Raw genomic sequence first — 144179 nt, 5'->3', positions numbered from 1 at the left:
CTTCGCTCGGACTGTGCTCATTTCAGTATTGCAATGCAAAATTCGACTAATATTCGACTAGTAAATTTGTTTCAGAACGGATTTGTGGTTGGTTATCAAAGACGTTACATGATCCGTCCGTATTATACTAAGACCTAAGTTGTATCGCCACTTATTTATATTAAGCTAGTGGCAAGGCTTCGACAGCGCCGGTTAAGTATTTTGGGTGGCTTATATCAGCGTGGCCTTGAAGACAACTAACATGATAACAAAATTATCACACAAATAATTTTTGGGTAGCATTGAATAAATGAAATAGGCTGCCTAATATCTACCCACTCACCGTCTACAATCTAAAAATACGACTAAAGGATTGGCTTATAAATACACCTTACGCAGTATTTGAGATCTCACATTTCATTCATTCATTCACTCACTCACTCAATTGCACCCATACTCACGCGTGGTAAAACAGCAAAACTTACAAACTTTTACGTTTGTAATATTAGTAGGATAGATCTAATTAAAAATTTGAATCTGCTATGTATAATCACAGCTTGTATATTGCACTTGATTGTGCCTTGTGTACAAAGAGAATCCGCATGTCACGCCGTCAGGTGCGCCCAACAGATTCATGCGATAGCCCCAGCTCATTGTCTGCCATGTAAGTGCATAATTGACAGGGTAAAGCCGGCTGAACTCAGGGGATTTTCGTCTATTTTATTACTATATAGGTGCATTGTGAATAATTTTCTTTTGGGGATGATTTAAGACTGTACTTGACGTATACTTGCATTTATTTCCTTATGAATTCTTTTAGATTTCAGAATTAGTTTCTTATATTCATTGTTTTAATTAGTTATAATTGTCCGTTATTTACTGTATTTATATATGTAAAGGTAAAGGTAAACTTATGTATAAAATAGAGAATGCTTTTCAAAACTCTTTGGTGAAATCTTTCCTACCTACTTAGATACTAGATTAAGAATGTATTAAAGAATTAATACGTTGTTTTGTTTATTTATATATAGGTACATAGATATTATATAAACATAAATAATATTACCTAATAAGTTAATAAATTAAGTTTTAATTAAATTTAAAAATTAAATTAATTTCTTCGAAATTTACAACTTAATTACTCAGACGAAACATATATTATATAATTAAATTATATTGTGCGCACTAAGACGGCAAATTACAACTTAGCCACATCAAAACGAAAGATAGAAAAAAAAGAAGATAATGAAGATGTTCTATTTATATTTATCCCATAGTTATATAATTATATTAAAATATAAATATATATATATATATATATATATATATATATATATATATATATTTAAATGTAGTAAGTCATAAAACAACATGTATGTTTAAAATATACAAGAATATGTCTCAATAAATTTAACACCCATCAATTATATTAATGCATACAAATCTAAAACTACCAAGAAACAAAATTAAACAAAGACAAATATAAAAAAAAACAAATCTAAAGAGAAACTCACCTCATAAAGAGCGTGACACAAAAAAAAAGTCAAAGTTTAATTTTCTTCTGTACAAACATTACCTGTCCACATCGTATCCCTTTAACTTTTGTACTAACTGACGTGAGACTGATCTTCATTTAGCTTTTCGTGATTCATATGCACTTTTTGTTTTTTCCGAGATCCAGTATCAGTTATTTTGTTTAGTTACTTTTTAATAACTATATGTCATATGTATTTTTGCACTTTTTGCCACTTTTTATACATTTTTTTTTCTTCACTCACGGTGGTTGCCTGGAAGAGATCGCTCGAAAGCGATAAGGCCGCCAGTTAATCTCCATTTCATTTAACTGTGATCAATTTTTATATTGTAATGTAACGAAGTGTTAATAAATAAATAAATATTTTATACAAATAAACAAGGTCAATCAAGCCACGCAAACTTAAAAATACGACACAATAATTAAGCACCTATTTTAAAAGAACCAAATGAGTTGTTAATCTCTTTTAACATCTAACAACTTTTTTATACCAACGACTTGAATGATTTGTGACGAACAATCAAATAAATCAAGATAAAGCAGCTTAAACACAGTTATAAAGGCGCCAGTCGGCAGAAATAAGACATTACCATAAGGGTTCCCGAGGGCCATTGAAAATATTATGATGATCTTGACCTAAGTCTTATGGGCTCACGTTACGGAATGACAGTTGATTTATGAATGAAAATGTTTTATCGAGAGATTTGAACGACGTTACCGCTTGTAAATGAGTTTTTCAAGATTATTATTATAGTTTATCGGTTATCATTCATTTAAAATAATAGTAGCAATAAAAGCTTAATCTGTAACGTGATACCGCCTATCGACTCTCTCAGTGTCAGAGTGCTCAAAAGTGCGTTGCCGGCCTTTTAAGAATTGGTACGCCCTTCTTGAAGGGCCCTAAACCAATTTTTTTAATAATTAAATATAAGAAAACAGTCATAGAATAAAAAATCTAAATAAATCTAAAATATTTATGTCAGAGCAATGGCGCTGGTTGTCACTGTCATTATATGAGACAGAGCTCATAAATTAACAACATCAAACTCAAATTTATTGAAGACCGTGTTTTATTCGATTCCGTAACATTAATAGATCTACAAATTATCGACTTTTTGACAGTCTATAGTAATAGTAATTACATTATTATTAAGAGTAATTCATTATGTCAACTATCAATTTCTTTATGTAATAGAGCTCGTAAATCGACAACTTTAAAGTCTAGTTAACTTATAACCATTTGTTTATGTCATTTAATCGATTCGTCAATATTGCTAGATCTTCAAAAGAACGACTATTTGATAGTCTATAATAACAGTAATTACATATTGATTATTATTAAGAGTAATTATGTCAAAACATTAGCGTCACTGTCGACTGCACATTATCTTTATGTCACAGAGCTAAAAAATTAACAACACCCAAGTCAAATAGCTCGATAATGTTACCTGTAAATGATTAAATTTTTCAATATTACTAGATCTACAAATTAATTCAACGGTCGATAATAATAATGACTCCATAGTTAGTCACTATTGTTATATTGGCCTTTTATGATAACCTAAAACCTTTAAACTTAAGTTTTCTTTGACACTCGTTCCTAAAAATATAAATCTTAAACACGATTCATCGGCCACTTATAGCAAGAAGTGTGTGTTTTTGCTCAACGAGTTAAAAAGTATTACTTCTAAATATAAAATTCACTACACGTCATACAAAAGTTTACGAGATATTTACGGATATTATCATAAACTGATGCACTCAGCAAGGTGTTAGGAGCCGTTTTAAACTAGCCCTAAAGCTCCTCAAGCAAAAAGGCTACAGAGTTTAAAAACAGGAAGCCAACAGTTCAGAGAAGTTAAGTGGAAAGTTAGTCTCGCTCTTATTTTTATTTATGAACAGTTTGGCCGAGTACTGATGTAAGAAATGTACTCGTTAGCGCTTACTTGTAGCTAAAAACTATTTACACGTAATATATTAAAGTAATGTCTTTTATTAACATGACTTTTACACATTTAATAAAACCGTGACCACGCACGCTGAACGCGAAATGTCAAATAAATTTAATATTATGTTTAAATAATTATAAGTTTACAATAATACATAACTTCAATCCGTTAAAAAAGTGTTTTCTTGACATTAAAGTAATTTATTTTATATTCATAGAGAGTTAGAATTCTTAAAGGGCTGGCTACGCACTTTCGAGCTCTCTGGCATTGAGTGTATGTATGAGCGGCGGTATTTTTTTTATAGAACAGGGGGCAACCGGGCAGGAGGCTCAACAAAAAATATTTCAAATTCATCGAAATCTAATGTTAGGGATTCTGCCGCCCATAGACATTCACATTGCTTCTGGCAATTAGTTCGGAAATACTGCCCATTGCTCCACAACTGACAGTTTCTTAAGCCAGTTTTTGCCGCACCAATATGTGGAACCAGCTGCCAACTGAAGTACTTCAGAACCGATTCGACTTAGGGTCCTTCAAGAAAGGCGTACCTATTTTGAAAACGCCGGCAACGAACTTGCGAGCCTTATGGCAATGTGCGTGCCCATGGGCGGCGGTATCACTTAACATGTGAGCCTCCTGTTACGTTACATATAAAATTGTAATTGAGTTACATTTAAAAAAATCTTTAAAGAATTATTTAACAGTAAAACAACAAAATCTAACTTCTGAATACCAGTTTATAATTTGAGTTAAATTTGTTCAATTAACGATTTTATAACCAGAAGTTTTTCAATGGTCATTGAAAGTGTGAACACGTTTGCTACGTAAGGGTCGATAATGGGCGCCCATAAAGAAGCTGATCGGGTGCCGATAGATTCCGCAAGTTACCAACTTTGAACCACACATTAGTTGGGTTTCTGTTGGGGCCAACGGCTGCCCCTAATGTTTGTAACCGCCACAAACTTACTTAAAACTTCGTGATTCACATGTCGAAAAACTGTATTGAACTTAATTTATATATTTATGCAACCACAGTGGCAAATATAGTGTTTTATGTGGTTTGCCAAAACATCTATATTCTAAGTGTTAAATAAATAATAGATTTAGTCCGCTGTTAAACTTCAAAAAACAGTTAACATGATACATATACACATAATACAAATATTTATATATGATAATATATTATATATATTTATATGAAGTTAATTTAATAAAATATTGTTATTTATTCCTTCTAAGAACTTTGGGAAAAAAAGGAATTTATTATTGTAATATGTATTAATCATTGTGGTTTAATTACGAACCACAAATTACGTCTTATATATTATATAAAATATTTCCTTATTGAAACATAAACAGGATGTACAAGATATTGATAATATGTAATTAAAACGCATGCAAATTCAATTGAAATAAATATCATCGATTTACGTTCATGACTTTATAATATTAAACGTTCTTCACACGGAGTAAACCTTGTGAAATAATACTCAACTAAAGCGATATTATTTAAGTAAAAAACAAAGCAGGTTGAAAATAATATAGTGCTTGTAACCATGGTTACGATTTTTGTTCATGCATAATGATAGCTATAACAATATTTAGTCCACTTTTTGTAACGCACACACACATGGTGCCTTCTACTCGATTTTGTTCATGTGTTTTATAAAAGAGGCTTTGGTTCAGAGTGAACATAGGTGTTAATTAAATTTCCCCTAACAACCCGTTTATCTTATATTTCGCGCTTCTGCGCGGTAATGTTGGATCTATTAAGTTTAACAGGGATCCAAATTTTGTATATATGTATCGTGATGTAAGTATTTTATATATTTAGGAGTCCATCGCGGACAAACATCGTGATAGCAGAAATATATATTACTCAGAGAGCAGTGTTGGCCTAGTAGCTTGAGCGTGCGACACTCATCCCTGAGGTCGTAGGTTCGATCCCTCGGTGAGCACCAATACTTTCGGTCTATGTGTGTATTCGCTCGAACGAAATTAAACAAAATTCGTAAAAACATTTCAGATAATATAAATCTTGCATTTGGTCCAAATGTGAGCATTTACTTACTTACCATAATACAAATCTTTCAAAAGATTACTTTCAATAAAATAAATTTACTTTCACAACTTGAAACATAAATTTATAACGCCACTAACATTTTATTTTGTTACAATGCTTTGATTCCCCGAACATATTAGCATAGAATTTGAATAGAACAAACAAAGGGATTGCTCAAGACAGTGCTTTCGTAGGCAATTTTAAATTCAGCGTATCGTAAAAATCCAGGCTCTAGAATACTATCAGAGTATTATCTTTACGGATTCGAAACGTATGGGATTCGAGTTTAACATAATGTTTTTTTCATTCAACATAGGGGATAATATAGAACTGAAATATATAACTGTGTTAAGTGTATTGAGTGAACATATTGTCACAGTTAAACTGAACTACTTAAGACAGTCATACAATACAGTTAATATGCCATAATGAGATATTGATCATGTGTTAATAATATAACGAAACTTAATCAAACAACTGTTAGAGCTGTGTCGAGTTGGGTAGCCAAAACTTATACATTTGCAAGAGTTATATAACACAACATTAGTTAAGTTTTATATGTGTCGCAGTAAAGTAGTTAAAAAGAGAGTTAATTGAATATCTAGACAGTAATAAAGAGAGTTAATTGTATATCTAGACAGTTAATTAAAGATCGATATTCAATCAAGTGGTTAAAGTTCCGTCAGGCAAGTGACTGAACGTAACGTTTAACGAGTTTCCTAAACGTTACTAGGAAACTAACCTAACCAAACCATTTACAATAAAACTAAACACGGAATTTCCAAGTTCTTCGCGATCACATTTTTTTAGATTTGGCGGATATAAATGTGATTTAATTACTATTTATAGCATTAAACATGTACACATAAGAGATGGCTTGTAATAAAATCGTGAGGTTGAGTTATAATTTAAAAAAGTTTTATAAATTATATTATTACTTTTATAAATTAAAAAAAAACTTTGGTATGTGCTTCTGTTGGAGTGAATAGAGGAAAAGGGATTTATGAACAGACATAATTGATGGAAAAAGAGAGTGAGACTGGCGAAAAGGATAAGAAATAATATGCAGAATTATAACAATGACCTGTGTGTAAACAAAAATTAGTTTATTTCATTTCGACATAAGAAAGGGCCTTAAAGGCCTTAGAATACATAAAAAAATAAAATGAAAGACGTTTATTTTGGAACATAAGATCATCAAGGTATCACTTATTCCACGTCATTAAATTTGAACCTGTAGGCATCCCTACGCATCGGCAAATAAGACATTATATTAGTATTATACATGTTCTAATTAAAATATTCATATCGGAATCCCAGTGAGTAATCCCTTAAAAGGGGATGCAAGGAGCGATTCGTCGAGTGCATTTCGCAAAGCCAGAACGATTGTCGGATTTATCAATACATAGGGAGATTCTATTTCGATTTTACCTATATTTGTACTTTGAGTATTTGCTATTAGTGTATTTGAACATTCTCTATTAGTTTGAAAAATATTTAAATGATATTGTACTTTACTTTGATGAATTAGTATCAAAACCAAACAAGACTGATACGGGTTCTAGTATTCCTTATCGCCTTGACGTCCGTCATTCCACAACAGCGTTTTTTGCTTGTTTAAAATTAGTGACGTAATATTTTTTTGTATTTTTAAGCATTAAGTTTTATAGGTTTATACATTTTTACGACATGCTTACGACATTTTCAGTTCCTTGGCAAAAGATTAAATATTTTGACCGCATACTAGTTAAGTCATAGTTCCCAGTCATAGTTTTTAAACGTCTCAAAAATCTCTTCGTAATTACTTTTGCAATAAAGTTGGTAATTGAGAGATAGAAGTCACGTTCATTCGGTGAAGGCATAAAGCTTCCTAATGTCGACTCAACTGTCCAACTCCAACCATTTGGCGTGTAAACTTTCAAACACCTACGATTTATAAAATACCTTTGAGAATCCGGATTTATTTTAATATATGAAAGAATTTAATGCATGTATTTATTTATTTATTTAAATCTACAACATCATACATATTACGAAATCTACTGATAATTTTATAAAATCTTCTATGTAATATGTACGACAATATATGTAAACATAAGTTTTGCTAAAAATAGGAATTAAAAAAAATACAATTAAAAACATAAACAAGATAAGAATATTACACAATAAAATAAAATAAAATTACCAAGAATGTTGGTACTTAAAGTAGAGAAAAAAATCATCAGCAAAACAGCGAATTAGGTTTGAGAAAGGCACCCACCCAACAATGCTTTGTATATCAATACAATTGAGCAGTGTTGGCCTAGTGGCTTCAGTGTGCGACTCTCATACCTGAGGTGGCAGGTTCGATCCCCAGCTGTGCACCAATGGACTTTCCATGTGCTCATTTAACATTTGCTCGAACGGTGAAGGAAAACATCTTGAGGAAACCGACTTGTCTTAGACCCAAAAAGTCGACGATGTATGTCAGGCACTGTAGACTGATCAGCTACATGCCTATTAGATTTAAAAATGATCATAAAACAGATTCAGAAATCTGAGGCCAAGACCTAAAAGAGGTTGTAGCGCCTCTGATTTATTTATTATATCAATATAATAAATAAATCAGAGAAATAATACATTTAAATATACCCGTGATTTTTTTTAATATCCTGGATTTATATATAGCATTAAAAATTCACAATCTAACCATGAATATATTTTTATTTTTCGGAACTATTTATTCTAGAGAGACTTTTGAAGCTTACGTGGTGTATTACATATTTAATTATGTAAAATTAACAATAAATCTAATCAACTAAGGGTTTAAGTTCGGTCGATCGATATATATAGTATATACAGTTCTTCTTCTAATAGGGTCTAATAGGAGCTATATGATTGTTCGAAATGTATTATTAACATTATTTGAAATTAGAATTTTTCGTGTCTTGTTAAGAGTTTCCCAGGATTATTTTCTTAAAAGGAATATATGAGTCATATCATTTATGTTTCTTTTAAATACATTATTTTTAAGTAGTAAACCTAAGGCACAAAAAAGGTTGGGAATCACTAATCTAGTTTCGTACCCCCAACTCCTACGAAACGTCTCGACCGATTCTTATTTTTTTTTTCGGTCGGTTACTATCTCTCTTTCGAAACTAAGGGGTTTCCACCCCAATTTTTTTTTTGACAATTTCTTTGTTGTTTTTATTTTGTGACATTAAGGGTTGTATGTATTTAACTAATATATAAGCTATGATTCAGCATAGTTAAATACATACAACCCTTAATTTTCGTCTACCCTCTACGATCAACCCCTATTTTTTATTTGTTAGTTAACTTATAACTTGAACTCTGAGGATAAGCCTCAGAGTGATATCTAAAGAAAAACCTCAAAATTTTTCATACCGGAAAAACCAAATAGTCTCTGGGGAAGCATTGCAAAATGTTTCATGTTATATATTATGTATACACTAAAAAGGTAGGCATTAAGGAGATACGAAGATTACTTAAGTGATTATAATGTTCAGTAACCTAAACATACATATTCCTAAAAGGCCGCCAACGCATTTGCGCGCATTCTGGCAATTTGTGTTTCCATGGGCGGAGTATCACTTAACATCAGATGACTCTCCTGTTACATAAAAAAATCTAAACTAGAATCATCAAAATTTTATTTATAATTTCATAACTTAACATTTATAAATTTCACATCTACTTTATATATCCACTAAATAAATAACGTTTTAATTACTCTAAAACCGCGCAGAAATGCTCTTTCCTAAACGCGACATTTCAATGTAATCTGTGCATTAGGTACAGTAATTAACACTTCACATTTTATAATCTGTGTCATATTTAAGTAAGTCTACGTTGCCCTGTTAATGGAGTTAGCAATTTACATAAACACATTTGCTCAGATTTTGACACCCTGACATCTCAAATCTGACATTAATAGCTTGTGTAACTAACACGGATGGGAATTTAGATTTCAGTAACTTTGATTAAAAATATTATGGTAGAACTATAATATTCTCAAAATATCAATATTATTTTTCAATGGTAACGATATTATTGTATCTAGCCGCCGCCACAGATAAGTACTCTTCTTATAGTGCCATCTCCTTGCGAAGGTTGGTGATCATAATGGTCTCCTTCTACCTGACTTGAAGGAACTCGTATTATTTGGAGCTCATCAAATGTAACTCCAAAAATATAGTTTTTATAATTAATAAAAAATAAATAAAGCAGTGGCGCCTTTTACCTTTTTAGGTCTGGTGCTCAGATTTCTGTATCATGATCATCATATGGCAAAAAGCATGTAGCTTATTAGATTAGTGTCTTTGGCCCGGTTCCTCACGATGATTTCCGTCATCGTTCGAACAAAATATAAATGCGCATATAGAAAGTATTTTCGAAAAGAATCGACATCAGGGAAGAGAGTCGCACGCTGTAGCCACTACGGCGACACTGTTCCTATAATTTATTTATTTATTTAGTAATCCTGCAGCTAACATAAATTATATATACAAACAAATACACTGAAAATATAGCCAAAGATGGAATACATGATATATTTTACTATTAAAAGATTTAGAAAAGGGAACTAACAAACAGAAAGTATTTAATTCATTTAACTAATTGTGATTTAATTTATTTAACTAAGCCTAAATTGGTTGTGTTATGTGATGGTGTTAATGTGTGGGTATAGACGTGATGGTGTGTATGTGGGTGTGCTCATGATGTAGGTGATTTTGCGCTGTAGATATTCTTAATACACTTTTTAACCACATTCCGCGATAACCTAAACAAGTCAAGGTCTAAATAGTGGTCATTGTATGTCCGGGCAGTGCGATTAATTAATTAATTACCATAGACCATAGAAAACGCACGTCTTTCAATAATAAAAACTTTTTGGTGACTTCGTGAAGATATTTTATAATCTGTATTATGAAATGTTTGATTTGAGTTATTTGTATGTATTTATTTTGTTACTATAATATTTATCATTTAAAAAGTATCATAAAATAAATGTAGACGATACTAATAAGATAAGAAAAGAAAGAGCTTAACTTCGGACTGACATTAACTCGCTTTAAATAAACAAATTAAACTCCATAGCTATTCCAAGATGGTTTCATTAGAAAAGTTTGTTGGTCAAAGCCTAAGCCGGGGCGGTATTAATAAAGTTTTGTTAGTCGCCGGTAAAGAAACGTGTTAATTACGTTGGCCCCATGACTCACGAAATCAAACTTAATAGGGTTTATAGAGCTGCCGAAGGATGCCAGTTGATAAAGGTAACATGTTTTCTCAAGTGGATTGGGTAAATAAATAATAATAAATATTTTATTTAAAACAACAGTGGAATACAAGATGGATGATTTATACAACGGTTCCTGTATAAATTATCCATCTTGTATTCCACTCAATCAGCATGCTAATTTCAAAATATTTTTTTTATGGGAAATGTACAGAGACGGTAAACAGAAAAATCGAAACTTCTCAAAGAGGACTAGAACGCATGTAGCAAAACTCTCTGACGACCGATGGACTATATGGGTGACCCGGTGGGGTGGCCCTATTGGGGAACTAAACAGAGATGGGCGGACCATTGCAAAATCGCCTGGCTCGAGCTGGATGCAACTCGACCAAAACTGAGATACTTGAAGTTCTTGAAGGAGGCCTTCACCTGTGGAAGGGTTCTTGAAAAAATAATTGGGACATAAAAATAGGCGATAAAATTAGCATAATTTACTTTTTTTTAAATCACATATGTAATAAATAGTATTAAGTTTACATTGTTTTTGGAGAGAAATAAATGGGTTTTTTTATTTATTTCATTAACTGTTTATTTACGTCAGTATGCTAAAACTTATACAAAGAATATTTTGATCGATGCCTCCATAGATAAGTGTAAGCTTGTAAGCGTAGTTGTTTTAGAGACTCTCCCGAAGGTCCTAGGTTCGAACCGTTAGTTGAATATGTTTGTCAAGCCTAATTTTCTATTCATAAAATTAGAACGATACCTTAATCTGATAAATGTTATGAGTTTTAGCGCTTCGTATCAACTGATCACGACTAATAAAATAAAAATCAATAATCCTTTTATTTCTTGCATCATTTTAAGAGCAAATAAATTTCACAAACTTTCTCAAGTTCTAATTTTTCTTTTTACCTTTCACGCATACGACATGTGAAGAACTTGCCATGACATGATCACGACAGCCAGAAAAAATTTGGAAAAAAATTCAAACATGTTATACATAAATTTAATTTGTCCACCCTAAAATTGAACAATAAACACATAAAGACTTAGTGATAAATTTCGAAGTTAATGCGTTCACGCTAAAAATGAAGCAATTTGTTACGTCGAGAAGAGGAGATGAAAAACATTATTTCGCGCGACGCGTTTATTAAGTTGCGTATTTATCAAGCGACCTGCTGAAATTTTAATCCGAATGTCCTTACCTATAGAACAAGGAGGTGCTGACATTCTGCTGGAAGTCAACCCTGAATTGAGTTCCTTTTCAACGTAGGCTTGGGTCGTGAATTGTTAGTCCTAGAATAACGAATAGATAACACGTTGGTGGTACGAAACTAGACTAGTGATTTCCAACCTTTGGTGTGCAAACCTTAGGTTTACTAACCCCCCCCCCCTTCAACATTAATAACTTTTAATGAAAAAAAAATATCTTTAAATTAAAGAAACATAAATGATATCTATCATGTATTCCTTTTAAGAAGAAATTCCTGGGAAACTTTTAAGAAAACACGAAAAATTTTAATTTCAAATAATTTTATTACAATTTTGAACAATGAAATAGCACCTGTAGAGCGTGGGCTTCACATTGGAAAACACTGCAGTAGACCCTATGAGAAGGCGAACCACCAGAAGTTCTCTCTATGCCTGTGTCGTATCTTGTCTTATCTATATATCGATCGATCGATATCTAGATCTTGCCAGCCAGTTCTTCTTACCCGCTCTACGCCCTTGACTTGCGAACTAGTAGTAAATGTAAATTTACAATTAATTTAATTTGTTTTTCTTGACGTTCATAAGTGTACATGTTTACCTATATGAATAAAGATATTTTGATTTGATTTGATTTGTACCCAAAAATCGCCTCTGACAGAGCACCTTTCAGTCTTTGTCAATCTTCGAATAAATCCAGGAGAGTTATGAGGAAGGAAGGTTACTCTTTGATGTAAAGGGAGGATGGATCAGTTGAAGCATCTAGTCTGAAGGCCTCAGTCTGTCAGGGTCTAAAATCTGAGCTTACAAATCTGCTCGGAACCTGCAGCCTTCAGGTGGTTTACTGGTAGAAGATCCTCTCTTAAGGTTAGAGGAGTTTATTACCCTTCAGAACATATTAAAATAAAAAGCTTAGTAAGAACCTTATTCAAGTTAACACACATCTAACAAGGTCTTTTCAATTAAAGATCAATTTACCGGACGTGTTGATACAACCTTACACGATTAAGTTTATCGCTTTTTTTATTGGAGCAAGACGTAATTTAGTTATAAGGTCGAGTCACCTGAGCCGAGACGCAGTTCCGAGCACCCGGTGCACTGATGACTGTAATCAAAGAAAACACGCTAATTAACTTCGTGCCCTGGAGTTTTGGATGTATGAAGAATTGATATGCCAAAATATTGTTTTGCTTTAGTTTCATCAAATCTGATTTTGTTTTACTAAATATGCTCGTTACCTGTTCTTAGCGAGTGTTGTCGGAACCATCGGGTTTTTTTTATACATAAAAAATATGTTTAATAACCATGAAAAAGGTTCTATTGGTGTGATATTGCCATATTTTTGTGGTCACAATAATAAAATGCCTTAATCTTAAATCTAAACCTAAATTTGTAAACAACAAAAAAAATATTTCTTAGAATGTTCGGTACGTTTCATGTTAAAATTCAAATTTATTACGATCGACAATCACTAATCTAATAGAAATGTAGGTGATCATTTTGTTATTATTCTATATAAAACTAAAATTAATAAATATAATCAAACGCTGACAGTGATACTATTTTTATTCCGACGGTAACCGAACTTACACATTATATAAGCCATAGGCATATCTGTATAAAAAACAAAAATAGCTAATACACAAAAATATGTACACTGTATAAAACACAAAAATGTTTAATTCGATTAAAATATAAATTTGAATAAATATTTTAAATTTACCGCATTCATCGTTTTGTTACTCGTCAATTCTCCCTTGCTAAAATATTTCTTCCGCAATCTCACACATTTTATGACAAATTTGCTTAACGACATCAGTTTAAATTTTACGAAATAGCATTGTTTCCAACCTGGTCCCACTGTTTCATACTTATTTTATAATTTTGTTTTGTCGACATTTATAAGACCTTTTTTTATTGAGGGGAATGCATTTCCACACAGAGTGTGGGACTCGCTCTTAAAAAACCCACTAAACCTCTCCCACACGTCACTGTTGTGGTAACTTGGGGTCGCGTTAGCATTCTACCAAGAGACCCCATGTCTGGCTGCTGCAGCAACCATCTTCCATTACATTGACATCGCCTTAGAAGTCTTTACAGTAGGGTATCGACATTTGTAATACCTGGGATTAGGATGTATAAATAAGAGATCAGAACTTAATTTTTTACTTAGTTATTTGTGGACAGAGAAATAAATTATATTGAGTGATCTCTTTATCTTTTATAGACCATTAAAAGGCCGGCAACGCACTCAGAGCCCTCTGTTTCCCCTCATTAAGTGTGTAACTCAAATAAAAATAAGCTCCTATAATTATAAATTATATTTTTTTAATTATTTGGCTTACGGACGTCAGAAAACAAATGAACACGAAATAGAGAAATCTGAGGCCTCGACCTCAAAGGTACATTATTAAATATTTTGATACTAACTGCCCGTCTTGGCTTCGCTTGGGTGGATTTTTTTTTAAATTTGTGTAGATGTGTTTTTAATTTTTTTTACTTTGATATTGTCCACCATTTCTTTGTTCTATCATCAATATATAATATACATTTTTCTACATCTCTAGTATCATCATTGGTCGTTTTAGTAGGTATCCTTATTCTTGCAATTAAAATAGCCTATATAAATCAGTGCTAATGTAGCATTTAAATGGTGAAAGAATTTTTTAAATCGGTCCAGTACTTTTTGAGCCAATTTGTTACAAACATACAATTTCCTCTTCATACATTAGATGTATTTGACTTTTTCTCTTTCTATTTCAGTGATCCCTATAAAATCGAGCTACAAACTTGAACGGGTGAACTCACAACAGCTAGTAATAACATTGTTCTATTGCAAAATGTATGAGACTGAAAAGCTTTACCAACCAACCATTTTCTTTTACGAAATCTTTTATATTGTGTGAAACGTGGTCTCTGGAAAATGAAGACTAGTGCTAAGGGCATCTTTACAACTCGCTGGGGAGTACAGTAACCGTGAATTATGACGGCATTCTCTCCCTTATGAGGAAAAACGACACTTGCAGAGGTCGGTTTAGCCAATTTCTGAACTTATAAAGTGCATTTTGTAATGACGCATTGTGGGCGAATCGAAAAAGGTTGAATTTCGATGAATAAAATCGTTAATTTGTGTTCTTTATAACTTAAGTACTTGTTACTTGTGACTCCTTTTAATAATATATTTTAATTATTACATCTTAAGGTTAGTTATTAGGTACATTATATTTTTTAATTTTTGTATGTCATATATTATTATAAAGAAATTAGTACTTGTTTATTTGGATATATGTATATTACAAAGGGCGTTTTGTAAGGACATATTGGACAGGTTTTGCGTCGTCATTAATACGACTTGTCATACTGATGGGCGTAATTCAAGGCATGAGACGGGCGGTAGAATGAAGTCACTGTTGTAGAACATTCGAGAGTGGAGCGGCATTACATCCGCCAAAGAGCTTTTGAGACTAGTGCAAGATACCGGACAATTTAAGTCTTTCACAGCCAGCCTTATGTAGTTAAGTGGGACCTGAAGAAGGAGAATTTTGTATGAATTTTAATTTCTTGGTACTGCAGAATCTTATCCAGATCCTTGCTCTGTAGTCTGTAACTTCTATACAAACTTGGGTGTAATTGTCAATAACACCCAATTCACGAATCTCCTGAACCTTCTTCAATGGCGCGTCATCAACACAATAACAAGTGGTTTTTTTAATGCTTTACCAAAAAAAATCTGGAAATTTTATTGTGAGCTTATTTTCTCTAATATGTGTATTTTTAATTTCTATTTTTTGTAACACTTTTGTTTACCTTAATTGTCATACATTTTAGATGGAAGATTTTTTAAAGTAATCCGTAGATTTAGTACTATGTATGATGTTAAATAAAACATATTATATTGAGAGAACTACCTCGAACTTGGGTACTTGGGTAGAAATTTGGATGCTGCTGTCATTATTGGATGTTACATATTAAGGACAGATCGTAACACCAAGGCCATGGTCTAAAATGCAAACATTTATCACATAAGCACCACGGTAGTTCACTATGTCCGGCACCGACTGCAGAAGAATTGCTCCAATGTCAGGTACATAAGCACACATATTTTCCTACTGATTGAGAAATCTGAAGCCAATACTAAGGGATCTATCGCCACTGATTTCTTGCGTCTCAAAAGGCCACAGAGACCAAACTTTTAAAATATTTTTAATTATTTTTATTATTTCTATGTAGCTTCAGAAAATTATTAATACTGTTTATTTGATTGTTATGATAAACCCTAGATAGCTATATGAATAAAATTCAGTATAACAACTAAGCGCGAACAATTTGTTCTATGAGAAATGTAAACGTGTTCGGAGCGAGAATTCAGAGGAAAAAAATGAAACACAGCTTTATTTAAACGACTGATTTCAGCGCAAACACCTGCCAAGTGAAGAGGCCCGCATTTCAAAGTAGGTATTTGTGAAGTGGAAAGGAAATCGCTCTAATCCAAACTATAACGTGTTTTATCAGCTTTAGCATCATATAGCGTTTTTTACTAAAACTAAATATATTTTTGATTAATAAATAAAATAATCGAAATCTTCATAATTCTCGCTTCATCTCTTTTTCATGTATTATATACGTATAAACATTTTTATTCTGTGGTTTAAACCACATATTTTGCGTCTATTTCATTGATTCTTTAGGCAAGATAGTGAATAGAGGATATATATTCTCGACAAATATATCTAAGCTATACGACGTACGAATCAAAAACAAAATGGAAACTGAACGCAGATTTCCTGTTATCTGCATCTAGTATATGCGTTACTGGAAACAACCAAAATGCAAACATTTTGTACCACCTACTGGAAAGAGATGTATAGAACGACAAGTGGAACGATGGACATGGACAGATGACGTAAGAGAACTAGCGGGGAAAAATGGTTGATGCTCAAGAAAAAGAGAAATAGAAAAATATGGAATTGCGCCTAAAAGGGTCCATATAAATACAAGAACATTAATAACATTAACTATAATTTGTAAAACTTACACAGCTTATACATGTACATCTATTTTTTACAACTTTATTACAAACATTGATGAAAATAATGATGTATTTACAACAGTCTATCAATCGACTGTATCTTTGTTTTGCAGACTCTTAAATCTTAATGTAGTTTAAGTTTTAATTTTGTTTGTTATTTTACTGTTATTTTTATCATTTAATTTTATTTATTATTAATATTTTATCGCTATATATCGCTTAAGTTCTAATATAATTGATGTGTATCTTATAAGTGTGTTAAATTTCTGATGTCATATTTTCTTGTATTTTCAGGCATACACATTGTTTTAGAATGTAAAAAAAGATAAATAAACAAATGAAAACTAAATAAAAGTATGCATTATTTAATAAAAATAATAATAACACTTATATATAAAGCCAATAAAATAACAGAATCCATAGATGTCGCCAAAACATCCATAACTAACAAGAAACAGCTCAGAATAATAATAAAATTAAGATGGAACGTTAACAAATTATCCGTAGTTCCTATAATTTTGTCAGCTACCGAAACAATCTCAAAACAGTTCTTCTAATCCATCTAATGTTTAGTCTTCCGAAATCCATTAATGTAATCTTTTGGCAGTAGTAGTTTTATTATTATACTGCCTTCTACTTCTATCCCATAAAACTGTGTTCACTTAGGTATGGCCCGTGTGTACGAACTACTGATTCATTTAATCCTGAGCCAAGATAAACCGGTAATAAGCAAAATATTAGAAAACTTTTAGTACAAACAGTTCATAGTTCAAATACATTCCTAGCACTTGATATGAAATAACATTCCAAACTAATAAAGAAAAATGAAGATTGATTCGTTTTATTGTCACATTATGCGGCCATTCATATATCATACTGAGTTGCTACATTTGTTCTTTGGCAATAAAAGTGATGGCAACATGTTCGGGACTTTACTTAAATATCTACTATAAAACTATATTTAAGTGTCGTTCTAGCGACGTGGCTAGCAAAAAATTAGGATATGTTATTTAGATTCGTCACCTTTAAGCCCAGAGGCCGTTCAAGTATTACGTAAGCACTATAAGGGGGGGGGGGGGGAGAGATTTTCTTATCTACACTAATATTATAAAGAGGAAAACTTTGTTTGTTTGATTGTAATGAATAGGCTCATAAACTACTGGACGGATTTTAAAAATTCTTTCACCATTCGAAAGCTACATTATCCACGAGTGATATAAGCTATATTTAATTTTGACGTCAACACTAATTATTGATTTTTTACACATATTACCCATTGTCTATGCTTGAAAACTAAATGCATTTCGAGGATTCCTAAAAATTACTGTTATTTTTTGAGAGCTTAGCTGCTGATAATAAGAGGGGGGGATAAGTAGATAAAAAAGAAAATAATATTTTCTTTATTGACGAAAATTTATTGTTTGGCCGTCAATCAATCAAAAATCATGTATTCATGTTGGTAACACAATATACACTTATGAACGTCAAAAAAGAAATGTCCTACTATTTTTACATCTGCCAGTTCTCAAATCAATGGCGTAGAACTGAAGAAAAGAACTGGCAATAAACCGTGTACATCGGTTTCACTTCATATGTATTTATTTAAACGATAAGTATATAGACAACGTCAGACGATTAAAGTTTCATTTTATTATCGGCATTTAACGTAAATTTCCTTAGGTGCCCATTTTTTGGAAAAGAGTTTATATGTCCGATGCAGATACTCAACAACATATAAAACAAAGTTTTCGGCCGCATCTGTCTAGTCGCGATAAATTCAAAAACTCCTGCCTGGTTTTATGTTTTAACCAATAGAGTGATTCATGAGAAAGGTTTGTGCTAGCTTTTTTTAAACACAAACATTTTTATATGATTTATTTGTTTCGACTATTTACATTTATAAATCAGTGACACACGCCGACGTTTTGAGTCTAAGGCAAGCCGGTTTCCTCACGATGTTTTCCTTCATCGTGCAGCCTGGGATCGAACCTACGACCGAATGAGAGTCGCACGCTGAAGCAACTACTGCTCTTATCTTAATATGTATATATAAATCTCCTGACACGATGTTTGTCGATGGACTCCTAAACTACTTAACCGATTTTAAATTAAATTGGCACACCGTGAGCAGTCTGTTCCAACTTAAGAGATATGATAGCTTAGTTCTCAACTCCAACAGATGGCGCTGTGTTAAAAGTACCCACGTTTCAATAAGCTATCTACCATAAGTTCTACTACCGGTTCCCTTGAATAGTATAATAATTTAACAAAAACCTTAGCCAGAACAACGCTTGGCCGAGTCTGCTAGTATCATTATATAAAACTAACAAGATAAAAGAATGCAAATAAAAATTATAAACAGAAATTCAGTAATTTAGTTAATAACAAACAAATCTGTATTTTATTGCAGACTTAAAGACCGCTAACTGTGCCAACTATGTTAAAAGAATTATAGTATTTAGTAGCAGTTATAATAAATATTATTGTTATTGTTGGTTAAAATATACAGGAAGTGTTAGAAAAAGCCAAGCCTTGGAGATGCAATACGCTCCCTCTTTGAAATATAAGAAATCAATACAAATTATAAAACACCCTCAGTTGCAGTGCTTTATATTGTTTTATCTTCCAGCATGATAAAATATACTTATTAATTTACTGCATAAGGCAAAATTAATCTATCTACTAATCTTAAAATAAGTTTATAATCTCTGTGAGATATAAGAAATAAATACGAATTATAAAATGTATTTACGCGTGTAGTGTTTCATTTTGTTTTATGTTCTAGCATAATAAAATCTACTTATTAATTAACTGCATAAAGCAAAAATAAGTTTGAGGGTAGAGAAAAAGAAGAGAAAAAACGACATACACGAGGTGATTGCCGTGTTTTAGACGCTTTTGAGTTTTTATTATTATATGTACCTTTCTATTTTATGCTCACATATGTGAACGAAGTACTCAAAAAGCTAACACACGAAGAACACCCAAGAAACTCCAATAAAACCTAATTTTGAAACTCTTAAAGCGGTACCCCAAGGCAATATTGGTACCTAAATTATCCCCTTTCTCCATTTCCAACTTACCAGGTGCGTCTTTCCCACGTCCACCCACTGAAGGCTCACGCTTTTTATTGCCTAAACGTAGTTTGAACTCAATTATTTTTATGGTCTAGCAAATTGCTATTTTGTTGCTATATCATGATTATTAAGACAAAATTAGTTCACTATACCATTTATTTTCTTATTTATTTTTACTACGGCGAATGTTTTGGTAAAATGTTATTACATATGGTCGTACATTGGTTTTGATTAATCTTTGTTTAGTTTTGGTTAGTATGATATTTTATTTGTTATCTTTTTAGTTTTTATTAATAATTTTAAGTTATTAATATTATTTTTATGTTATGTTCTAAACCTTGCTTATGTTCTAATGAAATTGTTGTGTATGTGGTTAATTTGTGACATCATACTTTTTTATTACTCAAGATGTCATATGGAACATGGTGTAATGGTTGCAGCTCCTTACAAACGTTGTGTAAAAGAAAGAAATAAACTTGGCAATTAAAAAGAGTGGCGGAGAGTTTATTGCCAGTTCTCCTCTTCCGTTCTACGCTCTTGATTTGAGAACTGGCAATAAATATAAATTTACAATTAATTTAATTTTTTTGACGTTCATAAGTGTACTTGTTTACCTATATGAATAAAGATATTTTGATTTTTATTTACTACCTGCTCATTGTTTAAGAACTGTTAAAAATAGTTTCTATAAATTGCAAAAAATATTACTCATATGCTTAGTCAAGTCATCAAGTAGGCATTGTCAAGATTAATAAGGTATTTATTTAATTTATTAATACTTCGTTACATTACAATATAAAAATTGAACATAGTTAAATGAAAAGGAGAGCAACTGGCGGCCTTATCGCTTTCGAGCGATCTCTTGCAACCACTTTATATTATACATTATATATTAGACATATATATTCCCAGTGTCGCAGCTAAACCTACATAGTTTGATTAAGTTTCTTGTTTAAATGTTAACAAAGACGGCCGCGATTCTCAACAGACTAAACGCAAAACTCAGACACAGTTATGTAATAAATGTAGTTATGCTCCCTTAGAACTTGATAATACGGCGAAAACATCGCGAGGAAGCATGTACTCAATATAGGTCGACGTGTGCTAGAAACACTTCACCTACTTGTCAACAAATAAAAATTATCGAATATAACATGAATTACAGGAATTTATGTAACTCAATTCAGATTATCATAATCCGCTGTAGCTATTTCAAAATGGCAGGTACTTCGCTCTTTGACATGAGACTCAAAGGTTGGTTTTAAAACTCTTTGTACGCTTTTACAATCATGTACACGCTCTAAAAAGTCAGAGTTAATTGTGTACTTGGCATTGTTTGTGTTAATTTAGATACACTAAGTAAAATAAAGTTATATTATATACTATAAGTTGCGATCTTTGCTTATGATTTAAATAAATTTATGTTTTCTAAGTAATAAATAAATAAATCGGTGCCGCTACAACCTTTTTAGGTCTTGGCCTCAGATATCTCTATCAGTTTCATGATCAATGTTTTTCTTCTGTTGTTGTTTCATGAGCAAGTGATCAGCCTCTTGTGACTGACACACGTCGAATTTTTGGATCAGAAACAGAGGTCCCTATTTTCTTCTTGGCAAAATGTAATGGAATCGTTTATTTACTAAGATAGTTGTACAATTAGATGGATTCATTATAAATATCTGCACAATCAGCCATATATAAATAGGCATGCAAATGTCATATTCATTTCTATATTTTAATAGTAATACAAATATTAACATAATATCATAATAATAGGTAAGTTATGTTATTTAGAATTGATGCCAAATTTATGATCTAAGTACTCGCCCACACTATTGAAGTACCTTGCCTTTAATCACCCTTGAAAAAATTACACGTCAGTGATCTATAACTTCTAGGTTAAAACAGTTTCATAGCCATGGTGTAACAATGTTCTGCATACATCATGGTGCAGCATGCAATTAGTAATGTCATCATTCTTCAAACAGACATTATTAAAATACTTAATGTACCTCACCTTTGTAATTTCAATGCCTAGGTCGCTCGCAAATAGTTTAATTCGAAGCACAATGACAGAGTTTTTCAACTTTCTAGAATGTTTTACAGAACTGCTTAATAGAAAATACCTTTGACCAGTTTAATTTATTTATAATTTTTAACCCCACGTTTCAGGATAATACGAAACGATTCGCTTAAAAGAATAGCTAGATTTCAAAATCTAAACGATGCCCACTTTTAATTCCTGACTTTATATTAAAGTTTACAAATGATATGTGTAATAACAATACTTACACATTATTATTAGGCACACGATACACTCAGTCAAGGTTAGCTATTTTTTTCGTGTCTTGCCCCCTCTTCCTTCATTTCAAAAACCTAAAAGTTTTCATTCCGAAAAACCGAGCAGTCTGAGGTAGGAAAATGTTCCATGTTCGTATGTACTAAAAAGGTAGGCTGGCATTAAGAAGAAACGACGTTCGCGGGGGCAGTTTCTTAAAATCTTACATATTGTTAATTTAACTCTTTGTAAGTCAAGTAGCGTTATCCAAGTGGTTTAAGCTTGCTTGCTCAACTCTGAGGGCATGTTAAGTTTAGTTGTAATGGATGCGTGGATAGCACTTGTACGGAGAAGTTAAACATCTTGAGGAATCTGGCATGTCTTAGACCCAAAAGGTGACATCTTCTGTTTAGAAATTCTATCTGAACATGAAATATTAAGTGACTTTCTGCTAATTATACTTTAACTGTTTTTTAACCTTAAACATAACTATTTATTTTTATTTTATTTTATTTATTTATTCCACTACATTTTTCTATCTTAACAGTTACTACTAATTCGATAAAATTCCAAAATTATTCCTACACCAATTATCCTACATAAAAACATTAAAGAAATAAACTTATATTCCTAAATCTTATAACTAACAATATAGTTCTATGCCTCTATTTAATTACAATAATTTTTTACATAGAACAGGGGGCAAACGGGCAGAAGGCTCATCTGATGTTAAGTGATACCGCATGGACACTGTCGATGCCAGATGGCTCGCGAGTGCGTTGTCGGCCTTTTAAGAATTGTTACGCTCTTTTTTTGAAGGGCGCTAAGTCGAATTAGTTCGGAAATACTTCAGTGGGTATCTGGTTCCACAAAGTGGTGGTGTGCGGCAAAAACTGCTTTGAAAAACGCGCAGTTGTGGAACGGTGGACGTCGAGGTGATACGGGTGGAATTTCGTATTCTGCTTCGAAGTCCGATGATGACACTCAGCTGCAGGTATTAATCCGAAAAACTCCTCTGAACAGTCTCCATGGTAAATATTTTCTCTGTTTTGTTTCTATACAAAACTTTTTGTAAATTACGTATTCCTTAGTACGGTAGCGCAGTTGTTGCAAGTTTCTCCAAAAATGTAATCTTTCAAATCAATGTTAACAGATTATATAGCTTTAACGTATCAATACATGGATGATCGAATATTCATAATCAGTAGACAGCATGTCTGGTAAAGCATAACTCGTAATTAGATGGCAAATGTTCCCAAGGCCCGCTTACGGACCGCATGCATTATGCACGAATCGAAATTGAATGTGCAGTTAGTTGCGTGGATTAATCCTCTCTGTGCATCAAGTATTCATTGTTTCTAGTACAAGAGAGTAGGTAACCAAATGAACATTTTGACTATATTTCATTGAAAACTTGGTGATAAGAGGGGATGTTCTTGCCATCGAAGCTACCTAACTGCTAGTGAAGAAGAATCTAGTTTTTTTACCAATATGATTACATACATTTTGATTTATCTTAATCCAATAAAATATAATAATACAAAAAAATAATATTTTTTAATAATTAAAAATTTAAGGTTAGTTATTAGATATATTTTTAGTTTGTAATTGTATATTAAAGGGCGTATTAATGAACAAGTTAACGCAAGCAACCGTTAACTAGTTATTATAATACAAAATACCGCGGAACTTCGCACTTCCAAATTTTATTTAAAGAAGAGAGCGCACATGGGCGTACCTAATGCAAACATCGCAATTATGACCAGAAGGCTAGTGATAGAATCTTCTTTTTAAGAAGCTACTTCATAAGTGTTTATAGGTGTACATTTTGTTACCTACATGAATAAATGTTTTTTTTTACTAAATATTTATTTCTCTCTTTAGTCGCCAGCTCATGTCTGAGCGTCGTGGTCAGCAACGAAGCATCTAGAGCGGACTATCTGCTTCCACCGGTTTCTGTCCAGCGCTTCTCTTATAACACTGTATTGCTTTGAAGACGATGAGTCTTGTACTTGATCAGTCCATCTGGTTTGTGAACGGCCACGTGATCTCTTGCCTTCTGTGTTACCAACCACGATCAGTTTATCCAAGTTCTCAATCAATATTTATAAAGTATTTATTATTTCGAATCGAAATTACATTATTACTAGTAAATTATCACCGCCGCAAATCGACACCGCTGGAGGCGAACGCCGTGTCAGCCTTATAAGACACACGGATAAAATATATGCTTTGATAAAATTTAAAATACTATTAATTTCGTTTTCGGTCATAAAATAAAGTCATCACTTTTACGCAGATTGCGAGAAAGTCTCCTTAGTACAATAGATGACTGTTATCAGTCGGGCTCTGTTTTTTATTTCATTATTAATTTATTTTTACATGTTGTTAATTGATACTAAAATTGGTCTTCATTGCAATAACTAAAATGGATCTGTGTTATGTAATTGGAAAAATAATTATAATAAATCTAAATTATCATTAAATTGTCATGCATCTTTTGATTATATTTAATCACATTGATCGAGTGAGATCGTAAATTTATTTATTTATTCACACTTCGTTGCAAAGAAACACAAATGACACAATACATAAAAATATACAGGATGCAACGGGTGGCCTTATCGCTAACAAGTGATCTCTTCCAGGCAACTTGATGAATCTTCCGGATTCGCGTATTTCATTAAAGCCTCCATGAGGGCCTTAAAAAAATCCGAGGCACTGCAACCGTTTTCAGGTTTGTTTTTTTTACTTTTCTATGTTTAATTTGTCGATCTTACAGGCGTGTGGGCAGGGTGATCAGCCTCCATCATGCCTGACACACGCCGTCGACTTTTTGGGTTTAATATACAGAAAAACCTTGGATGTACAGCTGGGGATCGAACCTACGACCTCAGGGATGAGAGTCGCACGCTGAAGCCACTAGGCCAACACTGCCTCTTCACAAAATTAAAACTGTTTAATATTTAATATATTTTTTTATACAGAACAGGGGGCAGACGGGCCGAAGGTTCACCCGACGTTAAGTAACGCCGCTCATGGACACTCGCAATGCAGGAAGGTGCGTTGCCGGCCTTTTAAGAATTGGTGTGCTCTTTTCTTGAAAGACCCTGAGTCGAATTGATTCGGAAATTATTCTTTATTAAAAATATTCTTCAGTAACAACGCTATATTGTTCATTTATATCGTTAGCAAAATTGCTTTATAAGGAGAACGGCGAGAGTCAATAACATGCAAATATCCCTTATGTTAGTCTAAGCACTTTTAAAGCAACTTCTTGACGAAGGAAATTTGAGCTTTGACAACGTTTAAAATGAAATTTCCTATATGCTTCGAGTATTTAAATTATTCCAATATTACCGTTTGCTTTGGATGTAACAAACTAAAGCAGAAGTATGAACTAGTCGGAACTAATACTGATTGAAAATCATATTTTTGTTGTGTTTAACTTTAACATCTGGTGCCACTTGAATGGCCGGGTTCCTTCGCAGCGATGCCGGCAACTCAAGATCATTTATTTCAACAAGCCCTATTACTTTTCAAAATTACAAGTTATATTTAAAAATAATGCCTCCAGTTTCCTCTTCTAAGATTTATTATGGAGACTGGCCAAGAAACTATACTTACTGTTTTAAAATAGTTTTTACAATATTTTGTATACATTGATTTGATTATTATATGTATTTATTGTAACCAAAACATTAAAAAATCCATACCCGTACTTTCCGCAACCAGGACTGCTTCCTTTTACCAGACCGTCTCCGGCCTTGATGTATTAATGATGCCGCAAGTCTTTTTACAGCTCAAATACACATTTAAAAATAAGTAGTTTATCAATATTATGTGTTTACTACTTCTTGTAGACCTAAAAAGGTGGTTGTATGACACCATTGATTTATTCATTTCATACCTGTCTTTTATCAATATTTGTAAATATGTGAGGAACATGTATACTAATACAATAATAGACCTGTATAGTAATTGTATGCTGGGAGTACATTGTCTTCACATATAATTATTTAATTAAAATATACAAATATTGTAAAATTCTTTTTTAAATAGTTATTTTATTTAACGTTCAAAAGTGCAATTTTACGTGGTCTAATTGGAATAAATGATTTGATATTTATTCTTAATAAATATAATTCTCTGTCTCGCGAACAAGCGTGTCATTTTTCTCGAGGGAATGAGAATTGAGAATAATGGTAGAAAAGTAGGGCTTAACTGATAGAATGGACGACGTGGATTATTGCGCATCCACGCTGGGGATTACACCTCGGGCTACATTTAAGTGTGAGTTATGATCGCCTTGCTCAATCTCGTCTATGAGAAAATAGTATTTCTGCGACGCTCTTCGACTAGTAATGGTGATATGAATTTAAAAATATTCGATAGATGTTATCGGTGAATTTACTGTATGATTATGTTGATTGGAAATAGTTCGAATCTGCGGCGACTATTTCTGACTATAACTATTTAGTTTTTATAATGTAATTATTATTATAATTATTTTACAATCGTCAATCTCACCTAGTAAAAAGCTGTTTCAACATAAAAGAAAGAAACATTTTCAACTTTATTATAATAAAATAAATTCTAGTGTTGTTAATGACCTGGAACCGGCTCAGCTATTTCTGAAACAAGTCTGAGGGTATTTCAAGATAGGATCCTAAAAAGCCGGCTACGCACTAGCGAGCCTTCTGTGTGTTAGTATCACTTACCATCAGATGAGCCTACCCCCCATTTGACCTCTGTTCCATAAAAAAACGTTTCGTCTTTCGACAGTTTCGACTTCAACTCAAAATATAGCGTTAATTAATAAATTAACGGGTAGAGAAATGTCAACGCACTAGACAATACATATTAATTCTAAATTTAAAAGTCCATAAATACTTTTTCTAAACACTGGCCGATAAAAAACAAAACAAAAAACTACAGATTACAACTAAAATATGACATTTGATTTCCCCTGCACCTCGTTAGTAGAGTTTAATGCGCCGCCCGTAGCGTTGCTCATTTTATTATGCTAACGGGCTGTTGTAATATTTCGTGTAGCGACACCGGTGCATGGTGACATGCTGCATATTAAAACAAAGGCGACACGTTGATATATGTCAAATTGTTTTGATGCACTTTTAATTGTTAAAATATTCATGCAATTATTGTATGAGCAGTGTTGGCCTAGTGGCTTCAGCGTGCGATTCTCATACCTGGTCGTAGGTTCGATCCCAGGCTATGCACCAATGGACTTTCTTTCTATGTGCGCATTTAACATTAGATCGAACTGTGAAGGAAAACATAGTGAGGAAACCGACATTTCTTAGACCCACAAAGTCGACGACGTGTGTCAGGCACTGGAGGCTGAACACCTACTCGCCTATTATCTGAAACCTTCGACCGAGTCTCTATTAGTCTATCGGACGAATGTATTTTCCGAAAGCCTTAAATAATGACAAAACAGGAAACAAAAAACCATAAATAAGTAATAAATCCTTTATTTGAAAGTGGTACTTTTAGGACGATCAATTATAAATACCGCATAATCAGCCATATTATAAAAATAGCCAAATGTCATATTAAACTTTATCTTTTCAAAGATTTGTATGTATGTATAGCTGTAAAGAGCTGGCTCAAAAAGTACAAAAAAGATTTTAATTTTTTTTTTTTATTTCACCATTGGTACATTATCACTGATTAATATAGCCTTATATTTTGAATGTTAGAAAAAAATTAAGGATCTTTACTAAAAATAAAATGAGTACGACATTATTTTTAAAATTGGCCTTAAAAGATGCGCTGCGAAAACTATTTATGATAGAACAAAATTTCCATAAACATATCAATCTACAAAAATTAAAAAAAAAACATTCGTGCGATGTCAAACTTTATCTAAAATAATAAAATAAACTAAAACAAATCTCATGGTTAATAATTATAATGCCATACAAAGAATAAGTATAATACCACTTTAAAAGTGTTAAAATAAAAACTATGGATTTTTATACGGTATATACGAATATATTTCAACAATAATAGACGAAAATACAAGCAGACTGCAAGCTTGAATGAAATAAGAAACCAAATTTACATAAAAAAAACAGTAGAAAATATGATTTTCACCCTAAACGAGCGATCGTTGATAGAATCGTCAATAGGGATTGAGAAAAAACAATTCGAAGGGATCACGATGCAACATTTGAAAAACAATATCTTCGATGTCTCAGTCTATCGCCCCGGAGTCAATCGAGGGCTTTGCAAAAGTCTCACGTAATATGTAAATCGTTTAGGTCGCGTTGTGTCCCGACTGTCAAAAGAAACGTCAGATACATCTTGAAACAATTTTGACAATGTACTAAAACGATCCAACGAAATGAAGTTTTTGTTTTTCTCAAGAATAATGAAAGTTACATAAAACTATTAACAATAGACTATTAACCAGTTTAGGTACATAATAATATTAAAAATTTAATCATTGGTCATCGTATACAAATTACAACATAAATTACCTAGATATATTTTATGTGACTAAAAAATTATTTAAAAGCTCAAAGGTATCTTTTACTAATATTGGCTTTGTTTGTTCCTTTATATTAAATATATTTAATATTATAATCTATCAATCAATCAATGTTAGTACTTATACTTAAGAATTTAGTTTAAATTTGTGCTTTGTAAAACTGTGCTTTATCTTTATGTTTGAACGTGTGTTCCGATTTGGCTTGTGTTTATAATATTATTATTTGAATATTGTTTAATGAGAAGCTGTAGGAATACTATAATAAAATAAATTAATAAATAAAACTTTATAAACATTTATGTGTGGCAATTTTATTTATTTATTAACACTTCGTTGCATTACATAAAAGAAAAAAAATATTAAACATAATTTAATGAAAAACAATTGGCGGTTGTGTATTATTTAACATACATGAAATCGTTTATTAAATCTATTAGATAATCCATGTTCCTTAATCATAATACGTATAGAAGTTAGACACAAAATCGGGATTTTTATTCACACTATTTAACTTCAATGCAACATTGAATGTATACTGCCAGTGTGAAAGACATCATACAAATAAATCTCCTAACATAGCCCCAGATGTGTTCTGTCGGGCGTTTCATGGGGCAATGCTATTCATATAGTGCTCCAATTTTCATCTATAGATTAGCTAGAATTCTGCAGTTACACCTGTGATAATTCAGTCCTCACTTTCCTTGATAAAAAGTTTTTTTTTTATATAGAAAACATTTTTTACCGGATTGAAGCTATGTATTATCTCATCATCTTTTATTATATGGGTCAATCAACTTTTATTTGTCCTGTAAGTACTATGTTTTGTCCCTGACCAATAATCGCAGTTCTAAAGAAAATTAAGTGGTTTTTTGGCATATGTCGCATTTATCTTATTATTAAGCAAACATAAACATATTAAACTCATATTATGAGTAATTTTTTTTAAATAAATCACTATTAAACTGGAATTTTAATGGTTGTCCAGGTGACAAAATATCTGGATGTAGCGTTTTTTATTTGTCCCCCAGTAGCTATTTACAATGAAACATTACTTTATACAAAAAAATATTATATGGCAATTAATTACGCTTGTACATAATTATTCATTACAATGTTCACTAAGATGCTAGCATATAGACTTTTGTTTGTTTCATAATTTTACCGAATTTTTTGCATGTTCGTTTTGGTCCCTATTATATTTTATTATTCCGACTTCCACCGGACAACGGTAAAAAAGTTCCGAAACCGAAACATAAATGGAGTGATCAGTGCCTTGACAATAAGTCAGTCGATTTGGTGACAACACTCATCCAACCGCCATTTTGATTTCATCATTGCCGCGGTGTCAGTCGGTCGCGCGCGTTTTGAAAAAGTGCGTGGCTTTTTTGTGTGTCTACCGGACAACCGGCACAAAAACATCAGTATTTGATATATCATAGTAAATAAAAGTGAAATATATTCATTTTATTTATTTATTATCAGAAAGCGCAAAGACTGATAAATGTCACTCGGACAACCAGTCACTTGGACAACTAAATTTTGGTTTGGTTTACGAAATTTTGGTTGCCCATAGGACAATTAATTATTGAATCAGCATAGAGTAATACTTTTCCTTTCAATAATTAGTCCTACTACTAGCAGTAGGCCTCTGACATGATTGTGTAACGACTGCCATTTAATTAATTATAGAAACCGGTCACAGCAACCGGGACCAACCGCTTAACATGGCCTCCGAAGCACGGAACCATCTTTGTGATGAAGAATCAGGTGGTTTAGCTTGCTATGTCCTAACCAAACTGGGCACAATCTTGTGAATGAAAGTGATAAATTGGCAAATATTAACTTTACGTGTTCTTTTCCCGAGAATCGAACCAGGGAACTCCGGACCCTAAGACGAACGCTCAAATCACTACACCACGGAGGCAGTTAGCTTACTTACTTAACACACTTTTTGCTATATCTAATAGTTCTATATTATTTTTAATTCTAAATTATTTTTGTTATTATTTTTAGATAATGGGTTTGACGGAAAAATGTGGATTTCGGAGTCAAATTTACTATTTTATTTAAATAAATCGTTCTGCTCTATGTGAATTCTTAAAATATAAATAATTATCTAAAGAAAAAATGTTAAAATATAAAAAAAATTCAAATAAAATTAAAAAAATAAAATTTATCATTGATGTACACTTAAAAGTTGATTGACCCATATATCATCTTGTTTATACTTATGTTTATTTATTAGTAATGTGTTATATTTAATTTTTTTTATTGTACTCTACCCTCTGTTGGTATTTCTTTTTCTTTGTTCCACATTGGGGTTGCCTGGAAGAAATCGCTTGAACACCTTGTGTCTTCAGTCACCGTTATCACTATCCCACCGTTATCACGCTGTACCGTACACGCGAAACGTCGGAAAAATTTAAAATCATGTTAAACAATTGAATGTATAATAATACATACCTTCAATCCGGTTAAAAGTGTTTTCTTTAAATGTTTAAGCTATGTTAATAAAAGCCTATTAACATTTTTTTATTTACATAGCAGCATACTCTTTTAAGAATAAAATATAATAAATCAGTGGCACTCCAACCTTTTGTCTGAGCTTCTACTATCTATTTCATGATAATTTGTCAATCTTTTAGGCAGCGTCATATGCCTGACACACGCATTCGACTTATTGGTTCCCTAGACGTCACATTTGCCTTCACCATTCGGGCGAAAGTTGAAGAAATACGCACTTAAAAATTCTTTTGGTGTACAGACGGAGATCGAGTAGTTAGATAGATAGAGAGTCAAAAGCTGAAGCAACCAGGCCACTGTTCAAAATATATAAAAATGTGTTCCGTGAAATTCATTTCGACAAGACGTCGTTAAACACACGTTGTATTCAATTATTTCACCTTTGATATTAACATCATAACATTTTGGGCGCTTTGACATAATTGATAGTAATTACTGCGTTCAATATGCCTTTGTAGATACATTACAAATTTCAATGTAGGTATATTTACGTAAATTTCTGATCAAAAGTTTAATGTTTAGTTTTTAAACTAAACTCCGATTAAAAACTAAAATGGAGTCTGCAGGGAACGTGGGAATTGGATCCACAGCTAATAGAGACGAGACTGGCGAGGATGAGAGGGTTTTGTTTGGCAGCTGTAAAGATGCCGTGGAGAAGGATACCTGCGCGAACTCGAATAACTATGGGTCATGCTCCATTGGAGTAAGTAAATTCTTACCCCCACAATGATGGCTTTTTACTTTGGCGAACTAGCGAACTGTAAACTCTCGGTGGTTGTATTTCTTGATACGACTTCCAATTGTTTAAAAAAAGAGCATACTCCTCCCTCAAAGGCCGGCAACGAAGAACTGGCAAGAAACTTTCCGCCACTCTTTTCAATCGCCAAGTTTTTAATACAAATTGTTTGAACTGAAGCAAATTAATCCCAAGGATTAGGACCATTTAAGTATTCGTCAAATTATAAAAAGCTTTATTGATTAATTTACTTTCAACGATGGCTTTGAATTTATTTAGTGATAATGTTCTAATTAAGCTTGGGAGTTTGTTCTTAAAACGAATACAATTTCCATATAATGAGTAGTTTATCTTCTGGAGCCTGGTTGGTCGTACACTTAAATTAGTTCTATTTCGCGTATTATACTGGTGAAAGTCACCATTTGTTTTAAAATCGTTTTGTACATACAACAAGACTTCAAGAATATATTGACCAGATAATGTCATAATATTTAATTACTTTAACTTATTCTGTACCGACTCCCTCGGAGTCACAACAAATATCCCAATCAGCCCGCTTCTGCAGCACCCCACAGTAAAATACGTCATAGGCAGCGCAAAAGCGTTGCCGGCTTTATGATTATGATTATTACATGGTCTACCAATAATCATTTTTACTTATATATAGAACAGGCAAACGGGCAGGCACAAGGGCAGACTCACCTAATGTTAAGAGATGCCGGAAGATTCGCGAGTGCGTTGCCGGCTTTGAGCGGCTTAATAAAGCTTATTCTTTGAATATAAGAATAAGCTTTGATAAGTTCGTATTCCAAATAGTACAATAGTCTATTGTCCCTTGCATATTTGATTTAAAAGCTAAGACTTGATTTAATTAACAAGAATTCCAAACAATTCACAAGTGAACAATATCTTGTGAAAACTGTAAGAGCGACTTTGTTAAATTCAGTTCAAACTAAACTCAATTCAAATTGGCCAAGAAAAAGTACCAAAGCTAAAGCGTATTACGAAGCTCTCGAATGCATTTTGAGTACTTTTGCTTAAAACTTGTAAATATTAAGCGAAAACTCTAGCCAATTAAGCAACGGCCCTATTCGGAGTTTGGAGAGACTTGTTTGTTCCGCGAATGGAACAGCCTTCTGATTAAATGGGGAAATTTCTCGTATGAGATATCTAGAGTTAAATTTATGGTATATAGATTAATAGTCTTATTTAGCAGATGATATATTTATTTACACTTCGTTACCTTAAACTGTCTCCATAGTGATGGACACACAAACTGGAGACAGTTAAATATATAATCGTTAAGTACATAAGTTATTAGGTAACGGGCGGCCTTATCGCAAACAAGTGATTGATTCCAGTTAAGGCTAGTATGGAACTATAAAAAAGAAACAGCTACATAGTACAATAAGTGCAACATTAAATAAATATTTTATAAATAAGTACATAAAATAACTAAAATAAAGTTGAATCTAAAATAATAATAATATAAACTCAAGAGTAATAGATAAAAATATGATATCTGATATGTAGTTAATAAGTCACAAATTAATATATTTTATTAAATTATGTGCTACAACAAGCAGTGTTACAAAAACGAAATAATAATAAGCTTTTTTTGTCTAATACATTACTGAAAATTACTTGTTAATTCCTATACATAATGTGATATTCAAAAACATATAGCAGTGTGGGTTTGGTAGCTTCAGCAATCTCTCATCCTGTCGAGGTCCGAGGCCGTAGGTTCAAACCCCAGCTGTGCACCAATGGACTTTCTATATGCGCATTTAAGACTCGCTTGAATAGTTTAGGAAAAACCACTTGAGGAAACCGACCCGCCTTAGGACCCAATGTCCACCATGTGTCTGTGACTGACAGGCTGATCACTTGCCAATTAACAAATAATCATTACACATACAGGAATACATGTAGCGCCATTGTTTTTTTTCAATATACATATTACGTAAATACATCATGCACAAATCATAAATTAAGCCTCAGACTCTATTTGTGTTGCACACGTCAGAGATATGTGCAAGAAATTCCGTTTTCCATATTCGTGTCATCGCATAGAAACAAAATGTGTTTACCCGGCTCTGAACGCCCGATCTTAGGTTTACGTCACACGCTTCGGCTAATACTGCCCCATCACTACTACGCAATACAACAATTTGTCAAATAAAGTTGAATTCAGGACGACGCATCAAATGAACGTGACCATCGATAACACTCCATAACACGGCTGTATACAATAGCAGGATATAAAGTTAGGTTGCGGCTATGTACCCGTGTCACGACTAACACAAATAGCTCAATTAACCAGCACCGCTGTACCGGGAACATCGCCGACAACAAATGGATGACTCCGCTATGTGCATGTTGTATCGCATTTCTCTACGCTTCTGTTTTGTTTATGAGCTACATATTAATAGTGCTTTCAGTGCATTCAGACGTAATGGACAAAGAGAATTTATTCACGAGAAAAATATTTCAAACTTAGAACATTAAGCTTGTACGATTTTGTTTTTTATAGTGTGTTTTATTTTGGGATTCGTTGACATGTGTACGCTTATTAAATTTGCTTCAGTCATAAAGGAAAATAAGGATATCGTGAGGAAACAAAATTTATTTATTTATTACAAAAATACACACATTATCTTTACAGCGATACGCCATTATGCCAATACGATAATGTGGAGAAACATTCAATATAATATAATAATGTACATAAAAATTAGACACATAATATACACAATATCGCTACTGTGAATTCACTCTGCAAACATACAAATATGTCGTTAGTATCGGAGGCAGCATTTAGTAGGCGCAACGTCCTGGATAACTAGGATCTGTGCAACAGACTGGTTCTTGCCTTTGGTATCGCAAATAACCTAGGCCTTCGCCGTCGCACATATCCCGTAGGTACTAAGAAGCCCAGTTCCTGGAGTACACTCGGGATACACACTATCCCCCTCAAGACTTTCAGTACGTAGCAGGCTAACTGGAAGTCCCATGGCATGTCTTAATCTTTATCAAACTCGAGTGCGTTCGTGGGAGGAGTACTGCAGTCTATTTGGGCCGGTGCTGCTAAATGTCATCTGGGTGTCTTGTCATTGTGGGGCCGGTTATGCGAATCATAGACGACAATTCAATAGTTGAATTTCAACTATTAAGTTTTGATCATCGTCGTTCAGTTGCCTGCCCTCCGTCTTCTATAAATTGCACTCATTGTTGAATCTCAACTATTAAGTTTTGACCATCGCCTTTACTATGTACAAATGGATACTTATTTTTGCTATTGTTTATGTAACTTACATGCCATATGCCAGGCTGTTCAGTGAATATAAACTATCCACTCAAACGCATTAAAAAAATATTCAAATTGGTCCAGCCATTTAATAGGAGTGGAGTGACATACACACGTACATTAGAATTACAAACAATAGATAAGGCAACGATATCCTTGTCTTTAACTTAAAGAATATTTAACGCATAAACCAAAGAAACTGGATATAGTCTTGGATTATCTTCAGCAATTTATTGAGGTAGACAATAATTTCTGCTTACCCAGTGAGGAGTAAATTCTGAGTGAAAAAGTAAAATTTGTTTCGTTGCTTCCCGTACGGCTCCCCCTGGCGCAACATAATTCGAGGGCTTAACAAACAGCCGGGCTAACGTGTGAGCTTCCAGAGAACATCATCAGGTTTCTGTATTATATGGAATTTTTATACTTTGTTTTTGGCATATCAACATAAGCCAATTTACGAGTATTACGCAAATTAAATTTTAAATTCGAATTTCAAAAATTGTACAAAAATACAGTGTTCGTTTTGGTAGCTCACAATTGTGTTACTTAAAATAATACAATATTTAAAATGAAATTCCATTAGTGCATAGCAGTTGGGGTTGTGTATAGCGTGTTAGTATACTAATACTGCTCACCTGATGTTAAGTGATATCCCCGCCCATGAACATTCTCAATGCTAGAAGGCTCGCGAGAGAAAAGAAATGTCCTGTTGGTGGATTACGATAATTTCAAGCAAAATATTAGCTGTTCACATTTCACTTAAATATTGACCCACTGCTGAAACGGCACACGTTGTTAATAGCCAATATTAATTCTTACGCTTACGTAGTAGTAATTTTATAATAATAATAATTTATAGAAAGAATATGGTACAAAAATGTGTAAGGTGGTACAATCGTTAGTTACTCATATTCTGCCACACAATCGCGCAAATTTGTCCCTAAAGGAAATTTATATTATAGATTATTAGTCATATAAATTGATAAATTCTTATATTGTTTGTATCGTACTATCATATCATACATTATTAAATTTACATCAACTACAGTGTCACGCAAATAATCAGTATTTAATAATACATTTATTCTAAAAGTAATACACCAAGTCGATTTTTTAAAGACTCTAAATTCAAATTCATAATTATTTATTCGTGTAGGTAACATAATGTACACTTATAAACGTCAAAAAACAAATATACATTAAATGCTTCTAATTTTAGATTTACTGCCAGTTCTCAAATCAAGGTCGTAAAACGGAAGAGAAGAACTGGGAAAAACTCTCCGCCACTCTTTTTAATCGCCTTCGTCTAGTCGGAAGAAGTTTTATATATAAGTTAATAGGTGAAAGAAATATTACATTATAGTTATAAGATGTTTTATAAATAATAATTATCGTGGCCCAATAGCTATATTTAGTTGTCTAGTGCAGTTTGATAATACATACACTACATATATTTTGCACTCCGGGTACATCCTCAAACACACATTGTATTTTATTAAGTTATGAATGTATATTAAAAATAATTACAGCAGATTAATATAGAATTCTTATTAAATCTTGGACGAAGATGTTGCAGTTATATACTGCCTGAAACTTGTTAATTTAGTCCAAACTTCGATAGTTTTCCGCCTGATTTCGGATTGTTGCAAATTTAACGTGGAGTCAAAGCGAGCTGCCTCGATCGCAAAGGCACTAAATTAGATACCAGTTAGAAACTGTTCACTGACTGAGAACTATTTACTAATAAAAGTATTATTTGGAGTTGCAAAATATACTCTACGTTTTGTTGCCAATTCAATTCTCGCCCGCATAAATTAAAGGCATCCTGTACTTATAAAGAATATTTATGATACAACTAAACAAGGTCACCTGACATGGGGCGGTTCTTGGCTTTTATCTGACGAAGTGGCATAGCATTCTCCCACTGCAGTTCTACGGGAGCCAATACAGCCGAAGATGGAGGGGACTCTAGGAACGTAAAAAGACCACAAATGCCTTTGGCTGGCGACATCAGAAATCCTAAGAAATAGCAAATTGAATAGAAGAGGCATTTACCCAAACATTTTTTTATAGAACAGGGGGCAAACGATCCGAAGGATCACCTGACACTTTCCATGCAAGAGAAAGAATTGGTACGCCCTTCTCTTGAAGGACCTGAAGTCAAATAGGTTCAGGAATACTTATGTGGGCAGCTGGTTTCACATAGCGGTGGTACGCGGAAATATTTCAGAATTTAGTTTATTTAGTTTTTTTATTTAATTTAGATTTCTCTAATTTAACTTTATGTAACCAATTCCTGAAAAGTTGCACATAGTAAATCCTTTTTCCTAAAAATAAGATCAGAAAAGTTTCCTTTTTTACGTGTGCACTACGTGTATAATTAGTAGCTACACGCACAATTTTTTTTATTAGTATTATGACGCACTTCGTTTAAGACATAAACTAAAGTTGTCACACAAAAGTCTCCATTCACTTCGTGAGTTTTCAGTGCTTTACAGAAATCGTGGTCATATCGTGGTAAATATCGAAGGAGGATATTCGACCTCCTTACCTATGTTACTTATGTAACTACTTACTTATGTTTTTAAATTTGTAAGGGGTCCAATATGTTGAGTCCTATGTCCAAATAGTATCCATAAACAATTTGGTCCAGTCTGTGCATATTTTCAGATTCTGCATAAATCAATCCTAATCGGTATATATTTATACACTAGATTCCCTAGATTATCTCAATCCATTCTTGTACATCAATTATAATAATGATATTTAAAATGAATTATTTACAATAATTTTATATTTATAATATATATATTTCTTGTGTGCGTGTGTATGTGACTGAACTCCTCCTAAACGACTGGACCGATTTAGACGAAATTTTTTGTGTGTGTTCAAGGGGATCTGGGAATGGTTTAGATTCACAATTTTGTCCGCTGGACAATGTTTTTTTAATTAATTTTCAATTTATTAGTTGCTGTTGATTTTGGAATGTTTTACATTGGATCCGACAGACGCCGCTACCATCGCAGTGTCAAATTTTAAATAATATTCGAATGTTAATTTTAGTCTGTCCCGAAATTTAAAAAAAGTTTTGTTATCATTGTGTTATATCGTGTGTGACCATGTGCTGGATCGTTAGATATTGTCATAACATTTGAATAACAATTTTCATCAAAATGGCTTATTAAAAATTGAAATTTTGAAATTAAAGACGTGTAGACAGGACAACGTCTGTCGGATCCGCTAGTTTATTATATATATTTTCCTTATGTTGATTGGGATTGATTGAGGTCCGACACCTTTACTGGTAAGATCTCTTCCATGTTTTTCCAAATATCTGTATCCATAACTTTCTTTCTCTGTTCGCTTCCTGCTAATGAAGCTATGATGTTATCTGCTTTTATCAATATTAAAAAATAACGAGTCGATATGTTTTTATTATCTGACACTAGATGGCTCTATGTGTCTTAAAGAATGTTTCTATTAATGATTAATGTAGGTAAGCAGAACCAGATGGCGCTGTAAGTTCTAAATTTTTGCGGTAAAATAAAATTTCAAACAAATATTAATGAGTAACAGTTACATATAAAAAATGTATAATTGATACAATATATATACTAAACGGTAAAACTTTATTGTCAAGTTCTAGGTAATTTACGTACGTCTAGACATATATAAAGGAGGAAACAATGGCGATCTCAGTCAACCGGTTTCGGAACGAGGAAAAAATAGCTTACTTCACCTTAGAATATTCGTAACAACGTACGTGTTATACGAAAACAAAATGTCATTAAAAGCTACATTAGTTTTATTATGTGCCAGTATTTTAATTAGTTGTGTTGTTGGAAAAACGAAACATGGTGAGTTATTAAAAATTTAACTTAAGAACTCTTTGGACGTACCAAGACAGACAAAGACAAATTTGCAGAGTTTAAGCGTTTAGCCTATTCCAAATTTGAAATGCAATCGTTAGAAATGCGTTCAATTATGACTCATTACATTTTTAATCTGTCCTGACGTTATCATGTTTGAAGATTGTTTATTTTTAATGAAATATTTTAATATTTAGTTTGGAATACTAAACTTCAAATAATTGTAGGTTTGATTTAAAGAACTAATACTGAAATATTGTAAACATAAATACTAAAAGGACTGAAAGTCCTAAAATACTTTATAGAATTCAAAATATTCACATAAATTAACCAACCCATGTTAATAAAATTGTTTTTTTTTAGAACCTGTAAAACAGCCAACCGATGAAGGTAATGATGAGTTACTAAACACAGCAAGAGAACGTAAACCAAGACAATATTCGTCTAATTATCATGGCGAGTAGTCTTCAATATAATATTCAACGTACTATAAGCATCAATTAGTTAATTTGCCTCGATTGACAAAATATTTGAAACTTATAAAACGTATGAATAAGATCTTTCAGTATTTGTTCTTTATCAGCAAAATTTAAATTTAGAATCCTGTATTGACTTTAGAGCCCCCCATGATAATGGGTCTGACACATTTATGTTTATATTATTTTAGGTACTTATGGAACTCAAAATGGCTACGCTTCCCAAGGAACATATCAAGATGTGTAAGTATTTAGGTTAAAAAGTAAAAACAATCAAAATTGATTTATTAGTTATAAGGTGTGAATCTTTAGGTCGTAAAATGCCCCTGCAGTAAATAAAAGAATTAAATTTTTATTAAGACAATTAACACTTGCTAGTGTAAGATTAAGAGTCGTAGCTGAGGTTACTTCTAGAAGCTTAATTAGGCAGTACTGTGTACAACGAATCAATTGAGCGTCTTAGTGTGTAAATTCACCCTACACTAAGCCTGGCTTATGTCAAATCTTTTTACATACGATATGTCTCTAACAAAAGACCTACTTAACTATTAATTTTTCTGATTATTTTTCTCACATTGGTTGCCTAGAAGAGATCGCTCGGAAGCGTTATCGTCCACCTTTTTATTCAATTATGTCAATATTATATTTCTGTATGCAACGAAGTGTTAATAAATATGGTTGTTGATTAGAGATCTACTATACAATGCCACATTATAAGGTCATACATTTGTATCAGTAAGAATTTTTAATTCGTAAATAAAGAAAAAATATCTAGACAATATGAGAACTAAGCAAACATTACTTATGAACAGATGATGCGTCAATCAAATTCCAGATGTATTGGCTTTTTAATGCCTTTTATATCCTGCTTTATATAACTGTCCCAGGATTTGTAGCATGGGGCAAGGCATGATCCGTTTACACAAGTTGAATTATTATTATATTTCTGTGGCGTATGGAAACTTAAATGCAGTAGTGATTAACAATAAATATTAAAATTAATAAAAAAAAATTATTTAAATAAATAAATTATTAGTTAATACTATCACCGTCATAGGAACCACCTATATGAAATTGATTTGAAACCCCAAAATAATATTTATTTATTCACACAAGCAGTGTGTTATTGTACTGTTAAGAAATAAGTGTTCTAAATATGAAAATACTAGAATATAGGTACAACTTGAACATAGATTTCCATGCCACCTAGACCTAACTTTACGATGTCGAATTTATGTGTTGATGTGCGCGCGCATCGTAAAAATTCACTCTCATCATTTTCTCCATCGCGTCAAAAGAAGTATAACTTCAATAATTGTTTTAATTATAATGCTTTAAAATTATGTAAGCACAAACAAGTTCCTACATAATATAAAATTATAAAAATATTTATTTTACAAATTAAATTGTAATGTCAGTAAACAATGACTTCATTATGGATCAGAATCCCTCATTCGCGAGTTAGAGTTTCATCGTTATACTTGTACAATGTGTAAATTTGCATATGTATATATGTACATATATTTTATATATTTAATATATAAAATACACGCAGATCCACGTGTCTACTTACGTATAAGGTAAGCAATTAATATACAAAATTTGGGTATTACCCGGTCAAAATTCACATAAAATTAATCAAACTATTTTAACATTGAATGGGAAATATTTAGTATGTTTAATGTTTTGTTTATAATCAAAGGCTGACTAAAATTTTAGTAAAAACACGTCCGTGAATTTAAATGTGCAAAATGAAAGAGCACGACATGAGGATAATGTACCCGTCTCATTTGTGCGTCATTGTTGCAAATATTATTATCAGCAGATTTTAGTAGTTTTTTTTTATATTCTTAGAATAGATTGTATATATCTATTTATATATTATTAAAGTACACCAAATCGCTACTATAAAATTATTTTAGTTAGTATATGTTACAAGCTATGTAGTTTAAAATTATCATGAAGATAAATTTTACAAAAAATTATATTTCATTTTATTTTCGATAGCACTAGTAAATTGTAATAATGCGGAAAACATAAGTGTATTAGTGTGTTAGAACGGTAAAGCTTGCGACTTTAAACCATAAAGGGGTGTGTTTAAACTCCAGAATCTCACAGTAAACAAGTGATCAAAGATCACGTCCTTGCCCTAAAAATCAATATGTCAGGCGCATACATATTCATTCAATAAACTTAATATTACTAACAATGTGACCAACGTATATAAAATTAATTTAAAATACACATTAAAACATGATGGTCACCATCAGCTAGCCCATATCGTTTACTAGGTTTATTGTTGACTTATTTTGTTTTTAAAATAAAGTCCTCGCATCAAAAGTGACATTTATTTTTTTATTTTTAGCCTTAATTTCCTGATCCACTTATATCAGATTAATCTATGTGTTAGTAAATATTTTTAACAGTTAGTATGTATCAGGAACCCAATCCGGTAAAGGTCTCCTCCAAGGCTTGCCAGCTTTCTCTATCCCGAGCTATTTGCATCCATTAAGGACCCGCGATTGATAACATCATCCCATCGAGCATAAGGTCTGCCTTTTCCTGGTGGGACTCTCCATATAGTTACTGTTTTCGTCCACCTGTGCGCGGGCTACATGACCCGCCTACTTCCACTTCAGTTTTTTTGCGTGGTTTAGAGCATCTATTCATCTATCTTAATCAGAGATCATTAGATAATAATAAGTTTTTATGTGTCTTATCTTGTCTACCTTTTTAATGTTTAGCATGCTCCTTTCCATGCCTCATTGACATATATTTATATTGTTTTTTTGTTTTTTGTTTTTTGAATAAGGATGTATTTTCTTTAGCATCTCTAAAGTCAGTCGGTAATAATATTTTTTATATCCGAAACTATCCCCCTAAACAGAATAACTTTTTACATAAGTTTGATTGCTTAGGTAAACAGTGTTATACATAGATTAAATATGCATTAATTAAAAAATACTTGCCCTTTCAGAGATGGCTACAATCAAGGCGTACAGAATGGTTATGATGGCTATGGACAGGTTAGTTTTATACCTTAACTTTTTTGTAAGCGTTTAGTGTTCCTATCAAATTTGGGTGTCAGACTTACACCTGTTTAGTTAAGATTTTATAAACTAGATTTAGAGGACTTTTTTAAATAATTATACTATTATTTCTTATTAATAAAGCCGATCCAATGCTTTTTATACCTTTTTTGATGCAGTTTGACTTATGATTGTATTTAAAGTGCTAAAAAAGAGTTATGTTCTATAATATTTATATTGTATGTTACCAGACATAATGTATATGTCACTGGAATCTAAATTCCCTAGGAAATTCGTAGGATTCTGTACAAGAGATAAATTGTATTCTTTTACGGCCACATTTTCGCAAAATTATCAGTTTGTGACGTCTAGTGGTAAATTTATAAACTAACGGATATTCATTAGTAAGATTCTAAACGCATAGATTTAGTTAATTGAGAGACTTATTCAACCAATCAGAGCGCAAACTATGCCGTTTGGCTATTGCTTGCATATTTTTTACGTGTGACTTCGGTAATCAATTTGCGAAAATGTGGGCTAAAATAGTACAACTTATCTCTCGTTTAGAATGCTACGAAATTATATTCCTGTAACATATAAAATATTGTGTAGCTAACGTATTAATGGTTATTTCATTTTCTAGCAAAACAGGAACCCTGGATACATATCAGGTCAAGTCAGACCAGGTGAAACAGTCTCCATCGGCAATGGTCGTGGCCACACAAACGTAGTCGGTATAAACTCCGCCGGTGACACAGACTACTACGTCGGCTACAGTGATGGAGGAGTTAACACCAATACTGGATATTATCAAAGATACCCCACCAAAAAAGGTCAAAGTGGAATCATTGTTAACAAAAGGCCTGATGGTCAAGACGATGTCATCTTATGGAATGCCAATGGCAATAAGCAGAATTCAATATCAGTTAATAAAGATGGAGCTCAGTTATATTCAGGTAATGCTTATGATACCACTTACCAAACCTACAACCAGCAATCCAATACACCAAAATATCAACAAGGTTATGGTAAGCCGACAGGTAGAAATGCTTACCAGTCATCATCATCATCCATCTATAGCCAGCAAGACCAGGTCTATTTAAATTCACAGCGATACAAATGATTGGTCTTATAATAGAAGTTGTGTATCTTCTTGTAAATATTAAAAAAAAACATTGTTTACCCTATTAAAACTAACAGAGACTGTGATTAGATATTGCTTGATCTAAGCGTAAATAATTTCTTAATTTTGGATTAAAAGCTTTGTTATAAATTTGCATTTTAATTTTGTTTAAATTATAACCTAACAATCATTTAATTTGCCTCAATATTTTATATTCATGTTTCATCTTATTATATGTATGTAAGAGTTATTATTGAACACTATTTAACCAATCACTAAAATCTTTTATATATTTTAATTCAATATTCAAGTAATAATATACATTGCATCAGCTTTTTACATCTAAATAAAACTCATTTTTATAGTTATATACATTTAATTTTAATTATTAGTACATAAAATAATTACGTTTACATAAGCTTCCACTTTTCCAAATATATAATTAAATCATACATATTTAGACGTTGGTGAGATAGAATTTTATTAGCTTCGTTCAATAGCTACTTATTAAAAAGTAGGCTTGCATCGACCGTCTGCAGTTTTCTTAAAACCAGTTGCACAACCACCAGCAAAGTTCTCTCGTCCATCTTTATCATCGTTCGTTTTATTACTTGCAATAGTTGTACTGGGTTCTGTATAACTTTCTGTGGGCTTGGCTTCAGTTTTTTCTGTTGGAAACGCGATGCCACTACTAGGTGACTCAATATTAATAGCCTCAGTTGACTTTTCTGTAGTAACGAATTCGGTTTTATCAGAATGATGAGGTTTTTCAACTTCACTGTTCTTCTCTGTTGTTGAAACTTTCACTGGGTCTGGAATTGTGTTTTTCGAATGATGATCATCTTTAGGATGAAGGACATTTCTTATATCTTCCCTTATGGTGTGTGCTTTCTCGTGGATGGTTCCAACGACGTCCTTGAGGAGGCCTCCATGAGTAGAACACAGAAGAGCACCAACGCAAAGAATTAAAAAGTAACTTTTCATTTTCAATTTAAATATTGCTTGTACAGTATAGTAATCTCGACTGTGTGTCGTATAGCTCTACTTTGACAAAGATATGTACGTAACCTTTTAACCTTATATTTCCAACGAAAGCGATAATGCAAATATATTGCTTCTTAGAATAAAAATATTCTGATTATTTTATCATTCAATTTACATTTCATCATCAGTGTCTTTTTAACTTCGTTTAGAATAAAAAGCAAATTCATTGTTCGTTCGTTTAGAGTAAAAAGCAAAGTTTAGAGCAAATTTAATGGAAATACCGTTTGTTATATGTCAATTCTTATAAATATTTATTTAACTAATAATGCGCAGCGAAAATAAATAATGAGAACCATTTTACCATTGGACATTACTTTTCATATTCTGGTTATTCAAGATCGTTTGGGCCATACTGACTCATACGTCTTCCATCCCTGGTTACATTTAAGCCCTTCACACTCTCTGAACTTATCAGGATTATCTTCTCCGTTAGATTGAATTAATTGAAGAATTGCCTTATTTCTATAATTTTCTTCATTATGATAAATTATGTTTCTTATGTACAAATGAATCCGTATTCTACTATTTCTTTCAAGAAATCTTAAATCACTAAAGTGTTAGCCCAATATATATTTTTTTATAATTTTACAAACTTTACAATAACAATCTGGACTGATGTTAAAAAACAGAAACGTCATATTTTATAATTGATAAATCTCAAAATATCTCACAGAGGTTACAAAAATATGTTATCTTTATTCTAAAATGTTCCATAATTTTTGTTTTGTTCTAAGATTTAACGCTTCATTTTTGACATTATTAATTAATGGTGACCTCCAAAATTGTACAATCAGGTCGCAAAGCAGACCACGTCCGAAGCTCCTCATGAATTTAATATTTAACATGTGAAAACTATATAAGCAATGTACATTGCTAGACACGCTCTCAAAACCGTTATCTCTGGCCAACAGATGATATGTCATTTTATATACACTTAATTAGAACTAGCTAGTTTTTTTTATTCTAGTCTTAACGTATTACTCCAATTGACTGAATACATATGGAACATACTTTCACAATTGCTGCCTACATTTTCCCCAGTCATCTCTTCTATACCCATCTGCGCAAGCCAAGTTTGGCACCCTTATTATCTGTGATGCATCTAATTTAATCTTCGTAGTAGAGGTGGCTTGACGAATCCTCTCATGGAAGTTAAACGGCACACCATCCTCGGCAGTACACAATATAACAAGAAGGAGCACAAACTTTACGTCCATTTTAACGAGAAGTACTAAACAAACTGCGTCACTGATAAACTACCATGGTCTTCTACATACACCATTTTTATCCATCACACTTCCATCTTCACAGGACAGGATGTTTGGAGGCACGTCAATCATCTTCGTTTGAGGTGTGATTCCGTCTTTTTTCGTCGTAGTTTCGACCTCACTTGCACGGATCGATAACTTTAGAAAATCCTTTATGGGGTTAGCGAATATCCCAATCAGGTCCTCGAGAGAGAACGGAGCTGCGTCTGCGCATAAGGAATACAGAATAATATGGAGCACAAGTAGTTGTAGCGGACGCGTCATATTACAAGAATAGATTCGCTATTAACGCTAATCAGTTTCTGGCCAGTCACGGGGACCTTGTTATCTAATCAGTTATTGATTAATATTTAACCCCGTTTTACTAGTACTTTGAGTTTTATTTTGCTCTTAAAAACTAAAATGTGTATGTTAATCGAAATAATTTAACCAATCACTTTAAACCGAAATGATTACTTACATTATTTTTTTATTTTTTTTTTATTATAAAGATTTTTATTTTTTTGCCGATATGCGACTAATTGAGTATTTATTTAGTAATAATTATATCTTAGATATCAGATCATAAGATATGATATGAGATCATGAAATTTAGTAGACATACAATAGTGAGTCTGTAAACTACTATATGAAGCCATACCATGTGAGGTGCCTTGTCTTGATTTGTCGGTTTAACTGTTAGGTCTCACATCTGATTTGTAGACAGTCAACACCGAACCATGCTTTACATTAAACCCAAAGGATCGGGACAGTTTGATTAAATAACGTATTCGGGTCATCAATATATTATGACAAAAAATAAAAGAACTTTAAAACTACATTTAGGGTTCCCTGTCTCATTAAGTGGGCTGAAATAGTTCGCTTTTTGTTAAAGATTTTATTAGTCAATTTAGTAGCCCTTAGATCGATACGATTATAGTGGTCATACAATTTTCTGAGGCAAAATTTTTTATACAGTACGATTTGCGTTTACCCTCAAAATAGGCTTTAGCACAAAAAATTTTTTAGGTTTGAGTTGGCCTAGTGGCTTCAGCGTGTGACTTTTATACCTGAGGTCGTAGGTTCGATCCCCGGCTGTGCACCAATGGACTTTCTTTCTATGAGCGCATTTAACATTTGCTCGAACGGTCAGGGATCGACATGTCTTAGACCGAAAAAGTCGACGACGTGTGCCAGGCACTGGAAGCTGATCACCTACTTGCCTATTAAATTAAAAAATCATCATGAAACAGATTCAGAAATCTGAGGCCAAGACCTAAAGAGGTTGTAGCGCCATTGATTTATTTAGTTCTGAGAACAGAAAGACTTGGGGCTAAATAGGCACGACGCCAGCCAATAAGAATAAATACATGTTAAATACATAATATGCACATTTATTTAACACTTTTTACATGACAGGTTGTTAAATTCAATTCAGTGTCTCAATGTAAAAAATAATAAATCTGTGGCTATTTAGAGTAGGTACTTTTTATTCATCGCTGTAAAAATCTCGTTAGCAAAGCTCGCAATACAGGCTCGGCTCACTGATTTCATCTGTTCGCGAAAAATATAGTTAATTTTACGCTCATGACTGACCAAACATTTCATATAAAACCAAGAGTTTGAAAAGTTTAAGCATAATTATGAAACCTCCTTGCTTTGTTTAGTTAATTATTTTTGTACGAACGAAAATAAGGGAATAAAGTTATGAGGAAAATAGATGAGAACTTTGTTTCATCGGGAATCGAAGTCGCAAATTGCTTTATTAACGGGTTTTTTAAACTACTTTGCTCACAGGAGGGGGCCGATAGCTGGCCATGCGTCATACTCGTGAACGGGTGCTACTTGTGGTGAATGGTCGTCCTTGAATTCGTGTATGCGGTGATATTAGTTGTTTCTACTACGTATTTGCGTGTTATTCTCACAAGTATGTAAGTGTGTGCTCTTTTTCACCATGCCTCCTGCTGATAGAGGACAAATCTTTGTTTTTAATTTATTTTATTATTCTTTGTTACTCAAGATGTCATATGGAACATGGTGTAATTACAAACGTTGTGTAAAAGAAAAACTTGGCGATTCAAAAGAGTGGCGGAGAGTTTATTGCCAGTTCTTCTCGTCCGTTCTACGCCCTTGATTTGACAACTGGTAGTAAATGTAAAATTAGAAGCATTTAATGTATATTTCTTTTTTTGACGTTCATAAGTATACATTATGTTACCTACAAAGAAACCTATAAATGATTTTTGAATTTGAATTGAAAACATAAAAAACTATTATTAAAACATGATGTGCTTTTTGTCTCAACACAAATGACAAAATTAGTTTATACCACACAGTACTGAAAGATTGATTTGCCAGTTACTTGGCTGGGAAAACTTATGGCTAGGTTCTTGCCATTCGCAAAAGCAAGCAAAAACATGTCTTAATTAGTCAATTTACCGAAAACATTCATTGTTACATTATGTATGTATGACGGCCTAAACATTTCTAAATAATCCAAGTATCTTATTCACTCACTCAAAGTTTTTATAGTAAACAATGTCTTTACATAAAAAGCACCGTGTCAAAAGTATTCAAATCTAAAATTGCCTCAAAAATGATTTAAATTATTGAATTATCCCACCTAATTACTATTACCATCAAAAACGAAAAACAAACACCCTTTTTACTCTTACTTTTTTTACCCACCACTACTAGTTGACATGTCGAACGACGCTTCGCGGTCATTTGGAGCAAAAGCTAAAAATTTATAAAGCTAATGCTAAAATTAGCCTCCAAAAAGCTTGGTGTGCTCGGCAAGGCAGAACGGTACTTCTCTCCGGGCCCCCGTATGCAACTGTATGAATCGCAAGTTCAGTCCCACATGGAGCCTCTTTCACCTCTCAGCTTGCAAGTACCAGCTCCTTCCACTTGACCGTATTCAACGAAGAGCGGTTCGAATCGCCGACGATCTGCACAGGTCTAAATAAATTGCGGATAAAAATAATTACTCAATGACATAAATTAATAGCAAAATATTGATTCTCATCGTTTTATTGTAAAGCCATTCCGATGATAGTAAAATCCCAAACATCCTTTGATAATGTTGCCGCTTAATGAAATATGTTGGAAACGCAATGTGAGCATCAAAGCTATTTCATAATTAAAACAACCCCTTTGGATCATAATATCAGAAACCAAATTTCAGCCAAAGACTGTATTGGAACAGTGACAAGTTTATATATTAATAGATTATTTAAAACAATTTACACGAACACTAACGTATCTAATTAAATAATCGCTATTAGCTATTTTTGCCTAATAAATCCACGGCTGTTTAACATGTTGAAATAATGAATTTGACTGTAATTATATCGTCCGGTCGTCGATCGTACGGTGAAGAAAGTTCAAGATGTTAATATTTTTTGGCATTGCTTTGTTGTTGCTTTGCTTGTCAAAATCTGTTATAACGACTTCAAAACTCATATTTGGTCTTTAAGGCCGATAGTCGTATCGTCGTACATCCGAACCCAATAATTAATCCACAATAAATTGTTTTCAATCTGAGATCTTAACGTGACAGTCGATCTATCTCATATCTGCATCCCAATAACCAAACCCTACGTAGAAAATCCATTATTGGCGACGGATAGAATGCAATCTCATTCTTCTCTTCTTTTATTCTCTTCTTCTTACATTCATTTTTGATTGTCTGTGTTCAAAAGATATCAAATAGCTTTTTAAAATGTCATTTTCATACAAAGGTCTATCCACATACACCGATATATATCGACAGGTGGTCTTATCAACTGAATAAAGTAACTTCACCTATGTTTATAAAACAAGTCAAAAATTTAGTTCCCTATTTCTTTTACATACTGTGTATGTCATATTATCGGCTAAAGTCTAAGTAGGTCGTTTTGAACAAGATGGCGAAGGATATTTCGCATGAACATTTGAGTAGAATTCAAATTCAACGCACATTCGGTCAGAACGTTTCACCTGCCATAGTTTATTACCTATTCAACGGACTCGTACAAATAAAATTGTATAATGCATAAGCGAATGGCGAGTTTGATTTACGAGGGAGCGGGCAGCCTCCAGAGTAACGTGCTGAATAACTAACGCAGTACCATTTTAGTGTTAAATTGTCTTCATTACTGGGCTAAAATGTTAAAATTTCTGGTGTTTAGTGATACCCATAGACACTTATATAGAGGGCTCTCAGTGCGTTGCCGAACTGTTAAACTTTTTAACTTTAAACCATTTTGGACTAAATTTATTAGCAACGGGGATTGCCTATCATTTGATTGGCTTTTAAATATTTTTATTCATAAGTAACGTGTTATTTTTATTGTACTCTACTCTATGTTGCTGTTTCTTTTTCTTTGTTTCACATCAGGGTTGCCTGGAAGAAATCGCTTGTAAGTGATAAGGCCGCCCGTTGCTTTATAACTTTTCTAACCTGTCTTTTTTTTATTTTTGTTATGTGTATGTTGAATAAGTCAATAAAGTATTTATAAATAAATACATTGCCGTTCGCAATATGGGTCGTGTAGATAATAATGTAATGGTCCAGAAGATGAATTAAGCTAGTATCTCCTGACATAGTAACTAAATTTAAGAATCTACTACTTAACAAACAAATTAAATTAAATTTTCTTTTGATAAATGCAACCATTCCATTCCACGTTGGGAACCACTGCTATAAATGGACTGTACAATACAAATTATACATTCTAATGCATGTCTCAAACAAAATCTTTAGCTTTCTATGGCCACCGTATTGAATGTATTTTGTTTTCTAGATTCCGGTGCAGGGTCCTCTTTCAAACCTAAGATTATACTTAGTACATTAGTGGCTGGGATCGCGAATATTCTATCAAGAAGGCTATAAGAGGAATCTCATTTGTAGTATACATAATACGTAGTACATAATCAGCTTTTTCCTTCCTATCCGTTTCTTAATTAACTGTGTTTGTAACTAACCATCCGTTTGTAGACCATGCTAACAAATATTTTTTTTAATCTACAATTTATAACAAAGCATTGTGAAAAGTTAGTAAAATTTTACTATAATAAAACATACAAACTATAATATATCTTTTATTCTCTTAGTAATTGGATATCCTACTTTTTCTATACTAATTTATCAAATGCAATTTATAGTTGGAAACAATTTTATTTAAAATATATAATATAGACAGTCTTTACTTCTTCATGCCGGCTTATATAGGTCGAGGGAGTTCAAGTAAATTTATATTCCTTATATTATCATCAGCTGTTCATCATCGAAGCGGACCATCATAATTAACAGGTGCTGCACTTAAAATGCTTGGCCTTCTTGCGCTGAAAATGTAATTTTCCAATAATTTTTCTAATAACCCATTTACAATTTCAAAAAAAATTAACACAGTATGAATTTACTCTCTAAAACTAGAAGAATAAATTATTATAATTATTTCCAGAAAATTGGATTTCGGTGTCTTAACAAAGTAGATAGCAAATGCTGTACAGATTCACTTCCGGTTAAGTGAGCCAGTGGGTGCCTGAAGGCATATCTGCTAATGACATATTGTACTCCTTTTGTTTAAAAAGTCAAAATTAAAATGTGAAATCTTTGAAATGAGTTAAATTATACTAAAATGCATGCACTAATTAGTACTAATATTATGCAATTAACATGCTAATTCTTACTCCGATATGCAATAGTATATTTCATTACAAGTGCGGAAAGCCTGTCATTGCAACGAGTTCCGACGAATGTCTACCCGAGCCGAGGCGCAGCCGAAGGTGAGGGTTGACAGTCGGGACAAGTTGCAATGACGGTTCCGCACGTGTACTGAACGACTATTTTTAATACAGTTGCGAAAAAATTAAGCGATTTAATTAAACTATTTGCTTTTTTTCTATTCTCTCTACGGAATAAATTCGTTGCACGTAGATATGTAGCGACTTATATGTTTCCGGTAAATTGTTCTCCGAAGCATTTTATGCAATTATACTGCGTTCGGGTGGTATTCATTCAAATAAAATATCGTCGAAATTACTCATATTGTGCAACAAATAACTCAACTCGAAAGAACATTTTTGGAAAATGGCGCCAACCGCAAAGAATATGAGCAAAGCTTGTTTTTTCTTTTCTTCACCCATTCTGGGTAGGCAAAGGGAACATGGCCCATACAGCCAATTCTTCAGTAGACTATTTTTATTGAAAGAAAACCAAATCTAACTCATTGAGTCCAATCATTAAATCTGATATTTAAACAAATAGTAGCTTCTTTTTAAAATATATGCATGAATCATAAAAACTTCTGTGATTTTTTTTAGTAAAAACTTCATGGTTAGTTTTTTCTTTTTAATATTTTTTTTATTGATATGAAATAAAATAAACCTAACCTAACTTATTGAATCCAATTATTAGTAAACTTTTTAAAAATACGTATTTGCATATATTATAAAATTCTTTTTAATATTTTTTTAATTGATATGAAATGAAAAGAAACCTAATCGAACTTATTGAATCCAATTATTATAATATTTAGAAATCATATATCATAAAAACTTCTATGAATCTTTTTAATAAAACCTTCGTGGTTGGTTTTTTCTTTTTAATACACATTGTTTTGACAGTTGGCAAAGAAAACGCACGAGTGCGGGAATGGCAAAGAAAAAGCACGAGTGTGTAATAGCCCACTTTCCGAACGCTATACCTCCCTGCAATATGCCACTTTTTGAGCAACTGTATTAAAAAATACTTATCAGGCCCAACCTTACTCAGTGTGTTTCAATTTGAAATCCCTGAGAGCTGAACCCGTGACTGCATGATCTTCAGTGATATACTAATATACTTATAGGACATGTACACAGTCCGCTATAAATTTGCGGCCGAGCTTTAAGATAACGCACGCGGGTAGGCGTTTATACAAAAGTACTACCCTCTTTTTTATTTGATTATGCGTTTGAAACTTTTTGCAATGTAATGACGGTTGAGGAACTATGAAGATACTGTATGTTTATACCAATAATAAATACAAGTAACTGTATTTAACGTGCCGTTAGAGGGCGAATGTCCTCTGGGCCAGCTCATAAAGGATCTAAATATAGTTTGAAAAACCTTCTTATAACGAAATAAATGAAATAGAAGATTATATAAGAGCACATACATCATGATGCGATTCCCTTGTGTCTTCTTCAGACGATGAGGATGAAGAGGAAGACGATGACGACGAAGAAGATGAAGAGCTTTTATCGTTTCGATTCTGAAATATAGACAATTAAAACATGAAACGCTATTTTATTGAATGCGATGTTTATAGATGTTTTTTTATTAACGTGATAAAACTAATGATGTTCTAAAGATCACTTTAATGGTAAATAATCCAATTAAACCTATAGGAATAATATCCTCTATATAATAATAACAAAATAAATTAATAAGCAGTATATATGATTTTTTAAAGTCTGATGCAACTGGTTAGATATTGTTAAAACCATCTACTTCCTTATACAACCTACTTATTACAATATTCATACAATGCAAAATATAAGGAAATTCTAAGAATAATTCTACAAAAACAAATTCGACTAATAGTACGTCAAACTCGAAGAATGAACAAACCGCAGATTATATAAATCATACAACAGGAACAGAATACGTCATAAAAATAATTATATTACAAAACACAAACGGGTTCGGTGGCTGTTGATACACAATTGTATATTAAAATTGTAAGCCTTGAGTACCTCGTTTCCATACATTCTTACCGTGAAAGCAGAGGCCTATCATAGCTTTGTTGTAGTAAGCCCGCTACGAGTCGCAATAAATCATTGATCGAAAATTTTCTCGCGTCAGGTTCATTTTCACGTGTAACAAGAGTTTTAGATTTGCCGCAAATTCTCAAAAACAAATGACAAATGAATGCAATATGCTACATTAGGTTACCAAAGAGTTCTAAAATTGAAATTCAAAAAAAGTTTTCATTAGTGATGTTTCTAACTGGCCAGTTCTAAACATTTTCTGTGTTACCCACATACAGCGGGGGTTGCCTCAAAGGTACTCTACCTCAGGGATCAAACTTATTAATTTTTTATCTATCATTTTTTGTATTATTATTGTTAAGTAAAGAATATTGTAAATACTGAATATTTGTGTGTTGTATAATATTATTAGTTTCGATAATCTGTAAAAAAGTAGAAAAGTAGAAAATTATTTATAGTAGACAGGAGTCGAGTGAGGTCATCTAATGTGCCAGTCGCCTGCGAATCCCTTCTAACCTTTCACTAAAGAACCGATCAAAAATTACAAATAACACTTATTATATTTAATATAGATTTAGAACGAAGGGCCACTAGATATTTTTATGAAGTTCAGAAACACTCCAATTTGTTTTGAGAATGTTCGCGTTAGCGGGTTACTTCAAGCGAGGATGAATTGCGGCTCTAATGAGCAATAATGTCGAAACTGCCTGCCCAACTTCCACTTGAAACTTTATATTTCGAGAACCATGTTTTTATAATTAATACACCTTTTTTAGGTAATCGGCAAATTAATGGTAATGTTTTTAAGAATTTACACATTTTCGTTCTAACTGATCGTGCACATACAGTCGACAGATATGTTTTTTTTTAATATTCAGACTTTATATGCAGAGAATTTTTCATGGTGAAGGATATAATTAGCTTGATATAGTGTGCTCAGCCACTGAGGAATTATTTGGCAATTTTTGAGAATAGGAAATATTTACAAGTATGGGCCACTAAATAGCTAATATTTGAACAAGATAGGTACTATATATATCAATTAAAATTACCTTGTTACAATCATTTCCTTCTTCAGACGACGACGACGATGATGACGATGATGATGATGAAGAGGAGTCATCATCTTGACATTTTATTGCAGCACCTCGTACTATTACGATCTGAAAATATTAATCAAATGAAAGCTTGGGGATGTGCTTGTTACATATTACATATAATACCATATTATATGTAATATGTAACAAAACAAGAAAAGCTGATTTAAAAATTTAGAAGCTTTATTTGTCACCCAATATGATGCTGGGTATCTTGGACCTATGAAAGTAGCATAGGTTACTATGCTACTTACATACATACGTCATACAATTAAAAATTGTTTAATTAATGTGATATAAATCTGTGTACTCCCGAAAATTGCAGAGATAGAAGGGGATGACCCATACAATAAATTAATATATATTATAAATGTATAATATTTATTATTCTGTAATACTGTACAACTGTTTGATCTATTTGCTGAACATCTTTCAGTTTGTTAATTTAACGGCTAATTAAGCGACCAATTGTAATAGCCTAACTTTATATTAAGTGTTATAGCCTGCGCCTGAGTGTCAAATAAAAACCTATTATACTATTTAATTACATACAATACACAAAATTATCCTCTGTATTATCCTAACATATTATTTAGACATACACGAAAACACATATCTGTATGGACATAGAATGATGTCTTTATCTGTTATATTATATATTACTTAACAGACGAGTCGGTGCTCTGTTCTGTGCCAGATACGACTTTTAGGTTTTAATCTGATTCCTCACCGTGTTTTCGTTCACCGAACGAGCGTTAGTTAAATGCGTTCATAGAACGTAAGGTGCACAGCCGGGAAGTGAACCTACGACCTCAGAAATGAGAGTCGCATAAAATAAACCAAAATTGCTACAGTTATTCTTAAAAGGATGCATAATCTTTCACGCTTGCAATACAGCGAAATTAATCAAGTTACCAAATATACATTGGATTAAACAACTTTGTTATCGACTCGAATAAACAAAATAAAATCAAAAGGAACATTGGCACAATACCCAAACTTTTTAAAATTGTTTTAATTAATTTTTAATTAGTTTTATTATTACTGTGTAGGTTAAGAAAACTGTAACTACTGCAAATTTGATTGTTATAATTACTAATAAACACAAACAAAATAACTAGATCACATATTAAACTTTAACCTATTTTGATAAAGATGTTTATCTAAAAACCTTGAATCTATATATGTATATGTGTATAACGACGTAATATACTACATAAAATGCATTTATAAGAATATATGCAATATAACAGAATAGTCTCGATAGAAAACTCATAGAATTTCTTTTAACTGAGTTATAGTTAAATTTATATAATTGTGTTTTTTATAATAATAGTTTTATATATGGACGATTATATTATTTATTCAAATGATCGCTTCAGTTATATTTGTTTAATTATAATAAATAATTAAATTCAATCTAGTAAATTTATTTATTTACTTACACTTGGTTACCAAGCGTTCTCTTCCAGACAATTCCTTAAAAAAAACATGATAAGGAAAGTGCGAGAAATAACCAAATCTTAATAAAACCAACCTTAATGTAAAGTAATACAAAACGGAAATATAGTAAACTAAACTAAGGCCTAATCTTACGGATTCATGAATACAATAGAAAAGAAATAGAAGAATCATAAAGTTCACGATTGACCAGGATAGAATATAAAATGATCTAAGAAGGGTTTATGAGATTTTAATAAATCAAATGGATTTGTTTTGCCCGCAAATTATATTATAGTTATTAATATGTTTCATATTAATATCACCAAGTGCACATTCTTTCTTCATCTGAAGAACTATTTTGAATAGATTCTATGACTATTAAAAATAGTTCTTTAGCCAACCTCCATTAAGGATATTACTGAGCTCCTTTTTCCGGAGTACCCAACGAAATATTTTGCGAGAAAGGTTAAATTCCGACATACAAAAGTTCAGAAACCTCTAAAACAGGTTTTTTGGGGAATTTTTGACCACTCGGGGCTGACATGGGAATCCCTAAAAAGATAATAGAACCCAGAATAAGACTGCCTCCCAATTACATGGCGCAAATTTGTTGCCGCTTACTCATTATTGGACGAATCTCCAACTACGCGAAGACAACCTATTATGTGCGAATTTTTAATTTACGTCCAGTACTTTTGGAGCTGATTTTCTTTATTTCGTTATCCTACAGCTACCATTAATAATATATAACACTCGTAAAATTGTATACTAAAGATTTATCCAAAGATGGAATATATAATATTAACAAAATAAGAATCAATAAAAATTTATTTTATCAATTAATACCTGAATCGGCTGTTGTGTGAATATGAGGGTATGTATATGAGGGTATCCTCATGGGATGGGCGGTGGAAGCATATTCTACGATAGCTTAAGCAAATGAAAGGAAGTTCATTGTAATATTTATTATCAAAGCCTGGAGATCATGATCTGCAATGGATCGTGCCAATGACGTGTGAAAAATGTCTATTTACCTCATTACTGCTGTCATGTCGGGAGTGGTGAGTTCTGAAAAATATAGCACAAATAAAACAAATATTTAGATAGTTTTTGGAATTATTACAACTTTTTTAGGTTCGCATCAGATTTATGTTTTTTTCATGTGACAATCTAAAAGGCGAGAAGGTGATCAGCCTCCTGTGCCTGATACACGTCTTCTTTTTGGGTTAGCCAAACCGGCTCCCGCTGTTTTTCTTTACCGGGCGAGTGTTAAGCCGGAGATGGAACTAATAAAAATGCTACTGTTATGGGCCTTAATCACAAGTTCAAAAGTACCGCAGATATAATATATGTATATTTATCCAACGCCGGTTTTCTTCTTAAACATCATAATTACGATTCATATTCCAAAACTTAAATTAAATTTCATTAGCTGTCAAGTCCAACCTGCCACGTCCTCATTTATATGAATGCGAATATGTTAAGCTTGAGAACAGCATTGTACCGTTAGAACAAACAAAATTTTGGGGCAAACGGGCAGAAACCACACCCGCTGTTAAGTGATACCGCCGCCCATGGACACTCAATGCCAGAGGCTTCGCATGTGCCTTTGCCAGCTTTTTAAGAAATTGTATGCTCTCTCGCTCATCTTAAGGGCCTTAGTCGAATTATTTCGGAAATACTTCAGTGGACAGCTGGTTCCACAAAGTTGTGGTGAACGGCAAAAACTTGAAAAACGTTCAGTTGTGGAACGACGGACATCGAGGTGATACGAATTATTTATGACACCTATTAGAGCAATTCCCGGCAGCAGCAGCTGATATAATCTTCATATGGTATTGTGTCCACACCTGTGTGAACATACTCTATATTTTATTTTATATTTAATCATACTATGAAGTAAGAAAGTGCGATACAAAAAGACTTCAACAACACGTCAACCACCTAGCTTCGGTCCTCTTGTAAACGATGGACAGTGTCTACCGGCTGAAAAGGGGGAAATTTGCTGCAGGCTGACATTCTACGAATTACAGAGGGAATAAAAGAAATATAAATCTAATATAAGCGTAAAAAAATAAAAAGCGTTCCCATCATAATAATAATGATAATAATAATAATGGCATAATTGCCATCATTTCTCATAAAATCTGATAAAACCCAAGAGGCTGATTGCAGGTGGATTAAAATTAAAAAAAATAGTCATTTATAACTTACCTATAACACTCCGCTATGGAAGTAACAAAAATCACACCGAATAAAATTAACAGAAATCGATTCATTTTACACAAATGTTTCTTCAGATTTATCAACATGTACTGACGAATTATTTGTTGTTGGCAAGAGGTCGCATTGATTAAATCTTGCAATTGACACACTTAAGTAATTATCATAATATTTATAATGAGACTAGACATTTTCCAGGAGTCCAATTGTTTTTCAATATTCCATAGATTGCACTCCGGAGGACGTTCTATGGAACTACACAGATGATGTGTAGTTCATAATGATCGTCCCTTGCTAACAATGCTGATTAAGAAGCACGTAAAAGTTTCTCCTTGGTTCCTCCTTCTTCGTCACAATGGAGTGAAACTCGTTGCCCGTTTCAATCTTCTCTAGACGTTGGTGGGTTCATATAAGCGCTGGCTATGCAGGCATCTCCTGGACAGACGTGGCCCACAGGCTACATCTTCCTTAACAAACTATCATTATACAAAGATTTAATTTTAAGTATCGCAAGACAGCGAGGAAATGCTGCCAGCGTTAAAGGTACACTGCCACAGGAAACAAACTTTTTAAATTTGCTTAAATAAACCATTATTAATTTTTAATTATAAATATATATAAATGTTGGTCATTATTATACTATGTAGATTAATAATGTATATACTGTATATTGGTTGTTGGAAATCTGCACATACAAAATAACATAGATATTATCCGAGTAGCATCTGACGAACATAGGTTTTTGTTTTTATAATAAATGTATTATGAAGATAATGTTAAATTGAACTATTTTGTAGCGAGTTAAAGTGTGTAATCTCCACCACAATAAAACCTGTGCTTATGGCTTATAAGCTTATAATTTCTAAGGGGTAATTTTCTTAAGTCTCCCCTTCCCCTCTTCCGGGCAGTTTAGGTTTCATTAAGTACTCGCTCTGCTGCCAGCGTTTGAAATTTGGACTAAATTTCTCAATCTGGCCAGACCCTGAATCTACCCTCTGTTTGTCTCAGGACACGCCCACGGGTAGTTGGAGTGAAGATAGGCGACAAAGATGTTAGATATAGAGATTCCGCATGACTTGAAGCCCAAAGGTGAATGGAAGATATACATCACCTTGCTTTCAGTAATGAAGAACACGATTAAAGGATTAACCAATTTTATCATTCCAATTTCCTCAAAATATATAATTTCACCATATTTTCGTAAAGATAATTCCCAAAGGATATTCAAAAATGTTCTTAATACTCGGACCCTATTTATTTGTAAAGGATGCTGAGTCAAGATTTGCGAGATATCTTCGCATTCTGGGGATTACTTTGCAAGTCTTTTATAGGAGAAAACCAGTATCATCACTACTTAAGGATATTAAAATCCCTTTTATTCGTGTTTAGAAAGCTTGTTTGCGTTGTTGAAGGAATGGCGTGATGTTATAATATTTAATATTAATATGAATTAGTGTCAGACATTTTGCCTATTAGAAAAAAAAAAATTGTAACAGATACATAAATCTGAGACATAAGGCGTGTAACAAACTCAGAATGCTAAAAATAGGCAAAACAAAATAATTACGGAACTTAACAAAAATAACTATAATTGTGATCACTAAAGTAATATACTTAAATAATATTGTCTTTAGTTATCACGAGTACTATACCTACATTTAGTTAGAATTTATAATAATTAGAATAGAATCTATAAAATATGTTAAATTTCACTATTTACAACGTTCAATGTATAGGAATCGAGAATACCCAGAGACAATAAAAAATTAACAAATAACTTAGTAGATCTTAGGGTGAATAGTAATTAAGTATTACAGTAAAAAAATATAAACGCCAGCACGATTCTAAAATGACGTATTTTAAACTCTTCTAAAACAACGCTACTTGTATATTTATTATCATAACAAAAATATTAGCAAAAAGTTCTTATCTTAATATATATATTTCTTGTGTGCGTGTGTATGTGACTGAACTCCTCCTAAACGACTGGACCGATTTAGACGAAATTTTTTGTGTGTGTTCAAGGGGATCTGGGAATGGTTTAGATTCACAATTTTGTCCGCTGGACAATTTTTTTATTTAATTTTCAATTTATTAGTTGTTGTTGATTTTGGAATGTTTTACATTGGATCCGACAGACGGCGCTACCATCACAGTGTCAAATTTTAAATAATATTCGAATTTTAATTTTAGTCTGTCCCGAAACTTAAAAAAAGTTTGATATCATTGTGTTATATCGTGTGTGACCATGTGCTGGATCGTTAAATATTGTCATAACATTTGAATAATAATTTTCATCAAAATGGCTTATTAAAAATTGAAATTTTGAAATTAAAGACGTGTAGACAGGACAACGTCTGTCGGATCCGCTAGTATAATTATAATATAATCATATTATAAAAAAATCTAATCTGTGCCTGCTTTAGTCTAGTCTGTGTGCTTTGGCGCCAGTTTGACGCGCTTCGTTTTGTGGCGTTGACCTTTTAATAATTATCAATCTAAATACAAATTTACTAAATTATCATAACACTTATGATGATAAAAACATGAGGAAAAGTGCGTAAGTTTAATATTTTATTAATCATAAACAAAATAAAAAATGGATTCAGTTTAAGAGGAAAATAACATTACGATATTGTTTGAATAATAATGTTTTTTCCTCAAACATACATTATTAGAAAATTATCATAAAATGACTCATATATAAAGGATAAAATGACTTAATGACATTAAAATAATTTAACGATTTTAAAGTTATTTAGTAAATTAGTCGAGCAACCCAACAACGTATCCACTATCTCAGATTGAAAACAATCTGAGGTCTGACCGTGACAGTCGATCGATCTCCTATCTGCATCCCAATAACCAAAACCTACGAAGACAATCCATTTTTGGCGACAGATATGCAATCTCTTCGCTCTTTACACTAATAAATATAAACCAAATAAAGTAAATAAAACCGTACAAATAATATTAAAATATACATACATGTCTATGTTTAAAACATATCAAATAGCTTTTTAATTATTTTAAAACTGGTGTAAGTTAAAATCTTAAGATAGGATATTAGAACATTTGAACTGTTATTTTATGTATATATACACCGATTCGGCCTACCATGGATAGTCTGTATCGACAGATGGGTATTACAATCCGTCGATTGGCTATGGTTATTGGCACTTTATCAATATTTGGATAAAGATGTGTATCTCAGGTGGTCAAAAATGGATTGAGATAGGTTATTGGGTTTGAGCGCTAGTCGCTTAAGCGATCGACTCTTATCCCTAAGTCCGTATGTTCGATCCCCGGCAGTGCACCAATGGCCTACTAGATTGACGAATGTAAAATCAAATTGTAACTTTGATTTTACAACGATTGTAAAATCAAATCAAAAATCATTTATTCATGTTACACTTGAACTGACATGAACGTCAAAATAAAGAAATTTTCTTTATTTAGATGCTTCAAATTATATCTTTACTGCCAGTTCTCAAATCAAGGGCGTAGAACGGAAGAGAAGAACTGGCAATAGTAGTAAAGGTAGGTTATGTTTATTTCTTATAAATAAGAACAGTTATTTAAACCTATAGATTTTGTTGCTAGCAAAACTTTTCCATGAAATGAAGTTTGAAAATAGCATTATAAATTCAACAGTACACAATCAAAGCGCTGGAAAACCTTAACGGGAAACTCGTTGTAACTTTTCCTATTTTTCTGCGTTAATTTCACCTGAACCCATTACAACAATAATTCTTAGTGCGATTCTATTACCCTCTTCAAATTGCATTTTAAATTTCTTTCCAAGTTTTAAGGACTTTTTAAATTTAGTTTGAGTTTAATGATTATTTGAATGTCTGTCTTAAATAAGAAAATGGCAATCTTCCTTACTTATGGATACTCCATTCGAAGTATCTGAATTGCTAAGTGCTGCCATCTTGTATAGGAAAATAGCAATTACTACGCTTCTGTGTTTAATAATAATTATAAATATTGCAATGCATACAGATTAAAGATGGACCGCCGAAGACACCCGCTAGAAGGGACCACCATGAAAAAGAAACGTTAGAAGACCACAAAAGCGATGTGCTGACGACATACTTAAGGTTTCTGTGTAGAAATGGACGGAGGAAGCTAAGAACAGATCCAAATAGAAAGTGAGATTGGAGGCTTTTTACCCAGAAATTATCTATTCTAGAAAACAAGAAGGAATGGAGAAACCAATAACTAACGCGGATTAAATAATTAATAGTTTAATTAATAATTAGTAGTTTAATTAATTACGTTAAACTACTATTAAATTAAATTGTGAATTATCATTATTATTTTTATTACTTTCAGTGCGCTATATAGGTCTTATCTTCAGATATCTTTAATTATAATTAAAATCTAAATAATTATTTGATGTGCCTATTTTATTTTAGTATAGCACTATTTTTGTTCTTTATATATAATATAATTTAGTATAATTTATACTTACCCTTTTTATTTATTTATTTATTTATTTATTTCCAGTAAATTTTTAAATATTGTAAAAGTTTTTATATATTGTATGTGTGGAGTTTCTAACCCATTATTCTCTATATGAAACTTACTTTTGGAAGGGGCAACTAATCACTTTTTTAACTTTTAATTTTGACTTTAAAAAGTACCTTTTAAATATCCATAATTAAAATAAGTGATTAATTTTCTTAAACCTCAAAGGCGGAAAAACCTCGGAAAATATATATTTGTAAATTAAACATGACACACGAAAGCTTAGACAATACAATTTTTTTTTATTTCCCTCTTAATTAATTTAGTTTTTCTCGTTGGTCATTAAAATGTTCTTCACAGAGTAATGAAATGTTAAATATTTCTATGTATGCATAAAACTCGACTCAAAAAAGTAGTTTAAAAATAATTTTATTAAAACATCGCATTATTTACGTCCGTGTCGCATTGGAAAATATTTTGTACGAAAGTCGAGCAATGAAATGTTAAGGATGAAGAAGTTAATTGGTCCCTCAAGCGTATCGGGTCTCTTGTGGTACAGAGGAATGCATTTAAATTGGATTTTAAGAGTAGAAATCACCAGAGCGCTTCGGCTCCAAGCCTTGTTAGAGTCAATCTCAAAGTTTACGTAAACGAATAAAGCTTTGCCGTGAAACTGAATTTATTGGTATCAATTGAGGAGTCGTATTATATCGGAAACCCGAAATTGACTCGGCACACAGAAGTCCAATTTGAAATGTTAAACTGAGAACTGATTGGTTCAATGTGTGTAGTTTTTATTCATTTTGAGAGCAGTTTGCTAATGCCGTTTGGTGTAAGTTAAAATCTTAAGATAGGATATTGTCACAGTTGAACTGTCATTTTCATACAAAGGTCTATCCACATCGATCCGAACTACCTAGCCTGTCTAGTGACTTCAGTATGCAGCTCTCATCTCGTCGTAGGTATCCCCAGCTGGGTAAACGGTTAAGGAAAACATCCTGAGGAAACCGGCTAGCCATAGACCTAAATAGTTGACGTATGTCACAGGATCAACTACTTGTCTATTAGATTGATCAAAGATTATGAAACAGATACAGAAATCTGAGGCCCAGACCTAAATCAGTTGTAGCGTTACTGATTTATTTTTAAAATAATTAACGCCAATTGATTTAAAGATTAAATTTAATGTTCACGTTACAGTGTATGTACCAAAAATATGTAAAATGGCGCAGTTTCGAAAAAGTTTTTAAAATAATACACGTGTTCCAAATTTAAAATAGTTAAAAAGTAAAAAAAAATTGTTTTTATGGCCAGACTAGTTACATATTTATGATTTTTGTAGGGAGGTCGTATAACAAAACCATAGACATTTTAGTACATTTATTTCTAGAAAATTTTGTAACCTGTATGAAAGCTAAACCATAAAATTAAAATTTAAAGTATTTAAGGGCTAGATATATTCAAGGGGAAACTAAAGAGCTACGGTGCGTAACCGAATCGTTTTCTTTACGAGCCATTCCGTGGAGCCAATATTTCTCCACGACAGTACGCGCTGCCATAAAATAAAACGAAAAATTCCGTGCTTTCAGCTGAAGCCATGAAAATCATAAGAGATTTTATTATCGTCCTGGACAATACTAAACACAATAAATGTTATTAGATATAACGTTTCATTATTAATATTGTTACGTATCATAATGATTTGTTATTTTTACGAAATGAAGAATTATCAAACTTTACTTTTACTTTCTGTTCATATACTATAATTATATAAAAAAAATCATATTACCTACGTCAAACATTTAAGAACGATTTGACACTTAACAGAGTTAGGTAATGTGGGATTATAATTGATGCCCAAGAAGACTATAGAAGATATAGGTAGGTATTTGAAGAATAAAATAATAGATACGTTTCAGTTCTATTGTCTTTGACGGTGTGACCTCCACTAAATGGCACATCATAATAATTTATTGAAATGTCTTTATATGAATTGTTTTTTTTCTAAAAAAAAATCTAGGCTTAAATAAATGTGACACAAACTTAGGAACAATTAATATGATAGGTTTTGTTATTTGTACTAATAATATAATATATTTAAAGATAGATGCAAGGAATAAATAAATACATTTTAGATGGATTTAATTAACTGTTGGTAGCTAATACAATTATTTAGTGAAGAATAAATTACAGATAATAAACAAAACCAGTCTGTCATTTTAAAATGGCGACGGTAGTACAAATTTCAGCCGTACCGTACCTGTGTATTTGTCAGCTGTCAAAAACTGACATTGTCGTATTGACGTATAGATGAAAGCACTATCGCAACGCTCGAGAAACAACCTTGCAATATCCTTTAGCCCCGAGTTATATTTTACCCCATGAACTAGGACTCCAATCGTAAAACACTCCAGCGATTGTGTTGAGCCGCCTCCAATTGTTCTACATGAAAAATTGCCTATTCGAATTGTTCGCGAACAAATGCGTGCCGTGCGGGTCATTACGCTTTGTTTTAAGTAAGTACGACAAAAAATTGCCGCATTAAAAAGCTGAAATTTTCGCTTCCGTCCTCTTGAAATCCGGATAAATGTTACTGAGACCTCAATTCCTTTATTGTCTAATTTTACGTCGGAACCAACCTGAAACAATACTACATTACAAAAGCATTTCAGATGTTTTAAAGAGTTTTTGAAAGGCTATTTGTCGTGTATAAGTAATTATTTTTTTTATAAACCTCGCTGTCGAACCATATTTTTAAAAGAACATCCTTCAGTCTACCAGCAGCTTGATGATAAGCGTTTAGTGCCCATGGACAGACACTCATAGCGCACTGACTTACTAACTACCGACCTTTAAGTATTGGTAGGTAATAATATTTTGTTGAAGGACTTTTGATTCGGAAATTCCCAAATGAACATCTAAACATAGTGTTAAGCGATCGCATCAAGTTAGATAACTATTTGAAATTATTATTTGTATGTTAAATATTGTCAACACCATACACTGCCGCAAAGTAGACATTTTTAGTGATTTTAGCGATGTAACAGTGTGCGTTGTCAATCTTTTTATCAATAATTAAATAAATAAAAACCATATTATCTACTGAATCAAAATAAATTTAATTAAAAGCGTAATCCTAACTTCGATGAAATTTTCGCATATCAGCCCACTTAGCACTCAGAGCTTTAAAACTCATCATGTATGGAAGTTACCGGAGATGGATGCCCATTAATTAATTAAGCTTGGCCCTTCATTACACCCCAAGGATCCATTACTTAATCAACATTAGATTTGTGTTGATTTGGAATTAGTTTTTAACCAGGTATTTAAAGAATCGATAATTCTGTAACTAACTTAAATTATAACTATTTATCGTTTTCATATTTAATATCTGCTTTCTTTCGTTTATCTATTAATGTACTTTATTGTATTTCGGCTTGGCTTCGTATATTGTTTAAGTGTTGTCATTTATATATAAATTAATAAATATTTTTTTTAACGTACTTATGACATGGACGAAAATCCTAAAATAAAAATATTTAAAATCTCACGAGTTTCGCTTCTGAAATTATCTTATAGTTTTGTTTCAAATGAAATTCTTAATATAATATAATAAAAAAACCTACTCGTGTTGGTAACCCACGTAATCCTCGTAAAGAATTGCAAACGCAAGCAAAAATAAAACATAAATCATTCGTTAAGGCTTAGTTGATATGTTATTATTAACCACTAAGCCTCAGGCGGTAAAACCTTGGAAAATATACAAGTTTTGTGAATTAAACTTGACAAACACGAAAGATTAGGAAATTCGATCTTTTAAGAAAAATTACTCAACATCGTCCGTCTGTCGGTAAACTAGCCATTACCCATCGTCTATATTGTAACTGAAATATTTATTGAAATAAGAGTTTGGTGAAGAGATTGAAAAAGAGATCGAGTAAAAAAATCGACGTAATACTGAGATACCAATGATCATAATTATTATTTTAAAAACATTAGCACAGCTAGCTAAGAATATTAAACGGTCGTGTGTTCGATTCTCGGCGGGGTAATAGATTTTTCTTACTATGCGACATTTTTTTGTTTTTATAGAATAGCGGGCAAATGGGCAGAAGGCTCACCTAATGTTAAGTGATAATGCCGCCCATGAACACTCAATACCAGAGGGATCGCGAGTGCATTGCCGGCTTTTTAAGAATTAGTACGCTATTTTCTTGAAGGACCTTTAGTTGAATTGGTTCGGAAATACTTCAATGCGCAGCTGGTTCCACAAAGTAGTGGTGCGCGGCAAAAACCGCCTTAAAAACGATCAGTAGATAGAATTTTGTATTCCGCCTCAACGTCAGCTACTGGTATTAATCCGAACAACCCTAAATATTAAAACCCTTGTAAAGTTGTTTTCAAAAAGTTTTCCATACAAAACCCATAGACAATATTTTAAAGTGACATTGCTAAACAAAATGTATCGACTAAAACGAGAATTTAAAAAAATATTGGCAATAAATGAAAACCTAATTGGTTGTTATATTTTTTGTAAGACGTTGGGTAATCTCAGTATTAAGAATTATGCGCGCCGAGGGATTTGTGTTTTTTCCCGTTACAGGCGACGCTCCACCTTCAGGGATTCCATTCCAAAAACCTCCATAAATATTTCTTACAGTATTTGTATCTTCCTTGGGGATCGTTAACACAATGCCTTCGTTTTTCTAAATAAAATATGTTCAAGGAAGGCTTTTATTTAACTTATTTGGATTCTTATTTATATGTAAAACCTAAAACCTTTTTTATAATTATTAGTATTTTGTCGTATTCATTTGTTTATTATTTTTCTGTTATAGGATACATTCTAACTATATTTTTTACTTCTGTTCGATATAACTTTTAATTTTAACTCGGCCAATGGCGATTAGTTTCATTTGTTTTTTTTTAATTTCGCTTAGGTGCTAGATTTGGAGGGTAAACTCAGAACAGAACAGAGTGGAAAGAAACGGAGGAGGCCTTTACCAAAGTTGGGGTTGTGGGTGTCTCCGCCTCATTAGAGATAAATTAAGATTTAAATTTATGTTAAATTTCTGTCTGAATAAAGGCTTATATTAGGTGCTAGATTTGAGATTTGTTAAGATTTAAATAAGTATTTAGTAGTTATTAGTAGCTTTATATGTGGAAAATAAATTAGACTTTATACAATACATCGGCTAGTAATGTTCACAGAGTAGGAGAGTAGGGAAAAGACAAACGAGAAACAGACTTAAAATACAAGACAACTCAAGTCAATGGAGGCGCGATATTTAAATATTACAACGAGATTTAACTATTCAAATTTCAAGTTTGATTTTCGAGTACATAATTATACACAAAGCATCCAACTCCCAGTCTCTCACGAGTAGCAGTGACACATATAACTTTGTAGGGAGAAAAGGGAAGAGTTAAATAGACTATCTGCAATGACAATTACTTATACAAAGCTGAGGGCGCAGAGGTCGATTGCGGGTTCGGGTCATAACCAAAATTTGTTGTTGTTGTAGAACATTAGAAAAACGTCATGCAGAAATCGTTTCGATTTGTCTTAGGTAGCAAAAAGAATCTGGTTCCAAATTTGCCGCCCATGATTCCAGCCTACACAGCCTGCTGGTAAAGCCACTGACAACGTATATACATTCTATACCTTTAGAAATATACAATTTAATATCCTTGAGTATTACGCGTTAAACAATAAAAAAACATCAGATCTGTAAATCCACAAGTAATTCCTTCATCCATTTCTCGTCATCCCCATTTATGGCGACCCCTAAATAAATAGCAGCAATGAAATAGCGATTATATTAACTGACGCCAATCTCATAAAACGACAAAATCTAATTTCACAAGCAACTTTACAACCTATCCCATTATGGGCCTCAATACTACAAAGGCCAATTTTCTGTTGACGTGATGAGGAAAATATCATAACCCTGAAGTCTTGCATTCAAATCCTGGCCCTGCATATGTGTCAGAAATGTAACTTAACTTAATTTTTAAATCAATATACGTAATCGATAATGATCAAACAATAGCGTGTATTTTTTCTCGATCACGCTGTCTCACTCTCCCTCAATAGCTCTCTCCCTTTTCTTCGACAAAACGCTGCACATGTTCGTGACGTTCCGTAAAAAATCTACCCTCATGCGCCTTAAGCGCATAAGCACTTCAAAAATGAAGAAACATAGACCACTTAATAGCGCTATTTCCTTCTTAACCATATTCATTTACTTTATTTAGTACATTAAAATACATATTATTTTACCTATGGTCAGGATAGTTTAGGGTAGTTTAGGACGTTTTCCGTGACGTCTTTCTTCTCCAACCAAATCCGTTGGGTCACCAGCTGCCGACTGAAGTATTTCCGAACCAATTCGACTTAGGGTCCTTCAAGAGAAGAGCGTACCAATTCTTAAAAGGCCGGAAACGCACTCGCGAGCCCTCTGGCATTGAGAGTGTCCATGGGCGGCGGTATCACTTAACATCAGGTGAGCCTCCTGCCCGTTTGCCCCCTGTTCTATAGAAAAAAATCCGTCACATTGAAGAATGAGGAATAGAAACAGGAAACGGATGCGATAAGAAAATGTAGTCTAATAATTTTATTATTGTGTCCTTAAACTCCTAAGAGGATACATGGTCTGTTAATTTAAATACAAAATGCGTTTAGTAATTATTGCAATTTTCGCGTTTTTCATATTAGTTGAATCAAAATCATTTATGTAAGTATATTGGTATATTATATTATATAATCAGACTTCAGAACATTCGAAAAATATTTGTTAATACATAAAATGTCGCCGTTTAGTTAAGTAGTTTTAGATTCTATACAATCGTTAACTGTATCGTAATAATTGTCTGTCGATAACGATATACCACGCCACTACCACGTAATTTTGTATGTATCTATTTATTTATTGTATACATAATCAGACATATTGGTTTACAATAGTGTAGTGGAAACATAAATTGGACATTATATTTATATCCACCGACGTCGAATAGATTTAAAACAATATAAATAATATATTGCTAGTATCGACACTCCATATGTAGCCAATGCAAGAATATGTTCTTCCTTCCTTCCTTTTAAATGACACAATAGAAGTCTTAATAAACAAGCCTTGACTATGAAACTTACTACAATGTTATTAAATTTCCTCCCTGATCTAGAATCGAACATGATTCCTCATAAAGCAGCTACGAAGTTTCCCAACGTACTTGGAATAATTTGTTTAACCTTATTTATTTCAGAAGAAGTAAAATGCATCCAATAATAAAGACTGAAGAGGTATGTACATTTTAGTATTTGTACTAGAGCACTCAATTCGACGTAGGAATATTCAAAAGAGTGGACCAATGCCATGGCAACTCGAGCTCCGCATTGGCGGTATCACTTAACATCTGCCGATCCTTCTGGCCTTGTTCTTAATAAATTCCAATAAATAATAGAGGTCAATAATTGCTTAACCACAAGCACCCATTTTTAGTGGGTGTGTTGCCATCCTTTGGGGACTTTAATCCATCGTTTCTCAACCATTTTTATGTCGCGAAAAAGCCAAAAAGTAAAGCCAGTCTTGCGACCCACTGTCACTGTTATAATAATAATCTTTATTTCTCACAAATCTTCGTACATAATAAGTTACAACTATTTATTAATGTTAAATAAATAATTGTCATCCTTGTTTTATGGAAAATTATTCTTTATGTGAGACTGATGCATACATATGAAATAATAAAGATAGATAAAAGATGAAAATATATCTACAATAATACATACATAAGGAAGTATATATATATAAGGAAACCACATGGGGTATTTGTGTGTGTCTGTGTATGTGTTATTACTGAATTGTTGATCTTATAACCTTCACACTATAATAATAAACGAAACTCTATAATCTAGTTGGAGAAATAATTAAATGGTTTTAATGTGTATTAACAATATTTTTAACATGTTTTAGTCCCGCCGACACAAACGAGATTTTTCATTTGAGGAATATTTTAACAAACTCCAAACTCAGGTAAGTCGTTTTTCTTGTAAAGGATTTAATAATAATATTTATACGTAATCGATGGCCGCGAAGGGGACAGTAACTCATTCATTTTAATCTCATTATAATACAGAAAGAGCAGTGTTGGCCTAGTGGCTTCAGCGTGCGACTCTCATACCTAAGGTCGTAGGTTCGATCACCGGCTGTGCACCAATGGACTTACTGTCTATGTGCGCATTTAACATTTGCTCGGACGTTGAAGGAAAACATCGTGAGGAAACCGACATGTCTTAGAATCAAAAAGTCGAGTACGTGAGGCATTGGAAGCTGATCACCTACTTGCCTATTAGATTTAAAATGGTCATGAAACAGATTCAGAAATCTGAGGCCAAGACCTAAAGAGGTTGTAGTGCCACTGATTTATTTTTATTTTTAATAAAGAAACCCCGCGGATTTTCCGCTGTTAATGGCGATGCGAAATATCATACATTTTAAATATTAACAAATTAAATCATAAATATTGGTGTAGTCGTTCTGAGATATACGTTTAAATGGTTTTAAATTTTTTTTTTTTCAGCAAGCGACCGCAGTTTCTTACGTCCGAAAAATCATGGGAACGGGACCTTTGGCGAATAATTTAATTATTGTCGGTGTCGGGCAAAATAATAACAACAATATATACTTCTGAATTAATAAATATAATATTTATTTAAATAAACCTAACAAAGCATACTGCATTTACAATTTCCTTAACCTACATAATTATAATAAAAATAATTAAAAATTAATAAAACAAATTTGGAATTTTTGGTCCCTGTAGATCCTTTAACGCTGCCAACATTTTCTCCCTGTTTTGCGGTATCTATAAGTTGTTGGAAAGCATCAGCCCTGGAGTCACTGGTGCTGTCCACCAGGTTCCAACTGAAACCTGAACCTGAACCCCTAGGCCCAAATACTCCAAAAATCTAAGTTAGAGGACACTCTTACATATGTTTATGTTTGCTGTTTTTTTGCTTTTCCGTGGGTAGTGAAACGGGGCTAACGTTTTTAAACAAGGAGCACCTATACCATACCATTAAGAAATACTAGTTATGTTTGTTGTTATTATAATTGATTTTTATTTAAATACTAAATTCACTGATTTTTTATAGAACAGGCGGCAAACGGGCAGGAGGCTCACCTGTTGTTAAGTGATACCGCCGCCCATGGACAATCTCAATGCCAGCGTTGCCGGCCTTTTTAGAATTGGTAGGCTCTTTTCTTGAAGGGCAAAACTGAGTTGAGCGATGAGGAACGTAAAACAAAGCATTTCTCATTTTACGCATATTGAATGAAACTTGTTGACTGCTGAAAATAGATATATATATATATATATATATATATTAAACTACAAGTAGTATACGTTCATATGCCTTCCAATTCAATACAGCACATGTCAGTAACATAAACTGTGCTTCCCTAACTATTACGTCATAGCTGTGTTTTCCATAATATGTGAATAAAAATAATACAAACAAGAATACAGGTCACACGATCTCAAACCAGTCAAAGATCGACGCTCATTCCGCGAAGGCTGTAGTTAAAATGCAGACTTTATTAATGATAACAGTCTCAGTGTTAGTTTTTGTTTCTTTAGCCGATACGAGGCCCGCTGAGTAAGTATATTTATAAAATTATACATTTAATTTAATTAATGTCTACACTGAATATATGCATTCTTTAATAAAAATATTCCAATTTAAAAACATTTTTCATGCATTTAGAAATTCTTGATAAAAGATGTCTTACTATAGATTTATTTAAGAATTAAAAAAAATGATGCCCTACAACCTCTTTCAGCCTTGTTGGTGGGGTCCGGTGATCATTTGTTCCTCTGCAAATAGGTGATCAGCCGTCTGTGCCTGATGCACGTCGTCAACTATTTAGGTCTAAGGCTAGCCAGTTTCCTCCCTATGTTTTTGCTCGCACAAAGAAAGAAAGTTCAATTAGTGCACAGCCTACGACCTCAGGGCTAAAATTCGCACATTATAGCTACTAATCTGACTAATGTAGATTTATTTATGTATAAATAAATAATTAACCTTAGTGTATGTATTGTTTGGGTACACACAATATTGTTGTTTTGCAGGAAAACTTTAGAAGGAAACCAAATAGAGACTGTAACTCAGGTGAGTTCTTTGTTACATATAATACCTAATTCTTATTACATATAACTTTATATATAAACCTAATAGATTATCAAGTTTCAATTATCTCTAAACTAATATTATTTTGCACAACGACAGTAAACAGTTAATGTTCAAAAATCCCGCGACTTTTGCTCTTATTGTATTGAAGTCTAAGGGAAATGTCAAATGTCATAAACTACATTAGATTAATGGACCACAGATAACAAACTCAAGCTGTGATAAACTTGTAACAGATTAACAACAGATATTTCCAAATTTTTTTTTATTGTTGTCAAATTTATTATCAAATCTAGTTTGTATGGCTACGTCAAATAATAAAAATAGCAGAATATAAATATTAGCAGGATATCAATAAATATCTCTTCTCCTAATCTAAGTATCATTTGTTTCAGGGGCACAGAGAAAAACGTAATCCGCAGTCATATTCTTATTCATATCAAGAATCACATAGCAGCAGCTATAGTCATGTATGTTAGCCATTATATATATATATAATAAATATTTTTTTAATTAATATATATATAGTAAGAAATTAACAAATAAAATTACTAAAAATAACCAAATTAAATTACACGAAATTAACCACAATTTCAACAACAATAGTAACGTCCTATATCTAGTGCGAGCGTCGAAGAAGTGCGCCCGACCATACAGCGCGCCGTGCTTATATAGCCTGAAAACCAGTTTAGTCCAGTATACCCCACTGCTACACGTCACTTGACTTTTTACAGCTTATTCGGCCTCTCCTGACGACGGTGCGTCCTCGCCCGTGTGATGATAGGCAGGTTGGCATGTTGAAACTTGAATTGCTGATGACTCTTGTATCACGTGCGGTGGTTGTGGTGAAGGACTATCGTCATCATCAGCGCCACCTAAAAATTACATGATTTTTGTTATTATAACGTTAAATTAACATAACTTCATCGAAAGTAAGAGCGCATCCATTACTCTCGACACAACATTAGTTCATTTTTTTTTTTTTTTTACATAGCAAGAGCGTCTCCATTGCTATCAACAGTAAGAGTGACTCCATTACTGTACATCACACTAAGCAAGAGCGACTCCATTGCTTTAACAGTAAGAGCGACTCCATTACTGTACATCACACTAAGCAAGAGCGACTCCATTGCTTTAACAGTAAGAGCGACTCCATTACTGTACATCACACTAAGCAAGAGCGAATCCATTGCTATTGATAGTAAGAGCGACTCCATTACTATCACACAAGACTCCCGCAGGTCTTTACCAAAATAGGTACTACCTATATGATAAGCAGTCCTAATAAAATTACAGTTCTCACAAACATTTATCAACATACATAAGTTTTGAAAAGGCAAGTAAAAATTACTTACTCTCAAAGAATGCGGCACACACATCAGGTCCATTCCCCGCGCCAGGGCAACATGTATTCCGCGGCAGCTTTACCATAAGAACCAGCGACTAATTTTAGTTCATATCTGTCCTGCGACAACGTCGCTAAAACCACATATGGTCCGCGCATACAGGAGTCTAGCTTACCAACAGCTTGGCACAAATACAAAATCGCCGCCATTGAAATGCACACCCTTGCGAGTCAACCTCGCAATGCACGATGTCTTCATATCTTGACCATTGCTAATGACTCGGCATAGATACTCGATCTCCGTAGTCTGAAAGTTACATTTTTTTTTAAATTAATGGAAAAGCCTGTCTGGGTCCCTTACCCTTACCCCCATCTCTGACACATCATGTAATGTACCTAAACCCTCTTCTATTGTTTTACTAGGTAATAATACGTCATATACACAATTACAACACACAAGGGCTCTGCCTGAATCTATGTAAAATCGTAACGTATTTGATATAATTCGTTGATATACAACCTGTGCATTGCCTAATTCTTATGGCATCTTTATGTACTCATAGTGACCCTCAGGTGTTACGAATCTCGGAGTGGTGTCAATGTTTTTTATTTAATTTTATCTGGTGAAAGCCAGTAGCCATATCAAGGTAAATATAATAGGTAGCTTTACCTAGCCAAACAATATAATATGGTCCTCAATTAACGGAAGCGGGTATTTTAAGTGTCTTTGAGTTTTAAGTTTAAAGTCGACACAAAGCCTATCTGAATCGCTTTTTTTCTTTACAAATCTCTATCTCTAATTATTTATTGATTCAACACATCTTTTATGATATCTCTAACGCGTAATTTTTCATCATACGACATTTTATAAGGGCGGTAAACTATAACTAATTTAGCCTACCGCTCGACTCGGAACGCTGTCGAACAAAACAGTCCTCCGTTTTATGTCCTACCTTCTTTCAAAATGTGCAAATAATTTTGATATTAGAAAACTGCCTTTTATCTAAACTTGAATTGTTTGTAGATTGGGTCTCTGGTGCGGTTCCATACTTAGTTTTTTTTTTAGGACACAAAATTTGTATATGACCAATTTCCCCAGATGAAAAACAGTTAATATTAGACTGAAAATTATCTCGTTTTCGGGAATTATCTCGCAAATTTGGCCTTTTAACGTGATTTTGTATTATAGAGCGCGGTTCTAGGGGCTTGGTATAACATGAGAGGATTTTAACTAAGCCTACCGATGATAAATTAGCACTAATAATAATTAATACCCCAAATAACTACTGCGACAATTAACTCTTCACTCATTCCTCGTACAACACGCAATACGTGAGATAACTATCAGAGTCTGTTGTCATTACGTCGAATAAAATATTTGCTAAGTCTACTCGCTACGGAAAAAGCTATTTAAATTCTCTCAACTATGATCATTACTAAGCCACTCATTTAGCCACACTTTAGCATCCCCTTTCAAACAATATCCAATCAGAGATACACACTCACGGTCATCCCAATAATTAGACAACCGCGCAGTCTTCCTGCTCACACCATATATCGAAATATTTGAAAGACGGATCAAAATTAGAAATATAAATGGAGTTAGATCTTACCAGAATTGTGCTCAACGCACTTACTAGTTTGTCGGTCACCTGATTAAGTACCAGATCAGTGCTTGACTCGCATGCGCTGCTTGGACTTAGCACCGGAGCGTTTTCAGTACCATTGTGCGAACCGTCAGTACCAGGTGGTAACGAGTGTCGCTTAAGGAAGAAAGCAGCAAATCCGATGGTGTTGCGCATGTCGGTGCAAAGGGCCGATCCCCTCGCGGTGGTGTTGCTGAGCACAGTTGTGGTGACACCACTGGTGGACACAGCACAGTCGCTTGCGTCGGTTTACGGTTTAATATCGACTGTAACGTTTCTTCAAGCCCAGAGACGGGCACACCGTCTTTTTTTACGTGTTCACCGCCTACCACCCATTATTTTTATTAAACGTATATCACTCGCGTTTCAAACTGACTAAAATAAAACCACGTGGGCGTTAATTTAAACTAATCAGAAATGAGAACGAATCCCACTACTGAAGTAAGAAATTAACAAATAAAATTACTAAAAATAACCAAATTAAATTACACGAAATTAACCACAATTTCAACAACAATAGTAACGTCCTATATCTAGTGCGAGCGTCGAAGAAGTGCGCCCGACCATACAGCGCGCCGTGCTTATATAGCCTGAAAACCAGTTTAGTCCAGTATACCCCACTGCTACACGTCACTTGACTTTTTACAGCTTATTATATATATATATTAATTAAAATTTATGTAGAGATAATGTAGGCTATATCGCTAAAGGCCTGTATTCACTTTGATTAGTGCAAGTGTAAGTGATTATTAGTGCAAGTAGAGTCCAATTCTTGATAATTAGCTCTATTAAGTTAATCCGACGCTAAAAAATAAAATGACATGTTTTGAAAGGCACGCTGAGTGAGGAGGTAGACACGTAGCTACCCGCAGTTCACTCGCAAAAAATAGAACATGCTTCTAATCAAATTACTAAGCAGACAACTAATCTCCTGCACTAATCAGTCACAGTCAACACTTGTTTTCGCCTTATCACTAATTAATCAAAGTGAATACAGGCCTTAAGCAAGATATTCTTAAGCATGGGCTGTAACTTTCAAGCAATACCGACGATTTTGTATGCAATATCAGTCTAGTTCTGGTTTGATCCATAGCACTGATGCTGTTGGCAAAACTCAGTATTGAAGTCGGTATCAGATGTTGATAAGGCCAGATGATTTTTTTTCAATATTTTTCATTTGTTTTCTTTCAATTGTTTCAGTCCTCTTCATCCAGTTATAAATACAGTTACAGTGGTTCCGGGCCTGTCAAATTTATCATCGTTGGCAACGGGAATGGAAATAAAAACTATATACACACTGGCTGATACGAAAAAAAATAAAACATTATTCAATTAATAAATATATTTATTTTATGAAATTTTACTCACTCTTTTGCCACCATAAAGACTTCATCAAGTAAAATATTTAAAACATAAAATTATTTATTATTGAGATGGTTATAAGATGTTAGCTTTTTTCTTAATAGCTTTAGACAGAGGGTCATTTGAGCAGGGACTGAATTAACCGACTTGGTTCTATTTCATGGATCTCACTTTCTCAACATCACGGTAGAAGAACTGCGTAGCGAGGCTTTATTGAGGCTTTTTGCAGGCTTATTTCTTTACCAATTACGTTTTTGATGGCATATACTAATATAACTTAATGTACTCATGAACGTAATGAAAGAAATACACAAGGGCGTAGCCGAGAACTGGCAACAAACACTCCGTCATTCTTTTTAATCGCCAAGATTCTCTCAAGACCTACTAATGAATTATTATTCTACTCTTAATCAGAGTTTCATCGTGATTGTGAATCGCTTAGGAAGGAAGGATTTTTTTCCTGTTCCAAAAATCCTTATTCTGCAACTACTTTTAAAGTGCGACACCGAGTGACATCATACGAGTCGCTAAGTAGGGAGAAGTAAAAAAAATCCTAGTCAAAAGTCTCTTCAAGAATTGCAAAACCCTTATTCAGCAACTACTCTTAATGAGCGACTCCGAGTCGCTTATTAGGAGTAAGAATTTTGTCCTGATCAATGTAATCAAAATCTGATCAGTATTTCCAAAGATTAGATCTTACAAATTGTTACAATACGAGAGGATAATAATTTAAGAGTGAATGTTAAATAAAATTTAATTTCTTATAATTAATTTTTATTTATATGTATGTCTTTGGTCTTTTTACTTTTACTTTAAAGTTTATTGCATATACGGCTATCGTTTTATTGTGATTATTTATTAATCAATAACCTTATTATTCTCATATAAGTGATATTTTTGTGGGCCGCGGATTGAAACTACTACTGCTCAATAACAGGCCAACATTGGGCTCTTGCTTCTTGTTAAACTAGAACGGACTAACTACTCATTATTTAATTTACTCAATGGGAAAACCTCAAACAAACCTTGCGTATGCGAAATGTCAGGCGGGAGAATCCCAGCGATTTACGCAAGAATAACGGCCCGCGTCTCACGTTATAAGTAAACACTTTAAAATGACACCATGATATGGAGATTTCAGAAGGAAATGAATTTTATTTACGCATTTGCACATCCAGTAATTACTTTCGCTTAATAGTTACTATGTTAGAGAGGAACGTTTGTCATGTTTTTGGGTCAGCTAGTGCAGTTATATGTATAATAGGCACCTGCCTATAAGGGATTAAAATAAATAAAATTGTTTTGAGTATATCGGCGCGTGAAGCGCAAGCTCATATAAAGAAGTCTGTATTATGTCAAATATCTTTTGGATTACACAATATGTGTGTATTTCGTGTTTAGCCTTTTTTAATGTGTAATTGTGTAGATACTAGCTGTTGCAATACTGAAAATAAAATAAATAAATAACGTATGCTTCATTATTTATATTAAAATTTATACACAAAAATGTATCCCTGCAGAAATGTGTAGACACACATATTTCAGTAACTACTAGATTTTGAAGAATCTTGGATTGTTAACTAAGTGTACAAATTAAAATCAAATCCCCATGTCATAGAAATTTGTGAACAAAGACACACACCTAATTCTAACACATACAAACGATAATCTTCGTTTTTATATTTCGGTCAAATGTTGAGTTCAACGTATTTTTTAGACGATATCAGTTCATATCGTCTAAAAAATATAAACAATGAAAAACTTAATAATTAACGAAGCAACTGGTTTATCGTTGAATAACGTCAGTCAAAGTTTATCTGTCTCGCGGAGTAGTCAAGATAATCGTATTATATTTTTATATTATATATAAATATATATAATAATGAATTTCGTTGTGCATATTACTTTCGCCATTTTATTAATTGCTTCCATTGTGCAGTCTCGACCATCTGAGTAAGTTTTTTAACTGTATTAGAGTTATTATAGAAATTCGCGTTTTTTTAATAGAACAGGGTGCAAACGGGCAAAAGGCTCACCTGATGTTAAGTAATACCGCCGCCCATGGACACTCTCAATGCCAGAGGGCTCGCCAGTGCGTTGCTGGCCTTTTAACAATTGGTACGGTACTTTTTTGAAATAGTATTCTCGCAAAACCAATTGAACCATTCAAAAACAAGGAATATGAATTTGATAAAGTTATTTAGGTTCAAGGTGAAAAGTTACGTAAAACTAATTATGCATTTGGCAAATCATTAAAAATTTCACACTTCGGAAATATAACTTGTTACACTAAACGCGTTATAGAGGGTATACTGTATTCGTGTAGATAACTTTTGTGTACTTATTACTAAAATGTCAATAACTCACACTGGGTTAGATAGTTAATCTTTCTGAAGGCATGGGCTAGCCGTAGAGGAAGCTTGCTTAAGCCGGCCTAGTGATGGGAGGCCTAGATCTAGTTACTACCAGATCAATAGAGTGAAGGAAGACCTGCCGGTGACAGTAATTGACGAGACGGGATAAGATTTCTCGTTTTTGGCGGGCAAGAGACGTTTTGCGTACCTGAAATGAGTGAGTGGGGTGTGAGCGGTACTTAAGGGCCAAGATGAGAAGAACAGCGGGATATGCCCATCACTTATTAAACGCCAATATTCTGTCTATGATTTTATAAGCTATAGATGGTAGAAACTCCATGTCGTACTTAAAAAAACAATTTTAATGTTGCCGTATTATTATAAACTTAAAAAAAACTGTCACAAATTAATTATAACGGTACTAATGAATAAAAAGCTATTGTTGCATCATCAAATATAAATATAAATCAAACAGGCAGTTTTTGCCGCGCACCACCACTCTGTGGAACCAGCTGCCAACTGAAGTATTTCCGAACCAATTCGACTTAGGGTCCTTCAAGAAAAGAGCGTACCAATTCTTAAAAGGCCGGCAACGCACTCGCGAGCCCTCTGGCATTGAGGGTGTCCATGGGCGGCGGTATCACTTAACATCAGGTGAGCCTCCTGCCCGTTTGCCCCCTGTTATATAAAAAAAAAAAAAAAAAAAATAACGAGATAACTCTAAGTATTGCCAACTTCAAGTATTAACTACGCGGACGAAACGGCTTAAAGACAGATTTGGTTAACGAAACTAGCGAATTAATTAAAGAGAATTAGAGCTTATATAATCAATTAAAGGATCGAAAAATAAACAGGCATTTGTTGGTGGGATTAACAACATTTTGTGCGTAAGCGCATTCTGTTGACATAAACTTTACAATTTAAATACTTATTGAATTATTTTTGTTTTTCAGAAGCCGAGACGAATTAAGTAATGGATTAGAATCTCAGGTAAGTTTTATATATAGGGACTTCTTTGATATATTCAGGAAGAACGATTCCTCTACAATTTTTCTTAACACATACTCTCTCTTTTTTGCACAAACTGGCAAGAAACTTTCCGCCACTCTTTTAATTCGCCAAGTTTTTGATACAAATTGTTTGAACTGGAGCAAATCAATCCCAAGGATAAGGATCATTTAAGTATTCGTCACATTTATAAAAAGCTTTATTGATTAATTTACTATTGACGAGGGCTTTGAATTTATTTAGTGATAATTCTCTAATTTCGCTTGGGAGTTTGTTGTAAAACGAATACAATTTCCATATAAGGAGTGGTTTATCTTCTGGAGCCTGGTTGGTCGGACACTCAAATAAGTGCTATTACTCGTATTATACTGGTGAAAGTCACCATTTGTTTTAACGTCAAGGCAGAATACAAAATACCGTCCGTATCACCTCGACGCCCACGCTTCTACAACTAAGCGTTTCTTGAAGCAAATTTTGCCGCGCAACACCACCTTGTGGAAACAGCTGCCTACTGAAGTATTTCCAAACCAATTCTACTTAGAGTCCTTAAAGAAAGTAGAGTACCAATTCTTAAAAGGCTGGCAACATTCGAGCTCTCTGGCAATGTATGGGGGATATAATTTAAGATCAGAAAAGCCTCTGATCTTAAATGATACCCCCCAATTATCCCCCCAACGGTTTTTCAATCAATTTTTCCTGTCCGTTTGCACCCTTTTACATAAAAAATGGAAAACAAGGAAATAACATTTGCTTAAGTGTCAAAACAGTATTATGAATAACACATACCAAGGCGATAATTTTATATTAATCATCACGTATACAATAGCAAATTTGAACTTTAATATGTTTACACTAAGTAAATTATCGCGAAATTGACATAAACGTCGGTGTCTTCCTCAAAGATTCTACGCCATTTTCCTGTAACCTTTCCGCCGACCTAATAAGCGTATAAAACACAATGACATAGGATTTTATAATCTATATTACGTATTAACAGATTAAACGATGTGCCAAAGAGAAACGCGTAAATTAAATTTATTGTTTTTATTGGATGTTAACCGTTACGTGGCGTGGCGATCAGTCCTTAGAACGTCTTGTCGTCCAGGGGAAGGTGGAAGGCGCTAGACCGCGCGGCAGGTCTGATCGTTGGACTGATCAGATAAGTCTGCCGTAGGAGAATCACTGAATCAGTGCAGCAGGATGACCTCCAATAGGCAACGATGGTGGAACGTCGTGAAGCGCATCACATCTGCGCCTTCTACCACATAGTGATCACGACCGCTCTGTCAAGAAGTAGCAGTACGATGAAAGCGTATAAGTAGTACTAGTATACATATTTTAAAAGCGTAACAATTCTAAAAATATAAAGTTATATAAAAAACTGAGTTCTATCTAATTCGTTATACTAAGACACTCCGTATTTCTGTTAAACGTTGTCTACGGTACGATAAAAGTTGAGTACTTTATTTAAAATGGTACAATGATGATTATTTTTTATGAATATCTTCTTATATTTTACGGTAAAATTACAAGAAGCTTGTTTATTGAATAAGCATATGTTAGATAGGTTTTGTCTTCACGGAAATTTCTTCAAAAATACGTAATATATTGTGTGTTCTTGGCAAAGGTGAATAATTATAAAAATATACAACAATATATGCACACATATGCACATGCATTCTTGTGCGTAAACACGTTTTATTGATATTAACTGGTTGAAACAGGTCAACAAACTTGATACATGTAATTTTCTGAGATTTTTCCTTATCTCGATATACAGAAGAGCGCCTTACTGCGAATTTTGCAACATGAGAAATATTGTAATAAATCAGAGGCGCTTCCACCTTAAAATCTTTGACTCAGATATGCGAATCTGTTTCATTATCATTTGAGTCAATCAATCATTATCACTTGTGTCAATCAACATTAAACATTTGGCCCAAAAAGTCGACGACGTGTGTCAGGCACTGGAGGCTGATCACTTCATGCCTATTAGATTTAAAAATTATCATGAAACAGATTTATAAATCTGAGGCCAAGACCTAAAGATGTGATAGCGCCACTGATTATTATTATTATTAAATACATTTATATATATTTCTGTCGTCTCATTTATTACTACATCTTTTTGACTTCTATTGCGTTTATTGTTGGGCATAAGTTTAAAACTTTGTTGTTTAACTTTTTTGTTCCTCTTATTATCTTTAGGTTCCTACTCTATATAGGAGAATTATTTATTTATTTCGTAATCCTACAGCTAACATAAATTATACATAAACTGCTGCCTTTTAATAAATTTAAGAAATGTATTTAAAAAAAGCTGTGTAAAAAGGCTTACTATAAAGTTAGCGATTATCTAGTTGATAAAAGACCTGGGACTAGTGCTGGACAGGTAACTTCTAATTAATTTGCTGTATTTGTTTTAAATATTGTAGTATTGTTTGATGATTTGCTATTTTTGTTTTAAAAAGAGTACCGAGAGTTTTTTACGCCGGCTTTTTCTCTCGGCCTACACCCTCTGTCTTCTTTGCCGATGAGTAAGGTTGCCTACAGGCTCGAATTTAATGGCATCCACAAGTGATACCAAGTCGTATGTTCCAAAATAAAAGTATTTTATTATTATTATTTAAAACAATTACACTAAAAATATAGCCAAAGATATAATTATTATACAAATTATATTATTATATTATACAAAGTATGTTTGGTTAAATTATTTAATTCTTTTTCAGGCACTACGATTGAAAAGGGACTTTACATTTGAAGAATATCATAGTAGTCAATCGGTAAGTGTTAATATATATATATATATATATATATGTACTTTATTTGATATCTCTTACCATATTTTTTTCTTTGGTTATTTCTATTATGTGTTTTTGTTAATAATAAATATTATGTCTAGAGCAGTGTTGGCCTAGTGGCTTCAGCGGTTCAGCCATTCTCTCATACCTGAAGTTGTAGGTTCGATCCCCGGCTGTGCTCAAATGGACTTTCTTTCTATGTGCGCAATTAACATTTGCTCGAACGGTGAAGGAAAACATCGTGAGGAAACCGACATGTCTTAGACCCAAATAGTCGACGACGTGTGTCAGGCACTGGCGGGTGATCACCTACATGCCTATTAGATTTAAAAATGATCATGAAACAGATTAAGAAATCTCAGGCCTAAAGAGGTTGTAGCGCCACTGATTTATTTATGTTTTTATGTTATGTCTATGTTTAGCTATTCTTATATCAAATGTTTTGTTATTAATATAATTTCCTGTTTTTCAGTCGTCTTCTTCTAGTCACTACCGAAAGTTTACCAGCTCCGGTTCCGTACCAAATACCTTCGTTTTCGTCGGATTTGGCAAAAACAATGAAAATCACATTCACGTCTGAGACAGAAAACGACAAAGAGAAATTTTTTTAATCGTAATTTGTTTAAATACTATTAAGATTATATTATTATAAAATAAACTTGTGTTCAATCTTTTATTTTTATTTAAATCAATATTTGCCTATATCAGGATTAGTTTGCTTATGTCGCAGCTAGCTTAGTTAGTCGTTCAGTCAGCCTCGCCTCTTTACTAATCAGCCGTAGCAGATGTTACAATATTTAATAAACTGGCTGGCCATTACGTAATTCGTACAACCATGTAACCGAAATAGAAATATCTGAAGTAAGAAATTCTTTAATTAATATGTTTAAAATGTTATATTTTAGTGTTCTTACACTAACCCCTAGTGTCACTACACTCTTCCATAGTATTTTTCATAAGACTTTTGAAAATATCATCAAATTTGTTGTTTGCCGACGCTACATTTAAGTGTTCGTGTAGGTGGCATAAAGTGGAACTAAATAGAAATGAACAGTAATGTAACACCATCGATTCAAGTCATTTGCCTAGCTGTTTGATTAAATTGCTGAACATCATTTAGGCTGCTGGCGGTGCTGTTTAGAAAGAGACTAGTCTGTTCATTGATTGGCTAATTAAGCTAATTGGCTACGACACATAAACCACAAATTACTTAGAAATGACGTGGCAATATAGACACTGGTTCAAAAATAAATGGACAATACTATGAGTTACCGTCGTACAATGTTTTCAGACAGATAGTTAAACGTTTTCAACGTTGCTTTATTTAAATCAAAATGCTAGCGACTTGATTGAATATTGATCATTGATTAACTGTCTACAGATTCAACTCTCTGATTTAACTAGATTATTGCGACATAATATATTTTATAATTAGTAAGTTACCGAGGAGATGTTTTTAACTAAATTTATTCTAAACGTGTTTCTTTCAATCTAGTCTTTTTCCTGTAAGTATCAAGAATGTGAAGAACAGTGATAAAATAGGATGTTGATGAGGTCTAATGCTCCAAGACTTATTATCAATGCGCTGTGCTTTAAATCGCCATTGCGACAACATTATTGGGCCCTTCTGAAAATGTGACCATTACCACTGTAAGTTTAAGCTTTATTTTAAACCCAGTAATTGTAAGTGATAAATCTAAAAGCGCCCCTAGTGTTACAATTCAGAACTGAATATTTTATACTTCAGCGCCACCTATCGGCAACTTTTAAGAACGCATTCCAAACTTTTAAGTTAATAACAAGAAAATTGCCATATAATTAAGCTCAAACACGTGTAATGGCAACACAATATAACCAGTTTCCACCGCATTTGTGTTCTCAGCTTGTCCATTCGCACAAGGATATAGTTATCTAAAATATATTAATTTAAATAAGTGCTACAAAAGTCGTGTTAAAATGTTGAAGAAACTATTAATAATTATGTTATCATTATTATTTGTATTGAATACAGTTAATGCCATTCCAATGCCACGGTAAGATTAAATACTTCTGCAAATCTGAATTTTTTTTATACGGAAATAGTTTAAATTCATTTTCAAAGTTAATAACTTGTTTTTTTTTTAAAAAACAAAAGTCACGTAATACTTAAAGAATGATGTAATTTTCCTTTTATTGCATTTAATTAATCTTAGCGAACAAAGTCATGTAAATACTTTAGAACTGATAACTAAACGAATTTTTAACGTTATTTTTACTTATAAATTCTTTTATCTCTTTCAAGCAAATTGTGTCTACGATGTTATGAAATGAGATGACTATATATAATAACTATTAAATAATAAAAATACTAAATCGATTTAAAATTCCTTAATAGCTACAATCAAAAACGGTACTAATAATAATTGTTTTGTATTGGTCAAGATCACTTGCAAGCTTAAATAGCTTAAATAAAATATGGCCACGGCTGCGTAGATCTTTAAATATTTTAGACAAAAATAGCCTACTCAGGGATATATAAATTTTATTTTTCAATAACTCTAGATATGCTGACGGTACAAAAGTTTTTCAGTTTCTTTGTTACGAAAATGTAACATCCCAGAATTAGAAGACATTTCTTTGTCCGTTCAATATTATTATTGATGTCGATAAAAGTACCTTCCATACAATAATATTGTACCACAATAACTTACGTTTATAAATGGAAAAAAATGATAAAAATTAACTACGTTTTCTTCGAAAAATCGTCGAATTATAAATATTTAATTCTATATATTCTATTATTTTTTTTTTTTTTGTAAGATAAAAATTTAAAACCTAGATGGATGAAATTTTTAGATAAAGCTCATTTCGCTTGTTTCATGTTTACATTTTTTTTTTCAGAAACGACTTTCCAAACTTCGATGTAAGTATTTGAATAATGAAAACCTTATAACAAGATAAAATTTAAAAACGATGTAGGCTTCGTGGGAATCCGAAATCTTAGCTTAAGATGTCTTTATGTTTCCTCAATCTGCTACTTTATATAGACAAGTGATATGTTATACTTAGTTGATCAGCTTTTTGTGCCTGACAGTTCTGTTAATTTTAGGGTGTAAGTTAAGTAATTAGTATTTTTTTTGTGTTATATAAGCCTAAGCCTCTAAATTCTTGTTCTATCCATGAACAGCACTTACCTCTTTTAAACTCTTAAGTGTCCATGAGCAGCAGTATCACTTAACATAGGATGACCAAAACTCGAAACTGAAAATTATCCTCAGACATTTTGGTTTCACAAGATTCCTTTGTCGTATTTGTGTCGTATTGCGCAGATAGATTTTCCTCTAATTTAGTATTGCCTCAGAATCTACCAGAGGTCGATTCTGAGGCAATCCTCTGGACTGCCCGGTAGAATTTCACGGGTAGGCCAAAGGTCTGTCCGAGACATAGCTAGTAAATCAGCAATGGCTGTTTTGTTATTTGTGGTCCGGCAGCTACCACTTTCAGGGTAGGTACATTGCCATACGGATTTTTATACTTAATTTTTTAAATAAAGAAATTATCATAAACTTTCGTAAGTTCAAACTCCTAAACGTAGAATTAATTGTTCATTTGAATTTCGAATTGTTGGATGTAACGTTGTCAACAGGGTAGACCATTTAAATCTGATACTGCGTCGTAAATACCGCACGTTGCGCTAATACCATAAATAAACTTGATTACAATTAAATTACTTATATCCTGTTGAAATTTTTGTAATTAAAAAATTATTTATAACATACAAGTTATGTGTTTTCTGGCTATTATTATCATTAGCGAAATTTTTTTTAAGTTTTCTAAATCGAATCGCTACTATAACATTTGGCGGTAATAATATTATTTGCGGGCTCCTCGGTAAATTTTGCTTTAATTACAGTTCGACAGAAATACAAACGGGTTCCCATCCTGGTTCTTCCAACGCGCTGACAAAATCGTCAATATAGGATTTGGCGATCATGGTACTAACACTGTTTACGTCAATCAAAAATAAATTATATAGAAAAGATTTAACAAATGAAATCTAAGATATTAAGTTGTTATAAACGAACACCATACAAATTATGTCATAGTTCTGTCAAGTATACGCCAAAGTGATAATGTCAGTGATTGACAATTTACATACTGATCGTTAATTAATCGATGCGAGGTGTCAACTGTCAAATATAATCTAGTGTCTAGTGGCGGCACCTCACACATTCCGTGTTACCACTTTTCGTTACTTTTTGTTACGCTTACTGTAATATAATAATACGTCTTATTAAAATAGTTTTCAAATGTCTGTTGATACAAACATGGAATAAAAACGTCGAAGACCTTTAAAAATTTTCTTTAGTCGAAATTAGTTTCTTTAATACACACCATATTATAATTTATAGAAATAAACGATAAAATAAACGAAAACAAGCAATGTACAGTACATTGCTTGTTTTAGTTTATTTTTAAATACATCCACATAATATCTAAAGTAGGGCTAATTTAATACGTCACATTTGACATTTGTCAGTTTTAACTTCATTTCGATAACAACGACGATTTTTCATCTTTTTAATAGAGTTTAGTGGTGTAATTAAAACGTTTAAACTTTTATTCTCATTTTTTAAATTTATGAAATATGAAAAAAAACATTGAAAAAGCTAAGTATTAGTTCAGTTCTAACTTCTAAAAAAATATTGCTAGCCGTTACATATTGGATAAATATTTGAGTTGTTAAATGTGATCTATTGAATTGGCTCTGTAAGTTGACTTATTGCATTATAAAATACCGTAGGCATGACATTGACAGTAACATTTCAAAAACTTTTCACTTGAGCGCAATTATATTTTTTTCTATAGATTAGGTAATTTGTCAAACGCATACCGACTGGTATTTTGTATAATCCGACATATTTGTAATAACAATAAACGTTGTAAATAAATATTATGATTACTTGTTTTAGTTTTTTTTTTAAACCTAATTACTTTTTACCTACCCCTTGGTAATGTACCAGCTACAAGCTACCAGCATATGCGATAAAATCATATTTACTATATGCTCTATTGCGGTATCTTACCAAAGTCAATGGTAGAGCTGTCAATATTTGACAGCTTGCATCGATTAATTAATGATCGATATGTAATATGTCAGTGATTGACAATTTACAAACCGATACACTTTGGCGTATACTCGACAGAACTATTGTATAACTCATATTGTGTGCGTTTATAGCTTAGAATCGGTCAAAACCTACACAATTCTACTTCTTTTAATAAAAGAGATAGTCATCGAATAAAGTGGATGTCAATTATAATAATAAAATAACTATTATTATGAATAACCTATTTCATAAAACTAAATTTAGAAAAAAGTACGAAGATTGTTTTTTGTTCGGCCTCATGTGTCAGGAGGCCGGAAGTTATCAGCATTAGAAAAAACAAATGCACAGAACAGATGCAGAAATGCGCCACCAATTTTTCATTACACTCTCCCGTTTTTAACGTCGATGAAACGAAAAAGCGACAGTAGAAAGAGACAGACACATACATCCACAAGATTTAACGTGAGAGAAAATGAGAAAGGAAGCGATATACAGTAAAACTTTAAATTAGTGTGTATTAGATCATTTTGTGAATAAAAAAACATAATATACAGTACATGTGCAAAAAAATTTAAATGAGAGATTATTTTAATTCAATTATAAAAATGAAAATTATCAATTTTATAATAGATATAAAAAGTTTTGAAGTGAAAACTTCTTACTAGACAAATTTAAAATTTATAGACTACAATGTAAATTGTACATAATGCTTCCTATCTCTTCCACGTTTAATCTCAGACTTAGACTTAAAAATTAAAAATTACATTCGTCTCATTATCTTGAAACCAAAATTATTGAAGGTTTCATTTCTACCACATAAATTGCACACATGTTTCCTTTAAGATACAACTTACGAACAACACTGTTGTGCAAATCTTGAATGGGAATTACCATAATCAACATTAAATACGTTTAATTAAACCTCTATTTTAATTTCCTTACATATTCTTTATCAATGACGCTTATGTTTTGATTCATATGCAAACTATAACAACAATAAAAACATAAACTATAAAAATCTATAATATATTAACCGTCTATTAAAGATATATGTAATTACTTCCTATTGAATATTTTTTTATTTATTTAATTATCACTATTTGCGTGGGTAACACTGAAAATGTTTAGAACTGGCCATCTCTATGATTCCGACTGAAGGACTCTGTATCCATGGTTATGAAATAAATTAAACTGGCCAGATAGAAACATTGCTAATGAAAACTTTTTTTTTATTTCAATTTTAGAACTCTTTGGTAACCTAATGTAGTATATTGCATTCATTTGTCATTTGTTTTTGTGATTTGTCGACAAATCTAAAACTCTTGTTACACGTGAAAATGAACGTAACACGAAACCCGCCCCCCCCCCCTTGGATCCTCCGTTGTGTATATCCTATACATGAGAATTTAATGCGCTGCGCTAATATACAACTTCTTCACAATCGAGTTGCCCTCAATACCGCAGCACAGTAACGAGGGGACACTTTATATTGAAGGAGTCGAATAGGTCCGCCAAGCATCCGCGATTATAAACTGTAAACATGTAGGATTAGTGTGATAATAAAACTTTATAATTATGAATGTATTGTCAAATAAAATGTCGTAAACTTGTGTAGTTCAAACTAGTGCTGCCATCTCTTGACACTTCACACAATTGTGCTCAATAATGTTGTGTCTGTTGAGGAAATGCAAAAATCAAATGTTTTGTTCCATGATTTTGTGTGTTTTTGTGATTTGACTCATAATGTTTTTTTAGTTTATTTTATAGAAATTTTTAGTTTCAGCTAGATGAAAATGGCTTCCCAAAGGGCTGGTTTTTCGGAAAATGCGATGGCTGTAGAATTCATAACATTGGAAACGGCGATTCGAACACGAACACAGTTTATATAAAAGATAAATAAATGTTTTTTTTAATATAGTGCAAGGTTTATACTACGAAAAATTTAAATATATTATACCAAAATTATTTTTTTTTAAATATCCCTTCATATAATAAATATGTATAATACTAGCGGATCCGACAGACGTTGTCCTGCACGTCTGCATACAAAAAAATATCTAATAATGTAAATCATTATCGACCACTTGAACACACAAAAAAATTCATCAAAATCTGTCCAGGGTTTTAGGAGCTTAATTACGAACACATGCACAAAGATTTATATAAATACCAGGTCTTTATATGCTGTATAGATAAATAACCTAGTTACTGACTGAATTTGGTCAAGGCACTTTCAGAAGAAGTTACTGACTACAGCGCCATCTGCCGGGCTAATTTGGGAATCTAATGGTTTAGATACAAAAAAACATTCAAATTGATCCAGCTATTTAAGAGGAGTTTAGTAATATTATACACAAGTTCAGTAGAGTTTTATACATAAAGATAGGTCTATAAATATTTATATTTTATTGTAAGTATAGCGAAGTAGTAGTTTTCATCTAGGATATCAACCAACATGTCATTGACCTTTTTGAATAATAACTCTTTTCTGTCTTTCTTTCTTATTGTCTTTACGTTTTAATAAATGAGAAGGTTGAGTTTTTAAGCTATGATAGTGCAATAAACAGTTAAGGTTTATATTACATTTGATAATCGAAACTAAACTCTTATGCAAAATGAAATAATACTGTTTTTCTTTTATGTATCTTAGTACCTAGGCTAAGGCCTAAGGCTATTATTATTATTATCTTAGTACCTACATCCAGGACAGCATCATTTGTTTTGTAACATCGACCTCGCGATAAGACATTCCAAATTCAAAATCACGTTAGAATTGCAAAACCTGCTTTAGCGTTTTCCCCAAAGTTTTTACAATACCAAAAACCCGTTCAACAAAGTTGAATGCAAAGCTATTGGTTTTAATTGTACAAACGGCAACTCCGATCAATGTTCATAAAATGCCTAGGGATGATGATAATTACTTTAAATGTTTTGATTGTATTGGTCGTCTGCGGAATCACCAGACATTAACATGGCGAAAATATTTTCAACTAATGAGCCCATTTGCCGAGCACTGTTACGAACAATTAAATATACAGGTAGGTTTTCAGTTTGCTTTTTTGTTTCGTTACTGCTATTGTTCCAAAACGAACATACATAATTGAAAGACCAACATTAGTCAATGTATTTTCTATATGCGCAATTAATACTTTCACGTACAGTTAAAGCATTATGAGTGGTATGTCTGATGTCAGCTACTAGAGACTGATCAAGACGCAATGTACAGATACCGGCAAACTTTTTGAGCATTACACAAGGAAGTGGGGGAAAGTTTGTGCGATCGACACGTCACTCTTTCGCCGCCGCGCACCGCCGCTCGTCGTCTTTAAAATATCGCTTCTGCCCAGGCAATTTGCTCAAGATGTTTGCCGGTAACTGTATGTATGGATTATTATTAGTATGCGTGTCGACACGAGTCCAATCCTTGTACGTGTGCGCACACAAGTGCACAGTCGTGCGCGAACTGCTGAAATATTTGTTCGCTTGAGTGAGTCGACCAAAAAAAACTTTCTATGTAGCCATCTTCACATTTCAAGGATCGTCATGCTCGCTTAATGTCATTGCTTGTGGCGGCGTCCAAGCGTTGGGTTGTCTCTTTCCCTAAAATATATCGAGGGGGCCAATGGCTGGCCATGCGTCATACTCGTGAACGGGTGCTACTTGTGGTGACTGGTCGTAATTGAATTTGTGTATGCGGTGATGTTATTTCCATGCCTCCAGCTGATAAAGGATCTTTAACTATCTGAGACAAATCTTTGTTTAATTTATATTATTATTATTTCTTACTTAAGATAACGTTCATAAGTGTACAATGTGTCACCTATATGATAAATGATTTATGACTTTGACTGAAATGTTTGTGCCGTACGCTGTGCAATACTTTGCCGCACAGTTCAGCACACTGGCGGAATCGTACCTTAACATGATTTGGAGCGGTACTTGGGCTTGTATTTGGGTCTTTATTAGGCTTGGTATGCTGAAGCGGTCTTGTGTCCTTACGATGTTTTCTATCACTAACTGCGCGGATATTAATGCATTAATGCACAGTTCTGATTAGAATACTAGTTCAGAGTAGGGTGTCACATGCTTAATCATTAATGAACATATAATACAAGCAGTGTTCGCCGTGGCTTCAACATGCGACCCTCACACCTAAGGTCGTAGGTTTGAGCCCCGGCTGTGTGCCAATGTACTTTCTTTTTATATGCGCATTTAACATTCGGTCGAACGGTGAAGAAGACATCGTGAGGAAACCTGCCTGCCTTAGACTCACAGTCGGCGGCGTCAGGCACAGGAGGCTGATTACACACTTGCCTATTGTAGGTGGGCTTTATTTCCGCAACTAGACTCAAATTTGGTCCGTTTTGCGTAACCTACTTACCTAAAAAGGTTATAGCTGGATTATTTTATTAAACTTATTAATTAAAAGCATTGTCTGTGCACGCCGTCTGCACCTATTATCAAAGCCACACTCGTTCTAATTTGTATAGCTTGTTACTTTCCTTTATATGTTGCCATGTTGGTGTGGCTTTAAATGATAAATAAAAGAGGCTTAATTATTATTAATATTTTACTGAACATTGCTTTGTTTGCTTAACAATAGTGAGCAGAAACTGTCACGATCTTATTTGCATTGATGAAACACCATCGTAAATGCCATCAAAAATATATATATATATACATAATATAATTAATTTTTTTATTATTTGTCTTATTTAAAAATTAATTTCACTCTTTTAACTAGTACTCTTGCGGCTATTTCTTTCAAACTGTGTTTATGTTGATATGAAGAGAGACAGGCACAATTGGATTCCTATATTAAAATTAGATACTAATACTAAAAAAACTACGTAACGTACCACTTTATATGGAGATTAGTTCTTTGACGAGAATAAACTGCTAAAAAGAGTTTATTTCCAGTCTAAAACGGCTAAGGGTCTAACTCTTTCGTGTAATGAAAAGCGTGCCTACATTCCCTTGGGCATCACAGATTCTCTTAACAAAAGATCGAACAAAAAGGTTTTACTATACCTACATTGTAATGCATACAGCCACATGCGATACAAATTTCAACTTTATCACCTGGGTATAAATGCGTTTTAGTTATGTTGAGTTTTTATGTGGAAATCGAAAAGGTTTACTACAAATTGTTTTAGATTCGGCTTTGAATTTAAAACATGTTTTATATTTGAATTTGAAAAGGTGGAGAAAGATCAAACCAATCGTAGCAAGTACCAATTCAACTTATGGTCCTGAAGAGTATACCAATTCTTAAATGTCAAACTGACATTGTCAGTTAGATTTCACAGATAATTAATAATTTTACTATCAACTAACATCTAATAAAATCCACCTTAAATGTTTTTAATTACTTTGCTTATTTTTTTTAATTAATATTTTCTATTGCTACACAACACAAGCAATAAGGAAAACACAGCTTTCTGAAATACAGTGTTCACAACATATTTTTTGAATTTGAATCTGAATTTGATTTCTGAATACATTAATAACACATGTAAAGCAAAAACAAATCCTGCTAATGACTGATAACTAAAGAAAATCTTACTGAAGCAGTATTTTACGATGTACGGGACTCATGTTTGTCGACAGAACAATACAGATAAATCTTCCCTAAAACCAAAAAATTGTATCAAATCTTGAAATCACTTCGTATTGTTGTCTTTTGTTCGGGTCCGCATTCGTTTTCCATCGCACACCATTATTCACATTAAGTGGACAGATCCCGGGTCAGATCCAGGCACAAGAAAAGCACAAAAAGTTCGCTTTATCCGAGCATGATAAATCTACTTCAAATCCGAGAATAGCGTCTTTTATGAAGGAAATTGAAATAAACCGACCGTATGGATAACGGCTAAGATCCTTTTTGGAATAAATTGGCGATTCACTCGCATTCATCGGGCTAATTAAATGTTTTTAAAATGTTTTCAATGAAAATTTACAGTGACAGATTAAGGGCCTGTTTCACAACGCACTCGAGAGCCCTCTAGCATCGAGAGTGTCCATGGGCGGCGGTATCACTTAACATCAGGTGAGCCTCCTGCCCGTTAGCCCCTATTCTATAAAAAAAACAATTGCGTTTCAACCTTTAAAATCCCAAATAAACTTTTTCTTTTTGTTCTTTTCATTTAACGACATCTCTTTGAAACGTCAAAATTTTCACAGTCCTCGAGTGTCGTCATATAGATTTTACACTGTATAAGGCAAGAAAACGTTCTCCGGGTCAGCTAATAAAGTATAGAACAGTCCCGTATGTACTCTAGAACCGCTGCTGTCTGTGACTGCGAATCAGACTGCGAATCAATAGACAGAAAGCTTTAGGAAGGTTTATAAATTCTCTTACACTTAAATAATATACACAATTCATAACGTATAAGGATTAGGATCACTTTGTTAAAAAATCCCGGTGTTTCCATAACTACTAAATAGTAAACACGTGTTGCATAAGTACGAGTAACTATTGGTAGTAACAATATGTATAAATATAGAAGAGTCTTGAATATTTGAAATAGTTTTATTATGTTGTAAACTTTTTAACAAATATTTTTTTCTTTCCAGCCATAGTTGAAACGTATCTAGTAGGTTATAAATCGAACGAAAGATTGCATAATGCACAGTCTGTATCCCTGTGGTGCTGGTGAAATCGACCGTGAAATAGTTACCACACGAAGCGGTTGTCTCGCGAACAAACGAAATAGGATCGAAACGGCGTTTGGCGGAAAATTGGCTGGCACAATTGAACTACACCTAACTAGAACTAAATGGGTATCTTCGGTTGGCGATTGGACATTATATTTTTCACAGAAATATATTGGCTCTTTGGTCAGCGGGAAAATATTCATGGTACATAAATAATATAAATATGATTGTTTACTGAAATAATATAGTATTCCCATTATAAGTATTAATATTAGCTATAAGAAATGAGTGAAATCCTTAAAAGGGCCGGCAACACACTTGCGAGCTTTTTGGCAATGTGAGTGTTCATGGGTGTCGGTATCACTTAACTTATGTCTTGTCCTCCTGCCTCAATACACAGTATTAAGATATTATATAACCCTATATGTGGTTAGGTAATAATTAAAAGTGGACAGTTTGGTCCCTGTGGCAGATACATTTAATGATGGCAGCAATCAAAAAAACTTTTGCATATCGTTTGTTCTTGCGTGTACTTCGAATTTACACGAATTAACACATGTCGATGATTAAAAGGAAGGAAAACATTTTCTTTAGAACAGACTTGTCTCTGGTTTTAATATATATTATTTAACAGTCAATATGTAATATAAAATATACATATAAAGTAATACACTACACACTCAAACTAATGATCGAATAATACATAGTCATTAGTATTACGTGAACTTTGTTTTGGTATAATTAATACTGTTAATTACAAAGCAAAAACGATACATAAAATCTTTTTAAAACACTAAGACAGTCTAAGGCGTTTATGATAAATAAAATCTTATGAAGCCCCTTGGGTGGAAGGTGAACGTAGGACAAAGATTTCATTTCTGTTTAGATAAAAAATACTTTAAGTAAGAGCAGTGTTGGCCAAGTGGCTTCAGCGTATGACTCTCATACCTGAGGTCGTAGGTTCGATCCCCGGCTGTGCACCAATGGAGGTTCTATGTGCGCATTTAACATTTGCTTGAAGGAAAACATTGTGAGGAAACCGACATGTCTTAGACCCAAAAAGTCGACGGTGTGTGTCAGGAGTGTGAAGGCTGGTCACCTACTTGCCTATTAGATTGACAAATGATCATGAAACAGATTCAGAAATCTGAGGCCAAGACCTAAAGAGATTGTAGCGCCACTGATTTATTTTATTTAAAAAAAACACATTATTTACATGAAAATATAAAAATAACAGGAAAAATGTAAACAATGTAGTATTTAAAGCAGGTTCTTTCGGACAACCCAGACGTAAATAATTTAAACATAAAACTAAACAACAAGTTTCATTCAACAGAATATTACAAGGCAATCTTAATTTTAACACCTACTAAATTTTCAAACAGGCTAGGCAGAAAATGGATCAAGTAATATATCATTCCTACAATGTAATTTGTCGAAGTGAGAATCTTAAGAGTAAATGAAACAGAAGATAATAAAAAGTAGATAACGATTGGCGGGAAATCGATTTATGCATTTAAGACGCCCAGAGACAATATTTTAATAGGAAATGACAGATGTAATAATTATTGATGTTTTATTAGTTTCGCCACGTCTACGTTTTTTTAAATATTTTAAATTTTAAAGGTATTGTATGGATATAAACATGGATAATCAAGATGTCAAAAATCGAAATGCCTTATTTTCGATTGCTAATGAGATTAAAAAGTGAGTATTTTCATTGAAATGAAGTAAATGTTTATGTTATGATTTGTTGATTTTGAGAAATACACTTTAAGTGATATGATCCCACGGTAAAAACACAGACACAGAAAGTATGTATCAGTAAGCCTTTAAGAGAAATTTCTGCAAAAAACGTTTACCGGTTAAAACGATTATTTTCAAATTATAATTATGACATCCGGCATTTTACGTGCTTTAGGATTTCAATAATTTAAAATTTTAAGTAGATTTTAAGCACTAAAAATGACTGTCGATTTTGGGCGTCCCGTTGACTCGTTTACCCCCTATAAAATAAAATAAAATACTTATACAGGACATTAATTTCAAATAAATATTATTATAAATAGGTTTCATTTGGAACGAAACATGCGTAAAAACGATAAGAAACATTTAAATCCTATATTTCATGAATTTCGATTCTACAAGACGAGTGTTAAAGCAAAGACAAAACTGTTAGCCACTCTCAAGAAGAAGCTGCATATTGCCTGTGGTAAGTATCCTTAGCTTTAGAATGCTGTACAAACCCTGAACTACGATTGGTTCAATTTTACTTTGAACCTGCTAACTGAAATCTCTTGCGTCATGTATTTCTTTTTTTACATGAATTTCAATCATATATATATATATACACACACATTTATAAACATCTTTTTTCTTTCATATATTTTTCTAGTATTCGCAAAGATGCTCCTGACAATCCATGCAAAGAAAGGAATAAATACCTATGAAGTACGTCAAGTTAAACATTCCACGAACCCAGAATTGAACTCGCAACAAATAACTCATAATTTAACATATTCTAAACTTATTGATATGGCATATAACCAACTTTGTTCCAACAAAGACGAAAGACGTGTATCAGAGATTGATAAATTAAAAGAAATTATTTGTCTTTTAAATACCACAACTACCATGTTAAAACAAGAAAAATCAAAATTTGAAAATCTGGAGAGAAAATACAGATTTATTGCAACGAAATTGATGCTGACTGAAAATCATCTAAACAATGTTACAAAACAAAACGAGTTATCTAAAAAAGAAAACCTTAAATTGGTCAAACTGATTAATGGTCAAAAAGATTCAGCATTATACCCATGCTCCAAATTGAATTCAGTTATTTTAAATGGACAACATAATATAAAATTATATTTATCAAACATGCAATCGTTACTGTATGAACAAACAAACATTCTAAAAGAATTAGGAAGCTTGTCTAAAGGAAATATATAATGTGTTTGTAAGTAAGTAATCATTCTAAACTTCCAAGTCTTCAACAGTTTGCAGCGACGAACAGTTGAAGGCGTCGATTTAATTCAGCGTTTAAAATTACCGCTTCTATAAATGTCACATTAAATTGTTTGCAATTTGACCTAATACTCACCCACCCACAGAATACAATAAGTCAATGAAATCTAGTTGAAACTGTCAACTGTGCATGAGTGTGTATAATGCACTTCAGAATTGAGTCTGTGGTGTTCGACTTCGATATTCAACTCGATTTAAATTTGAACTCAAAAGTTTTTTAACTCAACCCCAAAAACACTAACTTTATAAATAGAAGTTCGCATGTTTAAGAATATTTTCTTCAAATTTCGGTATCCTTGCATTAACGGAATAAGTAAAAGATTTTTAAATCCACGGGAACTGCCAAATATGTCTTTAGAAAAAGCCAAGCAAGTGGCTGCATACCGGGCAGTGGATGAATTTGTAAAAGGTCACTGTGTTTTTGGAGTTGGAAGCGGTTCAACTGTTGTATACGCAGTACAACGACTAGCTGAGAGAGTTGAAACAGAAAACTTAAAGGTAATCTGTATACCAACCTCTTTCCAAGCAAAACAATTAATTATAAAATATAATTTAACTCTTGGAGAGTTAGAAACACACCCGAACATAGATGTAACAATAGATGGGGCGGATGAAGTAGATTCGAATATGACATTGATAAAAGGTGGAGGAGGGTGCTTACTACAAGAAAAAATTGTTGCATCCTGCTCAAAGAAGATGATTGTAATAGCAGATTACACCAAAGATTCTAAAAAACTTGGTGATAGATATAAAAAAGGAATTCCTATTGAAGTTATTCCTATGGCTTATGTTCCTATTAAAAATAAGGTGGTTGGAATGTTTGGTGGTGAGATAAAGCTACGCAGTGCAATAGCTAAAGCAGGGCCTGTTGTTACAGACAATGGAAACTTCATATTAGACTGGATGTTTACAAATCAAGATTTAGATTGGGAAAAAACAAGCAATATCATAAAGTTGATGCCTGGTGTTGTTGAAATTGGTTTATTTGTTAATATGTGTGAAAAGGCATATTTTGGCCAAGCGGAAGGCACTGTTATAGAACGATCTGTTTAGAAAGATAAATTTACTATCTCAATGTTTTCTACCATTTTATAAATTATTTATATTTTAACTTTTAAAGAAGTATTTAATGTATGTATATTTACATTTATTAAATTTGTGGCACATTTTGTCTGAATAAAAGGTATTTCAAGCATTGTGTTTTTTAATCTGCAATACATGGACATGGAAATTGGCTTAGTTATCAATAAAAACCTTGATTAAAATGCACATTGTGGTTGTTGAAGTAAATCAATTGGTTACACCTTAAACACTGATAATTTTATAAACAATATTTAATGTGTTATACAGAATCCAAACTTAAATTCAGTAGAGTGATAGAAAATGTTATCAAATTTAAATATTTATTTCAAAATTATGGAACCATTGTTAGTTTGCTGCAATCATTGCAATGATAACTTATGTGACCTTAGTTTTTGTACATAAACAAAGATATTTTAGAATATATTTTATTAGGTAAATTCTTAACTAACCTTGAATAGCAATTGTTGTGCAAATAATACTGAATAATAGATACATGTGACGTTAGTTCTAATGTTATATAATATTATATATAATAAATACATCACATGTATTTATTATTCAATATTATTAAGTCAGTATAGGAAATTGATTCAAAATATTTATAATGTTTTTATAAATGAGAAATCACTAATAAGTACAAGAAAGGTTCATTAATTAGACCAAGACTATTTGTTGGGAGTCAAAAGGCACTAAAAAGTAGTGTAGTCAACTTCTTTTAAAAGATGATTAAAGGATATAATGGCGGTATTACTTAGCTTTTATAATGTGCATTAAAGTTCTTACTTTAATGCACATTATTGTTTGTAAATAATATAACAAATGTTTAAAACTTTTTAAGCTCCTTTTTTTAGTACTTACGTAAGCCAAAACCAAAGTAAGTTTTCTATAAGTAATAAGCAATTCAAAAATCCACAGATAAATAGACTGTCTTAAAAATAGAAATTGTACAACAGAATTAACAGTCTTAAATAGAAGTTGACAACATTGATTGAGAGAGGTAATATACTCATTTGGACAAATATAAATATTGTAAATATTGACTTTGTATTTTTTAAATTTATAGCTCTTAATAGTATATCAAAACAGTATACGTTTTTTAAACAATCTTAAAAAGAAAAACTAAACAGATGTAAGGTAAGGAACCTTATAAACAGTATATGTAGTACCAGCCACAATAAAACTAAAAGCTTTTGTGCACTTTTATAAAAATACTAAACCTAATATAGACTAGTTTTCTTCATAATGCGTAAAAACTCTTCCTGATTTATTTCACCATCGCCATCCCGATCTGCCTCATCTATCATTTCATGAAGTTCTTCATCAGTTAAATTTTCACCTAATTCTTTTGCAACTCTTTTTAGGTTTTTAAAGGATATTTTTCCTGTAATACATGAGAAATAACGTATGAGAAAAGACATTAGAATAAATAAAAGTATGCTCCCCTGATAAATGTCTGCCCCATAGTAAGAAAAAGGTAGTATTAAAGAACTATTTTCTTGTTAGCAATGATCTTCAATGACTCTTTTTCATAGGAAAATAAAAACACTATCTAATGTATCATGAAATAAACCAAATGGGTTTCAAAGCTAAGACGCCATTAATTGATACATAGATACTAAAGAACAATTATTATTAAATTTATAAAATTACCTGTTTCATCATCATCAAAAAGTTTGAATGCCTTCATTATTTCCTCCTTTGTATCTTTTTCAGCCATTTTAACTGTCATTAAATCTAAAAAATCATCAAATGAGACCTTCCCATCGCCTTTATCTATTTCTGCAATCATTTTTTTTATTTCCTCTTTCTTTGGCTCAAATCCCAGAGCGCGTATAGCTACTTTCAATTCTTTAGTGTCTATTTTACCAGTATTTTCAGTATCAAATAAATCGAATGCTTCTTTAATATCCCTTTTCTGTTCTTCAGAAAGTTCAAATTTTGGTCCAGACTTTTTACGAACGCCAGTTGTTGCTTGGTTGTTAGAATTGCTAGTCTTTTTCGGTGGATTAGCTACCACAGTTGCCTAAAATTAACATTATACAAATAATAAATAAGACAACTGAACTCACTGGAATATTTTGCCGCAGTTATATTGTATATTATTCGAGTAGAATTTACAAAATATAAGGGAATAGTTAACTTAAAATAATCAATAATTTCACCAGGAAAAGTATACCAAGAAAATACGCACCATGTCAAATGCTAAGCAATGTTTTTTTTATGGGTGGTTTACTACTTTTCAATTACACGAAAATCTTAAAAAATAAATTTTCAGATATTATTTTATCAAAATTAGTATCAACAAGTTTTCATTGTTTTTAAAAATCGTACCGATTACAATCTTACCCACAGATTACTCATTGTGAAATTGTGACATTGTTGTGTGACAGGGCCCAGATAATAATATATTTTCTGGCATTAAAAATAAACCACAGATAGAATGTGTTTAAAAAAGACGTGTGTTAGCTTGGGACGGCCACGCTTCGGCTTTCCTTACGGGTCCCAAACAGGCGCTGCTAAGGTATATAATTCAAATCTCTTTGGAGTGGATAGCCTATCCATTCCCACTTGCATCACTAGCCAATTGGTGTTTCTATTCCGTAGTTGCTCGTTAGGGTGCTTATCGTGCGTAGATTCCCAGAATACGGATAAGAAAGCGGTCTATTAAGACTTGGAACCGGTGCAAGACGACAGCACCCATAGAGTTGAAATTTTGACATTGGAATAATGGAATATTTTAAACTTGAATCGACGCGTCAAAATCCGTGACTGCCCTAGAGGCCAAAATTGTACGAAGGTGACCTTGACATGTTAATTAAAGTTTGATACCTAATTACCAATAATAATTAGGTATAATAAAACGCATTTTTTTCGTAAAAACTTTATCATTACTCAAGTAAAAAGTACAAACTACATTAAAGCTAAAATACATGCTAAACAGCTTAACTAAATAAAGGTAAATTATATTATTAATTGTAAAAAAAACTAAGTATTGATCACTGTTAAAAATTTAATATAACTTGAACGAAACAAAACCGTTCGATTTAGAAGATTTTAGTGGGTTTTTAATTCACAATAGTATTAACACGCTATTTGACAAGATTGTAATAACAATATCAAATTATTAATAACTATATATTATTTTTAATTCAGTTAAGCTCATAAGATTCAAATTAAACATTTATTTTTCAAAAACCCGCCAAAATGCTTGTCTTGACAAGATGGCGTCGCAGTTTCTATGACATACCAAGTCTGTAAAAACGTAAACAAACGTTAGGTAAACTGATCTTTTAATTAATTACAATACACATATTTCAATCAAAAACACCTAATGATGATGAAATTCAAAGTGAGTATTAAGATAAATCGAAAACATATTTACAAAAAAAAAAACAAATGATGATTTTCTTAATAAATTAACTATTGTTTATAAAGCCACGTTTCATACAGGTACTCGGCACTCGCATTCTCAGTAACCTTTTATTTTTCATACTGTCAAATAGCCTTTACGTGGCGTAGGTAAAATAATAATTCTATGAAACATTGTTCGTGCTACTAATTCTTAATATAGAAAAACACTGCGTTGCACAAATTAAATTGCAAAAATTAACATTTTTAAACTTTAAGTTATAAATAAATGTTAAATACTATATATTCATTATTATTTATAATGTGACATATGTCTCCGTCAATTGTCAACAAACCTCATTTCACATTAAGAAACTTCTAGTCTCTGGATTCAAATAGTTCTTTACGGGTAAGAATTTACTGAGGGGAAATTTAGGTAAATTTTTAAACGTTTCAATTCAAATATTAAAACTGAGAATAGTTAATAAACGTTTTATGGATGGGCACGATGAATTATGTAATAGGACATAGAAGTACCTACACGAGAATTAATAAACAATAAAAATATTAAATATCAGTTTATATTTTTTGTAAAAAACCTCTTCGGTCTTATTATAAAACTGTTATTTGTTACTATGGTTTTATTGATTTGTTTAATAACATTGTTACCATGGTAACAGACAAATTGTATCCACGTTTTATAAGGCGGATAAGTTAATTTTTAGTGAGTTTTATTATTATAACTTACTCATTACTTAAAGAAAAATTGCATTTTATAACTTAAAACTATAGACAAAAAATAATAGGGGGCCGAAAAAAAAAATAACACAGACTACTTCCTCGAAAACAATTGAATAAATAGAAAAATATTTGAAAAACTAGAACTTTGTGATCTGTCTCTAAATATGATGTGAAATGAAACAATTGAATAAATAAAAAAATATTTAGATTAAACTAGATTTTGTGATCTATGGCGCAACAGGCAATGTCCCAAAGGACTTCATAAGCCGATAGCAATGCGGCAGGCGGCTGCGATGTCCGATGCGCTGTAAAGTGGCAGCAGCTCGTTGCAGCATTCCAGCCCTTTCACCTGGGGCAGCTAGAACCGCGCTGGGCAGGTGTTTGCACGCCATGTATAAGGCCACTGCGCGTTCACCCTCACCGCCCCCACTTTCTAGGGCCCGTTCTAGAAATTTCATTTTAGTTTAATTAGTGTTGCCTTAATTATAACATATGGACTTATTAATTGGTCTGAAATAAATGATTTTATTTTATTTTATTTATTAAGTCGGTTTTCTCACGAAATTTTCCTTCACCGTTCGTGCGAATGTTAAATGCTTAAAACTAGAAACCATACACAAGAAGCTCATATCGGATTGCCAAGTTGGTTTCAAAGACAAACATGTAGAATGTTTTGAAAGATAACAAGAACATAGTGTCTTCTCCTTAATAGACTGTAAGTGCTACTTGACATATTAGTCTTAAGTATTATTGCGCATAGACAATATTAAAAAAAACATTTTCTTTTACCATAAAATAGATTATTTCTCCTATTGGTGTTGCCAGACTGTGTGTACGTCTGGTTAGCTAATAATACAATCTCTAAATAATAATATATGTATACCTTTTCCACAAATAATAGAGGATCTATTGAGCCTCGGTCGTAACGATCCATCCAGCAACTGCTGAGTGCGTCGCGGGGCTGCGCCAGCCATCATGCGACACACGGCCGAGTGGAGGAAGACCCGTGACGTCACCCACTGGAATTATTGTTATTTATTTATTTAATAATAAGTAATCAACAGCTACTTAACACATATTATTATACAAAACACAAAGCCAAAACAGATTACACAGATTAAATAAAAAACAGAAAACAAGCATTAAAAGACAAAGTGTCATTTAAAAGAAAAACAAAAGAATAAAATTAAAAACTGCAAAATTAAAAAAAAGCAACAAATTATAGTAAGAATTTATGAATATATAAGATAAATCAAATTTATTTAGCAAGTAGACCTGTTCAGTTATGCCTGTCCTTTATTTTACAACGGGGCCAATGGGCCTCATCTGATGTTATGCGATACCGATTTGTTTCTAATGGGGGTCCCACACGTAATCCCTTCGTCACTCATATGGCCATGCCCGCCATGGGCGGCGGTATCGCTTAACATCAGGTGAGCCTACTGCCCGTTTACCCCCTGTTCTATAAAAAAAAATACAAATGCAATCGGAATTCATTATTCTCTTCTTATATTATATCTTAATTTACTCTCTAATGATTAACTTGAATTATATTATCTTGGATTACCCAAACGTAAACATTAATTAATTTATCTAATTAATACAAGGCTATAAAAAAACCGAACTTTACCGGTAAATGTTGCGAAAGGCGCCTCAAGGAATGCAAATCCCGTTGAAAAGCTTTAAGCTGCGCAGGCGAAGCCGCACCTTCTTCCACGGTAGCCTCCCACACTCCGGCGCGTACTTCCAGCATCCAATCACAGCAAAGTACTTGCATTAACTGTGAAATCCATTGCATTACATTTGGAAACGTCAGACGAAGTTTGACAGATAATGTCAAAACTTGAAAGTGACATAACATAGTAGTAGTGATAGAGTTTGACAGATTTTAGCCACAATCTCACACACACATAATCTCACAATCAATGAGTGAAAATGTCAGCGGTAAAGAAAAAGGGGGGATTTCTTCACAGTAGGCTGAACTCAAATAAGTGGGTGCAGAAGATTGGGAAAACAAATAATCTAGATAGAGAAAGATGGAGAGTGAGATGGAGCCAGTTAGAGGAGGCCTTTACTCTTAATAAGAAATCATTGTTAAACAAAAAAAAAAATTATTATTTTTGTTTCCCTGTAATTTTAAGTATATTCTGTTAAGATGGATGAATGTTTCAAGGAATAAATGCGGCTTAATTATTGTTATTACTTAGAGAAAGTGACGTCATAACGACGTGAACATAATCGTTATTGTTATTATTATCGTATTAATTTAAGCACCATATTATCAAACAAACTGAAAATCACAGACTACATTTAATAGGTACAAAACTTAGCAAGTTTCAGACTCCCATATGCCAAAATCCAATACATTTTTGACAGTTTCGTTTCTAAATTTCTTTGTTCTAATAAGTTTCAAAAGGCGCTATCTACTTAGAACACATATTACACGTTAGTAAATTAATGTACATTGTTTTTCTTACAATTTCCTTGTTTGTTGGCGATAAAGAAAAGTGGCGGAGATTTTCTTGTTCCAACGCCCATTCGTATTTGAATATGAACAAAAGTATATAGCTTGCTATATATAACATAGTTCGTCCGGGATTATATTGGGGCCTTCATATAGAAAGTTTACACAAAACATCATTCTTCAGTACACGAAAGTATAAAAAAATACTTAAACGGAAAGTGATATCAGACAAACTGGTTTGGTGGGACCTAAGGTTTTTTTTTATGTTACAGGAGGCAAACGGGCAGGATGTTAAGTGATGCCACCGCCTATGGACACTCACACTGCCAAAAGGGTCACAAGTGCGCTGCCAACCTTTTAAGTTAAGTTAGATCCATAGTATAGCATGGTATCTGCCTGTTTGCACCCTATTATAAACAAAAAAAAACATACAAATTTTCGTAATACTATAAACAAATAATTTAAATATCTTTGGAAACTACAAAATTCTACTGGTACTCAAAAAAACTAAATTAATATTCACAGGCAAAAAAATCTTAAAACTATTTGGAAAATGTAAAACAAAAGACGCTAGGTTTAAACGTCAAACGGTCAAATCGTTTCATCTTTTGTTTCACATTCGAGGGGAATGCCATGCATAGACTATAGACTAGATAAGTAAAATATAGGGGACACGCTATATTTACTACTTAATATACATGAGGTAATTTGATGTGTCTAAAATAATGTATTAAGTAAATAGTCTCACAAACGCACAAATACATAAAATGGGATGAACAGTTCGTAGGGTAACATAGAACAAATTGTTTTTTCACTAAAATCATATTAATTTACTATAAACGCCATCTATGTGTCAGCTTACGAACTTTTCAGCTCACCTAAGGGAGCCAATCTCCCAAAATTTCTAAACGTTATACTTGTACGCTCCCTAATACGTACATGAACTTAATACATTTGGTTTTATATAAAAAGCTGTTGGCAACTTAAATAAAAATCTAAAAAGCTTCTATCTTGCATGCGACGCAAAGGACCATCGCGAGAGTTGCCCTGTAGTTATATTGCACAATATTAATGACAAGTGCAATGCAACTACAATGCACTCCCGTGACAATCAAACTTCTGTACCTGTATGTCAATGTCTTACAGTCTAGCCATTTATTCATATAATTATTTATGCCATAGTCACACACAATTATAAATCTTTTTATATTCACTGGGACATCATTTAATTAGTATATTAACATTAAAGTGCCTAATAACACTTATAGTCTCTATTAATGGGAATACACTATCTTCTTTTGTTCAAAAGAAAAAATAGCCAAGCATTTTATTATGAAATCAGCCTACAGCGACAATTTAATTGCGCGTGACTTGACAGCTGACAGTGACACTATTACTACAACTAGATGTTTTGATTACGGCAAAACTGTATATGTCAAATTTCATTTAAAAGTATTTTGATGAGTAAAAATTCTAGAGTTTTCAAAATATAAATTTTAAAGAACAAAACCAAGTACAAAAGATAACTCACCATCATGAGTTGTGTAGGCTTCTTGCAGCAATAATATGCCAGGGAGTCGGCCAAACGCGCTCCAGCAATATCGCATACCTGCAATAGAAAGGTTTTAATGGAACATTCGAGAAAACCACATAAATATATAATAGAAATATCTATTGGGATGTTTAGACATACAAATTAGTGTATCAAATCTTATGTGGTCAAATATGTCAAACTTCGGATAGAGAAATTGGTTTGACAGTTTAGACAACTAGATTTAGGTTCGATGTTATAGAAATACTTAGTCATGACAAAAGTGAATTAGTTACAGGAGTATACGTCTCTGAAGAAGCTGTGAAAAAATTTTGATGCACACCGTCACAAAAACCAGACACCCTAAAATAAGCTAGTCAACATTTTAGTTCTTCTATTGTTAGTGCCATTTTTTCTAAAAACTTAGATAAGGATCTTAGAAAGATAATTGTTTTTGTACATAAGTACACACACGTTTTTTATGTACAAAAGCAAGCACAGTTAGCATGGACATAGTTTTATAATTATATTACCTAGGTATTGTAATAAATAATTCTAGTAGTTCCTGAGATATGTGTAAACCAAATAAATAGTCTAATTGATTCTGGCAATGTCCTAAACTATTTTTTATAAGTATCATTAAGTATGTAGAGCCCAAAATTATCTACGAACTATTTATATAATATACATCACTCTAATTGACAATATGTATCTTTTCACCTATGAGCAAATACAATTGGACAGCAAGAGACGAATAACTGCTTAAAAAAGTCAATTATCAGATTCAATTATAATAATAGTCTAAAATATTCTTAAATATATTTGAGTCCTTTTTACAATTAATATAGTGATAAAAAGAAGAAAAAGAAAATTAAATGAATAATGGTTCTTCGAAAAACGAGTAAAAAAAATTGAATTTAGAATTTCTAACCAAAGAGGCCATACTTGAATCAAAGTGGCCAGTACGACAAATCGCCAATTTCATAGGCAAGAAAACATATTTTTCAAAAATAATAAATACAAGAGGTCCCTTTACTCAAAATGGTTTATTTATAATATAAATAATTATAGGATATTTTTGGACTCAAAACTCCTTAAGTTTTAACCTTAAATTAAGAACACAAAACATTATTAAAGATTTAACGAATAAATAAATACCTTAAGTATAGTCTGTGATGTCTTCTCGATGGTCCGTCCATCCTTGCACTGAGTTAAAGAGAGTAGACCGCGTCGGCTTTTGTACGCCATATGCAGTGCTCTATTGTTTACAATTCAAACAATAATATGATAATAAACCATTTAATACAATTAACTGTATGGTTATGTTTATAAACATCGGTTAGAATCTAATCATCACAAAGATTTTAATTGTTAAAAATGACCGCATTAATAACGCCTAATTTTGCGTGCGACACTGAGGTTGGGTACCAATGGATTTTTTTTCTATGTGCGTATTTCGCTCGAACATTGACGGAAAACATCGCAAGAAAACTTGGGAACAAATTGGCAGGAGTGGAAGTTTGTCATTTCGGAGGCCAAGACAGTTTTTGGGTCGCACAGCCAGCGAAGTGAGTATGTCTTCCACGGTTTATTAAGTAATCCAAAATAAATTATATCTATCTGTCTCAGTCAGTCTTCGACCCTCATTTCTAAGGTGGACTATGGACTATCTATATGCGCATTTAACAGTTCATACGATGAAGAAATACATCGAGAAGGAAGCCTACTTAAGCCTGCGGTCAAACAGTAGGTCGGCCTACTGCTAGATCGACAGCTAGCAATCGTCGTGGAGTAGGATGGGATACTGGAAAGTTGATATTTCGAAGGCAAAGATACTTTTTGGGTCGCAGAGCCAGTGGAGAGTGTATGATTTTCCTGGGCTTTATTAATAGCCTATTTAAATGTGGTCAGAGTGTGACTCTCATACTTCAGGACGTAGAAAGCCCCATGGACTTTCTATATGCGCATTTAATAATCGCTTGATCGGTAAAGGAAAACATTATAACCGTCTGTCTTTCCCAATGGAAATATCCCTAGCTAATTCAAAAATAACAAATGAACAGATCAGAAATTTGAGGCCCAGACCCAAAATGTTATAGCGCTATGGGTTTTATATACGGTCTTGATAAATTGACAATACAGGGCCAGAAAGTCTAGCTAGTAGTTTCTCATTAAGTCGATCAGATTCATTTTCTTTTTGATATTAAAAAAATATATTACACGTTTATTTTACTTTACAAAACTGTTATTACTTGTATAAATTGTAATTATAACTAGCAATACCGCTCGGTTTCATCCACGGTAATAATGTTTAAATATCTTTAGAAACAGAGAGAATTTTTTTACATTTTTAAATATGTTAAATTTTTGACGGTAATCCGTTAAATTACCTACCCTCATTTCATAGATTTCTTTACACGGCTTTAGCTAGCTCGCTGTGTTAATGGTATAATTGATGGATTAAACGAACATACAAAAACAAATCAGCTTTATACAACTGTTAACCTTACCCCGGCAGAGGATCTTCACAGTTCGCCAATGCCTCCGGTAGGATATTCAATCTGTCTCCGATATTAGCAGATCTGTTGCTGTCCGCCAATAACCAGGTGGCAGCCACACCCACTATGTTCGCCCACCACTCCATTACGGGGTCCCAACAACCTAAATATCAATTATTTTCATTATAGGAGGAATTTTTAAGAATTTCACAATTGAAAATACTCTAATAATTATAATATTCGTAAAAAAAAATAAAAATAATTGTCTAAAAATCTTTCACCATTACATCTCTAGATTATCCTTTACGAAATAAAATATTTTCAAAAAGTGAAGGTTCTGTATGAAAAATAATAATGCAAGCTGTGAATTAAATTCAAGATGGCGTCTCGCCAATCCCTATGACGTAACATGTTTGTAAACAAACGAATTGATTACTACACGTACAGAAAAACCCATATACATATTTCAAAAAAGTTTACGACGGAATTTTACTGTATTAGGATTAAACAAGCGAAGACTTATTATTTACAAACATACTCTGACTATGATCACGTGACTGATGTATGACAATCAATATTTTCAATTATGGCTTTTTCATATATTAATGATTACAAGCTATTGATATACATGTTTTATTTGATTACTATAATTAATACTTTCTTGGTGTCAAATGGAATATTTACAAAGTATACTTTTTTATTTGATGTCCGTAATGAACGTTTTAGGCCGGGAGATAGTGACACAAAATAGTGGGTCATTTGTACCAGTATGGCGGTTCTTCAGGGGTCTTATTACGAAATGAAAAGCGTAGGCGTTAGTCGAAGTCGTCGGATTAATTACGACTTTCAAACTATTTGTTCCACAAAAATTATAGTATTTTCCGATAGTCCATAAAAAAATAAGAGGCGGGAGTGTTATGCTAAAATTCTATGTTGTGAGTACAGATGTTTTGGATATGATATTTCGGATCTAGATACGGATATGGATATAGGAATAAAATTATATCGGTTTCGAATACGGTTATTGAAATAAAGTAAAATATAAACACAAGTAGTAGGTATGTAATTATTAAGTTTTACATATAGGTTTTATCTATGTCTAGATTATCAGTTGGTATTATAATCGGTCATATAGGTAAGTAATTATTATATATTACTAAAATATTAAAATAAAATTGCTATAAATTTAATGGCTTTGCAAAATCATTTAGCTTTATTGCACATATTAACTTACAACCTACGTATAACATATTAAATGTTTTCATTTAAATTGTTTTTGTGAGTAATGAAAATTAACAATAACCTGTCGAAACATGTATTTTTTTCTAGATTTTAGACTTCGCCCTTATCCGAAACTATCCGAAAGTTGTGAAACGGATACGTTTACGGATATATATTTATTTCGGATATCCGATTGTTTCGGTTATCGTTACGGAGTATGCGTTGATTAAAAAAAAATATTCAACCATTTGCACCAGGCTAATTTTTTGTGGGATACATTTTAGAATGGTTATGATGAATAAGTCAAAAGGTACCTGAATGATTTGGAGCATCCGTAGAGACATCGTCAGTTATAAGTTTAACTAGTTCCAGCACGTCCCTTGTGTTGCTCCTTTCGTCTGCGCATAGGAGCATATGAAGACTCTTTTGCAGAAGTTCCAGGTGATATGACTGAAATATTAAGCCTACGTTTATATGATTTACTAGAAGACTCGGCCAAGCGTTGCTGTGGCTAAGAGTTTTGTTATATTACATAGTAGTAAACTATTCAAGGGAAACGGTAGGAGAACTTATGTGAAACACAGCGCCATCTGTTAGAATTGAATCAAATAATAAATTTTTGCAATAAAATAAAATTGCGACTATAATTAAAGATCTAAGATCCAGCTATCCTATCTCTTAAGTTGGACCAGACTGCTCGCGGTGTGCCACTTTAATTTAAAATCGGTTAAGTAGTTTAGGAGTCCATCGCGGACAAACATCGTGACAGGAGATTTATATATATTAAGATAGGATATTTACTAAACGGAACCTCGTACCGCCAAACACTCAATATTATTATTTTTAAATTAATTCGAAATTCGTTTTCAACGTCCTGTAGGCTTTTTACTCTTTAAGCCTGGTTCTGTGGTTATTTCAAAATGGACAGCATACGTGAGCAGTAGTTTTTCATAAAAATAATGATCTACCCTCATGGCATATGAAAGTGGATCCTGTGGGCAGGGTATACGCGAGAAGAGCGCTGCAGCGGGCGGCGCCTGTTCGTACGTCCACGTGCGCTTACGCAAGAACTGTTGACCGCGCGTACTCGCCGACCAGCGTACACGTAGCGGCCAGTCCGCCCCATTGTCCCAACATAGATGACAAGCGCGGAGATAATACCTAGATGGGGTATAAACTGTTATTTAAATATTAACTGATAATATCTAACTATATGAACATCTCTTAATAATCTATCTAAAACATTAGGTACACGAATAGGTGGGCGGTCGCATATGGACGCTTACGACATCAGGAGGTTTGCAAGTGTGTTGCCGGCCTTTAAGGTACATACACAGTGCGCTATTTATTATAGGTTTACCGGTGGTGAAGTTAATTGCCATTCCGTATAAACACCTGTGACACCAGGAGGTTTGCAAGTGCGTTGCCGGCCTTTAAGGTATGTGTACAGATCAGTATCTATTCTAAGTTTAACAAGCTTAAAGTTAAGTGCCATACCGTATGAACACCTGCGACACCAGGTTTGCAAGTGCGTAGCCGGCCTTTCAGGTACGTATACAGTGGCTACAGTTCCAAAACACCATACAAATCTAATACTCACCCGCACAGGCGATTCCCGATCTTCGGCATATATTCCTTAAAGACCAAAGCGGCCGTTGTATACGTGTCAGCCAACAAATGCTTGTTTCCCGACACCTCAGCGTGATTCACAGCTTGAAGGGCGAGTAACAAACGCTCGCTGCGACCACTGTGCGGAGATAATAGCTCCAACTGGGCCAATCTATGCGATACAGTGGACACCTCAAAGGCCCAGTGCTTCGCTGCTTTGCGGGCGGGGCTTAAAATAATCAAAATAATTATCCGATTTCTCTTGGATTAAACTATTGTTTTAAATAGACCCTTGGAAGCGTTCGTATACAGGTATTTATTACTTAAAAACCTTGGAACAAGTAAAAGATGCAGTAAATCGGAGGCCTAGACCTAAAGAGGTTGTGGCGCCATTGATTTTATTAAAGTGAAACTTTTATTACATCGTCTGAAACTTTTTGCTCTGTGTGACGCATGTCGCGTGACGGTCGGCCGCGGAGTAGGGATAAAGTGAAAGGCGCTCGTCATAGCAGCCGAGGCCAATATGGCGGCGCCTATATTTCGCAGCAGCTGACCGTGTAGTGATTAGACTATTATTCATTTGTGACAGTGCTCCACGCTATTTTAATATGTGTATATAATCTAAATAATTGTTAAGTATTATGTATGTCGTACTCTCTAAGACACAGAATTCAATAAAAATATTAGTTGGAGACTTAGTCTAATTTTATTAGTCCCATTATCATTCCAATTTTCCGAATATAAAATTAAGATGATAAAGCGATTTTATACTCTTAATAGAATATTATTCCAAAAATGATTAGTTAAATGTCTATAAAGTGAAAAAAAGTTTCACTTTTACCGCGGTTTCATAAAACCACTCAATATTTTTTATTTTACACCGAGAGCAGTACTAACGAACTTTGTTAAAAATACCTGTCATTGAACAAATCTCCCGCCCGTCGTGCTAAAAACCCTCCGAACGGCATGGCCTGCATAATTTGTCGCAATGCCGCAGCTGCCAGAGACGTGTACTTCGCACGACCGCGCTCGCACGACTGAACGCTTTTATTACACACCTCCAGACACCTGTGTAACTCCGTACGCGCGTTTGCCAGTTCACCCTGAAATTTCGAACTACCCTCATGCTATCTATTTTTTAGACGAGTAAAATTTTCATATGTAAGCGCTTATAGATTTATTATCGACATATATGTCGTGCATTATCTAGCTGGCCGTAATATGTAATATATAACGAAAAATTAAAACCAATAAACATATATATATAACAATAAACATAAAAGCAGAACATTTTACCATTTAAAATAGAAAACTTCTAGTCGTTTCGTTTGTTTTCTATTATTGTAACGAAGTTTAAGACAGAGAATACAATCAAAAACATAACATACTACTATGAGGGTAGTACAAAAAAGTTTAAAAATACCTTTTTCAAATAATTTTCAGCTTGGGCCTTATGTTCGTAGAAAAGATTGGCTTCTTTCGACTGCGGTTTGGGAACAGAATCGCCATACACCAATAGTTTAACGTAACATCCGCCGAGTATGACGAAATTCACAAGATATATCAAAAACATATTGAATAGCCAATATCCCCAGCCGTGGGAACCGTCTGAAAAAAAAATCAAATTAATCGAAGATCTATTAGGCAGCGTTGGTCTAGTGGATTTAGCGTACGACTGGATTGCACTATCTATATATATTTATAAAAAATAATAAGCAAATTTATATAATTTAATAAATAACAGTACGATTCCAAAATCTAATTATAAAGCTATATAAAATGGGCGAAAATCACCAATAAAAAATGTTTATTTTGGAATATAAGATATATCACTTATCCCACGTTATTAGATTTGTCACAAAATCCCTACTCATCGGCAAAGAAGACAGAGGGTGTAGGCCGAGAGAAACAAGACTGCGTAAAAAACTGTCGGTACTCTTTTCAAAAATCCAAATTATTAAAAGGCAGAGATAAAAGAGCCTCTGGCTATTTATTAAAGAAGAACCCTTTTCCCAAAAAAGAATAACTAACTTTAGATAGTTTTAACATTGTGCGTATGTTCTATTCTAGTAAACTTATCACTATTTTTGTATACATCGTAACCAATGACGGTACAACATTAGGCCACGCCCAAATCTTACCATAATCCGTGTCTGATAATATCCTGCGTTGATCCAAATGCGCATTGAAATCGTTTGCACGTGTGTCTGACATAACGCTTCCGAAGAAGGCGCTAAATGGATTGAACGCTATCAACCCAACCATGAAGGCACACAGAGCAAGACGGGAGTGATCACCCATACCCATCACCACTTTGGAGTACTTGTCATCCATCTGCATCAATCATATAAAAGATTATGTAGATACGAGCATAACATTCCCTCAAATACCGGCAACGCACTTGAGAACCTTCTGATTGCAGTGTTGGCCTACGCATAAAGGTTTGATCCAATTCTGTCTATTAACAATTGCTCGAACAGTTGAAGGAAGACATTGTGCAGAAACCCACTTGACTAAGACTCAAAAAGGAGACGGCTTGTGAGGCTAATCACCTACTTGACTCTTAGATTGACAACTGATCGTGAAACTGATATTTGAGGCTTCGACCTAAAAGGGTAGAGCCACAGGTTACTTTAGTATGAGTACCATATAATTATTTTCAATTAAATTTCGTGTTACTTAGCTGAACTTAATTTATGATTTAATGCAAGTAATACAAAAGAAAAGTAATTTTACATCTTTGACAACTTATACAATATTTTTGTAGTAAAATCCCTTTATTAATAAAAACTAATTGCGCTCTCTCGTCTCTTTCTATCAAGTTGTGTCTACGATGTGAGTAAAAGAGACTACTTAAGAAGTATTAAATTCTAAAAAACGTTTCATATGTGTGTGTGCGAAAAGTAAACCTTTGTATTTGTGATTCGTTGACAAGAGGATTTCTTAGTTTTATAAGCGGCCATTGCCTAAATTGGAGTTACGCCCCAAATAACCAGACGGCATTTAAATATTTAATTTCTTAGTATAAATGTAATATTTTGTTATACGCGAGTGAGTACAGTATACACTGTTTATTATCATTAAATTGTTAAATTATTTAAAGCATTTTTGAGGGTACATTTTGGTCCTTCGAGCCGGATCTCGGACTAAAATCAGTAAGTAACTTTTGTGTCCGCCACGATTCACTTTTTTCATATCAAACTTTAACTAAATATTAGTTAAAGTTTGATATAAGTAAGGAAGTAGAAATATTTGTCTATAGATCTGTATACTCACCCTAAAGTCCGGCGAGGAAGGATTATCGCTATCCATAGCCGAATGCGGCGATGATGAATGATAGGGCGACGACACATCGCTGTGGGGTGGCGTATACGCTCCTTCGAACACCTCTTTGACTCCTGATTTCTGACATGCCAATTTCAAAGCCACATTCTCTTGCTTTAACCTACTATTTTGGTTTTGTAAATACTTTATGTAATCTATAGTTTTTCGTAGGATTGCTGATTTGTTCAACTGAAAACGTCAAAAACACTAATCAGTATATTAGAACCGTTATAGTCTACGAATGTGTCCTAGTAAGGTACTGTTAGAATTAAAACTTTGTTTTTTCAAGTCTATATTGTGACTGTCAGTTATAATTTCTGTATTTCTATACATTATTCTACTTAATATATAATTAACGATAGTATAGTATAGATGCAAAAGTGTGCAATACTTTCAGAATACCGGAAAAAATATCAATGCACAACTAGTTTAAATAAAAAGTGAGTGTGTCACTCAATCACAAGGCACCAATTTTCAACAGTAACTACATAACTAAAGACGGTATATTACCGTACACTCAAGCAAATAGTGAAATGAATTGGTCAATGCAAGAATAGTTTAAATTATTCTTATTTAACAATTCTGTTAACTCACTTTAGCATCTTCTCCGACCAACATGTTCTTTAATTCTATAATTCTATCATTAATACTTGTCCTATATCGTCTCTCAATAGCATTATGAGCACTTCTCTTGACTTCCTTTACTTTAGGTGGGCCGTTTGACGAACTGAAGGTAAATTTATCATCCAAGACAATGCCTGTAGTCAACAAAGTGTGTCCAGTATTCGCAAAAATGGTATGGATAGGCCTATTATCATTGCTCGCTTGTGTATTTGTACTTGGATTTGATGCTGAAAATAAGAAATAGTAAATTAAAACACAAATTTAACCTTAATGTGTTTTGACTAGAATGGCTAGCACGACACTAGCATTGGCATTAGAGATGTGTGTTGTTTGTGCTCACTCAAGAGGGTTCAAGTGCCAACCCTGGTCTTTCCAGAAAGAAAATAAACACCAATAGTCCTTTACTAATAATATTACGAAATATTGCATCATTAACATAAATATTATATGATATATATGCTTTATCATTAAAAAAGGATCAATTTTTACCTTGAATAGGAGCAGTGGTATACATAACAGTTTCAGGATTAATTGACTGCAAAAGAACTGGTGAAAAGTTTGAATCACTTTTAATAATCACTGGAGTCACACCCTTTGTGTTATTTGGAAGTAAAATAGGCTGATTGGTTGTAGTCTTAACTTGGTTGACCTTTTGGACGCCATCAATTTGAACTATTCCTCGCCCATCAGGAAGTTGTTGCAAGCTTCCATGACTCAAGTTCACATACAGTGGGCTTTGGACAACTTGTTGAACCATAATAGGTGTCTGCTGAGGTGTCTTAGCAGGTGGGGTTTGTGTGGCATTTTGTAATGTATCATTCTTAATCTGCAAATTGTATGATTCTTCACGTCCATATTGGCCTAGCAGTGGGCTACTTTTAGGTACCGCAACTTGAACCGGAACTGAATTTCTATTTTGAGAATATTGTGATACTAATGGATTCCCTCCACTCGTCACAACCGGTGAAACCTTCGAAGGTTTGTCCACACCTTGTTTCGTATCAACGTCGATAAGTTGAATGTCTCGGTCAATTAAAGCAAGTTCTTCCTCAAGTTTTACCATAAAATCTCCATCACAGCCACTGAGAAAATCTGAAATAATTTATATTCAGAGTTATTGAAAGGTCATTTTTTTAGCCTCAGTTTTTATAAATATTAGTCATTACATTTAATATCGTTATTTACAATGGAATATAAATGTTCTAACCTTCTATATCAGCAATGTCATTGACGTTGAATACGTCGTTATTCATTAAAGGCTCGTCTGTATCCATATTTTTCTATTAGTTAATAGAAAAACTTATTGCAAATTTACAATATTATTTTCGTGTTTACAATTATTTACATCAGCTCACTATTTTGCACCAACTTTGACATGAGAAATTTAAGCCAATCAGATTCTTGGAAAACGATGGCGCGATTTTACGTCATCTCGGTTTTCCTACCATTTACATTTAACGGAATTTTATATTCGACAAACTTTTACTTATTATATAAAAATATTATAAATATAAACATTAATAAAGATAAAGCCTATCTAAGACATATTGCAACCAGAAAATACTAATTTACCTATTTTTGGTTGCAGGGACATCTAGCGGAGATTACACAAAGCAGTTACATAGTACTCCGTCTTGTAAAAATTAACAACCATGACAAGGATGAAGAAACCATTGTTAAGTGGAGGTTCGACAAGAGATGGCGCCACATATCACAATACAGTTGCAATTCTTTAAAACTAACTTCTAAAAAATTTGCCAATCGTGCTTTCCATTATAAATATATTCAAATTTAAATAGAATACTGTTAGTACTATTAATCATAATAATAATAAATAATAATAATATATTTCTATAATTTCAGTTTTTATTTTCGTACCCTAACTTTTCAGCCTTTAATCACTCAGTGGCTTCAACTCACAGAAGAAAGCGCGGTCTAGCGACCATTAATTTATTAAGGATAAAGGAAAAGAATTGAATCAATTTAAACGTTTAATTTGTATTGATAACATTATATTATTTGTAAATATAGATAAAGTTCTTATTTAATATAAGGTATGTAGATGACATAAACTCAATAATATTTTAAACTACACACAATAATTGTTTTCAATTAACTTACATAACCTTTAAAAATTACTTAAGACTCGATTTAACTAAAATTATAACATATTAATAGGCACAAAATTTATACAATCACAAATCTGATAAAAGCTTAAATTATGAGGTATATATTGATTAGGAATTCGACAAGATAAACTATTTATTATCCCGTTAAAATTACATCTAAAAGTGCCTTAATCGTGTTTAATAACAGCGCAAACGTGAACCTACTTGGAATGTCCAAAAATTAACAAAAAGGCACAGTAGTGATATTTGTGTCTCACTCTAAAACGTGTTCACCCTTAATAATTAAAACAACTTGCATTACATATATCGTATCTATGGCATTTGAACTAGACTAAAGTAACAAATCAGTCTTCAAAAAATTAACTTAACAATAGTGACAGTTAACATAAATCATGAATGACAGTTGACAATTAAAAGTGATGTTTTATCGAATTATATTATTTAAATTACATTGAGCATTTTAGCTATTATATCTAAGAGAAATATGTAATAAATATTTTCATTTTAAAACTATGAACAATTGTAATGAAAATGTATTAAAACAGTTGCATCGCTAATCAGATGATGGGCGTCATCAGATAATATTTGATATCTATGGTTTATGAAACCGGGATTTGCAACGTGCTGTGCAGACTAGAGTCAAAACTATAGCGAGCGTGAGGTAATGGCGGTATTTCAGTCTATAAACATCACAGTCGCGGACAACAAATTGCACAATAACTCGTCTAGGTGGACCTTCCAGAGGTGCCTACCGGCGCCGGCGCGTCCTAGTCTACCTTTAACGGTTGCCGCTCTACACTTCACTTAACATTACACATATAACTAACTTATCGATTATTCTATTAACAGAGACAAATGTTAAAAACAAAAAAAAAAGAAGAAAACAAAAATAAAATCACAAGACACCGCCATCCCAAGCCATCAACGGAAATTTGATTTCGTTATAGGGCAGCATGGCGCTGGAAAATAAATAGAAAGGAAAAGAGGTAGAAGATAAGTATGTGGCCACGGGGCCCATTGCAATCGCCCGGCCGAAGCGCTCGGTCTACGTGGCTTTCGCGCGCACGACGCGGCCTACCAGTTAAGTCTAATAAGGGCCTTATCTAACTTTGTACGCCTATATCAGTCTTGTCAAGTCATTTACATTGCGTGCCGCTTAATCCCGTTCACTGCAGTCGAGGGCGAAGTTACGGGGTGGCACAATCACACCAGACGGAGGATCGGGGTCGCGACGTCGTGCTACAGAAAGATCTTCAACGTGGTCATCATCGTGAGCCGGGGATCGTGGGGACTGTGGTCTTGAGCGCGGTGGCGTGCGAGGTGTCAGAGCGGCGTGGGCGGCTGCGGCCAACGCCATTGCGTGTAAGGCTTCTCTACCCCCGTCCCTCGTCGCCCCTTCTAAAGCTTGTTGTAGAAATGACGGGTCAATCAATGGATTAGAGGGTGTGTGCTCATCATTACCTCCCGTTCCGCTCAAGCCGTAAGGGAAAGCGGCGCCGTTAGACTCCCTCTTTATGCCCCGACTCATTGGTCGACTTGTAGTGATTCCTAGTTTTTTCACTTTATCGTAAAGGGTGCGTGACGGCACGCCGTATTTACGGGAAGCTTGGAGCGCACTCATACCATTTCTCACACATTCAATCGCGGACATAATATCCGATCTTGTGTATTGCTTGTATCGTTTCCATTCCGGCTTTTGTTGAGGTGGAACGTACGGTGCTAAGCCGGCTCTTACATCTGGTTGCATGCTTGTAGGTGGAGATGAGGGATGGAATGAGCGAGTGTTTTCCTCTTCAAATGAACGCTCAGTGTAGGGTGAATGGGCATCTTCAGAATGATATGAGCGGTTATAGTGGGGTGATGATAATCTTCGTGGGCGGTGTTCGAATGGACGCTGGGGACTCGGGGGTCGCTCTGATTCATTCGCTGAGCCATTGGAGTGCCAGCGAGGAGGTTCTTGCTTAACAACAGGGTGGCATACTAAAGAGATAGGTTGTGATGAGTCCACGGAGGTATTTTGAGCGAGAACGTTTCTTAGGATTGGTGTATCACGAGTGGCTAGCATGCTAGACAACTTTTTGCGTTTCAAAGGGTTCATATCAGCGGAATCGTAGGCTGCGGAGAGCAGGGGCGCGGGGGGCGGCCAGCGGTTGATAGGTACGGGCGGTGACACGCTAGATGGCGCGGCTGGTACAACACGCGGGGGCGATGCAGCCGGTGTTCGCTCGCTGCTGCCCGGCCGGCGTCTCAACTCCGTCATATCGAATAGGCCCTTTACCTCCAGTTGTTCGGCGACTTTCATGATGCGGGGAATATGAGCTTGTGTCACATTTACTTCGCCTGTGTACATATATTCGAGGAGAGCGCGCATCTCGAAATCTTTAACGCCTGGGAATAGTATGCTGCAATGATCCATGGGTACATCGGCCAATATTGATTGGAAATAAGGCGAATTGGCGGCTAGTACCACTCTGTGAGCTTTGAATGTGACCTGATCGTCTACAACCAGGGTGCAGTCGACGTATGTCTCGACTTTGATTAAGGCTTCTAAAATCTCTACTAGATTTGTCTTGTGATGATTCCATTTTAGGCAGAAGGTTTGTTGACCCTCGCTACTACCCATTTTGCTGAATTGTGCTTCTGCGAACAACAGAGAGTTATCGTTAAACATGATTCTTTAATGTTTATATTTAAAAAATCTAATAAGAATAAATAATAACTAGAATTACTTTTTTTTGTTTATCAATAACTAAACGTACGTCACGTTCGTTGTTATTGATAGGTATGGAGCACAACGAAAAGTATAAATGCGTTAATAAAATTATATAAAAAAAAATATTTTAGAATGTTTTCAGTGTTTGAAATAAAAATTTAAATAAATTAAAATATCAACTCAGCAGCAATAATTACTTTCGTTACAATTATAATAAAATTTACTCTAAATAATATAATTTGAATAAAATTAACATGTTTTTATTGCATAATAATTAAAAAGTAAAAAAACAACAAAGTGTTTTGGTGTTTTTGATTGATGAGTTAAAAAATGAGTTAAAAAATCTTTGGCGCCTGAAAATTTCACTGTACAGCATAGTGTAAAATTTATATAAAATATTTATTTATTTATTTATTTCATTAATTTATTTCCGAAATATTATTTTATAAATATTTTTTAAATATAACTAATTAAAAACCTATTATAAATTATGTAAAGAACACAAAGCATTTGGTATAAATTAGTCCTGAAATAAAATAATTAATTAATTTAAAATAAATAATTTAAGCGCAAATTATTAACTATTAACTTGCATTATTAATTTTTGCATTAATTTTGCACATTCGTCCAACAATATTAAATTTCTAAAGTCACTTATAATCGCTATAACTAAGACGACTACATACCAGGCAAAATGCCGTCACAAGAAGACGCAGGATACATAGCACAGTGGCAAAATTTAACATTTACAGAACGCGCACTCTTCACTAACTTGCAGCTATGAACGTTCGACACGCACTGACAGACCCAAGCGCGAGTCCGCTCTGACTCTACTGACTACTACGTGTATTATTATTGTCCACTGCCCCGCTGCACCGCCCTACCCCATTTACATAGCCCTTCCTTACTGAATTGACAATTTACCTAAACAGGTACAGGTAATCAACTAAATCTAGTCTAGTACAAAAATAATCTCGTAGATCCGTAGCACGTCTACGAAATTTTTTAAATTTGGAAACTTACCTGTAAAAATTAAGATCCGATTTCAGGGCTGCCAACTCAACATGTGATCGTATAAACACTTATTCGCACGGGGGTTGTACGCGTTTATTTGTGCCCTGTGGGGGCGGTGTGCTCTTACGAGCGTCAAGCGGTGACTGTTAGTTGCAGGCGGACGATCGTCCCGCCTTACCCCGCGCCTCTGTGCGCTTTTTACGCACACAGTATGCAATTGCGTGAGAGTGTGGGTCGCGCCATCAAATTGCAGTGAGGAGGGCAGCGGGCCATGTGTGCGTGAGTGCGCCCGCGCACGTATAGTGCTTCGCGAAAGTAACGCTACACTGCCGCAGCTAGTACAGTAAAATTCTGTAGATGTGTCTCCAAAACGAGTAAATGTTTTCTATTTTAAAGTTAATTTAATATTCCGTATTGATAACATAATATTTTTATATTTATGTAGACGAAACCCTGGTCATAAGGTTTGTATAAAACCTTTCTAAAACTTTTTATTTTTAAACGAATTAACAAAAAACTAAGGAGTTTATATATTTGATGAATATTTTTTCGTAACAGAGAAAACAGTAGATCTACTGTATTTTCAGTAAGTCACTGCACTCACGTTTGAGCCTGTGTGCACGTAGATTAAAACCGAATTCAGCTCATAAAAAGCTGTAGCCTCGCCCTGTCTTTGTATGCTAACGCTGAACTTCGCGCCGCGCTAGAAATAAATTCTAGTTTGAATCGATTTTATTTACATAAAATTCGAATTAATATGCTTTCTAAGTTAGAGAGCTGCTACACATTTTCAAGTGCAATCGTTTTGCATTAAAAGTTACACAAATAACGTAAAGTTTACATTTTTAATTGGTTTGTAATTTGTCAACCACAAATTAATTGTAATGTGTCAAACGATCAATAAAGTTTACAGTTAGATATTGTAGTGTGCAACCGCATTTAGTGGTTTACGCAGAAACTGTTCGATTCCGCGGAAGCAACATTTTTGTCATAGAAAGTAACAATTTTAATAAAACAGACAGAATTCAGCCTACCGATTCCCTCATAGGTTACGAGAGCTATGTCTAATTAAAAATGTGCGTAATAAATTATAATTCAATTAAAAGAAATAGGTCTTCGCAAGTAAGGTGCGTAACGAAAAAGCAAAACTTAATTCGAATTGTAACACGTATAAAACAAATGAATGCGACGTAGACTATATAAAATAACAAAACCAACAACTTAAAATGATTCCATATTCAAATAACCCTAACGTAACGCAGTTTACGCCAGTCACTGATAGAGCGTTCAAAAACCACCAAAAGTACGTGAACAAATGCCGCGAAACCGGGTCATTGACATATTGGCTGTGGGGAACGCCAAAATAGCGAAATGCACTCAAAAATAGAACAAGCCGTGCAATATTTTTTGTTAAATGTTGCATTCGTGATATGGTATCCGTCCCATGTTTACCAAAACTTTTAGAAAGTTTTAATTTCGTACACTAACACGACGTGTCAATCCGAATTTAAAAATGGAATTCACTTATCGCGATTGCAGTTGAAAGTTTTAGGTATCTGTGATTTAATAGACAACTAGAGTCCTATAACAACGATTATAAATGTCTATATTTGCGCATTTCTACATCAGATAAACGAAATGGCGTCTTTTTCAAAAACATGTTTCATTTAGATGTGTAGACGGGTTCTTTGCCTGCATACATTATATAAATGCTATCCTACCGAGTATAAATAAAATGGCAGGGTTATAACAATCTCAAGACGTAGAAAATTTAGACTTCGTTATAAATGATTAATCAATGCTGTCAGTCTTCATCTAATAATGATGGTACTGACACGCGCATCACATTAATGTGATAAAAGGGGAATTTATATTAAAAGTACTTTATTCTATGAAACATTGTTTATGGTAACATTGTCGAATTGACATAGACAATATTTTTATAAAGTTTTTATGCCCAGGCAATATGCGATTAATAAAGGTAAGTTAAAGTTTAATTGACAGATAATACTGGACTTAGATTGAAAATTCGTTTATCAATGAACACAAACACACACACACACAGTATATATTTTTTATTGTCTCTGCACAAATACATACATACATTATACATTACGAACTTAACGTTAATAAATCTTTTAAAAGTAACGTTATTTACTAAAGAGGTTATTTAACATAAGAAAATGTCCAATCACACTACTTACAGACTATTGAGTGGAAGACACTATATTCTTGTGTTATTAAATGTAATAAATAATTACATTAGCTAACGGTCGTATCTACGACAACTTATATAATATAAAATAAAATAATCAACTCACTTAAGTAGTCGAAATTGTATTTTGCTGAAGGCAAACACTTTAAAGTCTGAGGAATTAATTTGGTGGTTCTTGAAATCGTTTGTGTGTTGGAACTTCTAATGCCATTTGTAAAGCTACTTTTAAACAATAGGAATAAATTACTGCAAACTCAAATATAAAAATACTCTTTTTGTATAAAAGTTAATTAATGAATCTTATTTATTAAATCATTGGGTTTCATTCCTTCACCGTCTTTATAAGTTATTTAAAAATATTACCGAAATAGGCCAATTAAAAAAATCGCTTTTGCGAGCTATTTTGGCGTGTGTTTGGAAATTCAGTAAAAGTTACACGTATATAATGTATAGTGGAAATGTAGCTCTGGAAAAATTGTACAAAAAAGTCCAGACAACATATACATATCTTTAATATGTAAGCCATTATGTCTATAAATAGAAAATACTATTTATCGATATGCAAAATGTTTGTAAAGTTTTCGTACTTATCTTGCTCGAACGCGGGTAGTTTAAATAATACTATATAATTTCAACTATTAACCGCCAGTTCCCAGAAGTGAACTTGATCAATGATCAGCCATGGATATGCAAATGGCTGTGATAAGTGCTCTCAATTAAGAGCAATTTTACCGCCACTGCTTAAACCTAGACAATCTATGAGAATTGGGGTTGTAAACGTTAAAAATAAAATATTAAATTCTCTTTAATATAGTTTAAATGTAGACGGTTTTTTAGTTTGACTTTAGAAAAGATAAAAAAATGCTCAAAAAAAATTTGAGCTATTTTGTCTAATTATACAGAGCGTCCCAAAATTTTGGGACATCAAGGGAAAGTACTTTAAATATTTTGCTGAGAGAAGACTTTATTTTATTTTGAAAATAAGTATTGCTGGATTCAATTATTTTCTAGAAATTACTTGTCTCATCTGGGAATCAAAGCGACTCAAACGTGAAAGAAACACCCCTTCCTTTTTTGTTGCCAATCAATCAATCAATTAACAAAAAATAATAATTCTTCTTGTGTTACATAATATTTTGAAAGAAAGGAAAAACGTAAAATGTATATCTATGATACTTAACTTACTCTACCTTGTCCCATATGTCTTGGGACGCCTGGAATTCTATAAATATTTTATTTATTTATTAAAGTTTACCACATAATACATAGTACTAAATCTACAGCATATTTTACAAAATCTTCCATCTAAAATGTATGACAATTGAAGTATACATAAGTGTTACAAAAAAAAAAACATATACTAGATAAAATACAAACACAATAAATTAAATAAAATTACCAGAAATTGTTTGTAAAGCAGAAAAATAATAAATATTAAAAAGTATGCATGTTTATTTTCGTACGAGCGATTTCATAAATTCTTTGAGCGTTAGAATCCTGAATTATGCCTGTATGAATGTAGTTTGAACTCAATTTCCGCACTTAGACGCTCATTTGGTCACTTGTTCGTAAAGTCATGGCTAACTAAGCCAGCCCTGCTCCTTCCAGAAGCAATGAAGCCTCCTCCTGAACTTCATGCTTCACAGAGCGATTTCACTGCTCAGAGGATTTCTGTTTTGTTGGAAAGCCATAGCCACATGTGCCAGGACTATTTGGGATTACTCAAGTATCCCTTATTACAGGATTAAATTCCCAAATTAAAAAACAGTGTAAAACCGCGATTGTCTGCTACTGTATATGTTAGATATAAAAATTCATGTAAAACGTTATGTTTGTAATTTTTACACATACCTTTACTATATTACAAAGAACATGTATTAATAACAGTTTTCTTTTTCTTTTTGTCTATGAATGCAGTGTCCTGCAAAGTGTGTACCGCGGCACACCAACGACAGTAATGACAGTAATTTTATTAACTAATCTAATTTTGTGGATTCACTTGCATATCTGGCAGATATTTGCTCATTTAAATGAGCTCTAGGGTCAACAATTACTCCAAATTTCGACCAACTCAATGCCAATACAAATTGCTTATATTTCGGATTAAATACGTTTTCTACCATTTAAACTTGGGGTTTGTAGATAATAAACGTTCATTATTATTACGTAGAACTGATTTTTATTTTGTGTTGTACCACCACATTTTTTTGAGGTACCTGAACACTGTATGTACTTATGTTTTCTGTTTAATAAATTTGCTCTATCAATGTAATCTGGTTTGGCTTTGTGTATTGTGTATGTTTTTATGTGTTAAGTGTAAGATAATAAATAAATGTTAAACAATGTTCGTTAAACAATCAAAGGCCCCATAAAGCGAGCTAATTATTTGGTTATTGCTCCGGAGACGATGCAGAAATGCAAATGTAATTGTTAAAACTAGCGCGACCTTTGACATGAATTGTCTTATTTAGACACGAATTTTGCGGAAGCGTCGGGAGCAATAAACTTTATTAAGGTGTTTTTGACATTGTCAGGAAGACATTCGAATTTCAAATTTGACAATTAGCTGAAACATAGATAATTCAGTGTATTCTAGTGAATAAAGATTAATTATTTAATTTTTTTTTGTAATGGCACCTGATGTTAAGTGATACCGTCGCCTACTAACATTGCCAGAAGGGTCGCAAGTGCGTTGTCGGCCTTTAAGAATTGCTACGCTCTTTTCTTGTAGGACCCTGAGGGAACAATAAACTTTTTAACGTGTTCAATATTTAAATTTCAAGAAGAATTCGAATATTACGTTTTTGTCATCTCTTTTATTTTGTTTTTATGTAATAGGAGGCAAACGGGCAGAAGCCTCGCAAGTGCGTTGCCGGCCTTATAGGAATTGGTACGCACTTTTCTTGAAGGATCCGAAGTCGAATTGGTTTAATTACTTCAGTAGGCAGCTGTTACTTCAGTAGCAGTTGTGCTGAACGACCAACATCGAAGCGATTGTATTATTATAACATATGAAGTAGTTTTATATTTGCATGATAAATATGTATTAAATTAATACAAATTTAAGTTGCATAGAACGTTATCCGGCTCGTATAAACATAAAGGGTTGCCAGCTTACCAGTTAAAATATGTTTTTTAATGAACCATCAATATAATTGATATTATTATCAAATATTAGATCCCTTACATATGGTTTGTCAATTTCATACTAGACACCATGCGGGATCGCATTATTGCTTTTTTATTAGTTTTTTCAATAACCCCCGCTTCGCAGTGTTTTTGCTGCGCGTGCGTGGGATAGGTCATGGTTTATGCTGGTATTAGCATAATACGCTTAAGTCGCATTGTTTAGCAATTGTGTGAGTTATAAAAAGACGAGAGAATTTATTTTATTTATTTATTAATAGAATGTTTAAATATACATGAAAAAATGACGTTCCAACATTTTATATTTGAACATAGTAAAAGAAACGAGTAGTGGTGGCCTAGTGGCTTTAGTGTGGGGCTCTCATACCTGAGGTCGTAGTTTCGATTCCTGTCGGTGCATTTAACATTCGCTGGAACTGTGAAGGAAAACATCGTGATGCAACCGGCTAGCTTTAGACCCAAAAATTCGACGGACTGTCAGGCACAGTTGATCACCAACTAGTTATTAAATATTATGAATCAGAAATATGAGACTTAGACCTAAAAAGGTAGCCCCACTGATGTACAACAATGGACTGTCTATGTGTGGAAAACATTCGCTCGAACGAATACACCGCGAGGATTATATCTACATGCCTATTAGGTCATTGAACAAAAATTTGAGCCCCAGACCTAAAAGGAACTAAACTTTCTTGGATTTCTTTTATTTATTGAAGTTATAACTAAAAATAAATGTTACTTAATATGTTTTCTATTTAAAAAACTTTGGCTGTGTATATTTTATTTCATAATATGTATGTTAGCGGTTAGATTACTTCGATAAATAAATAGGGATGTCCATGAAATTCTGGGCTACGACAATCATTGCTTGGACAATTAAGTATACTTTAAAAGCTACTCCAGATTTTGCATAATGAGCAAGGGGTTCGAGATAATTTGAATTTCACGCAAAGCGACCGCCTGGTCATTTGTCGCCAGCATCCTGCCACGCGCTGAATTTATTATTTTATATTATCTGGGGTGACCTTACCCTCTATTAGATACGAGACAATTATATAATAGACATCCCAATGATATCATTCAAACGTTTTGAGTATCTATGGTCATTTTTGTTTATTGGTAGAGCCTGGTTGATTCAAGATTTTTTTTATAGAACAGTGGTTCCGTATCACCTCTACGTCCACCATTCCACAACAGGGCGTTTTTCAAGACAGTTTTTCCACGCACCACCACTTTGTGGAACCAGCTGCTCAATGAAGTATTTGCGAACCAATTCGACTTAGGGTCCTTCAAGAAAAGAGCGTGCCAATTATTAAAAGGCCGGCAACGCACTCGCGAGCCCTATGGCATTGAGGGTGTCCATGGGCGGCGGTATTACTTAACATCAGGTGAGCCTCCTGCCCGTTTGCCCCCGGTTCTATAAAAAAAAAGAAGTAGAAAAACGGGCAGTGTCCTCATCTGATTTTAAGACAGACCACCGCCCATGGACACTCTCATTGCCAGAGCTGTAGATGCCAAGTAGATGTTTCTATATTATTGCTTCATACTAAGGATACCTGGAAGAAATCGCTTGTTAGCGATAAGGCCGTCTGTTAACTTATGTAACGTTTTACATAATGTATGTTTTTGTATAAGATGTGTGAATAAATAAGCATCCCGCTGAAGTAATTCCTATATTATATTAGGGTCAAGATAAGAGAGTACAAATTTTTAAGATGCCGGCAACGTACTCGCGAGCCCTCTGGCATTGAGAGTGTTAAGTGACTTAAATAATTTGCAGCACGTCTTGCATCTAAAACCAATTAACTAAGCATAATATTCAAATATTAGGGAACTGGGAGCCGGGACTAGTCCGGATGCTACTCATTGTAGCGAAACTCCCCGGGACTCACAGTGAAACAATATACTCTTTCCTGCCATTGTTTTTGAATTTAATATAAGATTGTGTGACAAACTTGCTTATGTACACGTCCTATTTAAGTATATACATCTGCAAAATATATAATCATTTTTCTTTCTAATATTTATAATTTATCTCTGCGTAATTTAGTTCTGTGTTTATTATTATTTTTTTTAATAGCAGTGGCGTCTCTCTTCTCTGAGGTCGTAGGTTCGATCCCCGGCTGTGTACCATATAAGTTTCCCCCTATGTGCGCATTTAATATTTGCTCGAAAACATGTGGACGACGTGAGGAAGCCTTAAAACGACTCAAAAAGTTGTATTTCATGCTTAAAATAGAACAACAATGAAATTCTACGAATCTCAAATGATATCAGTCAAAAAAATTGAAGAGATAAAAAATTACCAATAAATTGCATCGACGGCATAGACACAACATTTAAATGATAATAATTATTCAAAGATAACCGCCAAACCCAATTGACAGTTATCGTAGAGCGTATATCAAAATTTGGTAAAGATAACATCGCCAGGTCAAGAGGGTATAAAAAAATTAATGGGTGTTTCTACTAAGTATTGTTGTCAAAATATTAACTGCACCTGCTTCGCAGACGGAATGGCGCGTATTTTTTTATTATCCACAAATTACAAACGTCAAAACGTGATGAGTCAATTGTCATCTTAAGTCAATTAAAGGGCGTATTAATGAATAAGTTAACGCAAGCAACAGTTAACTAGTTATTATAACATTTTGTAAAAATGTTATAAAAAAAAAATTGCGTCTAAGTTAACTTACCAATAATATTCTACAAATTATGAACGTCAAATGTGAAAGTCTAATTAAGTTTATAATAAAGTACAATTTAAAAAAAAATTAAACTGTGTTCGAAATTACTAATAAAAACATTTTTGTCCTTTAAAATGTATAAGTAGGTATTTCCCTGCCTTATATACGTATTCAATCTGTACATAGCTTATATTTCCAGTTACCAAGCGATAAGAATCATTATTGCCGCATAACAAAATTCGCCGCCATGTTGGTTTCATCGAAGCACTACAAAATAAAACAACCACATCTTTTTTTTACTTTTTATACAGGATCATTTTTCTTGCCAGCTCAAGCGACGGATTAATTTCTATCATTCGAAAATAGCCCTTAAGTTAATATGGATAAGGTAGTCCTATAGTGGGTGGTGGAATAGTGGACGTCCTTGGACGGACCCGATCTGCTAGAGATCGTCCCATAGTTGGTCGTTGCACTGATACTATGCATTTTAAATGCATTAGAAACTAGTAAATGAAATCCCACATTCTTGATTCTTGTGTCGCTTGAGACCAGTTATGATATTTTTGATGACACGCTTCGTTTTGTATATTTATTAAATAACCATCACACAATATACAATGCTATATCTATATCTAACATACATGACAATTATGATAATCATCAATGTTTAAAAAAATACTACAAATATTTTTGTAATACTAGTAAAATAGCGGGTCAGGTATCATATAGGCACTTTACAATTAATGGTTGGGTTTAAATAATTTTTAATTATGAAGCTGTTAAATTGTACCGGTAATGTGTTTTAATGGAAAAAATGATTTACATATTCCCTTTCAAAAATATAATAATAATATATTTATTTAGTGAAACTCAATAATAAATGTATGCGGTCATAATTAAGTTTATATTTAAGGATTACAATTTTATATTGATATAATAATATAACCACAATTATCTAAAATAAATTAAAAAGTTTGGATAATCATAAGTGTGGTATAGGGAAAAAAACTTTATTAAACACTCTACTTTCAGCGACTTCTTTTTAGTTTTTATGTAGTTTTGCACTTGTGTTCACCGTATTTTATCCTCATAAAGCGATAAGCCCTCGTATTTATTTAATTACTTTAATTGTACCGTATTCCTTACGAAGTGTAAATAAATGTCTAAGGAATATTATCTTGTTTGCTATAAGGTTCGTTGTAGGGAATTAAGTAAACACGTCCATCTTGTATGATATATCATATATAATTCTAAGACTGTATGTATAATGTAAGACTTAGGGCCTGTTTCACAATGTATGGATAAAGTACCAAATATCTATGCAACACATAAATTACTGGAAAAATAAAAGTTCCGAATAAGATACTTCGCATTTCATGACGAATAGCGCTATCTGACAGTCATGAAACGCAAAAATACTGTTTATCCTACCAATAAGTAAGACCCTAAAGCACATATACGTATATTATACAGATCTTATTGTTTACCGTATTTAATTTAATTTTCCTAAGAGTAGTTAAGAAGTAAGAGATCGCTCGGAAGCGATAAATCGCCAGTTTCATTTCTTGCTACGTGTAAATAAATATATATTAATATTACGACTCATGTACTCAGCTTAGATTTTATTTATGTCAGAGTGTTAAGAAATTTTCAATTGCTGGCCTTGGGAATTGAAAATGTCCGCGCCCAACGTTAATGAGACGAAATGTAGAACTAATTTACGACTCTGTCGCTAAATGTAAAACTTTCGTAACGTTAAAACCCCATTCCGTCATGGCCGTTACACCAAAAGTATTGGTTTAAAACTTTCCCCTTACTTAAAATATTAAAATTAAACGTTACATAGTTTACATTATAGTAATAATTAAATTTGTTTAAAAATAAAGAGCAGTTTTGGCCTAGGGACTTCAGAGGTAGTAGGTTCGATCCCCGGCTGTGCAAGGGACTGTCTGTTTATGTGCGCATTTATCATTCGCATTCGAGAAGGAATACATCGCGAGGAAACCGGTTTCCCTCAGACCCTAAAAGTCGACGGCGTGTGTCAGGCACAGGAGGCTGACCTATTTGCCTATTAGATTGATAAATGATCACGAATCACTACAGAAATCTGAGGCCCAGACCTAAAAAGGTTGTAGCGCCATCAGTTTTTTTTTTAATTAAAAAAATTGAGTTATTGCGAAAATAAATTCGTGGATTTTTTAGAAACATTCATCATCACTAATTGTACTAAACTAAAGAGGGCTTTCGTCTTCTTCTCTCAAATTGTGTTTACCCTGTCATAGAAAGAGATGAATACTTTAGTTTTAACAATACAGTTAGCTCTCTTTTCATGAATAGTCTTTAATTCATTCATTATAAGAACGTCAAATTGAATACTAATTCAACTAATCATGATCGTTCTCTGCATTACAGAAGAGAAGCTACTAGGAATTGTAGATCCAATCTTGTCACGAAAATACGAATTAAATCTCTTCATAAAAAGAAAACATTTTTCTTAAAAACTGCATAGAACTCGCAGATTTTCAAATCCTAGAATTGTGTTTGCGCTGCAGTAATCTGTATCGGCTTTTCCAACGCAATAAGCAAGGAGGTAAGTTTTTAATCCATCGGGTCATAGACAAAGTAACAAAAGTACTGGCCACTAATACTTGTCATGTTTAAAAAACGAAGGCCAATGCGTCCAAATCAATAGTACAATAATCATAACGTTATTTCCGTCACATGCACGAACGGTGCGAATAGATGCCAACACGATATCGCGGACCATAATTACAGGTATCATTTGCAATAAAATTGTCTACGGGTAAATTAAAACCTGTCATAAAAATATCTATGGCTTTTTATTAAAGGTTTCGAATCGACTTTATTAGTCATACCGTCATTAGATATATAGGGTAAGTATTCAAAGTTCCAGGACTAATGACATCAGCTCCTGCAGTTCCACAGTGGGTCTGATCAGATGACCATGCATTATCTTCAGTAGGCTCCGAGAGGCTGTCTACTGCGCCCTTGTCAAAAGTCTCTGAAAATTTAGGAGTTCGCAGTTCTTCGATCAAAGATACTGCATACAGGCTTTCTTATCTTTTCCGATTCTACTGTATCACACTGGTGACTCCGAGAGCCTCTTCGCTGCGCCCTTCTCGAAATTCCCTAACAATTTTGTAGTTGGTAGTTCTGAGAGTAGCACAGGAACCTGAAAGCAAATCATCCTGCTACCGGAAGTAGAGAGAAAAATGTCCACATATTTAATGAACTAGGAGGTAGGTACGCTGTCTCAAGTTTCATTCCCAAGATTATTTTAATTGTCTTCCTTCTTTTGTTCTGCACATTGGTTACTTACTAATTACACATTAACATGTAACAGAGTACAAAAGACAGGCTCAACTGATGTTAAGTGATCTTAAGTAACTGATTATAGTATCGCCCATGGACACACCAGAGAGCGAGTGCGTTGCCGGCCTTTTGAAACACATGTAAACATGTTAATTGTTGACTATACGTGAATACAAATCGGAACTTGAACAACCCTACTGTGTTTACCCTTGCTTACTCTCAATAAAATAAGGCTATTATAATAAAAATACAATTTTGGCCACAACCCCACATCAACATGCAAGGGGTGTTTGCAAATAAACGATTCATAACGATCATTAAAGGTAACAATATGTTGTGTAATTCTAGTTTGTATTACTTTTAATACTCCTATGGAGCACCAGTCACACTCAGAGTGTATAAAGTTTTGCAAGTTTTTAATTAGACATAGACAATTAACAATAATCGAAGAAAAGTAAGTATTATTTAATGTTAAATTTCAGTTTTCTTTAGTTTTTTTAAATGTATCTTTGTCTATTGTACTTGCTTCTTTTCTGTTTTATATACATATATTGTTTATCTATGTAATCAGTTTTGGCTTTCTGAATTGTCTTAGTGTTTTGTCTAATAATATGTATATGTATAAGCTATTAGATTAATAATAATTAAATAAATAAATTTAATAAGAGATAATATTTTTTTGATGAACCAGGTAAGTTTTATGTATGTAATGCGTATGCTGTGGTTGTAATCGGCCCTGGCTCAACATTATGCTGCGAAGTGCTCCATATCGCTGGTCTTTCTGCCAGAGACCACAGCAGCTATTTTGTGCCTCAGTCGCAAAAAGAATATATGCAATAATACTAATACTTAGCAGAAAAAAACTAATTACACTTAAGTATTTACATTTAGAAAAATCAGCGTTATATATGACGTACGTCAAAAACGTATTTATTTACTAAATTTTATAAATAATTTATTTGCTAAATTCACAATCCTAAATCTCACAATTAGTTTTTAAAAAAATGCATCGCAAAAAATGTTGCTAAGCGTAATATTGAGATGACTTGGATGGTCTAAGTCATCTCAATACTATAATATATATGTAAACATATAATACTACTTAGGTTTTTATTCCGGAAAAGCGAAAAATCTGTGGGCTATATGTTGGTAAATAAAATAGTAGGCAAAGAAAAATCATTTTAAGGCGAAACGAACAGGATACAGCAGTAAACAAAAAAGTAATACCTACAGATGAGCAGGAAACGAAGTTATTAGACTTTTAATATCTATGAATAAGGTCTAAAGTTTATTATTTTTGTGCCTTAATGAAAAACTATAAATCGTCGGAAAACGAACCCTAGACTAAGTCTTATTTTTATACCATATAAGGAGTATATATTAATCTAAATCAGTAATTGCTCACGTTTAAAGTACTCTTCCATCTCTTTCTGGCAAAGTGTTTTATGCTGTGATAAAAAGAGAGAACGTCTAAATAACTGACCAGTGTTTTCGATCACAAACAAAATCCCTATTTTACTTAAGCATGATATATCTGACAGTTTTATTATAGAAATAGCAAAAGAACTAAGCGAATACTGTCCATACTCAATTGAACCCGTATCAAAGGGCTTTGTATAAAACCCTTTTCTCATTTTTATGTCCAAATAAAATCCGTGAGGTAATGTTGCCAAATTTGACGTTATTGACAATACATCGAAAATAAGATAAATAGAATTTTATTTATGCCTCTATTTTGAAACACGTAATTTGTGTATTTATTCTTAAACTTGGCAATAAAAAGACTGGAGGGTTTTTCTTCCACTTTTCGTCAGCTCTACGCCCTTGATTTTAGAACTGTTACATTCAAAGTCAAAGTCAAAAATCATTTATTCATATAGGTAACATAATGTACACTTATGAACGTCAAAAAAAAGAAATATTAAATGAGTCTAATTTTACATTTACTGCCAGTTTTCAAATCAAGGGCGTAGAACGGAAGAGAAGAACTGGCAATAAACTCTTCGCCACTCTTTTTAATCGCCAAGTTTTTTTTACACAATGTTTGTAAGGAGCTGCAGCCATTACACCATGTTTCATATGACATCTTGAGTAATAAAGAATAATAAATTAAATTAAAACTACTCATTTAATACTGGTAGTAACAATTACGTTAGACCAATTTTTTTAATATTGATGTTATACATGTGTATATGTTTACAGAGTTACCAATATAATAAATTTGAATTAATTTAGATTAAAAACGTATGCTACTCAGAGCTGTTAAAAGTTTACACTAGAACTAGGTTACATATTTATGTATGACTTGATGTACCATTTAAATTTATTTTGCACATCTCTATATTACTCTTAGCGCTAATTTACGAGTAAAATTTTATCCATCCGTTTAGGTTTAGGAATCCGTACCCATGTTATTATCATTACGAAACACTTATCGCGTCGCGTTTTGGGTAAAATATTGCAATTTGTCATTTCTTATCGGCTTTATCGCATTTTTCCCAGTAATGATAGTATTATCTGTTTGGGCCTATGCTTGCTAACCACGTATCATTATTGCACATGCACATTCTTTTATTCGCGTCAATATTTGGTAACCAGTGGCGATACAATCTTTTTAGGTTCGGGCCTCAGATTTATGTATCTTTCAAGATCATTTTTTAAAAATCACCCTTCTGTGTATTACTTTTTGGGTTTAAGACAAGCCGGTTTACTCACGACGTTTTCCTTCTCCGTTCGAGCGAATGTTAAATACGCTCATAAAAAGTCCATAGGTGCACAGCCGGGCCGGAGGACTTAAAAAAACTAAATTTAATTTTTTTTTTATGTTAAAAGAGGCAGACGTAGGCTCACTTGTTGATAAGTGACACCGCTGCCCATGTACACACTGCCTGAGGGCTCGCAAGCGCGCTGCCGGCCTTTTAAGAATGGGCAGTTTTGTACATTTTTAGGTTTTTATTCCGGAAAATCGGACAGTCGGTATATAGCATAGAAACCATATGTTGCTAAAGAGGTAAGCTAAGTGAATATATTAATTATTATGACGATACACAGTTGTCGAGGGCATAATAATAAAAAAACATAACTAAAATAAAAATAAAAACATCTCAGCAAGGGGCTGTTTCAGCGCAGAGAAATCAGTCGCCTACGAAGTCCTGGCTTCCCAATGAACCGAAATCCCCAGAGCAGTGAATTTCTGTCAAGTGCCCAGTCTCAGCTTCTTGAAGGTGATAAGCTAAATTAGCTATAACGCACAGATCACATAGGCGTCTAAGTGCGATAAAACGCTACATTTACTGTATTAAACTATTCCAGGTCATACCTACGGGCATTTTGAATAATCATTCGTTATCAGACGAACGCACTTTATCTGCATGTACGCATCGTGCGTGCGTATTGCATTTCGCGCGATACGCACTCGTCGTTCCCGCACGTTTTCAGTTCTTGCATAGAAACTACTTTCGCAAACTATCATGTACCTAGCCGTGTATACGTGATGTTTATTATGAAATTCCAATGCGTTACGCATTTATATAATTGTGAAAAATTCTATAGAATAACTTATACAATTATTGCAAATACGTTCAAGGATTACTTAAACAAATTTACTGCAATTAAACGGAGGGAGGCTCCGCCCCTCTTGGCAAAAAAGTAAGCAGCTATCAAAAATAAAACGTGTTAATTTTTTGTTAAAATTCCTACAATATCATAGACATTAGACCGTATGTGAATAATATGTCTTAAAAAGGTAAATAATTGAACAGTCCCATACATAATAAAAACAAAGTAATTCGAACTAATAAAATATGATATTGGAAATCACGACAATAGTCTTTGCAGTTATCAGTTAAAATTTAGTTTATGATTATTATAAAAACATTTAGCCAATCCATTCCAGTTGCACAAACCTGAAACAGATGTCATTTTTTTATGTACCGGGAGGAAAACGGATCACATAGCCAGAAGATTCGCAAGGCTTTTTAGAATTGGACCCGACATGTCTCCGCAACTCATCTCAAGTCGCTCGGAAACTTATTATTTCCGAACCAATTCGAATTAGGGTCCTTCAATAAAAGAGCGTACCCATTCTTAAAAGGCCGGCAACGCACTCGCGAGCCCTCTGGCATTGAGAGTGTCCAGGGGCGGCGGTATCACTTAACATCAGGTGAGCCTCAATAAAAATCGAGACAACCAGAATTCATCCGCTTGATAAAAAAAACATCATAAAAATAGCACATAGATAGCAGAATAGTTACTCCCAGATACTCCTTGCGGTTAATTAAACAAAACAAAATGGATTTAAAACCTTTTCACGAGTCAACAATTCACAGATAATCACTATTAAAAAAAATCTATTCAAGACTTTTGCACAAGCGAGGGGATACCCTTCTCAGAATTGCAATAACAATTCGACGCGTGCCCTTCGCAAAAAATAGTTATGTTTGGTTACGTCAATTTCGCACAATTGTACCAGGGCATTATGAATGTGAAGGAGATAAATCGCGAACTTCCTTGTGTTGATGTTTATGTAGATTTTGCTCATTATATAACAGTTGATAAAATGTTTATGTGTTTCGTGAGTCACTCCACTACTTATAACTAACTATTTGTTTCGCCTTCTCACGCCTGTACAGTTGATAAAAAAATGGGTGTTTTTATGGATAATGCAGCATTCTAATTATGATTTTTTTGGTGTTAGTATACATATATAAATAATTAAAAATCCTTTTTCTTTGATTTTAAACTCCAGTTAACCTTTTAACTTAACTTAAACTTTTAATATATTTAAGAAAATACGTTTATTACGGAACATAAGATAGACAGGTATCACTTATTCAACGTCATTAAATTTGTCACAAATCCCTACTCATCAGCAAAGAAGACAGATGGTGTAGGCCGAGAGCAAAAGCCGGCGTTAGAAACCCTCGGTACTCTTTAAAACAGCAAATCATGAAACAACACTTATTTTAAAACAAATATAGCAAATAAATTAGAAGTAGCCTGTACTAGACAGGCCCAGCACTAGTCCCAGACCCTTTTATCCACTAGACAATCGTTTACTTTATAGTAAGCCTTTTTACACAGCTTTTATTTAATACATTTCTTAAATTGATTAATAGGCAGAGATACAAGAGCCTTTGGGATTTTTTAAAAGAAGAGTATCCCTTTTTTCCAAAAAATAATCATTAATAACTTTAGATAGTCTAGTACGGGGATTGAATGATGTGTTCTTAAATTTAAAAATGGAATGTGACGTCAAACGCTTTGCATAAATCATACGTTTATATACAACACAGTTATGAGATCTTTGTATGTGTGATACATATGTATTATTTTGGCGAAGATTCGCGGAGGCGTGACCATGTGATAAAAATATATAGCGCTATGTAAACGTGATTCTGTGCTCCTGGTATTTACATACAACATATAATCGTCAAGGTCTTATTCGGCGATATAAAAACCGATATCATTCAAGGCGTATTACAAAATGATACATAGATAAAATAAGCGAAATCTATAATTAAATTATATGATTATAATGTTTTATCTTATTATTTGTTGTTTTTTTTTAATAATGTATTGAGAATTGTGTGCGTAGTGGCTTCAGCTCGCTACTTTCAAAACCTATGATCGTGAGTTCGATCCCCGGCTTTGCACCAATGGACGTTCTTTCTATATGCGCATTTAACATTCGCAAGAACGGTGAAGGAAAACATCGTGAGGAAACCAACTTGCCTTAGAAAAGTGAGCGTAGTATGTCAGGCACAGGAGGCTGATCATCTACTTGCCTATTACATTAATCATGAAAAAGAAATCTGAGGCCCAGATCTAAAAACATTGTAAAGCCACTGATTTTATGTCTGTCATCAATATTTTATTTATTTATTATTGAAAACTTGTTTGAATAAATTATTGGGCATATCTTGCAATGCAAAACAAGTATAAACCTAATTAGGTAAATGTATTTAAAGAAAACATTTTTTTAACGGATTGATTCTATGTATATAACTCATAATTATTTTGTTAAATTTTTAATTTTTCCGACGTTTCGCGTGCTTTACAGCGTGCGTGGTCACGGTGACAGAAGACAAAAGGTGTTGAATGTCAAAAAGTACCACAGTTGTAGAAAAAGTTATTATTTGTATTTATTTCCCCGCAGTTGATATCGACTGAGAGATGAAGGGGTTTTGCAGAATTTGCTTACGGTGTCCTCCATTTTCGCGGATTGTTTTAAGATTTTAATTAGGATATTATTGGATTCCAGGTGTTTGATAATTTTAAGCCATAGATAATTTTGTCTTCTCTTTTGAAATTGGGATGTTTTTTTGATTTTAAAGGCTTCGCGTACCAAACTTGGGAAGAATTTTCTTTTTCTTTCGCAAGTACTTTCTTACTGTTGGTCAAAGCGTATTTAATGATTAGGCCTTAGTGGTGTTCACAGACTTCAGATTATGTGTGTCGCCTATATTTTATGTCCGCAATGCTATAAAAAAGTGTTTTCTTTAAATGTGTAAAAGTTATGTTAGTAAAAGTATATTCAAAGAGACGTAATGCTAAAGAAGAGTCCCATTTTAGTGAATAGGTCTATCCACATACACCGATACGACCTACCATGGATAGCTTGTATCGACAGATGGCTAGAACAATCCGTCGATTGATTATTGGTACACATTTATCTGGATTAAGATGTCTATCTCAGATGGTCAAAAAAGGATTGAGATAGGTTATTGGTTTTGGGCGTTAAGACTATAGCGCCACATAGGTATTTTTATCACAGGGACCTGTTCCAATGGACATCTAAAACCAAAGTAACATTGGTACGCAGCTACATAAAAACCACGAATTTCAATATACTGTTCGGAAGGAAATATCGATCGACTGTCAAATATTTATCTATACAGTTGCGATACTGATTGAACAACACGCGTTAGCCGAGGTTACCTCGGATTTGAGGCCAAGGCTCAACCGCTAATATGTTTTAAAAGAGATAAACAAACCTATGTCTAATGGCCGCTTACAATTAATTTTTGAATTTGGAATTTAACCTGCAATTGTCAAGTGGTCTAGTTCGGATTGCTTGAGCGATGCCGAAATAATTAAATGAAGTCTGATTATAGGTATTTAAAAAAAGAATGGTGGAGAGTTTATTGCCAGTTCTTGTCTTCCGTTCTACGCCCTTGATTTGAGAACTCTCAGTTAATGTAAAATTAGAAGCACTTAATGCAAATTTCTTTTTGTAACCTTCATAATAATTGTACATTGTTTATGTACATTGCCTATATGAGTAAAAGATTTTTGACTTTAAAAAGAAAGTGTTATTTCTATTCAGGATCCAATCGGGACCCTCGCAATGTCAGAAGGTCGACCGTCTTTTGGACGTATACTCTTTTTTTAAAGGATTCTAAGTGTCATTGACTGGTTTAAATCTTAGGCTTTACTGTATATAAAATCCAAAAAATACAGCAATTTTGTGTCTGAATGCCTCTAAAGCTGTGCTTGTTTATATAAAAAACGGGCAGTATGCTCTCCGGATGTTAAATTATGCATTGACTTGCCAGAAGGATCGCTAGTGCGTTGCCGTCCTTTAAATAATGGGTAAGCTCTATTCTTGAACTTTGTATTGTTACTTAAACTTAGGTAAACTTACGTAAACTTTAGGTTTAGATATGAAGCCCCACGCATATTTAGCTTTATAAATGAACACTTACATTTCCAGAAGGATCGCTAGTACGTTGCCATCCTTTAAATAATGGGTAACCTCTATTCTTGAACTTCTTATCGAATATCTATGCATATTTAGCTCATTAAAGAGAATTACCGAAATCGTCGTCAATATTATAGATTATTTCAAGGGGTTAAAATGATAGGAACTCGTCCTCTTGACCAAAATACGTGTGGTTAATAATTGAAGCCTTCCCAACCCCACTCCACCCCAAAAACTTTTTAAAACCCTCTTGATTAATTGGACTAGCCACACATCGTATTGATCTGTATAAAAAAACTTGACCAAGTAGTATTAGCTTAGTGGATAATGACTCGTAAATACGATCGCAACATTTTAACACACAAATAAAAATATGAGCTGTGCTTCATAAATTAGGTCCTTTGTATGTTATTGTATATTGCGTAGATTAGCTGAGTCAAACAAACGAAATTTTCAGCTGTATAATATTAGTATTTTTAGAGGATAGGCACGCCCATGGGCACCTAAATTCGAAGGTGTGTTGTATTGGATACTTGGAGGTATCACACGGGTAATTGGTATTGCGACTGCGGAAGAGTCGCTGTCTCTTCCATAATACTGATGATTGATTGTTAATTTCATTTCATTTATTTCATATCATTTATTTATTTGCAAAAAAAAATACATAATTAAAAAGCGATCTATTCCAGTACGGAATCCAAAAAAAATATGATGGGTAAAATGGAAGAAGTGTAACCAAATTATAAAAGAAATTATAGAATCACCAACCTCAGTTTAAAATAATGAAGCAGGATTAAGGGTTAAATTTGGACACACTAGACCCTCAAACTACCAAACAAAAGTTATTTTTTATTGAAAAAGAGTTGTTTTAAAACGTAATTCGTCTGAATTACAAAGGTAGGTGATATGATTAAAGAACGTATAAAGATATCGATTTTAGTAGACTTTTACATGCGGCGGTTCGATGAATAATTAATATAGTCATTTGGCAACCACCATGTCCACCCGAAATGGTTTTGGCCACGCGTCACAAAAATCAACTTCGATATTTTCGATAGACACATCGTAGTCATTAGTTTAATATGTGTATTTTACGTTGAGGCGAAAATATTCTAATTTCAAAACTAGTATAATATTGTAGTCTACGTTATATTATGATGTACACAATTATAATTCGTAGAACATAAATATATATGTATTACAAAACATTGGTAACAAATACAATTGTCAGTGGAACAAAAGAAATTAACAAAAACAAAAGAGTAACTAAGTCTCTCGCTGACCATGATTGCTTTGAGCATGTATGCAAATAACAAATCGTCTAATACATATTTAAATTAAAAACGGCTAACGCCCGAATCTAATAATTAATACACAATCTCAGATCGAAAACTATCTAAGATCAGACCGTGACAGTCGATCGATCTCCTATCTGCATCCCAATAACCAAACCATATTTTTTTGGATGAGACGGATAGAATGCAATCTCTTCGCTCTTTACACTCATATTTGATAATCAATATAAACAAAAAAAAGTAAATAAAACCGTACAAATAATATTAAAAATATTATCTATGTTTAAAACATTTTCAGCTTTTTAATAATTTAAAAAACTGGTGTAATCTTAAGATAGGATATTGGCATAGGCATAGATGATTTCAACAAGAAAACTAATTTTATTTTATTATTATTTTTTTAAATATTAACGAAACATATAACCGACATAATATACACAACATGTGTGTACATCAGTGATAAGTATGAAACAATTAAAGAAAAACATTACAATAATAGTAATAATAAACTAGACAATTACAATTAAAAGTTTAATATATTTCTTCTTCAATTGGTGAGAAAACAGCACCATATTATATAATATTTTATTAATTCAAATTTGGTCTGAAGACATACGCAAAGCCTGCGTCGATATTCCATACATTATTTAGTAATCGCGTGCCGTCCAAATACAATGTTTGGCGATTGATGTGTAGATTGACTTTTGTCATTTGCCCATGTCAGAAATGTTTTATAGTAATGATAATGGACTAAGGCGATTTTAATTTCACCTCCATTTTTGTCTTCGTATCTGATCTCAGTCCCTGG

General features: G+C 33.2%; 7 protein-coding genes and 2 long non-coding RNA genes across 14 annotated transcripts; 4 read left to right on the top strand and 5 right to left on the bottom strand.

Moving 5' to 3' along the window:
- Positions 1-39132: 39132 nt before the first annotated feature.
- LOC110998530 lies at positions 39133-51307 on the top strand. 5 transcript variants are annotated; one of them, XM_022267221.2, is made up of 6 exons: positions 39133-39299; positions 39675-39767; positions 39979-40030; positions 42765-42813; positions 43460-43772; positions 51018-51307. In XM_022267221.2, exons 1-6 carry the CDS (start codon positions 39224-39226, stop codon positions 51104-51106), a joined length of 672 nt encoding a protein of 223 aa, XP_022122913.2. In that variant the 5' UTR covers positions 39133-39223; the 3' UTR covers positions 51107-51307. The 5 variants fall into 5 exon arrangements, with proteins under 5 accessions (XP_022122913.2, XP_022122912.2, XP_022122911.2 ...); XM_022267220.2 differs by lacking the exon at positions 51018-51307 and having other exon boundaries at positions 39134-39299; positions 39675-39701; positions 43460-44089; XM_022267219.2 differs by lacking the exon at positions 51018-51307 and having other exon boundaries at positions 39135-39299; positions 43460-44089.
- LOC110998531 (growth-blocking peptide, long form) lies at positions 43949-45916 on the bottom strand. The gene has a single exon (XM_022267225.2). It carries the CDS (start codon positions 44921-44923, stop codon positions 44447-44449), a length of 477 nt encoding a protein of 158 aa, XP_022122917.2. The 5' UTR covers positions 44924-45916; the 3' UTR covers positions 43949-44446.
- Positions 51303-58855, bottom strand: LOC110998532 (osteocalcin 2). The gene is made up of 5 exons (XM_045633021.1): positions 58725-58855; positions 57545-57578; positions 55023-55133; positions 53376-53471; positions 51303-51558 (listed from the first exon to the last, which is right to left on the bottom strand). Exons 1-5 carry the CDS (start codon positions 58820-58822, stop codon positions 51520-51522), a joined length of 378 nt encoding a protein of 125 aa, XP_045488977.1. The 5' UTR covers positions 58823-58855; the 3' UTR covers positions 51303-51519.
- A 13793-nt stretch (positions 58856-72648) lies between these two features.
- Positions 72649-77743, top strand: LOC123690167. Its single transcript, XR_006750964.1, has 4 exons — positions 72649-72870; positions 73344-73383; positions 73797-73871; positions 77593-77743. It is a non-coding gene; the product is annotated as an uncharacterized LOC123690167 (long non-coding RNA).
- Positions 77744-85755: 8012 nt separating this feature from the next.
- LOC110998529 lies at positions 85756-90975 on the top strand. Its single transcript, XR_002600363.2, has 3 exons — positions 85756-85953; positions 86801-86822; positions 90788-90975. It is a non-coding gene; the product is annotated as an uncharacterized LOC110998529 (long non-coding RNA).
- Positions 90976-98845: 7870 nt separating this feature from the next.
- LOC110998525 (ribose-5-phosphate isomerase) lies at positions 98846-99889 on the top strand. Its single transcript, XM_022267212.2, has one exon. It carries the CDS (start codon positions 98956-98958, stop codon positions 99745-99747), a length of 792 nt encoding a protein of 263 aa, XP_022122904.2. The 5' UTR covers positions 98846-98955; the 3' UTR covers positions 99748-99889.
- Positions 99890-100345: 456 nt separating this feature from the next.
- LOC110998526 (caltractin) lies at positions 100346-102124 on the bottom strand. Its single transcript, XM_022267213.2, has 3 exons — positions 101969-102124; positions 101428-101800; positions 100346-101158 (listed from the first exon to the last, which is right to left on the bottom strand). The coding sequence occupies exons 1-3, from the start codon at positions 101969-101971 to the stop codon at positions 100995-100997; spliced, it is 540 nt and encodes a 179-aa protein (XP_022122905.2). The 5' UTR covers positions 101972-102124; the 3' UTR covers positions 100346-100994.
- Positions 102125-104054: 1930 nt separating this feature from the next.
- Positions 104055-118521, bottom strand: LOC110998524 (sterol regulatory element-binding protein 1). The gene is made up of 16 exons (XM_022267211.2): positions 118344-118521; positions 117626-118228; positions 117107-117363; positions 116465-116701; positions 115330-115522; positions 114612-114796; positions 114104-114291; positions 113181-113417; positions 112549-112741; positions 111895-112030; positions 110372-110522; positions 109020-109119; positions 107862-107939; positions 105497-105646; positions 104750-104885; positions 104055-104311 (listed from the first exon to the last, which is right to left on the bottom strand). The coding sequence occupies exons 1-16, from the start codon at positions 118408-118410 to the stop codon at positions 104094-104096; spliced, it is 3129 nt and encodes a 1042-aa protein (XP_022122903.2). The 5' UTR covers positions 118411-118521; the 3' UTR covers positions 104055-104093.
- A 746-nt stretch (positions 118522-119267) lies between these two features.
- Positions 119268-123165, bottom strand: LOC110998527. Of its 2 annotated transcripts, none has more exons than XM_022267216.2 (2): positions 123002-123165; positions 119268-121905 (listed from the first exon to the last, which is right to left on the bottom strand). In XM_022267216.2, exon 2 carries the CDS (start codon positions 121886-121888, stop codon positions 120422-120424), a length of 1467 nt encoding a protein of 488 aa, XP_022122908.1. In that variant the 5' UTR covers positions 121889-121905; positions 123002-123165; the 3' UTR covers positions 119268-120421. The 2 variants fall into 2 exon arrangements, with proteins under 2 accessions (XP_022122908.1, XP_022122907.1); XM_022267215.2 differs by lacking the exon at positions 123002-123165 and adding an exon at positions 122665-122807.
- Positions 123166-144179: the final 21014 nt, after the last annotated feature.

This window comes from Pieris rapae, chromosome 22, assembly GCF_905147795.1.
Source record: "Pieris rapae chromosome 22, ilPieRapa1.1, whole genome shotgun sequence".
Classification (NCBI taxonomy): Eukaryota; Metazoa; Arthropoda; class Insecta; order Lepidoptera; family Pieridae; genus Pieris; species Pieris rapae.
This window is presented reverse-complemented; position numbering and strand designations above follow the sequence as displayed.

Bases quoted from the DNA above. Each gene is read 5' to 3' on its own strand.
- LOC110998531 (XM_022267225.2), bottom strand. From the start codon at position 44,923: ATGAAAAGTTACTTTTTAATTCTTTGCGTTGGTGCTCTTCTGTGTTCT.
- LOC110998527 (XM_022267215.2), bottom strand. From the start codon at position 122,701: ATGTATCCTGCGTCTTCTTGTGACGGCATTTTGCCTG. The intron at 121,906-122,664 runs GTATGTAGTCGT...TGTTGTTCGCAG, and splicing joins TTGTGACGGCATTTTGCCTG to AAGCACAATTCAGCAAAATG.
- LOC110998525 (XM_022267212.2), top strand. From the start codon at position 98,956: ATGTTTAAGAATATTTTCTTCAAATTTCGGTATCCTTGCATTAACGGA.
- LOC110998532 (XM_045633021.1), bottom strand. From the start codon at position 58,822: ATGTTGATAAATCTGAAGAAACATTTGTGTAAAATGAATCGATTTCTG. The intron at 53,472-55,022 runs GTAATTTTAATT...TCTATATTTCAG, and splicing joins AAGGAAATGATTGTAACAAG to AATCGAAACGATAAAAGCTC. The intron at 51,559-53,375 runs GTATGTGCTCTT...TTACATTTTCAG, and splicing joins CAAGGGAATCGCATCATGAT to CGCAAGAAGGCCAAGCATTT.
- LOC110998530 (XM_022267219.2), top strand. From the start codon at position 39,224: ATGTCATTAAAAGCTACATTAGTTTTATTATGTGCCAGTATTTTAATT. The intron at 39,300-39,674 runs GTGAGTTATTAA...GTTTTTTTTTAG, and splicing joins TGTTGGAAAAACGAAACATG to AACCTGTAAAACAGCCAACC. The intron at 39,768-39,978 runs GCGAGTAGTCTT...ATATTATTTTAG, and splicing joins ATATTCGTCTAATTATCATG to GTACTTATGGAACTCAAAAT.
- LOC110998526 (XM_022267213.2), bottom strand. The intron at 101,159-101,427 runs GTAATTTTATAA...CATGTATTACAG, and splicing joins TTTTGATGATGATGAAACAG to GAAAAATATCCTTTAAAAAC.
- LOC110998524 (XM_022267211.2), bottom strand. From the start codon at position 118,410: ATGGATACAGACGAGCCTTTAATGAATAACGACGTATTCAACGTCAAT. The intron at 117,364-117,625 runs GTAAAAATTGAT...TCTTATTTTCAG, and splicing joins TACCACTGCTCCTATTCAAG to CATCAAATCCAAGTACAAAT. The intron at 112,742-113,180 runs GTGAGTATTAGA...TACCCCATCTAG, and splicing joins ATCGGGAATCGCCTGTGCGG to GTATTATCTCCGCGCTTGTC.